General features: G+C 30.1%; 8 protein-coding genes, 2 long non-coding RNA genes and 1 pseudogene across 23 annotated transcripts; 4 read left to right on the plus strand and 7 right to left on the minus strand.

The window, feature by feature from the left end:
- The first annotated feature begins 15,758 nt into the window (after window positions 1-15,758).
- On the plus strand, window positions 15,759-47,609 carry LOC145185924 (dnaJ homolog subfamily C member 13-like). 4 transcript variants are annotated; one of them, XM_090099137.1, is made up of 63 exons: window positions 15,759-15,922; window positions 16,856-16,960; window positions 17,346-17,421; window positions 17,529-17,604; window positions 18,040-18,113; window positions 18,252-18,296; window positions 18,599-18,745; window positions 18,875-18,928; window positions 19,055-19,137; window positions 20,798-20,857; window positions 20,931-20,994; window positions 21,089-21,184; window positions 21,416-21,593; window positions 21,760-21,984; window positions 22,129-22,234; window positions 22,345-22,444; window positions 22,524-22,631; window positions 22,716-22,789; window positions 22,939-22,988; window positions 23,128-23,159; window positions 23,249-23,430; window positions 23,643-23,718; window positions 24,068-24,271; window positions 24,387-24,472; window positions 24,549-24,594; window positions 24,673-24,732; window positions 24,832-25,059; window positions 29,926-30,174; window positions 30,257-30,364; window positions 30,474-30,676; window positions 30,828-30,912; window positions 31,019-31,084; window positions 31,417-31,505; window positions 31,602-31,647; window positions 31,736-31,817; window positions 31,903-32,057; window positions 32,536-32,655; window positions 32,800-32,912; window positions 32,995-33,073; window positions 33,167-33,305; window positions 36,517-36,701; window positions 36,875-37,066; window positions 37,166-37,249; window positions 37,419-37,514; window positions 37,697-37,760; window positions 37,843-37,946; window positions 38,282-38,395; window positions 38,565-38,675; window positions 39,633-39,686; window positions 41,379-41,508; window positions 41,703-41,794; window positions 41,894-41,993; window positions 42,254-42,328; window positions 42,404-42,604; window positions 42,728-42,809; window positions 43,088-43,130; window positions 45,265-45,360; window positions 45,481-45,558; window positions 45,643-45,714; window positions 45,801-45,908; window positions 46,139-46,279; window positions 46,651-46,791; window positions 46,934-47,609. In XM_090099137.1, the coding sequence occupies exons 2-63, from the start codon at window positions 16,893-16,895 to the stop codon at window positions 47,135-47,137; spliced, it is 6,699 nt and encodes a 2,232-aa protein (XP_089955263.1). In that variant the 5' UTR covers window positions 15,759-15,922; window positions 16,856-16,892; the 3' UTR covers window positions 47,138-47,609. The 4 variants fall into 4 exon arrangements, with proteins under 4 accessions (XP_089955263.1, XP_089955262.1, XP_089955264.1 ...); XM_090099136.1 differs by having other exon boundaries at window positions 15,759-15,918; XM_090099138.1 differs by having other exon boundaries at window positions 15,759-15,918; window positions 17,369-17,421.
- Window positions 26,159-28,028, minus strand: LOC149883849 (uncharacterized; annotated as a pseudogene).
- Window positions 47,610-54,625: 7,016 nt separating the features above from the next.
- Window positions 54,626-60,234, minus strand: LOC149883850 (uncharacterized). The gene is made up of 4 exons (XM_090098583.1): window positions 59,914-60,234; window positions 57,407-57,441; window positions 56,198-57,197; window positions 54,626-56,036 (listed from the first exon to the last, which is right to left on the minus strand). Exons 3-4 carry the CDS (start codon window positions 57,195-57,197, stop codon window positions 54,820-54,822), a joined length of 2,217 nt encoding a protein of 738 aa, XP_089954709.1. The 5' UTR covers window positions 57,407-57,441; window positions 59,914-60,234; the 3' UTR covers window positions 54,626-54,819.
- LOC149883851 (uncharacterized) lies at window positions 58,459-59,399 on the plus strand. Its single transcript, XR_016455908.1, has 3 exons — window positions 58,459-58,749; window positions 59,137-59,182; window positions 59,265-59,399. It is a non-coding gene; the product is annotated as an uncharacterized LOC149883851 (long non-coding RNA).
- Window positions 60,235-60,387: 153 nt separating the features above from the next.
- LOC149883852 (zinc finger BED domain-containing protein 4-like) lies at window positions 60,388-62,437 on the minus strand. The gene is made up of 2 exons (XM_090098648.1): window positions 60,621-62,437; window positions 60,388-60,460 (listed from the first exon to the last, which is right to left on the minus strand). Exons 1-2 carry the CDS (start codon window positions 62,435-62,437, stop codon window positions 60,388-60,390), a joined length of 1,890 nt encoding a protein of 629 aa, XP_089954774.1.
- A 14,698-nt stretch (window positions 62,438-77,135) lies between these two features.
- Window positions 77,136-80,937, plus strand: LOC145185567 (uncharacterized). Of its 2 annotated transcripts, none has more exons than XM_090099128.1 (2): window positions 77,136-77,254; window positions 80,140-80,937. In XM_090099128.1, the coding sequence occupies exon 2, from the start codon at window positions 80,146-80,148 to the stop codon at window positions 80,779-80,781; it is 636 nt and encodes a 211-aa protein (XP_089955254.1). In that variant the 5' UTR covers window positions 77,136-77,254; window positions 80,140-80,145; the 3' UTR covers window positions 80,782-80,937. The 2 variants fall into 2 exon arrangements, with proteins under 2 accessions (XP_089955254.1, XP_079917637.2); XM_080061511.2 differs by lacking the exon at window positions 77,136-77,254 and adding an exon at window positions 78,492-78,924.
- Window positions 80,938-86,949: 6,012 nt separating this feature from the next.
- LOC149883853 (uncharacterized) lies at window positions 86,950-93,090 on the minus strand. 3 transcript variants are annotated; one of them, XM_090097420.1, is made up of 2 exons: window positions 92,882-93,090; window positions 86,950-87,676 (listed from the first exon to the last, which is right to left on the minus strand). In XM_090097420.1, exon 2 carries the CDS (start codon window positions 87,644-87,646, stop codon window positions 87,074-87,076), a length of 573 nt encoding a protein of 190 aa, XP_089953546.1. In that variant the 5' UTR covers window positions 87,647-87,676; window positions 92,882-93,090; the 3' UTR covers window positions 86,950-87,073. The 3 variants fall into 3 exon arrangements, with proteins under 3 accessions (XP_089953546.1, XP_089953544.1, XP_089953545.1); XM_090097418.1 differs by lacking the exon at window positions 92,882-93,090 and adding an exon at window positions 88,077-88,352; XM_090097419.1 differs by lacking the exon at window positions 92,882-93,090 and adding an exon at window positions 87,767-88,070.
- Window positions 93,091-95,561: 2,471 nt separating this feature from the next.
- LOC145185123 (death-associated protein kinase 2-like) lies at window positions 95,562-103,601 on the minus strand. 2 transcript variants are annotated; one of them, XM_090097417.1, is made up of 13 exons: window positions 103,429-103,601; window positions 99,802-100,083; window positions 98,369-98,434; window positions 98,016-98,151; window positions 97,706-97,912; window positions 97,389-97,527; window positions 97,182-97,305; window positions 96,985-97,060; window positions 96,738-96,890; window positions 96,550-96,595; window positions 96,389-96,472; window positions 96,011-96,113; window positions 95,562-95,875 (listed from the first exon to the last, which is right to left on the minus strand). In XM_090097417.1, the coding sequence occupies exons 1-12, from the start codon at window positions 103,442-103,444 to the stop codon at window positions 96,015-96,017; spliced, it is 1,428 nt and encodes a 475-aa protein (XP_089953543.1). In that variant the 5' UTR covers window positions 103,445-103,601; the 3' UTR covers window positions 95,562-95,875; window positions 96,011-96,014. The 2 variants fall into 2 exon arrangements, with proteins under 2 accessions (XP_089953543.1, XP_089953542.1); XM_090097416.1 differs by having other exon boundaries at window positions 95,562-95,878.
- Window positions 103,602-106,104: 2,503 nt separating this feature from the next.
- On the minus strand, window positions 106,105-114,955 carry LOC145185124 (SUMO-activating enzyme subunit 1-like). Of its 4 annotated transcripts, none has more exons than XM_090098197.1 (9): window positions 114,741-114,955; window positions 113,260-113,431; window positions 112,749-112,895; window positions 112,354-112,466; window positions 112,168-112,258; window positions 107,120-107,225; window positions 106,896-107,040; window positions 106,710-106,779; window positions 106,105-106,395 (listed from the first exon to the last, which is right to left on the minus strand). In XM_090098197.1, exons 1-9 carry the CDS (start codon window positions 114,920-114,922, stop codon window positions 106,255-106,257), a joined length of 1,167 nt encoding a protein of 388 aa, XP_089954323.1. In that variant the 5' UTR covers window positions 114,923-114,955; the 3' UTR covers window positions 106,105-106,254. The 4 variants fall into 4 exon arrangements, with proteins under 4 accessions (XP_089954323.1, XP_089954324.1, XP_089954326.1 ...); XM_090098198.1 differs by having other exon boundaries at window positions 114,074-114,948; XM_090098200.1 differs by having other exon boundaries at window positions 113,268-113,431; window positions 114,741-114,946.
- Window positions 114,956-116,543: 1,588 nt separating this feature from the next.
- Window positions 116,544-120,859, plus strand: LOC149883854 (zinc finger MYM-type protein 1-like). Its single transcript, XM_090098833.1, has 2 exons — window positions 116,544-116,829; window positions 117,106-120,859. Exon 2 carries the CDS (start codon window positions 118,457-118,459, stop codon window positions 120,440-120,442), a length of 1,986 nt encoding a protein of 661 aa, XP_089954959.1. The 5' UTR covers window positions 116,544-116,829; window positions 117,106-118,456; the 3' UTR covers window positions 120,443-120,859.
- On the minus strand, window positions 119,770-126,755 carry LOC149883855 (uncharacterized). 4 transcript variants are annotated; one of them, XR_016455960.1, is made up of 4 exons: window positions 126,598-126,755; window positions 125,101-125,154; window positions 123,315-123,592; window positions 121,295-122,758 (listed from the first exon to the last, which is right to left on the minus strand). It is a non-coding gene; the product is annotated as an uncharacterized LOC149883855 (long non-coding RNA). The 4 variants fall into 4 exon arrangements; XR_016455959.1 differs by lacking the exons at window positions 121,295-122,758; window positions 126,598-126,755 and adding an exon at window positions 119,770-119,855 and having other exon boundaries at window positions 125,101-125,418; XR_016455957.1 differs by lacking the exon at window positions 126,598-126,755 and having other exon boundaries at window positions 125,101-125,418.
- Window positions 126,756-135,908: the final 9,153 nt, after the last annotated feature.

Below are 135,908 nucleotides of genomic sequence, written 5' to 3' on the forward strand. Positions count from 1 at the left end.
TTCAAGTCCATTAAATAATTCAAGCCAAGTTTGATGGTTGATTTTAAAGTGTTTGAGTTGGATCCGATTTTAATGTTTTCCGGGGAGTAGCTGATTTTATTTGCGGCAACGTAGCTTGCGCTTTGTGACGCGTAATTTTTGATTGTGTTTGAGACGGACTTTTGCAAGAAATTGTTGATGTCGATGATGTCGTAGCTCCCGTCTGGAACGACAATGTTTTCCTAATTGCCTCCGTTGTTCATGCTGTAACGGAAAGAATTGTTTTTGCTGGTGATGTTTGGAAAGCTGTTGTACGTCTCCAGACCGAGAAAAGCCATCTCATAAGTTTTCCCTTTTTCAAAAACAATTTTGTCCAAAAATTCTGTTATGATTACGTTGGAGTTTCCATCCACGTCGATGATTATGCCTGACATTTTTTTAAATGGACGAAATTTTTTTTAAATGTCTTATTTTGGAAAATAAAAATTGCGAAGTCCGCTTCGATATTCTCCATTGTATTTTTCTGAAGACAAATCGATAACAGCAAATCCGTGAAATTCAGACCAGCAGTATTCGCAAAACTTTTTAAACTCTTCTTTTTTCATGTCGCTTGAAACATGGTCTCGATAAATGAGGTCCATACTTTTTGAATCTTGAGGAAACAGGCAAATAAAATTGGTGATTTCTCGGATTGTTTGTCTTGGGAGCATGAAATAATTTTGAGAGAGGTAAAAGCAGTCGACGTTGGAGTGTCTTCCTCGAATGTAATAATTTTCGCACTTGTTTTGTTTGGTTTTTAGCAAATCGTCAAAGATCATTAAATTGTTTTGGTTGAATCGAGATCTGCAGGGTCAGGCACATCGTCATCCGTTTCGAAAAAATGGCACTCTATGTCTTCGTTTTTGTTTTCGGAATAATTTTTTGAAAGTTCGTTGATAACGTATTCATGGTTTAAATTTAACTTTTCCATTTCTTTTTGTACCTTGACCACGAGCATATCGAGAATAATATTTTTTGGTAATTTTTTTTCGAACGAACTTTTAAGTATTTTGTACACGGGTTGGAAAAGAGATTTTCCAAAAACTTGCAAATGGTTGTAATCTAACAATCCAGGGTGAAGCAACAAATTGAGAATCACCGTTGTTTTTCCGCAACCGGATTTTCAAACGATGATTCCTCGAATGCTTCTCGGTAAAAGCTCGTTATTGTTTCTTTTGTTTTTTCCAATAATACATCTCAAATCGATCATTGCCATTTTTTTTAATTTAAAAATATTTTTTTAAAATAAAAAAAATGTACTGCGTTAAATGCAAAAGGAAAACCGAAACGATCCATTTGAGAAACGAAATCTCAAAAAACAACAGAAAAATGATAAAAGGGACTTAAGACTCTTACGGAACGACAAAATGCAAGTTTGTTTCTTCGACGGCAAAAGGGGGAGACTTGGTTGAATCGATCAACAATTTTTCAAAAAAAATAAAGCTTCCGTGGGCAAAATTTCCTGGAGAAATGCACATTCCAGGAATGAATTTTGCAGGGCCTGGCACAAACCTGGACAAAAGGCTCACATCCACCGACATGTACCAGGAGTGGAGCAAACCGGTAGATCGAGTGGACAATGCAGCGTACCACCACGATTTGGCTTATAAATATTTAAACGACGTTCAAAGCAGAAATTTGGCGGATCAAATGATGCTTGAAGAAATGAACTCCATTCCAAACCCAACTCAAAAAGAAATAAACGAAAGAAAACTTATCGCGCCAATCATCAAAGCCAAAGCCAAATTCAGACTGGGTGTCTCTGCAAAAAAAAAAAAAATTCAAGTTTAAAATGGACGGATCAGCTTGCAGAGGAGCTTCACAAACCGGTGATTCATCATTTCAAAAATATATTCCATGTCCTTTCTCGGTTTCAACGAAAAAAACGGAATGAGCGAAAAAGAAAAAAAGTTTATCGAGGCGACTGAAAAAATACCAAAATTTCTTCGCGAGAAAGTTAAAGAAATGATTCCTACTTTGAAAAAAGGAAGAAGAGCTAAAAAAATAACAACGGAGGATTTGTCCATTTTTAAAGACAAATCCGATAATCCAAACGCAGCGCCCATTTTTTTCGGAAAGTTGTTCACAAAGAAAAACGAAAAAAACATTGAAGTGCCTGCTTTGTTTTTCAAAAAGAAAACGAAAGAGTTTGTGAAAGTAAATCCTTTGGAATATGTTCGACAAAAGTGCTACGCCGTCGCCTCTTTGAAAATTGAAGGTGTTTTTGTCGGAGCGCAGATCGAGTCAATTCAGGTTAGAATTCCAGAAGTGGTCATTGCAAAAAATGCACCTTCAGTTCAAAGCATCATGGATGACGATTTGGATTTGGGAGAAATGGAATCTGACGAAGAAATGTGAAAACACGAAAAAAAAATTGAAAAAAATTGAAAATAAAATGATTTAAAACATTTTCTTTTCATATTAAAAATGCACGCCCCTCACAAGTTGTTTAAAAACAGCGCCTCAGCAGAGATTCACAGTTTTAATTTGAATTTGAAACATTTGAATTTGCATTTGGAACATTTGGAGGAGAGAATCAAAGAGTTGGAAAAAAAAAATCCGAAAAATATTATTGTGGTAAAAAAAAAGTTGGATCATCCCACCTATTTTAACGTAAACGGACAGCACGAGATTTTTGCTCAGAAAGACATTAAATTTGCTGCTCTTTCTCACACGACAATATCGTTATCCGTTGGATTGAATTTGGACAAAGGAATTGCTGTCGTCACTTTGATGAACAAAATCAGCGATCAATTGAACTTTTACAAAAACGATGCTATTTTTTCAGAATCTCTGGACGAAATCATTTTGGATGTGAACAACAACAGCATCCATGACGTCGTAGTCAAAAAAGGCGAAAAGCTTTGTAAAATAAATCACATCGATTCGAATTAAAAAAAATATCTGTCTTTGTTAAAAAGATGGAGATAATAAAAAATACTGAAAAAATTTACCCAGTTCTTCCTACGGCACCATCCGATGGAGGCCACATTTACCGGCTTCAAAAAATAAGCGTGATCCAAAAAGAAATGGAGGATGAAAAAGTGAAAAGAATGGCTTTGAGCAAAAAGTACCATCGAGCGACAAAAATTATTCGTTTCGCAGACGACGGGTTGCAAACGGTGTGCATTGGTTTGGGGATTACAGGGATTGCACTTTTGTCAACCGTCTTTGCCACTCCAGTTTCGATTGCGTGCGAGGGGGTTGCTGTTGGAATGGGGGCTTTGTCCATTTTCGGAAATCAACAAAACAAAAAATTGATGCTGAAGGCCGAAAAGCACGAAAAATTAAAAGTTCTTTCCGAGTCAAAATTGAACACGATTAGCGACCACATTTCAAAATCGCTCATGGACGGATTTGTGAGCGATTCCGAATACGAATTAATTCTCAGCGAGCTTCAAAAATTCAAAGACATGACAGAGGAAATCCGAACAAAGGCAAAAAAACAATGACGAATTGACAAAAGAGTCGTTGATCCAAAAAGGAAGAGAAGACGCGATAAAAGCATTTAACAATCTTTTTAAAAAAGGCGAATAAACGAAAACTCGTTTGTGTTTTTGTTTAAGTTTTTTTCTCAGTATTTTAAAAAATTGAATTTTTTAAAATACAAGAACCGAAAAAGAGAGATGAGATTATAAAAAATTATATGGCCAACAGGGAAAAGCTTTACAATGAGAGCCTAAACGCCAACATTTCAGATGCAAATTATCAGACTGATTTGTGCAAGTTTTTCAAGCCGCTGATCGAGAGCAACGAAAAAGTGAAAAACGAGCTAAAGAGCATTGCATACAAAGAGGTTAGAAACAGCCCACTGGCTTTGACTTATCCAGAAAGCGAGCCGCCTTTTGAAAGTTTAAAAAGTGTTGAAAAAACTTTTGGAAAAATGAATGTTAGAAATACTGCTTTGGAATATTTGTCAAAATACGCAGCCAAAAGATTTTCTGCAGACAGAGTTTTTGGAATTCACTCAAAAGAACGCGGAAAAATGTTTATTGGAGACAAAGAAATTTTTATCGACAATAACGACATCATTATTGATGGAGAAAAGCACGAGGGGACGGTAGGTTTTTGGGAGTTGATCACAAGATCCAAGCCTGATTAAACAAAGGTAACAGACGAGGACTTAAAAAATTATGAAAAAGTACTGGTCGAAACGCATGCAATGGAGAGAGAAGGGAAGCCAAACATACCAAAAGCTTTGAGAAGTGAAAAGTGGGAAACGATTGTTTCAAAGATTTGGGAAAGAAATTACTCAAAAACGAGGGAAATAAAAGGTCGTGGAGTGATCATTCTTCCAAGCGATCCGAATGCGCTTGCGCAAAGACTTAGCATGAGCATCGCTGCGGGTCATGCTGGAAATATCGCATCGAGAAACGAAGCTGTCGCCATTTGTGACGAGCGTTTGAGGCAGGGGGAAATCAACAAAGAGGAATACAGGTCGATTCAAAAATACTTCGAGTCGTGAAACACGACGGATTTAAAAAAATATTTTTCTTATTTTAAAAATGCTCATTGTGAACAACAGAAGATATTTAAAAAAGAACGTCGTCGGAGGCGGAGGAATCGTGGACACGATTAAAAATTTTTTGAGGAGAATGGCAGCTTCAAACGCATCGAGATCGTCTCTTCATTTATTGAGAAAGGCAGCAGCAAGCGAAATTGGAAGAGAAGCGATCACCACCGCCAAATCTGCCGGAAAAGAATTGGCCTCTTCGGCCATATTGACCGCCAAATACGTTGCCATCGACAAAGGAAAAAAAGCGATTGAAAAAGTTTACGCCAAGACAGGGACGGTGAATCCAAACCAATTGGTCAACACGATTGTGAACGAAGCGACAAAGGTGGATCAGTATGCGCATATTAATCCGATGGAAGAGCTGCATAAAAAAATGTTTGGTTCGTCCATTCAAGTAAAAAAGAAAATGACGAAAAAGAACGCGTCCAGAATTCAAGATCTCGTCAAAACGGGGAGCAGGCTTTTGATTGCGTGATTTTTTTGACGAATTAAAAATGATATAAAATTTTTTTTTCTCATTTTAAAAAAATGATAAACACCGACAGATTAAGAGTTGATGAAATGCCCGAGTACGACACCGGCATTGAAAAAGTTGATTTTTTCGAGTACCTTCCAACAAATCTCGATTTAAATTCTTTAGGATCGATCTTTTTTGAGATTGATTGCCAGTCTGTGCAGACACTTCCGTCTGAGGCTTACATCCTCGTCGAAGGGGTTCTGAAAAAAGCGGACGGAACCGCTTACGCAGCAGCAGACCAAATTGCTCTGGTAAACAACGCCATATTGTATTTGTTCAGCGACGTCACTTACGACTTATCGGGACAGCAAGTTGAAAGAGTCATGTACCCAGGCCAGGGAACAACCATGCTTGGATTGTTGAAATATCCTTTCGGTTTTCAGCTTGCCGATGGTTTGAAGCAAATGTGGTATAAAGACACCTCAAACGCCACTGGAAGCGTAGGGTTCATTGTCAGACGAGACCACTTGTTTGCAGACACCACATCCATTGGCTCATTTTCTTTCAGGATACCTTTAAAACACATTTTTGGTTTTTGCGAAACTTACGACAAAGTCGTTTACGGATTCAGACACACGATCACCTTTACAAAAAAAGAATACGATGACGCCATTTATAGAGCCGGAACTGTCGGTGCAGGAATGATCGACATAAAAAAATTCCGACTTTTCATGCCTAGAATTGAGCTGGATGTTTTGAAAAAATCCGAATTTTTGAATTTAATGACAAAGAAAATTTCCGTTCCAGTGGCTTACAAAGCAAAAAAGTTGAAAGGCAAGCCATTCCCTCAGGTCTTACAGAATTTACCTGGACCCTCGGAAGAATCATGGACAAAAGCGTTCCGAGATATATCGTGTTCGGCCTTCAGACAAACAGACCTTCCAGTCAAACCGCAAATCCATCCGTATTCGATCATTGCGATGTCAACAATTTTTTCGTGACCGTCAATGGGATAAAATATCCAAATTACAATTACGACTTGAATTTTGGAGAAAAGAAAATTGTCATGGCTCATTCCGACGCGTTCTTTTTTGACGAAAAATATTACGGCACAAACGAGCTTGTTTGCCAATCTGGATTATCTCTGCTTGAATATAAAAATTTGTTTCCGTTGTTTTTTGCCGACATAAGCAAGCAAAAGGAAAGAGTTGTTTCCGAAACAGCCGAATTGATTTAGAACCTTAAATTTCGAACGGCAGTGCCAGACGGAACCGTTATTTTCGCAGAGATCATTTCTGACAAATTAATCAAATTTGTTTCAGACGGAACCAACATGAACGCTGTTTATTAGGTTAAAAAGACCGTCATGAGATTCTTGACAAAAAAATGATTTAAAAAATTTTTTTCTTTTTAAAAGTAAAACATGAGATTAACAAAAAATTATCTAAAAAATTTGTTGAGAGAAAATAGAGTCTCAAAAACCTCAAACAATTTGTTGACTTTGATGCTGATTGCGGTTGAGAACAATCTTGTAAGCAAAGATTTGCTTTTGGAAGATGCAAAATAATACAGACCGGTGGGTCGACCAAAAAAAGAAATAAAAACGGAAAAGCCGAAAACGGAAAATGAGAAAACGGAAAATTCAAAAAAACCGATCGATCCAAAATACGAGAGACTTGGTTTAATTAAAAAAAAACCTGTGTCTGTGAAAACGACCAACATCGAAACCGGGGAAGTGGTTGAATACGGGTCCCTTTACAAAGCGATGAAAAAGACGGGGCATGGATAGAGATATTTGGAGCGTCGAGATGGAAAAGTGGAAAATGGAATAAAGATTGAAATTTTAAATTCTGAAAAACTCGAAAACAGAAAAAAATAAAAAAAATGCGAAAAATCGCCAAGTCCGAAAAAAAAATTTTCAATTCTCGGAAAAAAAAGAATTGAAAAAAATTTTCAAAAAAAAGAAAAAAAAATTGATTTTGAAAAAAAATTTTCTTGTCATAATAAAAATGGAAAACAAATAGTGAAAAAATGTAAAAACCCAAAAAATTGATTTTGGGTTAAATAATTTTCTTGGCAAAGAAAAAATGGAAAACAAAACTGTCAAAGAAAAAAAAGTCTCAATGGAAACATTGAAAAGTCAGGCTAGAGACAGGGCGATAAAAGGTTTTTCAAAAATGACCAGGGAACTGCTCGTTGAGGCTATAAAAACAACAAGGCTTGTCATTGGCCCTCATCCTGTAGCTCGTAGACGAACTACTGATGCAAGACCAATTGTTCCTGCTCAGCGTTCGATTACTCAAAGCCCAGTTTCGAGGCCAGTTACTGCACCACGCCCTGTCATCGTGCCGAGCCAAATTGTCCAAAAACCTGTCATCGCTCCGAAACCACCAACAATTCCACCAAGACCTCTCACGTGGAAACCAGCTCTTCCTCAAAAACCAGCCCATTTGCAAAATCCTGTCGTTACGACGACATCTGTTCAAGAACCTTCGCGTTATATCGTTGACGCTCCTGTTCCAGATTCGCCTCCTGCGATGACTCCTGGAATTTTTTCAAGGTTTACGACGGCTGTGAAAAATGCAGTCGTCAACAGTTTCAACAGCGTGCTTGAGTTCGTTGATCCGTACGTTCCAGAGGCGGTAAAAAAAAGATTGAAAAATAAAAAAAGAGAATTAAAAAAAAGAATATCGTCTCTCAAATCGCTCGTGTTCGGAAAACCTCAAATTGATTTTCAATTAACCGATTACGCGCTGAGACATGTTGCCAAACAATTTTCGCATCAAGTCGAAGGAAAACATAGTGACGCTTATTCCTTTTTAGATTTGGCAAAAGACGGAGCGATGAAAATTCTTCAAGAAAATAAAAATAAAAATGCGACCATTGTTTTGACTTGCGAAATGGTGAGCGTGAGCATTACTACGGGAGTGGAAGTGCATCGAATTGCTACTTTTACGTCAAAAGCTGGGAGAATTTTGGAGTCGACGGATTTGGAAGAATTTCACGAAAAAGCAAAAGAGGAAATCCTGGAAAACATGGTCGATTACAACAAAATGGGTTCGAATTGCACAGTGCCCGCCATCTTGAAAATGGACATAATTTAATTGATTACAGACCAATCGGAGGTCGGTCGTACATTCCTCTCGACGACTTTCTGGCAAGCAAAAAAGCAATAATTAACATGGAAAACGAAGACAACGAATGTTTCAAGTGGTGTGTCACCAGAGCGCTGAACATGAAAGAAAAACACAGCGAAAGAATTGACAAAGACTTGATTGAAAAATCTAAAAAGTTAAATTGGGAGGGGATTAAATTTCCAGTCAAATTCGATCAAATAAAAGAATTCGAAAAAAATAATTCAGTAATCAGCGTTAACGTTTTTGGGTACAAAAAAAATCCATTTACCCTTTACAAATATCTAAACGTTTGAATAGAAAAAATGAAATAGATTTGCTACTCATTTCAGACGAAAAAACAAATCATTATTGTCTGATAAAAAATCTAAGTCGATTGATCTCATCGCAGTCATCCACACATCACGGCAAAAAAAATTTTTGCAGAAATTGTTTGCAGGGGATGAAAAGCGAGGAGGATCTTTCAAAACATTCGTCTTATTGCAGAGAGCACAGCGCGGTTCGAATCGATCTTCCTCCAAAAAATTTGTTCATGAAATTTGAGCACATAGAAAGGTTGATGAGGGTCCCATTTATTATTTACGCGGATTTTGAAAGTTTTATCAAACCGATGGACTCGTGCGAACAAAATCCAGACCAGTCTCACACCAAAAAGTTTCAAAGGTACGTTCCAAGTTCCTTTTCCTATTACATCAAATGTTTTGATGAAACCGTTTATGACGGGCATCCGTTGATTTGCAAAACATTAGACGAAAATGTTGACGTTGCTAAATTTTTTGTTGAAAGTTTAGAAAAAGAAATAAAAGAAATTTTTGGAAAAACAGGGAAAAAATATATGGTCTTCACAAAGGCTGATGAAAATAATTTCAAATCCGCGACAGTTTGTCACATTTGCGAAGAAAAAATTCTCGATAAAGAAAAAGTGCGCGACCACTGCCATTTTACTGGAAAATATCGAGGAGCGGTCCACAACGATTGCAATTTAAAATACAAAATTTTCAAAATTCGTTCCTGTCGTTTTTCACAATTTGTCTGGTTACGACAGCCAGTTGTTTATCAAAAAATTGGGAGGAGAAATAACATGCATTCCATGCAACGAGGAAAAATACATCAGCTTCTCGAAAAAAATAAAAGTGGGAGAGTACATTGGGGAAGATGGAAAAACAAAAGAAAAAAAAATTGAATTAAGATTCATCGACAGTTTCAAGTTCATGGCCTACAGTTTGGATACTTTGTCTAAAAATTTAAAGCCGGAACAGTTCAAAAACCTCGCAAAATATTTTAAAGGAGAAAAATTTGATTTGCTTTGTAAAAAAGGCGAGTACCCTTACGATTGGGTGGACGCATTCGATAAATTTCAAGAAACGCAATTGCCGCCAAAAGAAGCTTTTTTCTCAAAACTCAGCCACGAGGGAATAAGCGACGAAAATTACGCGCATGCGCAAACGGTTTGGAACGCGTTTAAATGCAAAACGTTCAGAGATTATCACGATTTGTACAACGTCCCTGAAATTTTCAAATATCTTTGAAAATTTCAGGGACGTTTGCATGAAACATTACAAGCTCGACCCCGCCTGGTATTACACGTCTCCCGGGTTGGCTTGGGACGCTTGTTTGAAAATGACAAAAATAAAATTAGAATTGTTAAGCGATCCTGACATGCTTCGAATCGTCCAAAAAGGAACCCGTGGAAGAATCAGCATGATTTCAAACCGACATGGAAAATCAAACAACAAATACATAGGTGATTAGTACGATCCAAGCCAACCGTCTAAATTTATCCAATACTTGGACGCCAACAACTTGTACGGATGGGCTATGTGCAAACCTCTTCCCACTCACGATTTCGAATGGATGTCCGAAGACGAATTGTCCAATTGGAAATCGATTCCGTGCATTTTGGTGGTTGATTTGGTTTATCCGGAAAGCCTTCACGACGAACAAAACGATTACCCGTTAGCCCCCGAGAGAATGAAAATTGAAAAAGTGGAAAAACTTGTTCAAAATTTAAACGACAAAAAGAATTATGTCCTCCACTGCGAAAACCTAAAATTGTACGAACGATTGGGAATGAAAATTTCAAAGGTGCACAGAGGCATAAAATTTGAGCAACGGGATTGGATGAAACCGTACATTGACATCAACACCAAATTGAGAACAAAAGCCGAAAGCGAAGATGAGAAGGAATTTTTCAAAATGATGAACAATTCGGTGTTTGGAAAAACAATGGAAAACATTGAAAAGCGAGTGGACGTGAGACTGGTGACAAAAGAGGAAAAGGCAATAAAATTATCAGCAAAACCAAATTACACCAAACACACAATTTTCGACGAAAACTTGATCGCCGTTCACATTAAAAGAACAAATCTTTTTTACAACAAACCAATTTATTTGGGAATGTCCATTTTGGATTTGAGAAAAACTTTAATGTTTGAATTCCACTACGATTACATCAGAAAAAAATACCCCGGAAAAGCAAAATTATTGATGACGGACACGGACTCGCTGGTTTACGAAATAAAAACGGACGATTTTTACAAAGACATTTCCGAGGAAAGCAAATTCGACACGAGTGACTTTGACAAAAAACATCCAGCCATTCAAAGCGTTGAGTTCAAAGTTGGAATAAACAAAAAGGTCATTGGGATGTTCAAAGACGAAACCGGAGGAAAACAAATTGAAGAGTTTGTCGGCCTACGGTCAAAATTGTACTCTTACAAAATACATCAAGAAAAACAAGACAAAAAATGCAAAGGTGTTTAAAAAAATGTCGTCGATAAATACATCACCCACGACGATTACAAAAAATGTCTCGAAACCAAAAAAGAAAAAGTAAACAAAATGAACGTCATCCGATCCCATTTGCACGACATTTACACGGAAGAAATCAACAAAGTCTCTCTCAACTCGGCCGACGACAAAAGAATCATTTTGGAAGTTGGAATACACACGTTGGCTTATGGCCACTACAAATTAAAAGAAAAGGAACAAAAGGTAAGTTACAAAAAAAATGAGGAAACAAATTTAAAAAAATGAGGAAACAAAAGGTAAGTGACAAAAAAAATTAACAAATTAAAAAAAATGAACAAAAAAAATGAACAACAAAATGATCAATGTGGAAGGAGTTATTTTGCCGAACGAGGCTTTGACAAATTTTCAATTGATGGAAGCAGCAAAAAAACTGAAATTGAAAAGCTTTCGAGGAGTTTTAGTCAGAGAAAAAATGCCTAAAAAACCGAGAAAAAAAGAATGCGGGTTTACCAACACAGAGGATTCGAGCACGGGAGGATTTCATTGGGTGTGCTGGTACAAAGACGGAAACGAAAAATTCAGCTTTGACTCTTACGCTCAACCACCTCTCGTCGAGCTCGTCGACTATTTAAAAAGCCCTGTCTTTTGCAACAGCGAAAGGGTTCAATTTGGAAACACGTCTTATTGCGGACACTTGTGTCTTTACGTCTTGAAAAAATGTGAAGAGGGAAACAGCTTTCAAGACGTCGTCAACACCCTTTGATGATTGCAAATTGAATTTTAAAAAAATTTCGCCCGTTTAAAAAATGATTGACAAATTCAACAGATGCGAATTCAGCGTTTATTTTGACAATCATGCAGCAAACTCAACAAGCAACGTTTATATTAAAACGGACGGGTCCAGCACCATCACTGCAGACATTGATTTTAATTCACAAAAAATAATTAATTTGGCAGAACCAGCCAATTCACACGACGCCGCCACAAAAAATTATGTGGATACGCATGCGTCAGGAGGAGGAACTTCAGTGGGAACCGCAGACTTGGATTTGAATTTTCACAAAGCGATCAATTTGAACGAACCGACGCCGCCACAAAAAATTACGTCGACGTCAGCTCGAGCATGCGAATCAAAACTGACGGGTCGAGCACCATCACTGCGGACTTAGATTTAAATTCCCACAAGCTGATCAATGTTTTTTATCCTTCAAACGCGCAAGACGGGGCGACAAAAAGTTACGCAGACACTTTGTTACAAAGATCCAACTTTTAGGTTTTGTTCCAAATTCAAGCTTTTCGTCCTTAGGATTAAAGTCTCAAATTGTGGCAGGAGCCGCCACGACAACAGTTTTCACTTACTCGGACGGAACCGGAGCTCTGAGAAGGTTATGGTTGGCTCTCAATGGAAACTTTCCTGGAAATGTTTTCATTCGAATATTTACAGATGGTGAAATTAACGTTGGAAATTAATCAGAAACCAAGGAAGGAATAGGAGTGGACAACACTGGACTTGCTTGCGACTTGCTTTTTTCTCCTATCGGCGGCCCTTTTTACGCCAATTCTTTGCAAGGATGCAACGTTTTAAGCAACACTTCGTTGGGAGGATATTTTACTCTTGACATGCCGTTCAGGACAAACATCAGCATCCAATTGGTAAACAAAAATTCCTCTTCCATCACTTACTGGATTCAGCCTTTCATTTCCACTATTGCTTCCATTCCTGTCTCCATCCCTCTTTTCAAACTTTACTCAGGACGTTCAGATATTTAAGCACCACTTACGGAAACGAATATGTTTTCCTGGACACAAATGGAAAAGGAAATGGAGTTTTTCTAAAATACATCAGGATCCACGTCATTGGAGCTTCTGGAAGCTGGTGGGAATCGAGAGTCAGAATGTACGACGGCAATTTGCCTCCTGGAAACGGAACCGTTCTCAGTCCTTGGACACCTTATAATACAAACAATTACACTACTTTTTCTGGATATGACGGTGACAGCAAATGCATCTTTTCCTCGTCTGGATTGGAAGATTTTTATTTGTCTTCGTGGAACGGATCAAACATATCCTCGTTCGACAACACATCGACGGGACTGCTGTACCAATCCAACTCCACCATCGGATCCACTACAACCATTTCCTTTTACAGAAATTTTGCAAATGCTGATTCCATGCCCAGCGTTGCAGCCGGCAGAAGACTCGTCGTCACGCTCAACTCCGGACACGCGCAAGTCGGTCAATCAGGAAGCTTTTACCTTCTTCTCGGACAAGCGTATTATTACGCCTAATTCTCAAGATTTAAACACCTTTACAAAAATTAAAAAGTTTTTTTCATTACGCGTTATCACGTCATGAAAAAAAAAATGTTTTGTCACCGGAATTTTTTTTTGAAATTTTTTTTTTTGAATTTTTTTTGAAAATTTTTTTTTTTGAAAATTTTTTTTGTATTTTTTTTCGAAAATAATTTTTTGTCCCAGAAAATTTTCACCCCGCGATTATCAAAATTTTCACAACTAAGATGAAAAAATGATTTTGTCCCAGAAATCTCCTTTTCTAGTGACAAAATTTCACTTTTAGATTAAGTATTATGTTTACTTCCTGAAAGATCTTTAATGCTATTGGCGGCTTCAGTAAACAAGGTATTGGTCAATAAAGCATCTTCAAACTTTGATGGAAATAAAAAAAACTACTCTACTTTGAAAATTTAAATCGTATCTCTTCAGGCAAGCATAAATTAATTTACAATTTATAACTACATCGTCAACAATTTTCTTATGATCAAGATGATTTAATTTTATAGAGTTTTTTTCTTTGCTAATTGTGTTGATTTGTTCGTGTTTCGAAGTTTTATGTCTTTTCAGACTTTATTTCGTTTTGTAAATTTTAAACACAAGTCGCGCGAAAAATTTGATACTAAACAACCTTCAGATAATAATACATCTTGATCTTGTTCAATTTCCATGTTATTATCTAAAAATCAGTGATAGCCATATACAGATCATCAAGTTGTGTTTCTATATGAAGTTCACTGCTCATTTTAAAAATTTTTCAGGGTGAACGGACTGTACACCAAAATTCAAATTAAAACGACATTACAATAGAAATGGCCCTTGCTTCCATAAAATGTATTTATGACTATAGTTTAATCTAGACATAATTAGACCTAAAAAGCTTCATTTTTAAAAAACGATTATATATGAGACGAAACGAGAAATTACAATACTTTATTAATACTTTTCAACCTGTTTTAAAAACGATATTAGGCGATACTTTACAAAGAAATTTTCACGATACGATTAAATATCAGTAACTTAACAAAAATAATATTTTTCTAAAATTCAAAACAAAACCAAACAATATCTTTTTCTAGTTAAAATTAAACCAAATTATATTCATCAATATTTTTTTAATCCAAATGGTTTTTGATTAAACATTGACTTTGTCATAGTCTTGTTGTTCAACAGTTTATCAACAATTTGCTGGTTGAAGCTTCGTCCTCTTGAATGAAACAAAGTTTCCACCTGTTGAAAAAGTTTTTAGGACGAAATTTTATTTTTATTGATTAGACAAAACATGCATGGTTTTTTTTTATAATCGAATGAAGACTAATAATTGTAAAAAATCAAGTTTAATTTTTGTAATAACTGTTGATTCAGAGCAATTTGTAGAATAGACGTTTCAAGCGTTTTTTTTTTTTGTCCATAGCACAGCATTTCTTTAAAAACTGCACCACTAATAAATAGACTTTAAAATTTGTTTTTATCTTTCTTTACGGTTGGTCAAAAAGTAAAATCAGCTTCAACTATATACTATTCAGGCAAAATGAATTTGCTTGAGCAGTATTCGTTAGTAAACTTTCCTTAGTTTTGTTTGAAAGCATCAATTACAATTTTATTTCTAGAGTTTCAATAAAATATTTAAAAGCAAAATAGCGCAGCTTATGGCGTTAGTCAAAAAAGAAGCCTAACCTTATTAGCTATTGCTTACTTCTTAAGTTAAACAAGTAAAGGAACGCAAGTGAGGCAGCTTTTAAGGATATCGATCGCTTATGATTTTTTTTAAAAATTTGTCGGATGATCCTTTCTTCATTCGTATACTCACCTCAGATGAGAAGTGAATTCCTTGGGATACCCAACGCGTGAGTAGTCCTGGCTTAACTCTGACAAACCATCCCAGAAGTTACTCAAAATTGACTCTCATCCGTGCAAGCTACACTTGTGTATTTGGTTAGCCGGTTTCAAGTGGTTCATTATGAGATAATAAGAAGCTGACGAATAGTTTCCACTAAGGTTTACTGTGTTTAGCTCCAACGCATCCACAAATCTGTTAAAATCTCATCCAGCGTTGCCAAGTTGAAAGTATCTCCTTCTGCTCAACAACAGCACCAGACATCAAGCGGTAAAGAAGACGTAAGAATAGCTGATGGAGTTGAAATAGGAAATTCTTCCTAACTCTCAATATTCAACAGATATCTCTCCCACAGATTATCATTTTTTAGAGCGAGGACAATTTTATGAAGAATACAGAATTATATTATGAATATGAACTGAAGCAGGAGATTGAGGGAATTTTCACCTCTAGGAACAGACTGTTTTGAGAAATTGATGTATTGATTCTTTTTTACTTATAAAGCCTTTTTAAAAGATAAAGGAAATGTGGCGCTATTTTCTTCCGAATATTTTTTAACAGACCCAGATAAACCTTAATCTACATTGAGCATTATGTTTCTGAAATTTCACTCATGATAAATTATACCTTTTTATTTATACTCAGTTTCTCTATTACACCCCTCAAATACAACACTAAGGAGTTTTTATTTTATGGTTCTGCAAAATATTCTAAGGTATTTTTGATATTTTTACTTAATTCGCCAAAAATCCTCGCATTTCAAATAGGGCTCAATCACCGATGACCTAGAGCACTTGCGGATCCGCACTCTTAGAAAAATTGCACCTAAATTGAAAGACGGCAAAGTTTCCATAAGTACATTTGATACATAAAAAGGCATTTATCTTAAGTAAAAGATTAAAGGGTGGCTTGCTGTAGGTAGTTTTTCATATAGATTTTGTGTATGTTTGTATCTCTGTGTGTATATATTATATACTTCCTCTAATAGTTTCTTGTAAATTCTGTGATATAATCTTTTAACTTAAAATGCATAAGCAATATTCAATAAATATTATAAACGAAATCTTTTTTCTGTTTTTATTTTTCCTTTCTTTTAATTTAATGTTTTTTAAATTTGTTTATATAAAGTTGTACTGAAATTCTTTAAAACTGATTTTACCATTTCTGTAATTGTGAAACAATTTCTGTAATTGTGAAACAATTAAAAAAAAAAAGAAATAAAAAGAAAAAGAAAAAAAAAAAAAGGGATTTAAAGTCATAGCATTTTAGTTTAAAAAAATCTGAAGCCATTTTTTAGGAATTAGTATAAGCTATCTATTACTTATGAAACTATCATGGCAGCCAATGTTATGTTAATATGCATATAATATTTAGTATATTACTTTGAAAAAAATGTTAGTGGGATGATTTTAAATATATAGTTTATTACATAGTTTTTCACAGTGCTCCATCCAAAGCAGGAAATATATATATATATATATATATATATATATATATATATATATATATATATATATATATATATATATATATATATATATATATCCTTCCTGCTTTGCATGGAGAGGTGCAATATGGCACCCTACCATCTTGTCTCATTTCAAGCACTAAAGTAGGTAATGGAATGATTTTCAGTTTTTGAAGAGGTGCCAGGATTGGATCCTGCCCCATCCCGTCTCACATGGAGCACTGTGAAAAACTAGTAATTATATATATCTAATGTGTTATTATACTGTTTTGGTTTTGAAAAGCCAAATGTAAACATATTTTTTAGTTGACAATGATGATGATGATGATTGTGATCATAATTACTATGATCATAATAACTTAATAGTATGAAATTTTTCTCAGGTTGAAAAGAAATGAGCTTTAATAACTAAATTGTAAAATGGCTACTGCATGGGGAAATGATGATGTGGCATCATTTTACACCACAAAACATTCTTGGAGAGGAAAGTAAGCCTTCTTGTTTTAATTAAAAAGGTTTAGATGAAAATATTTTAGTTTTATTTATAATACTATAAATCCTTAAATCAAGATTGGTCTCAAAATTAATTTTGTTTTCATGCCGAAAACCTGGCTATAATCTTCTTGAAAATTTTTTGGACTTTCCCCCCCCCCCCCCCCCCCCCCCCTCTTAATGTGGTTCTTAATGGCCTCATTTTCAGTTTCAGGATTCTTTTGACATGAATTTTTATTTTTACTAATTTATAATTAATCTCAGATTTGAACTAAAATCACTTTCAGTATTTGAATTTCAGTCTCAAGTTTCCAGTCATACGCAGTAAAAGATCTTTTCTTTAGGTTTTGCAAATCTAATTTTACATTTTGTAATGTTTAGGTATAAGCGAGTATTTTCTATAGGAACTAAAGCTTTGACCACATATAATCCTGCAAACTTGGAAGTGACAAATCAAGTAAGAATTGCTATAATATTTTCAGAGAAAATGGTTTGCTTAACTTCAGGTTTTTTATTCATAAGTAATACTTATGCTAATTTTTTTATTTTACTAATTATTTTTAGTGGAATTATACAGACTTTTTTGGGATAAGTCCCAGTTTAAAAACTGCAAATGAGTTCTTGATCATAGTGAGAAAAGGTTGCTTTTTTAAAAGTGTTTTTTTTTTTAAAAAAAAAGCTACATTGATTGGTTGTTGTTGTTGTTGTTGTTGTTGTTGTTGTTGTTGTTGTTGTTATTATTGTTACTGTTATTATTATTATTATTATTATTTTTATTATTATAATTATTATTATTATTGTTATTATTATTATTATTATTATTATTGTTATTATTATTGTTATTATTATTGTTATTATTATTATTATTATTATTATTATTATTATTATTATTATTATTATTATTATTATTATTATTATTATTATTGTTATTATTATTATTATTATTATTATTATTATTATTATTATTATTATTATTATTATTATTGTTATTATTATTGTTATTATTATTATTATTATTATTATTATTATTATTATTATTATTATTATTATTATTATTATTATTATTGTTATTTAGCTAAAGAAGGTAAAAAGACTGTTTCAATGACCTTTTCTTCAGACCATCGAGCTGATATCTTAACATATACTCTAGTAAGTTTTTGGACATCTTTTTCTCTCTCTAGCAGTCTTTATATTAGATTAATTGTAAACATCCCTGTTGTGTGTATACTGTTTTTTTTTTCCTAATTTACATAACTGATTTTTTTTTTTTTCTTAAATAATTTTCAGGCAATGAGGTCCCAGTTTTGTGAATCTAAAATAAAAAGTGAACCAGTAAGTTTAATACACACTGTTTTTTAAATTGCTAATTACAACTTTGCTTTTTCAATCTTAAAATAAAGATTATGTAGTTTATTATGTTTTCTGTATTTTATTTTTGAGTTTTTAATTATTTTTTAGTTATGCACTTTTAGGGAATTTGCTGCTAGTTTGAATTTTGAATAGATTTCATTTTAATTTAAGTTCTCTACTATTACCTTGATAATAAAAATTCTAATAACATTTTAAAAGCTATCAATTTTTTTTTTTTAGTTTGTTTCTAGAAAAGAGTAAGATATTGTAAAACTTTCTTTCAGCGATATAATGCATATAAGCATCATTGGAGTGAAAATCGAATCCCAGTTGTTCTGCATGTTACACCATGCTCACTTGATCTTATTGATTATCAAACAAACAAAATTTTATGTTCATATGATTACAAAGACATGGAAGGTCTTGCAGAAGTAAGTTCTTTATCTGTGTTTGAAATTTTAAAGTTGTTAATGAAAGTGTTTCTTATTCTGGAGTTTATAATATTTGCTTTTCATTGAAGATTTTAATGTTAATTTCATGTTGTTGTTTTTTCTTTACAGGTTTCTGACTATCCAGGTGGTTTTGTAATTGTATATGGTGGATTTACTAGATTGGTAATCTACTTGTTTAATAATATTGATTTTTTATATGTAATAGTTAAAATCTTAAAAAACTTAAAATGGTGTTCTGGAAGTTCATTTTGAGTAAGTTTTTAATTTGTAAAGCTCTCTTGTTTTTAGCATTTATTTTCATGTGAGCAACGAGATGAATTGATAAAAAAGATAGTTGATTCAGCTTACAATTCTGTTGGTATCTCATTAAAGTAAGTTGTTTTTAAATAAAATTTGTATGATCTTATTTAAATTTACTTTTTTGTATTTTATAATAATATTTTTTGTGTTTTATAATAAATCTTTTTTTTTTGTTTTCAATTTTTCTTCTAAATATGAACACTTAGCTATCTATTTGTGGTATCTTACATCAGTCAGAGTTTTTACTTATGCTAAATATTGCCAAATTTTTTATAATTATGATTTCTTGTTTAGTCAGGCAATTATCTTAAAGAGATTATATAAAATGTTTTTTTTTTTTAAATCTGCATTATATTGTGATTTTTTCATTTATTTGTGTTTTCCTTTTATTTGGTCTTGGAATTAATTCGTGTGGTTTGACAAGGGATTACAAAACTAGCTTATTGTCTCAGTGTTTCGTTTAGCCATGCATGCATGCGAAGATCACTGTTATTGCGCATCATTTTCATTATAAATTATTTGATTTAAGCGTAAACAACACTATTTTTAATTTAACTGATAATGTCAATTTTTGTTCCTGATAAAGTGTTTTTGCGGGGGATTCTTCTTCATTACTTTAACATGAAGAAAAGTGCTACCGAAAGTCATCGTATTTTGGTTGAAGTTTATGGTGACCATGCTCTAGCTGAGCGAACGTGTCAGAAGTGGTTTGCACAGTTTAAAAGTGGTAATTTTTGTTTGGAAGGCCAAGGGCGACCAGGACAGCCGAAAAAATTTGAAGATGCAGAATTGGCAGCATTGCTCGATCAGGATTCTTGTCATTTGCAAGAGGACCTTGCAAAATCGTTAGGAGTTGAACAATCAACAGTTTCCAGACGCCTCAAAGCCATGGGTATGATTCAAAAAATGTCTCATTGGGTTCCACATGAATTGAAAGACAGAGACGTGGAAAGAAGAAAGACCATTTGTAAATTGCTGCTTGAAAGACAGAAAAGAAAGGGATTTTTGCATCGAATCGTTACTGGTGATGAGAAATGGATTTATTATGAGAATCCTAAACGAAAAAAGGCCTGGGTAAAGCCAGGTGAACCAGGTCCATCACAACCCAAACGGAATATTCACTGTGCAAAGATTATGCTGTGTATATGGTGGGATATGAAAGGTGTGGTGTACCATGAGCTTCTGACACCTGGTGAAACTATTAATGGAGAATGTTATTGACGACAATTAATGCATTTGAAGCAAGCTCTGGTCATAAAACGACCAGATTGGGGTAACAGACATGATAAACTCATTTTTCAGCATGATAACGCTCGACTACATGTCGCAAAACCTGTCAAAAACTATTTGGAAAATGTCGGATGGGAAGTGTTACCCCACCCGCCGTATTCTCTGGACATTGCTCCTTCTGACTACTACTTGTTCGATTGCATGAATAGCGATTTGATTGGACAGCGCTTCACTTCTTCAGAAAATATCAAAAAATGGGTCTCTGATTGGATCACTTCTAAGGATGAAGCATTTTTTCGACACGGAATTCGTAAATTGCTGGAAAGATGGGCAAAAGAAGTGACTAGCGATGGACACTATTTTCATTAATGTATTCATCCATTTATTTTTTGAAATAAACCTTCAATTTTTAATTAAAAACTGCACGAATTAATTCCTAGACCAAATATGTTTTAAATTTTATTTACCTTAGTTATTTTATTCTTTAAAAAAATCTTTTAGGACCAGGAAAGAATCAATTAGTTTTGAATATTTCCAAAGTAAAAGGCTAGGTAAATTCTGGTAAGTAGAATTTTACAAGTTTATATATAGATATATTATAATTGATTTATTACCTCTGTACTGATTTTTCTAGCGATGATGACTCCATAACATCTTTAACTGAATTCAAAGTACTCAAATCAAGTCCTCGAAATAATGTAAGTTAAATATTTAATTATAATGAAAGCTTTAATGGTCTTTAAGCAATAATAAGTTAAAAGTAGCAATTTTTTTATTTAAATTGTTTATCAGGAACCAGTCAGCAGAATATTCTCACTGTCTGAAAATTGTATAGTAGAACGAGATCCAGCAACCTATCATATTTGTTCTCTCCAACCTCTTAGTAATGTAAGTTCTTTTTTTTTTTAACAAGTGCAAAGTAATTACTTAGGTTTGCATTTAAATACTTACTAGCAAAAATATGAGCAAATACACTTACATTTCTTTTCCCTATATGCCAGGATCTACCTAAATATTGAGTATTAATTAGTCAACGACGCAACATTAAAATAGATCTTATAATACATTATTTTGATATTATCTTTTATTATCTTTAGTAGTCTTTTTGGAAATATTTAGATATTTGCACTTGTCCGGTACCCTGACAATCCACAGTTATTCAGTATAGAGTACATAAGTGGTTTTTCTCGAAAATATTTTTGTACAGAGCGTGATGCATTACTTGCTAGTTTAATGGATGGTGTTCGTGCCAGCGGTAATCAAGAGGTTCATGTGCAAATGACTCCAACAAAGAGAGGTGAATTAAGGAAGTTTAATAGTTGTTGTCTGTGACAAAAAGCTAAAATGAAAAAAGAAAAAAAAAATTTTGTTTGTTCTAAGATCACATGCTGAATTAGATAAATTAAAAGCATCAATCTTTTTTGCGGGTTGTTCATAAGTTTATTTTAATTACTCTTTTACAGGTTACCGTCAAAGTCCATATTATCAACCAGTTGATGAAGAAGTAGAGGCACATCATTTAAGGTTTTTGTCACAACCTCCTGCAAAGTTCTTTGAAGCTGTTGCTCGTTTTAATGCAAATATATCATACAGTGGTTTATTGCATGCTGTCACACAAGATACTTTGTTTGCTGAAAACAAAGAAAAATTAATTGTTCAAGGATTGTCTTCTTTACTTGCTAATGAATGTAAGTATTTTTATTTCCTCAGCTTCATTATTTCAAAAGTTCATTATCTTATGGTATCTGAAGTTATTTGATTATTCTTATCACTCTTTAAAAAAAAGTTTTAGAAAAAAAATATTATTACTAATGTTACATCATATTTATTAGATGATGTGAGTAGCATTCCTGCTGAAGAGTTAGAGTCTTTTTTTCATGCCTTAAGAAGATTAGTTGCTTCCAAAGCTGGTTTTGAAGCATTTACTACACTCCCAAAGTATTAGTTTATAGTTTAAGAGTTTTCATGTTTTAAATTTCATTTAACTATTTTTTCATTATGATTATAGTTCATATTATAATTATGAAAAGTGTTATGATTATGATTAGGTTTAGAGAGCGTGTTGGCGTAAAAGTAGTAAAAGCTTTAAAACGTAATGATGATGGTGTAACTCATGCAGCTATTGACATGCTCTCAGCTCTTATGCAGGTAGGTATCACCTGCTTAATGCTATGAAAAAATGCTCATAAAGTTGTAAACATGTTTAACGTAAGTTTTTATCTTTTAGCCTATGCATGAAAATTATAATTTGCGTCAAGAACAGCTGAATAAATCTTCTTTACTATATTCAAAAGCTTTTCTAGAAGATTTGCTTGATTTGTTCAACACACATGTAGTAAGTTTTCTTTCTATCCATCTAGAAATAAACAATATTAAAGTATTATCATTTTCCATTAAAAATTTTTTTTTCTTATTTTAGCTTCATGATTCTGGTGCTTTAGTTATCTCTGCTTTACTTGATTTCCTTACATTTGCCCTTTGTCCTCCTTATAGGTGACTTAAATGTTTTTTTAAGTTACTGTTGAATGGATTTATTAAAGTAGGGTTTCTGCAGTATGAAATTTTTATTATAACTTAAATTTGTTAAAGTAAACAGTGTAGAATCAGGTAGATCTCACCATTCTTTTTGTCTATATTTTTAGTGAAACTACTGATGGTCAACAGTTTGACATTCTTCTTGAAATGGTTGCAGGTTAAATTGCTTTTTTCTTTAAATTTTAGAGTGTTTTCATTATTGTTTAGTTTAAAAATTTTTTTTTTTTTCAAAGTAACTTTAAAATGCCTTAAAATCATATTTAAAATCATTTTTAGTCTGCAAAAAATCTTTTTAGGTTTGGGTAGATGTTTGTTCAGGTTGTTTCAGGTAATGAAGTTGTTGCAAAGACTTTTGTGGTGATATTAAGTTTTTAAAACAAAACATTTTTCAATAAAAAGTGTGCTATGTATTCTTAGCATCCATCCATTGCCATTGTCAAAGGTGCAGGAATGGTCATGAAAGCTGTTATTGAAGAAGGAACTGATGAGATAGCAACACGAATGCAAGATCTTGCACTTGCAGAGGGTGCGCTTCCTCGGCATTTACACACAGCTATGTTTACAATCAATACACTTGATAATAGACTTCTTACTAATAGGTAAATAGCAAAGAGGATAGTTTTTTGAAACCATATAGGTCCTCAGTACAATAACTAGCTCACTCAAATTGGTTTGCTGGTGACTGGCAGGTTTTTTTGCATAAATAAACTAAATTATAAGTTTATTTATGAAAGCAGTGCATTAAGTTTAAGAAACTGTTCTAAAAATCTAATATAAAACTTTTAAAGTTATTAATTATTCTTTACTGTAGACAGCTAAGTCGTCACTTGGTTGGTTTGTGGGTCACTGGACATCCAACAACAATGTCTCTACTTAAGAGATGCTTGGTAAATTAAAATTTTTTAAATTTATTTTTAATTATCAACTAATACAAGTTTGAATTATTATTACTTATTCCTAAATACTTTCTTTTTTTCTGATTCTTTTCAGTTTTTTTATTATAATTTTTTTGATTATTATGAATTTTATTATGATTTCCATTATTATGCTTCTTTTAGCTTTTTGGATTTAAGATTTTGTCAGATTTAACAACAATAAATTTCCTATAGATTTTCAAATCAAGCAATTTTAAAAAGAACCCTCCTTTATAGTAAACACTTTTAACTAAAAATCAAAAAATGTAAATCTTTTGTTCATATTATTAAACATGCTCTGTAGTTATCTTACTATTTTTAGCCAGTTGGGTTGCTCAACTTTCTTGAATCAAAAGAAGAGGTCCCTGAAGTTGATGTAGATAGGTTGCATGTTCGTGACAATCTTAAGCTAGCTGAAGAAGCTGGGGTTAATAAACTAAGGCGAAATCAGCAAATCAAACAACTTGAAAAATTCCTCACTCACTGGAAGTCAAAAGTAGAAGATAAAGTTGGAGTCAAAAAAGAGGTGTTTTTTTTATGGTTTTTATTAATTTTACTTATTTTACCTTTAAAGTTAAACACACTTGTCTTTAATGTTGTCTTTAAATAGTTGATCCTTAAGAATGCTTTCAAATTTTTAGCAAAAAATTGAAAACAAGCCTGTTGTTCTCCGAAAACGAAGGCAACGTGTGAGAAGTGAGGCAAACTGGGACCTCTTTTACTATAAGTAATTTCATTTTCTGTGTTCAACTTATTTTGTTTTGTTGTTCATTTTAATTGTTTATTAAGGTATTTCCTTTCAGATTTAATATTGATCATTCTACCCCCTTACTTATTTGGAACTCTAAGGTATGTAAATCTAAATCATTTGAAAAAGTTTCAGGTAAATTTTATTAAATTGTAATTTAATCATTCTGATTTTCCTAGACAAGAGATGAGCTCAGAGATACACTTGAAGCTGAGATGAGAGCTTTTTCAATGGATAAGGTTCATGTTTTTTATACAAAAAAGTTTTAAACTTTTCCTCATTATTTTGTTGCTGTACTTCAATTTTTGAGAAAGTTATTGTAAAATCTTTTGGTTTAGGATTTAATTAATCAACGTTTAATATCATGGAATCATTCAGAATTTGAAGTTCAATATGTTTGTTTGTCAGAAGAAATTAAGATTGGAGATTATTATTTACGAGTTTTACTTGAAGAAGACGAATCAAAGGAGTCTTCCCCAATCTTGGAACCCCTAGAGTTTTTTAATGATCTTTATCACCGTTTCCTAATTACTACAAAACCTGATATGAAAGCTATGTGTTTGCAGGTATTTTAATGTAGCTACATGTGTTTTCTATGTGTCCAAATTAAAAAAATGTTCACTTTTTTTATTTAAATACTTTCTATTTCAGTTTCTGTTTCTTAAATTTATTTTTATAAATTTCCATTTTTCAGAGTTTTGATTTTTTTTTTTAAGTGCTTGCAAAAAAATCTTTTTTTAAATGAAAGTTGCTATAAACCATTTTTATCTTTAAAAATTATTTAAAATATGAAACAAACTATCTTGAAAAAAATTTTTGTTTCTTAATTATATGATGCTGCTTTGTGTTAGAAATAAAAAAAAAAGCAATATCTTTTAACAATGATGAATAGATTTATGTTTAAACAAACTTATTTTTTGCAATAAAGGAATAACACTTATATACAGAAATAAAAGTATGGCGTAATTCCATGTCAATTGAGCCAGGCCATGTCACCATACATCTCAGATTTTGCTGATTTTTATACAGTTGAGAGTACTTAGTAAAACAAGAAGTTCTTGGAAATTTTAGCTTCTAGCTCCAAGAGGATCCTGAAATATGATCATTTTACTTTCAACTGATCTGGCCAGGCCCCTCTTGTCCTCTCAGAATTGAGACCTTTGTTTAAAGGTTCCAAGTCACATTGCTTTTAAAATATTTGATGTTTTGACTTAAAAATTTGTACCTGGCTATTTTCAGGGTTGAAGAATCCAATGAAATAATCAATATTATAAAAAAATATTTTTAAGCACCTGTAATTCTCAATTTAAATAAATTTAGACAACTTTTTATATACCTGATTTTGATGCTCAAGAAACCTGCGTGGCCTTGATGATATCAAAAAAAAATATTTTACACATTATTTTAAATTTTATGATCTTTCAGAAAACATAAGAATTTTGATCTGCAAGTATATGGATTTCCATATATGGATAACAGGGCACAGGCCCCACCTTTTTGTAGCGGAATCTTTTTTTTTGACAAAAAAATTTTTTTTTTTTTAAACATAAATGTGTCTTAAATTTAAGATTAACTTTGAAAATATTGTATTAAAAATTTTTTATTGCTTTATACTTGTTTCGTTTTACTTCATTATTTACAAAATAAAATACAAAAAAAAGAAAGTCAAGATAATGTTAAGATTAGCTTAGATGCATCGACGGTCAAAGTATAAAAATGTCCATTTGTTGTTACAGGTGCATCAATTATACAAGTTATGTTGGTAATTGGCATCCAACACTCATCTACTCTAGCTGGCCAGAAAAGTTTATTAAAAGGGCCATGCGAGTGCATAAATGTTACCATAACATCTTGCTCTATATTATCAATTTCGTTGATCATACCAATCCAATCAAACGCATCATATTTACACATAATGAATTCATCCAATTTCAAGGCATCAATGTTAATTTGCTCATCATTTTGAGAAATTTGAATACCAGAAAAAGAAAAAATGCCTGTTATATGAACATCTTCACTTGTTCGTTTAAAGCTAATAGTATCTACAGATTCTGGTTTAAATTGATGATAGCTCCTAGTTCCAGGAATTGTTCTACTTAGCTCAAAATGTGTTTTCAAAGTGGTGCGCAATTCTGTCAGTCTTTCTTTTTCAATCTTGAAAAAAATAATCCCTTTAATATTGTTAGTACAGTAGTCAAACATTTTGTTACAATTCAATATCTGGTCATTTATGGGCCTTTGTAGACTTGCATTTGTAGTTAATCATTTTACAGTGCCACCAATACCATCACATGGTGACTTACCATGACTTGTAGCAAAAAATGTCCACTCTGCATCAATGTCAAAATCATTTTTATGGAGACAGATATTGTAAAGGTTTTAGTGATTTTTATACTGTGCAGCACAACCATCAGAAAAATAAGGAATCTTTGAAATTTTAGGATGATATTCTTTTAAATAGTTAACTATTTGTGTTTGAACTTCATACACAAAACCAGTGTCATGCTCATTATCTTCTGACATGAAGCAAAACAATTTTCCTTCAAGTTGATCATTTTCGTTTAATAAATAGAGGGCAACGGGGTGCAATGTGCATTGACTTTTGCACCAATGGTAACTTTGGATTTCATCTTGAATCACAAAAGTGAAGTTTTCTGCAAAGTCACCTAAGACAATAGCAGCAGTCTTTTGCTAAATTTTCCTTTTGTTGCTTTAGGTATCTTGCTTGACATTTTGCAATGTAGGAAAGAGCTGTTAACTTGTTTATTGCCTCTGACAACATCAATTTGTATTCTTCCATTGTTGTTATCGGATAGATCAATGTTGTTCTGTCTTTTTCTGCCACTGATTGAATGACACCTCCTCGTCATTGTCAATTAGTTGTGGATCCAAAAACTTCTTTAAAGAAACTATACCTGGACAGTTTGGACATCGATGAACCATGCACTTGTTACTTGTCACATCACAAACAACTTTTGTCATCAGATCTTTGTAAGTACATTTTATTTGTATAGCATTGGTCAAGAGTATTGCATTTTGATGGAGGGTACATACACAAACAGAATGAGTGCCTGATGCTCCAACAGTTATACACCATTTTGGTCTTAAACTGCAAAACTTAGAAAATCCAATAACTTCTTGAGGATATTTAGTTTTAAAAGAAACATAAAGTTCTTTAAGATTACATAAAATAAGGCGCTTTTGCATGTGTTGTTTTCTACCAATACTTACGTAATCTTTTTTACCAGGCATTTGTCTAGTAAATTTGTCATCATGGTATATATTGTTGACTCTATTTAATGTTATTTCTGAAAATATTTTTCCTTTCTTAATGCCTGGAACTGAAAAAACCCCACTTATTTTCTTTAGTTTGCGCGCTTCTTTAATTTGGTATATAGTGACGTTGAAACATCTTGCAGCAAAATTTCTTGACCAAGATTCGGGTATAAATGTTAACAACTGAATTTTAGTTTTTTGGTCAGAAACAATTAACTTTTCTTTTATTTCTGCTGTTAGTTTGTCTAGATCATTACATTTACTTTTGTCAATAATTTTTGTATGAGGAATTTTATGTTTCAGTTCTTCTTCCCTAATCATATGAATCCATTCTTACTGTAACACTAAAAACAATCTGAGATTAATTTAAACTGAGAAACCAATAGTAATTAATTTAATGAAAGCAACTTAAGCAATCACCATGGTAATACAAAACTAAACAGTGATTGATTTCTTTTATCTTACTTTGACAAAAAGAAAGTTTCCTTTTCACAAAGTTTAATTATACTCACTTTGTTAATGTTAAAAATGTTAATGATGACTTTTATAGGTAACAAATTTCTTCTATACTAGTGTAATGACAGGATGTTTTTTGTTTCTGTTAACAACTTGCTGTTACCATTTTAGAATTAGCAAAATATATTCATCTTTTTTAATTCAAATTTTAATTTATACAAAATAAAATTCTGTTAAAATCATTACTTTAGACTGTTTTTAATCTTATACATGCAAATCAAAATTCTTATAAACATTAAGTTTATTAAAACATTTTAAGAAAGATTATTGAACATAGAATGATCAAAACCAAATGGAACAAATATAAATCACAAAAATTTGGGAAGCAATGTTATCAAAGAAATGTTTAAAAATGAAAATCTAAGAAAAAAAATTTTAAGGCTAGTTTTAAAGTTATCTTAAATAAGTCAAATAAAAAATAATAATTTTTTTTTGAGAAAAAAGTGGGGCATGGTCCCAGGTACCCCAGCCCCATGGACCATCTGGTTGTCTGACCTGAAACAATTTTAACTCATTTTCATCAGGACTACACAAATGCTGAAAGTTTCAGAGCTGCAGCTTGTCTGGAAGATAGTGAAAAATCCATCTCAAGATTCTGCTCAAAAAAGTGGGGCACATGCCCCCAGCTCCCTCCCCTAGTGTCTTGGGCTCTTTTTTAATTTTAAAATGCTAGTTTATTGACACTATATAAATACAGAAATTTTGATAGCTCTAGCTAGTCTGAAAGGTAGTGGAAAATGTATTGCAAGATTCCGCTACAAAAAGGTGGGGCCTGTGCCCTGTTATCCATATATGGAAATCCATATACTTGCAGATCAAAATTCTTATGTTTTCTGAAAGATCATAAAATTTAAAATAATGTGTAAAATATTTTTTTTTGATATCATCAAGGCCACGCAGGTTTCTTGAGCATCAAAATCAGGTATATAAAAAGTTGTCTAAATTTATTTAAATTGAGAATTACAGGTGCTTAAAAATATTTTTTTATAATATTGATTATTTTATTGGATTCTTCAACCCTGAAAATAGCCAGGTACAAATTTTTAAGTCAAAACATCAAATATTTTAAAAGCAATGTGACTTGGAACCTTTAAACAAAGGTCTCAATTCTGAGAGGACAAGAGGGGCCTGGCCAGATCAGTTGAAAGTAAAATGATCATATTTCAGGATCCTCTTGGAGCTAGAAGCTAAAATTTCCAAGAACTTCTTGTTTTACTAAGTACTCTCAACTGCATAAAAATCAGCAAAATCTGAGATGTATGGTGACATGGCCTGGCTCAATTGACATGGAATTACCCTATGTTTAGTTTTTTATATTTTTAGAAATTTTTAATTAGTAAATTTTATGAGAAGTTGTTAAGGAGAATTTAAACAAATTAAAAAAGTGAAAATAGTAAATTAGATTTTCTGTTCAGAACCTCTGTAAGCTCATCCTTGATTTGAGGTTTTTTATCTGTGTTAAGTTTTAATTTACTCTTAATACCACAAATAATAAACCACATTTGAGGATAAAAACCACAAATCAAGGACGAGCTCACAGACATTTAGTATAGAGAATGAAATCAATCATTTAAAACATAAACATTTAGCATAGAGAGTATCAGAATGAAAAAAATAAAAATTGTTTTGCTTTCTAATAGGCTATGGCTAAGGTTTATGGTAAATGCTTTGAAGAAATTGGATCTTTTCATGACACTGTTTACATTGTTGGAATGCTCGAACGATCAACTGACAAACTGGAGCGTGATCGTCTGTTACTCTTTATCAAAGAGCTTTTAAAGAATAAATCTAATGTAAAACAATTTTTGGATGCAGGAGGTATTCGTATTTTAGTGGAACTTGTTGTATTAGCTCATTTACATGTATCTCGAGCTACAGTTCCACTGCAGGTAAACTTTTTTTTAAAATAAGCTTTGCTATTTTTCTTGATATTTTGATTAAAATATCCTTATCAATCTGAAAAATTTTTAGACTACTATGATTGAAGCTTCTGTTGATATGTTAAAATCTCACGCTGAAAAAGAATGGTATTTTGGTAATTCAGAAAAGGAAAGGCGTGGTCCATTTAGTTTCCCTGAAGTAATAAGTTTAAAGAATAATTTGGATTTGTTTTTGTTGAAATGAAATTTTAGTTTATAAATTGACATCTAACAATGCAGCACCTAAGTTTTAATTTTTTTTTTTTAAGATGAAAGATCTTTGGATAGAAGGTACATTAAAATCAACAACAAGATGTTGGGCCCAAGGAATGGATGGTTGGCGCCCATTAAGTCTTATTCCACAACTAAAGTGGTGTCTCTCTGCTACTGGGATAGCTATTATGAATGAATCTGACCTTGCAATCAACTGTTTAAATATGCTTATTATGATATGCGAACTTTTCCCAAACAAGTGTGCCTCAATTTTATATTTAATCTTGTTTTATTTCTTTAAAAACAATATTGCTAATTTTATTTAGGTAAAAAGTTTTTTACTTTGTTATCTTGAAATTGTTCTTACTCTAAAGTAAAATTGTTTGCTATCATTGATTTAATTTTTCTAGAGATGTTGATGGTGCTATTGTTCGACCATTACCAAGAGCAAAGAGAATGTTATCAGAAGCTTCCTGTCTTCCACATATTGTGCAGGTCTTTGCTGTGTTTTATATTTTAATGATTTGTCTTAAAGTTTTTTGTTGTTTTTTTTTTGGTTCTAAAGTGTAAAATGAAAGTGAAAAAGTATAAATTTTTATAGCTTCTACTGACATTTGATCCTGTCATTGTTGAAAAAGTTGCAATACTAATAACTGACATTATGGTGGTAAGTACTTTTTAAATAATTATTTATCAATAATAAATACATAATTAATGTTTGTTTTTTAATACCCTATATAACAGTGTGTAAGTTGAGACATAACAATTAGAATGGCTCAAAAATATTCCTTAAAAAAGTAAGAAGATGAAAATGTGGAAAATATACCTCAACTTATTGGTTATAAAATATTAGACTACTCCTTTCAGTTAAAAATAGATGGCTGACTTATACACCATTATATATACAGTACATATGTTTTTTTTTATTTTGAGAAATATTTTTTAAACTTGAAAGGATGTTGCGTTGGTTTTTTTTTTAGTTTTTTAAATTTAATTTAGGATAATCCAGTGATGCCCCGCCTCTATATGACTGGAATTTTTTTTTTTATTATGATGTACACAGGTTCAAATGTTATACCAATTGGCAAGTATGTTGACTAACTAACTAGCTTATTTGGAAAAAATAAGGTTTAAATTGCACTCCTTATTAACATGGTTTTTTTATTTATCTTTTTTTTATATAGATTTTTAGTTGAAGCCCATTTGAAGCAAGCTTTTAAACCTGAGGAGGTCAGTTTTAGTTTGTCTATATTATTGTTTTTGTCATTCTTAACATCTTATTGCTATGAAAATTCTTGCATTTCTGCTTATAATTTAGAATCTACCAAAAGAGATGCTTCAACGTAGTATTCTTGGCCCTATTCTCCCAGAAGCTATGATCTGGTTCCTTGAAAATTATGGTATATACGTGATAATTGCAATGTTATTTGCAATTTTTTACATTCTATTAATCAATAATTTAATTAAAGCTTACTAAACTATTAGGAGCTGAAAAGTTTGCCCAGATTTTTTTGGGTGAGTTTGAAACGCCAGAAGCTATTTGGAACAGTGAAATGCGAAGAATGGCTATTGAAAAAATTGCATCTCACATTGCTGACTTTTCACCCAGGCTGCAGAGCAATGTTCGAGCATTATATCAGGTGAAATCAATAGGTTTTTTTAATGCAAATAACCATTGGTGCTAAAAGAGAATGCTTTTTAAATTATTTACTTGAATTGCTCATAGTTTTCAACTAGAAAAAAAACACTATTAAAAACAGTACTAGCTATTACCATTGAAAAACTTTGATGGTTAAATCATTAATTTAATTGCTTATAATTTAAAAAACATTACATATTGTTAAAAACCAATCAAAATGTGTTTTTTTTTAAAAATATATATGAAAGTTTTTGTTCTAGTTGTGTTGTTTCTAATAATTATAAATCAAATCAACTGTTTGTAACAAATTATGAGCTGCTACTCTATAATGATAGCTAAATTTTGTTTAATCATGTCTTAGAGCATATTTATCATGGATTATTTTTTGAATTAGGGCTTTTACTTCTAATGAACTTTTTTTTTTGAAATAATCATGCTTTATAAAACTTAGTTAACATTTTACTTAATCTTTTCTTTAGTATTGTCCAATCCCTACAATCCAATATCCACAATTGGAAAATGAATTATTTTGTAATATATATTATCTTCGCCATTTATGTGATACACTTAAGTATCCAGATTGGCCCATTCAGGAACCAGTATGATATTTTTTCCTCCTTAGTCAAGATTTTTATGTGACTTTTGAATAATATTTTTTATGTGGCTTTTGAATAGTAATTTGATCCTTTAAAGTTTGTATTTTTTATTTTTGTCTTTTGTTAATGTCTTGTTTAAATTTCTAGGTCAAGTTGCTGAAGGATATTTTAGATGCTTGGAAAAGTGAAGTGGAAAAGAAACCTTCAACCTTTTCATCAGACCAAGCTTATGAAATTCTTGGGCTACCTGCAGGCAATCAGTAATAAAATAAAAAATTTTTTTTTTCAAAAGAATATCCAGAGGAATTTAAGTGCTATGTATTTTTCACTTAATAATTTCAGACATAATGATGCTGCAATTCGAAAAGCATATTTCAAGATGGCACAAAAGTATCACCCTGACAAAAATCCTGAAGGAAGAGTAAATATATCTATATTTAGTTAGGTTTTATTTATTTATATTTGAATTTCTATAATTATTATTAACTGAGTATAAGTACTTATTCTTCTTTAGGAAATCTTTGAACAAGTGGCAAAAGCCTATGAGTATTTGTGTAGCAAAGCTGCTAAAAAAAATGTTAGTGGTCCTGATCCCTCAAATATTACTTTAATTCTTCAAGCGCAAAGTATATTGTTTAAAAGATATAAAGATGGTATGCTTTTACTTTAGCATTTTAAAAATAATGTAAACTATTGCTGCTCCCAATTTGCATCCAGATAGCATGGTTATTATTTTAAAAAATTTAGTTTGATATACTAACACTAAATGCACTTAACTGCAAAATTAACGCACCACTTTTACATTTTGATTTACTTTAATTGTAGTCAATATTAACACCTGATGACTAAAAAATGAGACAAAATTTAAATCAATATATGTATGCTATTCATAATCATGCAATTGAAATAAATTAGTATACTTATAGGGAATTTAATACTCTATTAAAATTATATTATAGTTTTAAAATGTTAAATAAAATGGCTCCGTATAAAACAAGTTTGCAAGAAGACCTAAGAAAACGCATTTGCCAATTTAGAAATTCGCATCTGGAAAAGCCGAAAATCTTTACAGTAAAACACTTTCTAGATGAAGGAGCATCAAAAGCAACCATGTATCGTGCTCTAGAATGTGTAGATAAAAATTTAGGCCATTAACGAAAAAAAGGAAGCGGTCCAAAGGTGAAAAAAAAGGACAAAAAGCACATAGACCAATTGAAAAAAGCATTTGATCATCATCACGGTGTTTCACAACGTCAAGTAGCTCGAAGATTCGATTGTGACCAATCGTATATATCTAAAATTCTTAAAAACAAGACAAATATTAGATATTAAAAGAAGAAAAAGATTCCACATCGAAGCGAAAGCCAACTAGCTCGAATCAAACCTTTGTGTCGGCATATATATCGCAATTTTAGGAATTTTGATTTTGTCTTGAATGATGAATCATATTTCACATATGCAAATACAACATTGGCTGGCAACGATGGCTTCTATTCTAGCAATGTGTCATCTACAACTAGCGACGTCAAATTCAAAAGAAAGAAAAAGTACGAGGAAAAGGTGCTAGTCTCTTTGATTATATTGCCCAAAGGGACTTCAAAACCAATGTTTTTTGAAAGTAGCCAGGCAATCAACAAACAAGCATACATCGGATGTCTCCGCAAGCGGTTAACACCCTTCATTGATGAATATTATAAAAATGAAGAATACTTGTTCTGGCCAGATTTAGCTAGCTCGCACTATGCAAATGAAGTGGTTTCTTTTCTCGATGCCAATAACATCAAATACCTGCCCAAGGTAAAAATTCCACCCAATGTACCAGAAGGTCGACCAATTGAGGACTTTTGGGGTCAGTTGAAACACTTAGTCTACGAGGCTAATTGGCAAGCAAGAACCATTCCTCAACTCAAACGGCGTATCGTGAATTGTCTTAACAAAATGGATCCGGAAGTGGCAAAACGTTATGCCTCAATGACTTCAGTTTGTCTAGGTCGAATTGCTTTTAATGATATTATTGAAAACCAATATATACATTTTTTTAAATATCATATAATTGTTTATAAATTTATTTTAAATTAAATTTGATAGCTATGTAACTATGGCTATAATAACAATTTTAAAGTTGTCTCATTTTTTAGTCATCAGGTGTTATCATATTTTTTTGACAAACATTAAGAATAGAACACATGAACACAATTATGTCGATGATAATAATAAAATTCACTTTGAGCATGGTGAAAAAAAAACTAAAACCAAAAATATGGTTCATTTAACAAGATAAGGGAAAATGATTATTATTGTTATGCACAGTAAGTTTAAATTGAAACATTAATTTGACATCAATAACTAGTGTTACCACATCTTGATGTTATTACAGCATAATTTCATTTAGAGATCTAAACATTTCTTGAGGGATACTTTCCCACACATGTATAAGACTTTTTCTCACCTTATCTAGGCTGTTAGGTGGTGGATGTTGGCTTTTAACACGGTGTCCCATTATGTCCCAAAGATGCTCTATTGGGTTCATATCTGGACTGCAAGCTGGCCACTCCAAAACTTGAATATTAGCATTATTTAAGTATTCAGCAACAATATGTGCTGTATGTAGTCTAGCATTATCCTGCATAAGAGTCCATCTCCAATGTACGATGCAAAAGGTACCACAAAAGGTTCTAAAATGTCTGCTATGTGTCATTGAGAAGTCAGATGTCCACCATCAACAATGAAAAGCTCTGTGCGAGCTGTTAAAAATATTCTGCCCCATACCAATGAGCCACCTCCATATAAAGTGGTTTCTCAAATGTTACAAGCGAATTGTCTTTCATTTGTTTTTTTTTTACACTTTTGGATGGTGATCAGAACTTACAAGGCAAAACCTTGACTCATCTGTAAATAAGACCTGTCCCCAATCATGTTTTTCCCAATTCATATGCCTCCTTGCAAAAGCCAATCTGTTTTTTCGGTGGTCTACAGACAATCTGAGACCAGTAGCTGCTGTCTGAGGTGTTAAATTTAAAGCACGAAGTCTTCTTATGGTATTTTGACTAACAGTTCCATGAACCTCAGCAAGTTGTATTTGGAGATTTTGTGCATTAGTGAACCATTCTCTCAGTGTTTGAAACATTAACCTTTGTAGGGTTCTACAAAGGTTTTTGTAGAAAGCAATGATCATGCTAGATGACCAAGTCATCTAGCATGATCATTGCTTTCTACAAAAACCTTTGTAGAACCCTACTGACTGTTGTATGAGAAATTCCAAATCTTCTACCAAGTTCGCAATTTGTTAATCCTTCATTGGACAAAGTAACAATTGAAACACATTTATCACGACTTAAATTTTGTCAAGAACGCCGCATTACGAACAGATGTGTTACTCAAATGATATTTATCTTTTCTACTGTTAAAACAATTTAAATCCAAAACATACTTTTCTTTTGGAAGTGAGGTTTAATTACAGCAAAGCATGCTATTTATGAAAAGCTGCTATAATTTTATAATATAATTTTATAATATAATTTTATAATATAATTTTATAATATAATTTTATAATGCTAAAATTAAACCTGGGAAACCAAATAAAACCTACAAATGATGTAACAAACATTTTTATCATCTTTGTAATTGATAAGTCCGGGAAATACATAATATTCTTCAAAATAAGTTGGAACTTACAAGTGGTGCGTTAATTTTGCGGTTAGGTGTATATACATTATTTCCTAAAAATTTCTGTAATTAGGGTTTTGAAAGAATCTTTTTTTTAATCATAATTATTAAAGTTCTTAGAACTTTTGTAGTTGATCATAAATTGGTTTTACTTTTGATTTTTAACTTTAATGTTTTTTTTAAAAACACTTTTTGCAGTTTTACAACCATACAAGTATGCTGGCTATCCAATGCTTATTAAAACAATTCAAATGGAGACAATTGATTCACAGTTGTTTGCTAAAGATACACCTGTGCTCCCTGCAGCTTGTGAGCTTGCTTATCACACAGTGAACTGTTCAGCACTAAATGCGGAAGAGCTGCGTAGAGAGGATGGAATTGAGGTCTAAATTATTTCTTTGTCTTTTGCTATTTTTTGTATAAGTAAAGTATTTTGTTGCTCTCATACAAAAAATACAAAAGTATTTTGTTCCTATCATAAGAAAATACAAGAATATAAGAATATATGAAGAGTGTAAGAATACAAGAATATATGTTTAAAGTTTTATGTTTAAAGGTACTTCAAGAAGCTTATTCTCGTTGTGTTGGTATTTTGAATCAGTCAACAACACCAAATGATCTTCCAGTGCAAATTTGCTCACATGTAACTCGCTGTTACGCTGTTGCTGCTCAGTTTGAAGGTTGTCAAGAAAAGATAACTGAGCTACCAAGTATTGTAAAAGACATGTGCAAGATTTTAAATTTTAAGGTTTTATTTATTTTAAATTTTAAGATAATTTTATTTGTTTTTGTAATGACAGCTCTGCTAATATCCTAACATAATAACATTTTGTCATTTTCTATTTAGAAATTGACAAGTCTTAGTTGTATTATTGCTGAATGCATCTCAAGTTTTTCTGTAGATTTCTGGCTGCAAACACATTTACTCCAAGTAACATTTTTTTTAAGCCTACATTTTTTGTTTTTTACAGTCTTTTCAAAATGTTGAATTAAAAAATGTTTTATATGTCTTTTGCTAAAGTATAAAAATGAATTCATACTTTTTATGTTATGTGTTATGGGTTTCTTAATTTATTAATAGTTTCACAAAACTATTTTAGTCAGGAGCATTATGGCATCTTCTTCAGTTCTTATTTAAATATGATTACACTCTTGCTGAGAGTGGAGTTGATGCATGTACTGACTCTAATCAACAAGTAAATATTTTCATTACTTTATTTTAAAAGGAACCTTTTTTTACAACTAAATATTCAATGATTTTACTTGTTTTACAGCTGATTAAAGAAAATTATTCAATTATAAGTTAAAGTCACAAAAGATTTATGTGAAAATTCTACTATTCAACTAATGATTGTTGAAAATTTTGTTTCTTATTTAGGAAGTGTCAAACAATCTTGCAAGGTTAAGCATTAAAGCATTAGCTAGAATGGCAGGTTATTTAGGTAATCTTTTTGTTCCTTCCATATTTAGATTTAAAAAATTGTTTTTCATGTAAATTTAAATGCAATTGCTTGGATTTTTTAGAGGGTGAGTTAGCAACTCCAGAAAATCCAGCTGTGCAAAAAGCACTTCGTGCAATGCTGACCCCATTTGTTGCACGAAAATTAGGCAAAGAAGAGCCACATGAGGTGATCATAATTAATTTGATTGAAGCTAAAAAGCAAAGGTTTCTTTAACATACAACTTCTACAACATAATCTAAATATAAAAATTTAAATCTTAGTTTTTTTTAAATCTTATTTAAGTCTTTGAACTTTAAGTTGTTTTTTTTACTTTAAGTTTTTATTAAAGCTGTAAGTCTTTTTTTAAAGCTTTCTTTTCTTTTTTTTTTTTTAATAGTTAAAGAAATGTTTCACATCAGCAAGAAATCCTTTTTTTTTTTTTTTTAAGCAAGCTCTTTATTATCTTTTTTAAGTTTCAATATTTTTTTATTTTTTATTTTTTACTGTTTATTTTATTTAAGATATTAAAGTTATTAAACTCAAACACTGAGAACCCATATTTGATATGGGACAATGGTACAAGAGCTGAACTTACTGATTATTTAGAAGCAAATCAAAAAGAAAAAATTGACTTGGTAAATAATTTCATTATTGTAAATTCTATTTGATTATATTAAGTTTCTCTAATCTTTAATCATGAGTTTATAAAATGAATGAGTTTTTGAATTCTCAACAAGGATTTTAATTTTTGAAACATCAGAAAGTATAAGTATTCTTTTTAGGTAACTTATTTAAATATTTTAGAAAGATCAAGGGTTTGGTGCAGAGTTTGTATTTACTATTCACAGTAAAGAGTTAGTTGTGGGTGAAATTTTTGTTCGAGTTTATAATGAGCAGCCGACATTCCCACTACAGGTTTGAGTTCTAAGCTTTTCTACTATTCTTTGCAAATCTAGTTATTTGAAAAATGTTGATTCTTTTCAGGTCTACTTGATTAAGGATAAACTATCCTGAGCCTAACAAAACATACATTTTGAAAATTGTCCCACCAATTGATATCATCTTCTGTTAGGAATTGTCAACAACCTGTTCATGAATCTTTTACTGAGCTGGCTTGGAGAAAAAGTGTGCATCATTGTACTTTCAAGCTTGAGGGTTTGTTGACACTTTGCAAATGTAAAGATGATGCCTCTGCATGTTTTGAGCAATCATTTGACTAAGAATATTTAAGAGTCCAAAGCCTCTCACCTCAAACTCTTAAAGCACATGTAGTGTTTTATCACATTGGAAAATTCATTGATGTTGATAGCTCTACACTGGAAATTTTCAATGAACAAGAAGTGATTCACTCAATTTTCAAGAGTCGTTCCAGACTATGGAATACTAATCTTACATTGGATTTTTTTATATCATTTTCTTGAAAATGCAGAGATCTTTTCAAATTCTTCTAAATATTAACTAAAATTTAAAACTCAAAGTGAAGTATATTATACACAAAACTCAAAGTAAAGTGTAAATATACAAAATGAAGTATATAAGTTAAGTTAACCATTATTTTTTATAGTTCTGAAAATAAAGAAAAATTTATCACAGATAAATTTTCTTATAGTCATCAGGAGTGTTATTTTTGGAATATTTACTGGAAAATAAACTTACAACTTGACTTCAAAATTCATAGGCATACCTTAGATTGTCAACAATAATTTAAATGGAGTCATGTTAACAATTATTTTTAATCGTGCACTTTGAGTTTTAATTTCATCATGCACTTGAAGTTTCACCTTTAAATGTTTGAATTAAGCTTAATAATTCTTCAAAAAAAAATTTGATGTTAAAACTCAAGATAAAGTGTTAACACTGTTTATTTTTTAGGATCCTCATAGTTTTGGTAGTGCGTTACTGGATTATTTGGGTTCACAAGCTCAGGTATTAATCATAAGTAATTTATTTTTGGCATATTTTTAGATTTTTGAAAGATTACCAATTTTTATAATCTAAATTTCTATAAATTGATATCTCGATTGTTTGACCAACATTAAATGGCTAAATGTAAAATAAAAATTGGAATTTTTATATCAGAACAGGAAAATTTTTAATTGCTTAGGCCTGTTTTTTTTTTTTTTTTTTATCAGAAAGTACTAATTTATAATCATTAAAATATTGTAATGAATTTAATAGGGTGTATTTCTTTATTTTTTTTCCAAAATTAGAAAAAAGAGTTCTTTTCTTTTTTATATTCAAATCTCAATCTTTTTAATAATATCATTTCTTTTGATATATCCAGCTTGAGTAAATACTGTCAGAAGCTTTTTTAGAATATGAAGATTTTGAGGTGTAGTTTTTTGATATTGTAAAGTTGATAAAGGTTTTTTTGCTCACCAGCCAGCTCTTCACATGGCCATTCTATTTATAAGAGAGCCCAAAACTCTTTCATTCCTTGGTAGATTGTTAGGGTTGCAACAAAATTATTGGGTCATCTATGAACAAACTCATGGTATTTGAGTAATATAAAATTGTTCAGAAGAAGGTCAGAAGAGATAGTAAGAGTGATAATCAGTTATTAAAGGAGTGAATTTTTGATATACTTTTTTAAATAAGTTTATTAGTTAAAGACCGTAAGGCAAAAAGTTACAACTTACATTGAGGGTATTCTGATATATTTGCATTTTACCTTATTACTTTTATTTGACTGTTATATACAATCTACTGATCCTTTGTGGCGTAGTAAACAAATCAAATTTATATTACATCTCGTAATAATGAATAATTTTGCAATCTAAAAGGAAAAAATAAACTAGTTTTCTATATATATAAAAAAAAAGTATTTAAGATTCTTATGGCATCTACAGAAATAGGTGAGGAAGGGACAATTGAAATGCAAGTTTTAAAAAAATGTTTAATTTGTTATTTAATCATACAAATTAAACATTTTTTATATGTTAACTAAATTATTATTGAAAGGAGGAAAAAAACAAGCAAAAACCGAAACATGTTTTTAAAGGAAATCAGTTTTTGTGTTTTTAGAAAAAATAACAAAAATCCTCAGCCAGTTACAATAACCTTTTTTTGAATAGCGTATTATAATAATTCTAATATTTTAAATATAATTATATTCAAATTAATGATATTCAAAAATGAACATAAATTAACAAATAAGTTAATCTACTAAATCTCTAATAAGCTAAAACTTATCAGTCATAATTGCCTTTTTTGGTTAATTTTTTGTTTAAGCTGATGACATTAAGTTTACATTATGATCCACTGAACATTAGGGATATGTTAACAACAATTTTTTAATAAACATTTAATGGCATGATCAAAATTTTACAGTTTATGTATTAACAGAAAATCATCTAGTGCAACTTCTTAAATTCATTATTGTTTTAAATTTTAACTATAAAAAAAGATTTACTTGCTTTTTATCTTGAAATTTAAAAAAATGATATGCTTTACCATGGTTATAAAAATGATATGCATTACCATGGTTATAAAAATGAAATTAACATGGCGATAAAAATGAAATTAACATGTTGATGAAGAAGATCTCAAACTTTGTTGCTTTAGTCTTTAGTCTGTAAATGATAGTCACCATGTAAGAACAAATTTTTTTAATTTTAGTATCTCCACTCTTTGATGGCTTTAACTGCTTCTGACATTGATACAAGTAAATCAAGTGCTCACATCTTACGTTTAGAAAAGATTGGTATGGCACTTGAAGCGCTGAGAAATGTTATCAAAGGAAATTCAGGTAGCCACAAGATTTCAGTAAAGTAGCAAGTTGCTTATTAATTTAGATATATTTCCTCTAATAGGTTCTATAACACTTAGTTTGAATTGTTACTAAATTTCTGCACACTATACAGGTCTACAAAGTTTACATTCATTATCTACTTTCATTTTTTTATAATAATTTAACACAAAGAAAGGTTTTTCAATTTACAGGTGTTGAAGTGAGGTGTGTTGGGCATTTTAAGCTGTTATTTTCACTACTTCGGTTGACAGGTGCTGAAAAACTACAAAAGCTTGCATTAGAGGTTTAACTTTTTTTTTTTTTTTTTGAATGTCCATTTATAAAACTATTTTGTGAATATTGTATTGATAGTAATTGTCATAATTGTTCAAGTTTTTTAAAGGTTATATCAAGTGTTACTGGTAATGGTAAATGTGTGGCTAACATTGCTGATGCTGATGTGCTTGCTTATCTTCTGTTGACTCTTCACACTCTACCCACTTGTAAGTAACTTAGCATAATTTTTACATTACATTTATAGTTTTAAGAAAATATATGTAAGACTTGACACCAACAGCACTTTTCAGGAGAATAGATTTTTAAAAAGATGTAAATAGTCAATATCAGTATTTACTTTTTGACAAGAATACTACAAAACATAGGCTTCTGCAAAGAGTGGTTAAATAGTAAAATATGATATACAAAAACAACATTAAAAAAATAAAAAATTTGCTTCATATAGTTATTCAATTGTTTTCTTCAGCTTGTCTATTAGTATTGGATACATTATATGCGCTTATGTCTAATACAAAAATTGTTAAAGAAGCAATGTCAAAAGGTAACACTTTTTTTGCTGGTTTTAATTTGAAATTTTATTTTATTCTATTCTTATAAAATTTTGATATAAATTTAGGAGCTTTGGTCTACTTACTTGATTTATTCTGTAACTCAACAAATGCTGCAGTAAGAACAAGGACATCAGAACTTTTTTCAAAAATGATGGCTGACAAGTTAATTGGGCCTCGTGTAAAAATTGTGTTGTCCAAGTTTCTACCTTCTATATTTATGGATGCAATGAGAGACAGTCCAGATGCATCTGTACACATGTTTGAAGGTACAATATGATTTTCACTCATAATTACATTTTCACAATGCAAAAACTGTGATGAAATGTTCTTGCCATTTTTGCTATCAGAAAAATATTTAAAAATTAAACTTTTAAGTTTATATATTTTAGCAAACCATGAAAACCCTGAACTTATATGGAATGATGATGCAAGAGACAAGGTATCATCCACTGCAAAAGATATGAAAGATAAGTAAGTTATTAAGCTTTTTTATGATCGGTTGTTTAAAATACAATAATCAAAATTGAAAGTTCAATGACCTCTGTCTATTATAATAATTTCTTAATGTTTATTGTAATAGTTTAGTATATTAGATTTTTTTAAATAATACTACTTTAAAAATCTTTAGCAATTTTTTAATGTTTTGGTTTTTAATGTTTTGGTTTTTAATAACTTTGTATCAAAGTATAAATACTTTGATGTTCAAGTATCAAAGTATTCATACTTTGTAAAACTCCAATTTGTTTTAGACACTTCTTTGTTCAAAAGGACGACCCATATGTAACATGGAAAGTAATAGACAATTTTTTTATTCTATATGTGTCATGCTTTTCATAAATACATACATATACAGTATTGGACAAAACATTTGCAACCAAATAATGCTAATTTAGTTTGTTTATATAAAAGTGCTGCATTTTTTCAATTTAGAGAAATACCTATGTAACTGTTTAGAGACAAAGTTCTTCAAGTTTTATTCATCACAAAGTTCATTATTTGTACACAAAAATTAACAAATTAATCAAAAGTATTAAAAAAGTGATTTCCTTCTGGACAAAGCAAGTGCAACTCGACAAAATGTTGACCAAGCTGTATTTCGCTATCAATATTTTGTGGCGAATCCTTTGTTGTTGATCACAGCCTTGCATCTTCAAGGCATAGATCAGGTGATCAATGAAACTTTGTGGAATCGCTGCCCAGGCCTTTTGGATTTGTTCAAACAGTTGATCCTTATTACGAACACCTTCACGATTAATTCTGCGGTTGACGATCTCCCACAGGTTCTCGATAGGGTTGAGATCCGGAGATTGAGGCGGCCTATCCATCACCGATAAGTGGTTGTCTTGAAACCACTGCTTGACTACTTTTGCAGTGTGTTTCGGATCGTTGTCTTGCTGAAAAACCCATTTTATTGGCATATTCCATTCACCATGAGGTAACATAACATCTTTCAGGATATTTTTATACATGAAACGGTCCATTGTTCCATTGTTTTGATGTATTGGACCGAGACTGTTAGCAGAAAAACACTCCCAGACCATTACATTGCCTCCACCATGCTTCACGGTCTTATGGCAGTAACGTAAATCAAGGCGTTTTCCGGCCGGTCGACGTACACGGCAAATGCCATCGCTCCTAATGATGTTGAACTTCGATTCATCACTGAACAGGACAGTTCGCCATTTCTGCACATTCCAGTCAATATGATATGTAGCAAACAGGAGTCTTTTCTTCTGGTTTTTTAGTGAAATCAGCGGTTTCTTTGCAGGGCGTCGAGAAAACAATCCGGCTTCAACAGCATGTCGTCTGATTGTTCGGTCCGATACAGGCAGCTCTAATTGCTTTTGTATCTCGACTGATGATATCCAGGGATCCCTTTTTAACGGATCTGACGATCATAGAATCCTCTCTAGAAGTGGTGGAACGCGGTCTTCCACCTTTGTTTTCTGCTGCCAACTTTCCCGTAGATCGATATTTGGAACATAGTCTTGATACGGTCCATTTTTTCATGCAATATTTATCACAAATACTTTTTTGTGACATTCCACTTACATAATCGCCAATAATTTTCTTTCTTAGTTCCAATCCAAGACTGTCGGGAGCCATTTTTGCACTTGAAGTCATAAAAATAGTAAAAATAAATAATCACGCTTCTCAAGGCTTACCGTGTTACATTTACCTTGTGATGATACAATAATGCTCTGTGGAACACAACGTCTTGGTTGGATGTGGACTATATTGATGTAATGAAACACTTGTTGTATTTCACTTCTTGTATTGATGTTCTTCGATAAAACACTTTGATAAAACTCACTTCGATAAACTGTCTTGATAATACTGACTGATTGACTTCCATATACTGACTGAATTACATGTCGATTTACATGTCTCATATAGTAAAATGAACCTGTGTGAACCTGTTCTGGAAGATTCTAGATGCTTCTTTTCGATGCTTCTGGAAGCTTCTGGATGCTTCTGAATGTTTCTGGATATTTCTGGATGCTACTGGATGCTTCCAGATGCTTCTTCTGGAAACTTCTGGAAGCTTCTGCATGCTTCTGGATACTTCATTTAATTATTGAAAAACTTCTGTGACGTTGACACAGACCAGACTTAAGAAAAAGTTGCACTTGTTTTGTCCGCTGCAAAATGGCACTTGTCAACGAAATTCTGCCTGTGTGCTGTCACCTGTCAGCTGATTGCTCATGTCATGGCATGCTATGACTCCAGACTCCTGAACTGTTTGCTGTGGTAGTATAGTTTGTTTCGTTTTTAAGACATGTAAAATTAGGAACACTTTTTAGCATTGTTCGATGTTGGTTGCAAATGTTTGGTCCAATACTGTATATGTCATGTTTTTCATAAATACACATGCACATATAGTAATATTTAAGTACTGTATTTTCTTTGTTTGGATCTTTTTTAGCTTCCTGATAATTTCTACATCACTTTGGATGATGTCTTAGAAGAATTTGTTGTTGGTGGTGTCTTCCTCAGACTCTTTGTTGCCCAACCTAATTGGGTAAACTTTCCTTTAGTCTTCAATATTTTGCAAGTTATAAAATTTTTTTACAGTTTTGTTGTTTTAAATATTTTATTTGATATTAATAAGGTGCTAAATATTTCATTTGATATTTACAAGGTGCTAAGGAAGCCAAAGGAGTTTATGGTTTCACTTATGGACAAGTTTGTAAGCTTATCAACAAAACCATTAAATACAGTAAGATACTTTCTACTTCTTTCAGCTTAAATACTTTGATTAAAAAATTTAATTTTTCTCATAAAATAAGTATTTTTCTCATAGAATGAGCATATTGAGATTGTTACTCAAGCGATTGTTTCCTTGTTTAGTGCCCAACCTCCACTAGCTGACCAGGTTAAAAATTTAAGGGTTGATGTTTGGTCTATTTTTTTTTAACTATTTGAATGTAAAGATCTTATTGTTTTTTTGGGTATTTTCAGGTACCAGCCCTTGGTCACCTACCTCAAATCTTTCAAGTAATGGGCTCTACCAATAATTCTATACCTAAATATGCACTGCAAGTTGTTCATGTCCTATCAAATAACGAGGTAGGTCTTTCTACATATACTCCTGTATAATGTCATAAATTGCAAGTTGAAAAATTTCTTTTCATTTTCCTCCACAGAGAGTTTGGTTTTTAATTTTTTTAGCAATCTTTCAAAAGAAGCTTCTGATAAATTCATGAACCCAACAACAATGTGTGATTTTTTTTGTTTTTTTATTTCTATTGTTTTTATTAATTTTTTCAAGTAGTAAAGATTTATAATTTACATCATAGTTATGTGTTCGGACAATGTCACAAACAGATAGCATTCGACTAATGATTGTGGCTATGCGATCGCGCCAGGACGTTATGAGTCTAGCTGCAGAAACATTGAGCAGGATGTTTGAAAGAAGTAACACCGAGCTTGTAGCGCAGGTGAGCTGTTTTTATTGTAATTTCGCAAAAAAAAAAAAAAAAAAAAAGCGATCGTCATTTTGAGATAAATTTGTAAACGGGTAGTCTGATGATATTAAAAAGATTTTTTTCACTGGCTGGTGAAAAAAGTAGTAATTATTGATTGATGCTGTGATAAGATATTTTTAACATTACTAATCAGCATTTTTGGTGTGCAAAAAAAAAAGTTGGGAATTTCTAGCTTTTTTACTGAAAGGTTTAAGAACACAAATTGTAATTGTTTGCAAATGAGGATTTTCAAACTTTTCTAACTGTATAATGAACCCCGTAATTGTCTTATCTTTGAATTATTTTCACAATCTTAGTTCATCGAAAGTTCTTTCGTTTTTCAGGCGATCCGAACAGACTTGGTAAAGTTTTTATTAAATATACTGGATAGTCAGTTAACTGGCATAAAAAATCCTTCTGGTACAAAAGCTCAAATTGTTAAAGCCCTAAAGGCTATGATCCGGGATACCAATTATGGGGAACAGGTATATTACTTTTAATCCGTATGTGTAGATTTTAATTATTTTAAGTATGAATTTGAAATGTTTACTATGAAAACAGGTCACCAACAATATTAATCACCATTAAAATCGATACGATTTATTTGAATGAAAATCTATTTTTCAGGTTAACCAAATCTTAGAGGCATCAACTATCTGGCCTTCTTTCAGAGATCAAATGCACGATCTTTTCTTAAATGACAAGCAACATGCTGGTTATTTAACAGGTCCAGTAGCCACCGCTGGTTATCTTACGCAAGGTCCGACTTCCTTGCCAGCATCGATGAATAAACCTCCCCCAATCGATAAAAGTGACGATTTTTTTAGTTAATTTTTTCAGATTTTTATTTCCACTTGAAGGTTTATAAGTTTTGTAAATTCAAAAGTAGGATTGCTATAAATAAATTATTTGATGTAGAAAATTTCAAGTGAAGCATTTGATGCAAAGGCGAAAGTTTTTTTTGTATTCTTTCAAAAGGCGATGGCGTATATTTCTGCTTTTTCTCAAAAAATATAACGTCAGTACTTGTATTTTGTAATAAAAACGATTTTTGTGCTTTCACACACGTCAGATATGGTGTTAATGGAGTGGATAAGCTTTCAAAATGGCGCTTTTCAATTACTGTTGTCTTTTTTTTATCTATCATATTTCTCTCAGAACAAATCAAATGTCTGTCGCTGTTGTTTTAGCTAAAAGTATTTTTGTGCGTGCATTTTTTTTTTTTAAATTGTAAAAAATTTTAATAACCTTAACTAAAATTTGTTATTTTTAATTGATTCAAATAAAATAGTTTTAAACTTTATGAAATTGAGTTGATTTTTGAAAATAAAGAAATTTTTTGCGTGACAAATGTTCCCGGAAATTTACAAAAATTCACGCTTTTTTATTTTTTGAATGCATCGCGTTTATGATCGACATAAAACGATTTTGAAAATCGTTAATCATTGAAACAAAACACGTTGGCTTACTACAAATGAAAGCAACAAATAAATTCCATTCACTAGTTTTGAAAGAAACAAAAAATTCATACTCATTTTACAGTTGATAGGGCAGCAAACTTTACAATATCAAAGTTCTGCGATTTAACTTCACAAATTAAGGAGAATTTTCATTAAAATAAAAGATTCATCTTGTTGCTTTTAATTCGTTAGAATTAAGGTTAAAACCTTTATAACAATTATTGTTAGCGTAGTAAATACATTTGAACACTCATCAAGAGAAATTCCCCACCGAATAAATTCAGTATTTTTTACAAAAAACTTAATTTCTGCTAAATAGCGCATCTATAAAAGAATTGGGGCTTAAACTTAGGACCCTTATTACATATTAAGTTTAAATGAACTAAAAGAGCAAAAGCCTTTTTCCTAAAAAAACTCTTTTGGTGTGCGCAGTAATTACCACTACCAATCACACATTAATTAAGAATAATTATAAAATTAAAAAAAAACAAAACAATAAAAACTTTTGAATTTATAATAGTTCTTAAATTTCACGTCATTGGTCGATTATATCATATAATCATAGTAATAAATTATTTTAGCACAAAACATTACAGAGACTGAGGCTTTTGTTAAATTTATGACACGTTTAGCATATTTACATCCATGGTTTTTAACAATTATTTTCTTGCCTGCATCATGATTACAATTGGTTTCGTCATAGTTCTACTTATTTTCAAGTGGTATACTGTTAAGCTTTCTTTAATAAAGCATTCCTCAATCACTGTTGTTCCTATTTCTGCTTCTTACTTAAGCATCCAAGGAAAGCCATATTCAGAAAATTTTATAGTGTATGGCTTAAATATATCTTCTGTGGCTGTAAATATTGGCTGACCACCATATTTACGAGAATGTTGGTTTATAATTTATTAGCATTTATTAATAAAATATTATTATTCCGGCCCTCCAGACTTCCTGAAGTACCTTTGAAAACTCTGTAGCTGTTATTTTTCTTGTGTACTTCTCAAGCTATTTAAGATCGATAGCATTTATGCATGAAAATACGCAAATAACTGTCTCCAAACTTTTGTGAAGAATTGGACCCAGATCTTGAAACTTTGATACATTTTCATGTTACAAAGTACTTTCCTGGCCGTGTTTTCTTCATTTTTTATTTACCATCTGTTTTTGGCACATCTGCAATGAGTTCTAACTCAGTCTTCATTTTTTGTACAAGATCGTTCTTTCTTTTTAAAACAGCTGCAATGCACTCTCCTTGCTCTCACCAGCAGTACACCTACCTCTTACCTGAAACATATGCACAAGCGGCATTTAAAGCATATACACAAGAGGCATCCATTCGTGGAGTGTACTTAATCCTAGTTCAATTACAACAGCATTATTCGATTTTTTAATTATCCAGATTTTTAATGAGCGGCAAAGTTAATCGACAATAAACTTGTAACGAGTTTAAAACAGGGGACATAAAATTTAAAATGTAGTCATAAACAATTTTGTACTCTTATCTATAATTTACCGTTATTTTGTTTATATTTAGTTAGCCTTTAATCAGTGTTCTTAAAGTAATTTTCTGTAGTAAGCTGTCCATATTAATTGGAGTACTTAATCCTAATAGACCATCAGTAAAAGGTTAATAAAGGTTTCTCTTTTAACCAAAGACTTTCACCACCCTTTCCACCCCAACACTCATTCTGCCTTTATCCATCAAATTTAGCGTTGGTTATGGGTTTAAGAGTTGAGTTCTCTGGATCTATTATTTCCTATTCTTTAACCAAACAAAAAATTGCAAAAGAGTACAATCTTTAGCATTAAAATAGGGTTATATAATAGTATTGTTAGTATACTTTGTTAAATAGAAAATAAAGTTCGAACATATATCATTTGTTTTTTTATAAAGTCTGCTAGTTAAAAGTTATATAGATATTGAAATTCAATTTCTTTTAAAAACTAGTACTAAAACTAAAAATAATCAGCTTGATAGACTACATGACGATGTTATTAGCTATCAATATTATCATAGTCATAAAATACAGTCTGGCCAGTTGAAGAGCGCTTTTGTTTATCTTACCGTTAGAATTTTTTTAGAACCCAGTCTACTAACTGGTGCACACTGTTTATAAACAAAGACGCGATATATGTGGAATACTGATTATCACATTTTGTGGAATCACATGGCCTTCAAACTATGCCCTTCACACTTGCCGAAATCACTCCTTAGAAAACATTAGGTGACCAATTATAGGAATTAATAGTCTTAATAATAATCCAGAACCAAAGACCTTTACCAAAGAGAAATTACCACGCCGAAATTGTAACAAAAAATGAACTAATAAAAAAAAAGGAAATCAAAAACGGCTATATTCATAGCCACAAACCTTATAAAGGCATTATTTGTATAAAATAATTGTGTGTGTGCGTGTGTTTGTATGTGTGTGTGTGTGTGTCTCTCTCTCTCTCTATATATATATATATACACACACACACACACACACACACACACACACACACACACATTTGTCCTTAGTATTTGCAAGAAGGGTTCCCAAGTCTTGATAACTATTTTTTATTAAGAAATATAATAGTGAGATGAAATAATTTTTTGACTTAATTTTTTGTTGCCACCATGTCTTACACTGTGCATAATGTGACGATTAGAGTAATTTGCTTGTGGAAACTAAAGGTAAGTGGTAATTGGGGCACCAAAAGGTACATTGTTAACCTTTAAAATTCTCTAGGAGACTGAAAAGTGATCTCTTAAGTTGAAGTTGTGTTACAAAGAAAGGAGAAGCTAAAATAAAATTCTTAACGTTATTTATTTCAAAATTATTTTAATAAAATAATAAAAATAAATAACTATTAAACTACTTTTAATTATTTAGCATTTGATACTTAAAATAAGAACTTACTTATCTTCATTTGGTTTTCATTTTATTAATCATTGCATCTCTTCATCATGCTGCAATATAGTTGCTATGCAATAATGTTTTTAATGACATTTGTGGCTATGAAAATAACCTTTTCTAATGTCTATTTTTTTTATTTAAACTATTCAGTGGAATTCAAAGTTCCTTTCTTGATTTCTTTTCTTAACGAATTTGTTCTTTTGTTCTTAGATTTGATTTTATGCAAATTTACAAGGTCCTTTGAATAGGAAAATGAACAAACACAAATATAAAGAGTTAAAAGATGGTCTAGAAGATTGAGAGACAATTCTTCAGATACTTTGGTAGAAGAAACATTGCAAATTTTTGAGAAGTGAGATAAAACTCCAACATCTTGAAGCAACTCTGCAGTCAACATTTTTACTTAAAATTTTTGTTGATTTTCTAAATGCTATTCCTGCTATTTTAAATAGTGACAAAGCATCAGATGATATAAACCAAAGACCACCTCGATTTTTTAAAATACTAAATTTTTTATTGGTATCATGATTATACTTGTCAAAATAATTAGAATCATTTTCTAAAATTTTTCCAGCCAACAAAATTGAGAGTGTTTCTTGTCAAATCTTGTTTGTCAACATTTTGAATAACATTTCCTTAAATAAAAAGTACTAAATACATACCCACCCAAATATTCAATTAAATTTTTTTCTTTATCTGTAAACTTAATTTCATCATCAATAACTAAAACTGAGGTGGTATTTTTAGACTTAGTCAAGTGAGCCAAAAGTGATTTGCAAGGTCATATCCTACAAGAGTTGAAGTTTTATCTGTGAGATTTTTCATAAAACCTTTCTGACCAGCAACTTTGTAAAATTGTGGATAAAAAACTTCGGCGCTACTCCACTTTCTCCCCCCCCCCCCCCCCTCCTAACTTTATGGTTGATTCTGATAGAGAATTTTATGCTGATTAAGAATCGTATAAAAACATGGGTCTCAAAATCCAATGATATATTATATATACTAGATGTCTAACTTCGATCCGAAAAGTGAAGCCGTGGAAGCCATTTCTAATTTGGGCAAAAACATGCATTTTTAACTTTTATTTCGCAAGTCGGATATAGCTTTTGCCCTTATTACAAATGGCGGATTCAATTTCTAAACAAAAAAGCGGCTTCACTTTTCGTCTAATAAAATCCCGCAAGTTAGACATCTATATATATAATTGTCAAAATCAATGGAAAGTGCTCTAATCTGAAGTTGAAAGTACAAAAATATACCATCTTGAATTCACTAACTTTACGGTTGATATTTTTTTAACCGCAAAACATTGCCAGCCTGGTTTTTACTATAAGGAATTGTTTCTGGTTTAATATAGACGCGTAAGTTCTTTCCAGAGCTATCAGGCAGACGATCAAGTTATAAAGTTATAAAACGTGTCGCTCTTGCGAAAATGCGATTCCTTCTTATGAATTTTAGTTTTATAACAGAATTTACGATTATTTTTTCGATTATTTTTTTTTTTGTTATTAAAGAAAAAAATTAATTGGACAAACTTTCATAGAGTAATGAAAAAGAGTTTTCTTAATGTTCTTTGCAAAAAATGTTCTTAATAATTTTGTGTGGTTATGAAAATAGCCGTTTTTTGATTTACACAACCTTAGGCATGAATTATAATGTATGTTACGTTTGATGCACACAGGATATCAAACAGGATATGCTGTTAAAACTTGATCCCAAAAGTGAAAAAACCGATGTTCGGAAAATCTCTGCATCCACATAAACTCGGATAAATAATCAGCTAACATTTCGTAATTAGTTGTTCAATTTAAAAGTTGAGAAGTTGCAATAAAAAAAATAAAAAAATTAGGTGCTCATTTATCATTTATAATAGAAAACTTTGTAAAGCTTAAAATAATGTCAAATATACAATTAACATACAAAACATATAAAACAGATCATGTAAGACACCCAAAGCATATTAATCTTTGTCAGATTCGTTAGAATTAGAGCGTTCAAATTGTGGAAATGATAATCGCGGTAAGGTTTCGATGTTAATGATTGGACGGTATGGTTCAAATTACCACAACTTTCTGTTGAACTGGCTTTCTAAATGGGCTAGATCTTTTGCTGTGATTGAAGTCATTGATTTGAATTTTGCTTTTGCTCGACACCACATAGCTTCCACGTGATTTGTTGTTACACCTGTCTGTGGATCTACAAAGTTGAGGGTGTGGTTAACGCTACCATGGAAATATGCAGGAGCTTGCAAATCATTATATGCTGCCCACATATCACTCCAGACAATAGAGCCAGGAAGTATCCATTGATGTATGATAGGAATTAATGTTGCAGCATCGCGATTTTGGACAGGAACCAAAAAGCCTTTCTTCGTTGCAGGTTCATACCCACCAAATATCCACTGCTGCGGGATTATTCTACCAACTTGATATTTTCTTCGACAAAAAACAGATTCATCTATTTCAACAATGCACCCTGGACCGCCTATTGGATCAGGGTTATTGTGGAAATATGAGATGCAAATGTCTCTGTAAAATTGATTCCAATCAACAATGGTGCTGTCGTTTTCGATATTTAACTCTTGCCTTAAATCACTTATTGATAATCCCCGGCTCTTACCTGCACTTCTACTCCAAGCGTAAGTTAAGCTTTTACAATATGGGACCATATATTCAATTTGATAATTCTTTTTTAGAGAGAGATAATAATTTTCATTATGAATCATTTCATTGTGTAGTACAATTAACTACACAATGAAATGATTTATAATGAAAATTATTATCTACTTTTAGAACAAATAATGACACTAATGTTATGAAAGAACTCTTATAATTGAATCAATACTTGATTCTCTGTTTTTGTATGAAATAGTATACCAACTCTATTAAAGTTTTAGTTTTCTACGTTTGTTTTCAGACCATTAAACGATTTTATAACATCTATAAAATTGAGACACTACCCGAGAAAAAAAACCCGGCTAATACTACTAGGAATCTGTTTAACTTCCTGCTAATACGGCTAATCCTAGTAAGTTTTCGCTTAATACGGCTAAACTTATTAAGTTTCCCATTAGTCATGACTAATGAAATTCATAAACGTCATCTGCAGATGACGTTTATGAATTTCCTGCTAATCCTAGTAAGTTCCTACTAAGTACCTACCAGGATTAAACGAAATACTTAGTAAGTTCCTAGTAAGTTTTCGAGAATAAAACAAGAATAAAATCGAGTTTTTAAATGTTCTACGCCATCTTTTATTTATTCAAGCGGAAGTCAAGTCAGCTCTGAAACAGCTTTTTCAGATTCAATAGTTTGACTAATTTTTGTAATTCTATAGTGGAAAAGCTCAAGAACATTTGGGGACGATTGCGTGGCTTGCTATTAAATTGATGATTTGTTTGTTAATGATTTATAATGTGGTTTTAAATGTTAATTTTAACTCGTTATAAATTCTAGCATTTTCTGTATCTTTCTAGAATCTTCTGTAAAACAAATTCTATCATTTTCTGATTTATAGTTATACGTAAGGTGATTTGTTTTTTTATTTCTGATTTTTTTCTTGTCTTTATTTATGATTTTATATTGTTTACAATCTAACTCTTTCTTTTTACTGAACAGTCTATATATATATATATATATATACATACATTAAAAATTGATCAATATTAGAATATATTTTACTGGTAAATATAGCATTATTTTTATTTTTTTCTCTTGTTAAAACAAACTATAAAACTATTGAATATTGTTATATTTTGTATAAAATTATACTTTAGTTTTACATTTACTTAACATTAGAATTTTTGTTGCAAATGTCGTAATATATATATATATATTAGGGTGGCCCTTATATGATGATAAAAAATTAAATAAGAGCAATGTTAAGTCTGACCATTTTAAATGGTTCCATTTCATACAAAAAAATTATGTGTAAAGTTTCATAAAAAAATATTAATATTTAGAGGTGGCTCAACGCCGTCAAAGTTTTCTCATATACGAATTTTTGATGTCTGTGACAGAATTCAGCACATTTTGCCATCAGTTTCATACAGAAAATTAATTCTAACTACTAAAAACAGTTCTTAATTACAGAGACAAACACAGAAACAATAGAATACACAAAGTTACACATCTTCACTTAGTTGAACTAGTTAATTGTGAAATAAGGTGGATTTTTTCACATTCGGAAAGTTTGCCCGGTTCTGTTCGATAACCTGCAGAGCATATTGCAGCTGTTCTTCGCTCTTAAATCGGCCAGACTTTGTTGCATCTTGGATCAAGGCAACTCCTCGTTCTGCATGGTCGTTTGTTACTGCCTGGGATTTCACGATTGCCTCTGCAACCTTGAAGTCATCTCTCCTGTTCCATGATTCAGGATCTTCGGCCAGGAATCCATCTGGCATGCCCAGAATAGAAAACAGGTTTCTGCTTCTTTTTGAGACAAAATCAGGAAGCGTCTTTTGTTGTACTGTCGCCAAGTCCACCATGACACGTTTCAAAGGTACTTCTTCTCCTTCCTGTTCTAATGATCTTTTAACAATTTCGCGTTTCGTAGTGAAATCCACTTCTGGATTGAAGAGGCTGAAAAGGATCAAATCTTCTGACAGGTACCAAAGATGGCCCGCAAGCTTGCGTGATGTTGCGGCACCAATATCTTGATCAGGGTAGGCCTGGAGTTGTTGAATAAGTTGTAGATCATTCCTAGCGGCTTTGTAAGCCAGAGGCGCCAAAAACCAGAACGTGATATAAACCTTTGCAAGAAATATGTTCACACGTAGGAGGCCACGAGACTCTCGCAAGGTCAGCTTAAATTGTGATCGAAACAGCCAAACCTTTATACTGTAAATGGCTTTCGCCATCCATCGAGCTTGATGCATTGACCCAGGCGCTCGAAAATTCTTCCAATCTGTAGGCTTTCTTCCTAAAAAGATGAGCATCAGTTTGAGCAGCTCGCGATAGTCATCTCGTGGCTGATGATCTTGCAGCTGCTGTTCACAGAAAACAATGATTACATGTTTGACTTCGGAGAGTTCAGCTGAGGCAACATCATCCGAAAAGGCATCTTCATAACTTTCCTGGTCAAAGGATGACCACTGTGCTTGAAATCGTTTGAAAACGAGTATTTCCGGAGCTTTACTGGGTCCCATACAGACACAAAAAGCAGCAGCCAATACCAGTTCCATGATGTGATGTCGACAACCAAAGTGCAGTAGAGGCCGCCCTAGTAGCTGTTCGAGAAGAACGCAAGCGCCAGACAGCCGACCGGTGTTGGAAGAGGTTGTATCGAAACACATACCATGGACAAAGTTTTCCAGCTCCCATTTTCGGATAGCATCATAGACTGCTTTGGCCTCGTCTTGTCCAGTGCCTAAAAAGTAATTTATAGTAGTCTTTATTAAAGTTTGTCTGACATGATTTCACATTCACATTTCATAATAATAAATGATTTCGAAATTTATAAAAACATTTAACTAAAATAAAAGTAGGCATATATATTATACCATTATATATTATACCATTATGTATTACCTGCAGGAATCTTTGGAATATCCAAAAGCTTTGTCTTCCCCATTGTTGTGACAAGAATGGGCAACCTATCCACCTTCTCTGTTCCAGTCAGATCTTGCATCAGCTTGCCATCCCAGTGTACTGTAAGAGCAGTATTTGGCTTGAAATGTTGAATGATTCCGGAGGCAATTTGCTGTCGGTGTTTCCGACGGAGTCGTTGGATGGTTGATCTATTCAAAGCGAGTGATTCAGCGTCTTGTCCAAGAGCCCTCGAAGCCTCAACGATGACCATCATAGCAGCCCTGTCGCTCATTTTATTTCTATCAAGCATAGATGCCAGCTGTGGTGAAACAACACTTTGGCGTCCTCGCTTTCGTGATGAAGAAGAAGGAGTAACAGTACTTGTGCTTAGAACTGGATCCTCATCTTCAGGTTCAGACTGACTTTCTTCTGAATCAGCGCTGCTGCTCTCCAACACAGCTTTATCTAGCAAGGTGTTTTTATCAAGTTGAGATCGATGTACTCTCTTTTGCAATATCTGCTTTCTCTCATTCTGCTTTTTTTGTTGTTGAAGCAGAACCTTATCGATTCCGCCCATGCAGCCAGGTCGTCCCTTTTTTCTTTGAGATTCCAGAAAGACCTTATCTTCTTGATTCTCAATTAGCTCCATGGCGTCAGCATGTGCAATGTCGAACAGTTCTTCTATTGCGGCTGAAAATGCGGTTTCATTTGTTTGTTGAGTCTCGGTCTTGCGGCTCTTGTTTTTCTTTAGACTTTTCCACTCGAAGAATAATTGCTCAAGCTTTTTGATGGAATCTTGATGATGCCTGGTTGGAATTTTAGCTCGAAACCAGAAATCTTCAACTTTCTCAATAGCGTGGGTTGCAGCCTTTCGAATATCCTCTTTCAAAACATTGTGGAGATGTAGAAAGTGACCAAGAACCTGCTTCCCTGATGGCAATTTACTACCTTCAATTCTTTCAGCAGGGCTAACAAGATAAATTTGTGAACGCAATGCCATCTGAAAATGCCAAACAGATTTATACTAATCATCATAATATTATAACATAATATTAAACTATGCAATTTTTGGCATAAACAAATTACAAAATTACACATGCCATTGACATGCCATGCAGTAATACAAAACGAAATCTACAGTCATACAGACTCCCTCATATAATTATATATATAACATAATATATTTTATAATTAAATTGACATACTAACCTTTGCTGATTGCTAATATCTGTGATTATTGATAACTATTAAATAGAAATTTTATTTTGATTAATTAACAAACAACAGTAGAAGAAGAAATTTATAATACAAGATGGCTACAAAGAACTAGCACAAGATTTATTTAAATATTATATAAGATGCCCAATAGGTGCTAATATTAAATTATATTACATGTTTAGTTTTGTTTACTGAAAAAAATGACTGAAGAAAATTATGAATTAATAAAATTACTGAGGAAAATTATAAATTACTTATTTAGATATATTGAAGAACATTTTTTTATGCGTTATTACCTTTATATTTATTATAATTTTATATTTAATTATTTTTTAGATTAGTACATTATTGAAACATGATATCTAGTTCAAATTATTGATTGAAATATATTTATTCATTTAATATTCAAAATCATTTATTGAAAAGAACCTGAAATTTTTTTTCGCCGATTTTGGTATTCTCACAAAACTAAAGCTTAGTTGAGCACCTCTAAATATTGTTCAATCCTGCTCATATTTGGCCTGAATTATTTTTTTATATATTGGAACTCATCTGAGGGGTCAGACAATGATATTTTAAAACTTCAAAAATAAGGGCCACCCTAATATATATATATATATATATATATATATATATATATATATATATATATATATATATATATATATATATATATATATATATATATATATATATATATATATATATACACACACATATTTACATTATGTTTAGTTCTCAAACCATGTACAATCAATCAATTTCAGGCAACTATTTTTTTTTTTCTGTTTCTTTATATGTAATGTACTTATGCATAATTATTCATTAATCATATTGAATTTAAATGAGGAACTAGTAATAATTTGAGTGTATGTATATACAAACACTCATATATATATGTAAATAATGTTTTGAGTGTATGTATATACATATACATAAATATTTTTATTTTTGATACAATTATTAAATGTTTTTGGATAACTGTAAATAAAATTTTCCTTTTTTTTAAATTAAATTGATTGAAAAAGTTCATAATTCAAACATGAAATTTTTATTTTAAACATTTTTGTTTTTAATAGCATTTACATTTTGTGATTTAAATAATATTAAATAAAGAAAAGATAATGAAAAGCTATTCAAAATTTCAAAATTAGGTTAAATAAGTTCTTTTATTATAAAATATATTTTATTACAATTATATCAAGTTACAATAATATTTTTAAATATTTCAATATAAATACAGGTATGGTCGAATAAAAGACGAAGACAGTTGAGATATTCTGAGTGGACTTTAATTGGCCCCTGTAAAAAATTGTCATACCTACAGTTATGTAGTAAGTTATTCGTTGGTCATGACCATTATTCATTTTACTTTTTTAAAAGATAGGTAAACAACCTAACAACTTTTTTTTTGTGATTGGTTAAAACTGATTTTCAAATAAGTGTCTACTGCAATTTTCACTAACATAAAATTTTTTAAAAAAGCAACCCTTACAATGTAATTATGTAATGTTTAAAACCCAAATATGTGTGTGTGTGTGTGTGTGTGTGTGTATATATACACATATATATATACATATATATATATACATACATACATACATACATACATACATACATACATACATACATACATACATACATACATACATACATACATACATACATACATACATATATGTATATATATATGTACACACTTATATTTTTAATTTTTATAGCTATGGAGAAATGATAATGAAACCTTTTCATCATTCTAAAATTATGGTGAGTTAAAAATGCTTTTTTATTGGAAAATATTTTATTAAATTGTTGAATTACGTTCATATTTTTTTAAATTTCGTTATAGATACAGTTATAAAAGATCAAGTCAAGTTTTATGGGTGCAATTATTCCACTGGCACCTGCGATATTACCAAAAGAACTGACCATTGCTATTTATTGTATTTTTCTAAATGTTTAAGTTAAACAACCTAACACTTTATTATTTGTTGTTTTTATTTTTGTTTTATAAATAAGCGTCCTCATTGCTAAGGCAACTAGTTAAATTAGATTTGTTGGGTTATTTTTTCAAGAATTATCTATGTTTAAGTAAAATCTGAAAAATAATTATATTTACATTTTTACTTAAACATACATATTTCTTGAGAAATAACCCTGCTAATATAAATATGAAATCTTTACTCAAATAATTCAATAAAACCTAAATAAAATATGAAATTAACTGAAAAAACTATTAACTAATCTATTAACTAAAAGTATAGTTTTACTTAATAGTTAAATTAATAGTTTTTTAGTTAATTTCATATTAGGATTAGCAAGTTTTAGTAGGAAACTTAGTAGGATTAGCAAGTTTTAGTATACTAAAACTTGCTAATCCTTTTAAGTTTCCTACTAAAACTTGCTAATCCTACTAAGTTTCCTACTAAAACTTGCTAATCCTACTAAGTTTCCTACTAAAACTTGCTAATCCTACTAAGTTCCTAGTAAGTACTCACCTTGCACACATTAGCATCTTACACTCTTTAACACCTTACACACATTTAAACGCCAGTAGCATCTTGAAGACGTTATTCATGAAAGTGGGTACTTACGAAGAAACGCGAGTTACTAATTCTTTTCCTTCTTTAGGACGAAGGTGTTGGTGGATAATGGACATTGAAGCGATAACTACGAAAGAAAATCACTCTTGCATTCGCGAAATGTCCATTACTCGACTGTTTGTTCCCTTCACTCCAGTCATCAACGTGCACGGCGTGCCTTGCGAGGATTATGAAGACTTGTCTGCTTCGCATCGAAAAGCGTTTCAATTAGTGATCGATCGAAACCGAAAGTTGAGCCGAAACCGAAAGTACCGAAATTTCGGTTCAGTAAAGCCGTAGCCGAAGCCGAAATTGAAATTTCGGCCGAAGCCGAAACCGAAACAGCCGAAATTTGAAAAAAAATGTTAAAAATCCCTGAACCTTTTATGATCACCGAGTTAAAGCAAAAAAAACTATTTTACGTATATCTAAGCAATCACCATGTAACATAATTTGATAAAAACTATAATATGTCAAAAAAAAAAGTAGAATATGTCAAGACATTTTAATAATTAAAGTTAACAATTGAAATATTTTCTCTACAGAATAAAATTTTTTCCATGTTTTCTGGCAAAAGTCTGTTTCTTTCATTTGAAAGAATGTCTCCAGCAGTTGAAAACAACCTTTCAACTTCGGTAGATGTTGGTGGAGGTGTAAGGAATCTCTTTGCCATTTTTGCAAAACCAAACTTTGCTTTTAATGTTGTTTTTTCTTCATACTCTTTCCAAAACTCTAAACAGTATGAAGATGTTGGGCTTTCTAAGTACTCGTTTAAAACTTCCTTTGCTAATTTGGAAGTTGGATTTTTGGACCTTGCATTTTGTGACTGTGCAATTATATTTTGCATCATTGAAGAAAACCCAGTGTTCTCAATAGACTTAGTTTTCATCACAGGAGTAGTTTCATTTTGGCTCAAAATGGAACTGTCTAATTCCAAAAGAACTTGTTTTTTTGCAGCTTGAAAGGCTTCTTGGGATCTAAAGAAGTGGTGCTTGTATCTGGGATCAAGAAGTGTTGCTATTGCAAAATGATCAATGGTCTCTAAATCAAAAAAACGTGCCTCCATTGCTTTCTTTAAAGCATTTTTCATGCCAATCACTTCTTTGTCATCAGAGGGAACTTCGAATGATTTCAGGATAGTTGTCACAATTGGAATACATGCACTGATGCAAGCATCCTTTCCAGAGAGCAATTTGGTGGCTTCTTCGAAAATCGCTAAGATGTGTACCAGCTTTTCACACAGGTTCCAATCCTGTACAGTGAACTCAATGCCGCTGTAAGGACGGATTAGCAGCGTGGTAGCAATTGCTGATTTCAAGTACAGAATTCTTTCAAGCATGTAATATGTTGAATTCCAGCGTGTTGGGACATCATTTTTGAGTCCGAGCCTGTCAAAATTAATCATTTGAACCTCTTGTTGTTTGTAAAGCTCAGCAAAGAAGGAATTTGAAAAAGAAGCATGAGTGCAAAGCTTTCGACATTTTTCTATCAAGTTTACAGCACTCTGAAGTGAAAAAAGTTCTTTTTTAATCACTAGTTGAAGTGAATGATTTAGACACCCAGCAGACTTGTAAACACACTGTGGTTCTTTGAAAGCTGCTTTTATATTTGCAGCATTGTCTCTTAAGCAGAATGTGATCATGTCCTTTAACTCCCACTCTTTCACAACATTCTCAAGTCTTTGAAAAATGTTTGAAGCAGTATGTTTTTCATCAAACTTGGAACATGACAGGCAGAACTTGATCCGCTCCCATTTGTCTGAAATGAAGTGTGCCATCATGCCCAAGTACTTATGATGAAAGGATGACCAAGCGTCCAGAGAGATGGAGATAGTTTCAGCATTTTTTTCGTTAAGGATAACTTTCGTTGCAAGCTTAATCTTTTCATAGGCTGGATTGAGCATGCTTCGGTAGTATTTCTCACTTCCAATGTCAAAGTGTGGTGTAAAAACTGCATGATGGCGTAAAAATCCCGGATTATTCACAATTGACCAAGGCTGTAAGTCGAGGATAATCATTTCAAATATAGATCTATGAAACTTAAGACCTTCTTCGGAATTTGAATCAATTTTTGAGATATTGTCAACCCAGCCAGGCATTGTAAATTGCAGCATCTCAGTCCTCTGGCGTTTTGATCTGATGTCAAATAAAGGTATTGTTCTTTTTTTAATTGTAAGAGGCTCAAGCTGATCTGAAGTTGGTATATTTTCAGGATTGTCGGTAGTTGTGAGTATTGCTTTTTCAGTTAGGAGATTTTTTAGAGTAAGCTGTGGATGCCGACTTCTTAAATGTGATGAAAGTCCGCTAAGTGATTGAAGTTTTGGATTGTGGGATCCACGAGATATTTTCAAATTGCAGATGTTGCAAGTTGCGTATTTGGAATCACTGGCTGTTACGGTAAAATGATTCCACAAATAGCTTTTCTTTCGATTATTTTCCATTGTAAAATTTAGCACTGAGAAACTTTGATTAAATTATTGATTTTGGTTACTTAACTTAAATGTTAACTTATTTAAAGAATGATTTGAGAATAGTAACTTGAATCAATTATGTAACGTGACTTCAATTAAAATTTCTACAATTGTTATAATTAAAAATTGATTTACTAACAAACGATTAAAATTAGGAAATCGTCATGATCCCACTCTAAATTAAAAAAAAGTTATCTAGACTTTTAAAAAAAATCTTATAAAAGTTTCGGTTCATTTCGGTTGTGGTTTGAACCGAAATTTCGGCCGAAACAGGAAAAGTAAAAAATTGCTGACGCAGAAATTTCGGCTTCGGCTTCGGCCGAAACTTCGGCCGAAATTTCGGCCGAAGCCGAAAGTTTCCGTTAACTAGTTTCAATATTGTTTCGATCGAGTGCATCGTTTGTCTTTTTATCCACTCAAAAATAAAATCTTGAAAATTGAAAAATGTAGAGAAATGGGAAAGTTTGTCCGAAATTACATTTCGAATGACGATATTGTTTTTTACAAAGGCGGAACGCACGAAAAACGCTTCTGCGATAAACTCCAAATCCTCTCTTTCAACACCGAAGCGTTTGGAGTTCCGAAAGTAGAAAACATTGATTCGCCTTTTAGGTTTGAACATTGTGGCGGACACGTCGGTGAAGGAGAGGTGACGCATTGTCCGTCTGTCGAAGTATTGTTGTTTAAATATTATTTGGGTAAATTTTGTAAAGAAGATATGATTAATTATATGGAAAATTTTTAGATTAAAAATATTTAAAAAAAATAACAAGCAAATTGACAAAGTAGCAATGAAAAATTAAGAAGCGATGAATTTTGAAGTGAAAAATTCGAAGCGAAATTGTTCTCAACTTTTTAAAATGATTTTTAATCGTAATCGTATCGACCTGTTAGATATATTTACATAAAATATATGTAGAAATATATATACATTACTGCATATATTTTATTTTACTGCATATTGTTGATAAAAAAAATTACTGTAAGTATTGTTGTTAAAAAAAAAAAAAAAAAAGAACAAGGTGTTTATTTTTTTCTGTTCAAAAAAACTCGCCTCCAGTTTAAGACGTCATCGGCACGGTGAATAGACCTGTTATGAAGTACGCCGTGGTCACTGTTCCGCAAACAAACATGACTCGTATATATATATATGTATATATATATATATTCAGACACCAGATAAAATTTTTTTTAATTTGTTGACCTGTGTTATTAAATATTGAGTTTCAAAAATTTTTTGTTTTGAAGAATAAAAATTACAATAGTTTTTAAAGAATATATTTGAAAGTATAACCCCATGGTTTCTGTTCATATTTAGTTGGTATGATTCAGAAAAAAGCATCATTAGATTGCACAAAGAAGAAATACATGTATTATCAGCTACTTCACGAAACATTATATAGCAATATATTACCCATTAACATACCAAAACCCCAGGCACTGTTAATCCCCCACAACTGATTTGCTCAGTAAAATCTCTGAATTTCTCATAATAAAAATACGAGTCATTTTGAATCTTTATCATTTCTGACAATATATCCGGCAATGTAAATCAGAATCATTTTGATATCTATAGATAATATTTTTTTCTAATTCTCGCAAGTTATCAAATATCAAACATTTTTGAATTTGAATTGACTTCACACACAGGAAGCATTTTACATAAAAATTTGGGTCCACCAAACAAAGTTACTACACAGGAAGCATTTTACATAAAAATTTGGGTCCACCAAACAAAGTTACTACCATAAAACAGTATTAGCAAGATCACTTGGATTTTTAACTGCTTTTCCAAAAACTGTTCTCCCATGGTACTGCAACATATTCATAACATAAACTTCATCTAATAAAAGAATTCAATTTTTATGTCTAATATCTGTTAAATTTGAAAAAACCTTTTGTAGATAAATATCCTCATGAATAGACTTCACTTTTGATATTAGTCTTGTTAATTTCGTAATGCTAGGAAGTTCAAGTCTTCTCTGAGATGATTATATGTAGCACGTGACATTGCAAAGCACTCAAATGCTCTAACCATTGTTTCAACAGAATACTTTTTATAGGTAACAAGTTTTGAAAAAAGTTGCTGCTGAATAATATTTTTTTGACTACTTATCTCATAAGTATTTAAAAATCGAACAGCTTCTACAATATGGGACCATATATTCAATTCTGTTTTTTGAGAGATTTTTATTATACAATTAACTCACCAGTGAAATGATTCATAATGAAAATTATTATCTACTTTTAGAACAAATAATGACACCAATGTTATGAAAGAACTATTTTAGTATGAAATAGTATATCAACTCCATTAAAGTTGTAGTTTTCTATATTTGTTTTCAGATCATTAAACAATTTTATAACATATTTAAAACTGAACTCAGACAACTCGTCAGGTTGAAAATTTCGAGTTTCTGAATGAGTTCTTGAAGTAGTTCTGGGACCAGCAGATGGCTTAGGAATTAAACTTGGTTTTACACACGTAAACACAGATGCGGATCACAAGGTCTTCCTTTGCCATAATCTTTTGTTGAAACGTATCCAACAGGCCAGTGCCTTTCACAATTGTATCCAACAGGCCAGTGCCTATCACAAACAATATTGTCACTTGGTATAACAGCCACTTTTATAACAACTACTTTTCTCTTTCTTCTGGTGTTCGAGGAAGGCCAAATGTTTCTTCTTTGGAGCTTTTATCATATTTTCCGTTGCAATACGTGACACAGCATTTACGACCCATATTTATTATAAATATTATTGAACACTTAAAAAATTTGACTAAATAATTTAGCAGGACCTTCAACGCTTCACAAGTATCAAAATTTGGAAATACAAATGTTCGCCTCCAGTTTTTGACGTCATCCGCACAGTAAATAGGCCTGTTATAAAGTACGCCATGCTATGATATTATTACTTTTAAAGATAGTTTTCTAGTTGATCTTAAATTCCAGTTTACAACTATATGTCTAATTTAGAGTTATATAGTAGTTTGAAGCAAAATAACCATCAAAATGTCTGTTTTTTTACAAAATACAAATTTATTTACGGCATCCTTTAAAAGAAGATATATGTTGTAAACTGGAATTGTAGATGTGCATATTAGGAATCTTTGCGGGAATTTTCAGATCATAAGATTAATCATGGATGAAGGCTATCTAAGAATATGTTAGTTGTTTTATCGATAACCTAGAAACCATTATGAATTTCAAAATATATTATTGTCGGTGTTATAATATGATTCGATGCGTAAAAATAAAAAAAGTAAGATTATGTTGTAGGGTCGGGAAAGTAATTTTGTTATTAGAAAAAATTATTATTTGTTTAAATAATAAATAAATAACTTTTGCACAATTCGATGATAATTGTTTTATAAAACTAAATTTTTTCAGACTTAGAAACAGTTAATCAAGAATCAAAACATTCCTCTTTAAAGCAACAACTGAAAAATAACAGTAATCGATCAGTTTCTTGTGACGAACAAGATAAATGGCATCAGCTGATGAGATCTAGTTTTGTGAGAAACTTTTATCTTCCTTATCATTTTCCTATGAACATATCTTATCACTCACACTACAAATCAAGAGTACCAGCTATCTGAGATAGTGAATCAATATGCCATTGTTCACGACAACTTGTAACAGAGCAACTTTGTGATTGTTGCATATTTGCAGTTCCATTGATCCAATGCGTCGAAAAAGGTGAATTAACTGAAGACATTTTGTCTATTTTAAAACCATACCAATGTCAAGTTTGCATTGAACGATTTGGTGACAATAACAAACTTTTACAACACTTACCATCACACGCACAAACTCAAATTATCGATATTATTCCTAGAGAACTTTCTTTAAAACAATTAAAGGATGAATTGAGACTACGCAGTAAAAGTACTAGTGGAAACAAGGCGGAGTTGATTAGGAGATTAAAAGGTTTTTTAACTAAATAGATAAACCTATATATACAAATAGGTATGCGATCATTATATGTATATTTTTATTCTGTTTTTACCTCTGACATGGTGTCGGTACACCCATAAGTTATTATATATCAATGTATATTAAATACAATTGTCCCTTGAGTTCTAATATTTAGGCCTTAGCTTATTTTTAAGTTACTGTTTTAGCTACCAGCAGTGGAAGAAGGGATTTTCTACAGTGCATATAGCACGTGATTTTACTGATTAGACCTACCAGACCTGTATTTTACGGGGCAACAACTAGTTATATGTATATTGGGGTTCTGTTTGTTATATGCAATATCAAATGCCCCTCCCAAGAGATCAGCATTCGATTTACTCGGATTGATTTGAAATAAAAGAGATGGTCATTTTTACTAACAATAATAAATAACAAACTTTTTTAGTTAAGTTATTTACATATTACAAATAAACTAGAGATGTAATAGTTTATTAAAAAAAATCTAGAGATGTTTCAATTTTAATGCTATAAGTTATTAAAGATAAATTAGAGATGTTAAAAGTTTGTTTTAATGAACTTGGAGCGTCTATGGATTTACAAATTAAAAACAAACTTGTTGCTAACCTTTTCTTGTCATTTAAAACATATTTCTTGTCATTTAAAACATTTATTTTACAACTTTTTGTAATACATGGCTGCTTTGTCTTATAAACATTTTAATTTAGAATCAACTTAATATTAACATATTAAGTTGATTTTAAAGTTTTAATATATATATATATATATATATATATATATATATATATATATATATATATATATATATATATATATATATATATATATATACATAGATATATATATATACAATATATATATACTTATATATATATACAATATATATATATATACATATATATATATACAATATATATATACATACATACATACATACATACATACATACATACATACATACATACATACATACATACATACATACATACATACATACATACATACATACATACATACATACATACATACATACATACATACATACATACATACATACATACATACATACATACATACATACATACATACATACATACATACATACATACATACATACATATATTATATATATAAATATATATATGTATATATATATATATATATATATATATTATATACTTAAAGTTCACAAATTATTGATTCATTAACGCTTGTAATGAAGTATCAACAACAAAATAATCTGCAGTGTATCTTTGAATGTAAAAGCTTAATCTTATATATTGTGTGATGTGTGAGTAATCAAATTGAATTTGAGTGTTTTCAGTTATTACAATCTCTGCGCACCATTAAATGCTAAGCGTTTATTTTGCTTTTCTTCCTGATTAACTTTGTGAAACACCCTTTTTGTCAAAAAATTTGTTCCATCAAATCAACAAGGATCAAAAACTTTTTTAGCTGCTTCTATGGTTGTTATTTTCATTAGGAGTTTTTTTTTTTTTTGTTATGGTGTGTCTGTAACATGCTACAAGCACAACCATACACTTTCATCAGAGTTACTATATTCTTCATAACTCCCCATGGAATAAACAAAGAAACTGAAGGAGCTAAACCAGTCGTCTTTCCTTTTGCTAGTTTATGAAGAAATGCTTTACCGATTTCTTTTAGGTAGCCATCTATCATTGGACCAGCCAATACCAGATGGCAACCTACATTTCTCTTAACAATATCATTCATTTCATTTTCACCAAAAGATTTTTCACTATGAATACCATTAATTATTTCTTTAGTCAATCTGGGTTGGCATGTTCCAACCCTCAGTTCTTCTTCAACCCAAAAATTATTACCTCGCTCTATGGACATATTTGAATGCTTAAGACTTTTAAAATCTCATAAATCTTAGCAAGTGGGAGAAAAACAATCAAAAATAACCGCCGTGATGACATCAATAGTTCACCTTCTAATAATGAATCCCTCGTATAAAGACTCTCATTGAAAACAATTATCGTATTTAATAAAATGTACACGGTTGTCAAAAATTGAATATGAGTTTGATGTTATGATTCAAGAAAATCCTTTTGGATGATGATAGATCATTATCCATATGACACTAGGGTTCAAGCCTCAAAATCTTGTTACAACGTCCGTGAAAGAAAATGCAATTTTGATTTTTCAATTTTTATATTACACATAAAAAAAGAGATTTTTATTGCTTGTCTTGTTTTTTCATTTGGTAAAAACTGAAATATGTAAGCTTTAGGTTAAGGAAAATATTTTACAATCAATTAGAAACTGGGGGTTGATGTGGAGGAGGATTTTTAAAATCTCAGTCTCAGTAATATTTCTAAAAAAAAGTACTTTTCATTCCCCTCGTTAAAAACGGTTTTTTACGGATATCGTTGCTAAAGATTCAGGTGTGAAACGGCAACTGCTACCTGCTATTTCAGCAATTTTGCAAAATTTCATCAAAGTATCAATCTCAATGCGGAAAGCCATTTTCAAGCTTTGTTCGCAACTGGAGCTGGCATCAAAAAAGCTAAATCACTTATGAACTGCGTTTATTTACCTATCATAATGAAACCTTGATTCTCAATGTTTTCCCACCAATGGAGCTTCATCTATTGCTTGGTGCTGTAAATCAATCGGATTCTTTAATTCAAATCTGGCCTAATTTTTCAGTGTAGCTCAACTTACTTCAAATTCAATTAGCGTTGAAAGCTATTGAAAAATGTGGATACCCTTGGTAGATTAGCTCAGAAGCACTCTTTCTTTCAGCTATTCCTTTCATTAAAACATTTAGAAAGATTAACAATGTTGTAAAAGCTTAATTTGGTAATGTTCTTGATATTTTCTATGTTGAGAAAGTTAATCGATTCAGGTTTACCTACCAATACTTTCAGAGTTCAAGCATTGCCTTTGTGCATGCAGTCTTTTATCATATTCAACATTTTCTTCAAAGCCACATTAACTTCCTTGGAGTTTATTCTGAGTAAGCTACCGATGCTTTGTATCATCTCTTTAGTGCTCAATGGTTAAAGATCAAAAATTAATGACCATCTTGAATATGGTGACAGTTTGAAAAAGTATGTTACAGAATTTAGCTAAAAAAAGACTTAAATAATATAAACATTTATCACTGCACACGTAAAGATAAGAATTTAACTTTTTGTTTAAAAATATTCTTACACTATTTGTTCTTATTTGTCTTTTATGTCATTGATGTTTTTATTCTATTTTTTAAAATTTAGAATTCGGATGAATTATTAAAATTTAGAATTCGGATGAATTATTGTAAATAAACTTGGACATCTATATGATGTCCAAGTTTATTTACAATACTTTCTATTTTGTTCAAATTTCAGAATCAGCTTACTTTTTTAAACTTGAAAATTAACAGTTGCTAAACTTTTCAATCTATTGATAAAATCGGTCGTCAAATGAAACATTTTTACTGTTACGTAAGACATTTCGGCTTTCGACACCATGAAAGCTTATAGATATTTTTCATAAACTGCCGGTGATTTCAATATTTTCTCTAGTTTAAAGTTATTTAAATGTTCCTTTAACTGATCTATTTTCATAATCTCATTTTTGAAAAGTTACACCAGACATGTATAGGAAGCAACTTTAAATGTTTTACCTACATATTGCGCACCTAAAAAGTTTTACCTACATATTGCGCACCTAAAAAGTTTTACCTACATATTGCGCACCTGAAAAGGCTTTGAGTGGTGTCATATTAGTTACTAGACTTTTTTTTGTCAAAAATTCTTGTCAAGAATTCAAAGTTGAAAGTGCGCAATTAAATAGTTCTGTGTCCACGTGTAGTATTTTTTCTAAAATGTAAAAAGCGATTGTTTTATTTAGTTTTAATAATCATTATTTTAAATAAACAGAGAAATCTAAAAGAAATATAAATAGATCAATCTAAGAAAGTATTAATAGAGCAATCTAAGAAAATATTAATAGAGCAAATCTACGAAGAACAGTTTCAAACAAACATTTGAAAAAATTAAGGAGCTTTTTTTTTTTTTTTCTCAATCAGTAAAATTTAGACCTTAAAATTTTTTGAAAGGTTTTTATGTTACATTAATTTTAATATTAGTATTTAATTCTAATAAAATTAAATTGTATTTTTCAACACATAAAAGTTAAATATAATTACGAGAAAATTTGTTTTTTCAAAGATTAATTACAAAAGTATTAAATTTAAACTAAAATTCTTATGTTTTACAAAAAAAAAACAACTTATCATTAGAAAATTATTGAAGTTTTATTTTATGCAGAAAACAAAGCAACTAGTGTTTAAGTCACTCCGTATGCTGTCTAGAAACTTGGTGCTCATCAGCTTCTGGACAGCCACTTTTATGGTAATAAGTTTCCATGTTCGACATATTATTGCAAAGTCTTCAGCATTTCCACCATTCCCGAGCAGGTTTCGTTTGCCCAAACTTTCTCAAAGGTACGAAAATTTAGGTATTTTGGCGGATTCAAGCTCTGCGTTATTTATTTTTTTCTTATGTTAATTGGGCATAATGGCAGCTTATTAAATCTGGTTTCGAATTATAGGAAGAAGTTGTTTTTGCACTCCTGACAAATCAGCGATTAAAATTGATGAAGTCACAAATAATCAACCCTTCATTACGCAAATGCAAATATCCTGCCAAATGAAAAGTCTTTTAGATTAGAAAAATTTGTTCAATTTTGATAAATTTAACAGAAAACGCAATGTCTGTATGATTAATGGGTTTCAAGTCATTCAGGGTTTAATACAACCCATTAAAGCTCAAGCTCTTTACATGGATAACTGATCATTACAGACACTTACATCATCAAATTTAAGCCTATTTGTTGATTCACTATCTACAAGATGATAGGATGCATTATTACTAAAAACCGAAAACATAAAAAGTGACTCAGCTTGTAACTGTTGCTTTGATTTTGTACTCTATTAACAACGATTGAAAAGGATGAAGATTTTTTTTAAGTAGATTATAACACCTTCGTTTACTGATAACCAAATATTCTACGCATTTTACTTCTTTTTCAATTGTAAACATGATTAAATATTATGATACCATGATTTAAGTATAATTTTAAATGTTTGCTGTTGATAAAAACTGACAACAAAACATGTGATTTGATTTTTCCAGTTTCTTAGCCAAAAGAGAACTGAATCATTTGTATGAAAAAACACGAAACTTTGAATGTTAATTTTTCGTATTTTTGTCTGACCCTGGCCGAATGAGAATTGATGTTAACTGTTGGAAAATAGTATCAACTTTTGCTTTTCCGAAACCAGAGGACAATTTTGGCGCTCTAAGAAGTGACTTTAATTTTCGAAGTTATGCAAAATCAACCTCAGTGCATTGTAGATTTTACATGACAATTGTCAGTTTTTCTCTTTTCGGTAGATTCTTTCCATAAACATCGGTTGAACTGAACGAGCTTGGCTCATTGTCAATAGAGATAACAAGTTTATTTTAACACTGAAAAAATCTTTTGAAGTCCTCTAAATATTTTTAGAGATCAAAAATGTTAAGTGAGTTCTTTACAAACCTATGGGATTTCTTCAGACTTTTGGAATTCTATAAGAGTCTTAACGAGCTATAATATTCATATGGAATTCGAATATACTTTTGAAACCTTATAGTACTTTTCGTCCGGGGTCGCTTCTAAAATGTTTTAAATGAAAAATGTGGTTTGAAATTCCATTAACCTTTATTAATTCTCACATAAAAATGTTTTATAATAATCATTCCTTTGGGGGTTCTCTTTGTAACAAATGCTACTGACGAAATAAGTAATTACGCAATCTATAATTTTGTGCAATCGAATCTTTTAAAAATTGATGTACGGTTGTTAGAAAATTTAAAGGTAAAGAACTTGATTATGAGTTTCTGAAAGTTATTAAATAAGTTACACGTTTAAAAAAACCTGGTAAAAAAATACGTACTTTTGCACGTTTTTCTTTTCAACTTGACTCAGAATTTTTCAGTTAATCAAGGTAAATTATTTTTTTGTCTATTGTGATAAAAACTAATGCTTTTATAAAATACTTTAATAAATACTTTAATAAATAGCTGTTTCCTTTTACGTTGAAACTGTTACTTTTTGTTGATTACTTTAAAGCAACGAATGAAAAGTAGCAATTTTAAAGTGAAAAATTTAATATAACCAATCTAAATTACAGTACACCTCTCCTGCTTTTTATTGACCACTTAACCTCTGACGGTAAATACTAAAATGGAAACCCTATAAAACAAAACTTCTTCGAATGAACATAAGCAACACGACAGGTTAAAAAATATTTGGAACAGGCCTGACGACAATTTTTAGTTAATTCTTAATATTCTAAATTCTCACGTTCGATTAAGTCTTAAAAATTCACTGTTACAAATTCATAACGAAAGGAATGTTTTAAACTTTTTTTGAATTTTTACTAATGGAGTTTTGATTTTAGCTTTTATAATCTCCAATTTTGTGTTAGTATTTCAAAATGTTTTTCTCAAAACTTTAACAAAGTACCTTTCTCAAAACCAAGGTTTTTTATCTGATAAAAAAAAGGTCGATTTTTTAAAAAGCGTAAAATGCAAATTATAAAAAAGTTACAAGTCACCAAAACCTATTCCTTACAAAATGTCATGTTTCAAGAAAAAACCTTACAAACCTTACAAAATGTCATGTTTCAAGAAAAAACCTTACAAACCTTACAAAATGTCATGTTTCAAGAAAAACTAAAAGAAAAGTAAAGAATTTTAACTTTCGCAAAAGAATTTAAAAGCTCAGTGTTGCAGAAGTTGATTTCTCAATGCTTTTTGGTTTGGGATATTTCTTCCACAAAAGTCCCTTTCTTCGCCAGTATGGACGTAGTAAGCTGCAGTAATGTGACCAAACTAATGTACTTTTTATGTTTGAAATATGTACATTTATTAAAATTATAGTTTAAATGTTTTAAATCTTACAATAATTTTAGAAAGTCTTTGACTTTCTGTTAAATTATGAAGAATTTTTAGATGGTATAATTTTTATTGCATAATGCTCTAGTTTAAATATACATTAAGTTTAATTAAATTTTTTATTAATATCCAGTCAATTAAATTAATAAATTTAGCAAGTCAAAATCGCAAATAATTCAATATTAACATTTGTCACCCGTGTGAATTTTAACGAAGCCATGTTATTTACGATATTTAAGACAGCACAAAGTAGCTTTTTGTATTTTGCTCTGCAAAATATTTGATCAATTAAAGTTCACCGTTTTTCTATCGTCGATAAAACTAAAGTTTGGATTCATAGCAAATTAACAGAAAATATTACATATTTATAAAAGAAATCGTATCACTTAAAACAAGGTAGCTTCGTTAATTGAAAATAAATGTAAATTTCTACTTTTACAGCAGGTAAAACGGGCTGGCTCTAACCAAGACCAAGAAGGTCGTGGGGAAGATTGAAACAATCATAACCACATTGTAATTTTGATGGCATTATAATGCGGCATCAAAAATCCACATTCTTATTGATAGAGTATTAACAAGAATGTGTTTTTTTTTTCATTCCGTGTTTTTTCGCATTCTATAAAAGTACTAGCGACTTTTGCATATTTTTATTATGATATTCGTCTGTCTCTAAACATAGAGGAAATATATAAAATGCTTGGTGACAAAATATGGTGACAAAAAGACAAACTGTAACAATGTTTTCTATGGAACCTATAGATTTGTATTTTTATTTACGGAGTAAATTTTTACGAAGCTATAAATATTAAATAAGCATAAAATAATGTGCATAAATTTGTTTGATACTTATATCTTAGAATTTTTTCTTAGAATTTTTTCTTAATGCATTAAATTAATGATGGCTTTTATGTATCAATGTGTTTAAACTAAAAATGATTATTATTTACAAATGTAAATATTTTTGAATATCTTAAACTATACACTCACGACAATTTTTAACGCGAGGTAACCTAAAATTTCTGTCTCCGTATTCGTCCGATTAACATGACACTGCTTTTTATATTTACTAAAGTTCTATAGTTATGCAAGAAATTAGCAATATCAAATATACTTGTTAACTTGATTAGTATATGTAATACATATGGTCAACCTTTATGTTATTTATTTGTTCGTAAATGGTTTTTAATAAAAATTCATTTGTCAGAGTAAACATAAAAAGGTAATTATGTTAATTTCCCGAAGAGTTTTTTTAGACTTTAATAGGGTAAATTTTATACACCTGCATTTTTAAATCTAAAGAAATAAATTCCTAAAGGTGTTGTGAAAAGGTCATTTCGATACAAGATTTTTTTTCAATTACATGATTCAAAAGTTTTTTGAATTCTTTTTAGTAAAATAAAGATGTGATCTACAAAAAGAAATTTGGAAGTTAATGATTTGGAATGGATGTGTAATTATAACATTATCCATATTCGCACAATCAGTGAATGCTTAAACAAGAATCCAAGTCATGTCATTTGCTACAGTGTGTAATTAAAAGTTACTGTATGTTCCTTCATGAAGGGTGATAAAACTTGTTAAGTGAATTGATTGTTATTAGAAGTGAAGTTTAAGCTCCACTTTTTGATAAATGTATTTGTAAACTTTTTAAAAAAATGAACTTTTATCAATGAATTTTTTTAAGTGGTTTTTACTAGAAACCATAGTTTCTTTTATTTGGTTATTGTATTATATATACATAATATTAAAGCCTAGGTTTTGTTAAGATTTATTGTCTCTGTTTTCCAAAGATATTTCATTTATCTGAAGCAAAATATTTTATGTATTTTAGAAATAAATTGTCTAAATGAATTTGGCTATTTTTTCTTTTTTTTAATTAAAATTTAAAGTTTAAGTTTTGCTTACCTTAAAGTAGTTAATGGAAAAAAATTTCTTTATTAAATTTGAATTATTGCAATAAGGTTTAAAATCTTTTTGAATGTGTATTATATTTTTCTATGGTTGCTTCGTAAAAGATTAAAGTAAAATATTATTTAGTTAGTTTTATTCTCAATTGATTTAGATTTGGTTGAAATATATTATATCTTATGATTTTAAAGTCATAACAAAAAGCAAAGAAAAGAAAAGTATTGGTCATTTTTCTTTAATTTTTACTATGTTTTAGTTATATGCTGTAGTTCTACTCTTTTTAACAGGTTCCTTAAAAAAATATATCAAATTATCATGATCTTTAATCAATATTTTCAATTTATTTTTGATTAATAAAAACTTTTCTGTTTTACAGTCATTTTACTTTTTTCTCACCAAATGAGACATTGTTACCCCTACCAAGATGAACTTAAGACCTGACCATTTCAGAGACTAAAGAGTTTAAGAAGCCATTACTAACATTTTAAAAACTCACATAAGTTTATTCAAGTCTTGGCTTTTCATAGTTTTAAACTGTTTGGTTTATCTTAAACATAAAAAAGCTTCCAGCAGATTCTAACTTTAATTGCTCTCTCATCTCCAAAATCTTCTATTATGAAATGAAATAAAAATCAATTTTTTTTTTCCTTACAAAAATCTAGGATTGCAGTGACACTTAATGTTTGATTGAAATATGTAATTTTGATATGGTTCTACAATATTTCATTTTTTAAACTATATTAAAAAAACAGTCCATAAAAGTCAAATCTTACAATCATTTAACGATTTTAATGTTTTTACTTGTTAAAACTGTACTGTCATAAGTAGCTTGTTTTTAATATATCTTAAAATGGTTTTTTAACTTTTAAAAAGATGGTTTTTTAATATTAGTTTGTCTATTTTAAGCTCTATGAATATGAACAACTTGTTAATTTCAAGAAACTCTAAGATGGCTAAAATCCAAATACTTTTTGGATGATATTAAGCATTCCTAGCTGCACTTTTGATTTTAAGTATTTTTCATTAAAAAAATTTTAGTTATAATTTATAACAAAGTTGTTTTTATTAAATTTCTGTACCCATTTTTCCTTGATAATCTAGGCTGATATATTGCAAAAGCATAAGCTTAATATTTTGTAATTGTTGATATTTTTTGAGTTTTTTTTTTTAAACTAATATTTGTAAATTACTTATCTTATACACTCATCTTAAAATGTAGAAAGTTTTTTATTACTTAAGAACTTTGTCATCTTGGTCAAATAGTTATTACTTATAATGCTTATGATGATTTATTACTGATTTATCCCTACATGTATGTATAAGAATCCTCTGGTAATGTTAGAGACAAATTGAATAGAAAGATTTTAAAAAGAAAACCTATTATATTCTAAATGTTACAAATTTATTTACATGTTCTATGTTTTGGAGAAAGTTCCTTTCCTGGTAGATTGTCTTCTTAATACAAATCTAGTTTTTCATGGCATTGTGATGTTTTAATTATATTTCAATATATGTAAATTACTTGTATATACAATTTAAATATACAAAAAAAAAAAAAAAAAATGAGTGTGTAGTTTTTATTCATTTAGGTTTTAAAAAAATTGTTATATGATTTTCGTGATTAGGAGTTATAGTGAACTTTTTTGCTATCAAATAAAAAAGTGAACTTTAATTTGTTAGACTTAATAAGCGTTTTGCAAGATTTTTTATTTTTTTTTTTAAATTGGAAACCTATTTTTATGGATTGTAGAGAAATTTTATTGTATTGAAAAGTATTATGTTGAATATATCAGTAAATTTGGTTCCATCAGACTTTAGTTGTAGCTGTAATCCATAATGTATATCTTCAATAAAAAAAATCTGCTTTGTATATTTAGGCTAAATGTAGTATAGCTAGTGGCACCAATTTATATTTATTTATGAGAAATGCCTCTGTACCATTCAGTGCTTAAGTACCAGAAGTTAGTGACACAAAAGATATAGAGGTATTGTTTTCTGAGAAAAATTGTTTATTATGCTGGCTGTTTGACTTTTTCTCTTTCGACAATAAATTATTGATAATTGTGCAAAGTTTTTATTGCTTTAAAACAATTAGTTTAGCAAATTTAGTTGCTTACTGCATATAGCTTTGTTCCAACATAGTCGTCAGTTCTTGAGAAGAAGAAATGTAGCTTTTAAGATATTTTTTTAGCCGAGGTGAAGTAGTATCTGACAGAGGTAATATTTGGAGATAGTATAGAGTATCTAATGGAGACAAATTAAAAAAAGAGGATAGGTTCACAAAATAAAACAGCAAAGTTTTTGGTCTGAAAAATTTATATTTATACATAAATTTGTTATTTAAAACTGGTTATAAAAATAGGTTTCGCGAATTTAATCGGATAACAATCCTGCGCTGTCTTTCAAACGTTGAAACAAAATAATATGAGCTACAAGAAACATCACAGTTTTTATTCTGGAACCTTATAGATTTGTATATCTAAATACAAATTATTGAGAATTCAATCTATTTAAAATGACTGACATAGAAGTATGTACTTTACTCGTTACTGTTCGTTAAAAATCAAACCCCAATACTTACTAAATACGCTTAGGTTTCGCGGTTAACCAATCAAATGCTTGCTAACTATCAGTCGCCCGTTCACTTATCATTTTAAAGGAGCCATTTAATATTTTTAATAGATGATATATAATATTTTTAAGACTGAGCTCGCAACTTAACTCGCGAATTGAAAATGTTACTTCCTGCGTTCTTTATAAAGTTAAAATAATTCTTCCAACGTGAATGAGTTTTTCTTATTAAGCTGCTTCGCTCTCTTTTTTCGTATTGATGACGACTTACAGTTGAAAGTTAGAAAAACGAAACTTATTGATATGCTTTATTTTCTTTACTTTCCTCCGTCATTTTCGTCTGGTCATAGCAAGAAGTTTACTAGGAGGAGCCATTACTTCGTTGCATGATCTTTTGAAATATTTAACGATCTAACAGGAAAGATTTGTTTCGGAAAAATACTGATATGAACTTAGTTGCGAGATTCCTCATTAAATCCTCTAAACGTATTATTTTCAAAATATCGAGTTTTAAAATTTAGAGTTTAAACAGTTTAACTCGTCTAAATTTTGTGTGAATAAATTGAAGATTTCAATTTACATTGTTTAAACTGGCCCTAAAGAAAGTTGTTGACGAAGATTGCGACATTTTTGTTTTGTATATTCCGAGTGCCACTTGTAGGACTTATCCTTTGCTATTACTAGAAAATTATTTCATTGTAAAACGCTGATAATCTCTATTTTTACTGTCTCTGTTTAGAAACTAATTAATTTGCGGTTTGGGGCCAACTGATAATTTTTTTTTTGAGACTTAAGTTACAAAATTTATCGTTTGCAATATAACACCCCATTAAATAGAGTCGTTGAAATATTTCGAAATTCAGTTTCTTGTTTTTAGCATTTGTTTGAGAATAAAAAATCTGTGAGGGAATATCAATTTTTTTAATGGTCTCACTGAAATTGCTCGGGATCCCACAATGGTTATTTATTTTTTTGTTGAATTAATAGAGATATTCCCACTTGATTTTTACGGTATATAAAAGCTCTTTTTGGATGGAATCTCAAAGACCATCCATCTTTAGACAGCACCACAAGAATGAGTTGGGTGAGTTTTTTTATTTCCATATCTTCCAATTCAAGTCAAACAATTTTTTTTTAATTCATAAATGATCATCCGTTACGATGTTGTATTTTTACTTTATTTGTCATTTTCATTTTATTTTCTGTCGGAAATAGAAAATTTGCATCAGATGGTTTTATATTGTTCATTTTACAGAAATTGATGATTCTTTGAGCTTTGAAGGTTTTTACAATTACTTTAAAGTTAAATTTCCTACTTTAATTTGCAATTTATTTTTTAAAATATGTTTAAAGAGATAATATAATGAAATTCCCTTAACTTTGGTCTTTTTTTTTTTTTTTTTTTTTTTTTTTTTTTTTTTTTTTTTGATTTAAGCATAAAACTTTAAATACAATTAAAAATTTCTACAGTACAGTTCTACGGTTCGATTTCAATTCCATTTATTCAAAACTTGATATTTTCTCCGTTTTCTTCGTTAATTTTTTTTATTATCATTTCACACATTTCAAACATCTTTTCGCTCCAAATAAACAACTTTTTAATTAAATTTTCATTTCATTCCTCTGCTGTACGATAATTTTTTTGTAAATATATACTATCCAGGAAGTAACATATTGATATAATACCCAAACAAGATCCCATGTTAATACAGACAACCGGTTGAAACTCCTATCTCTTTCTAGAATTGTAGGCGAGTATTTGCGGTTTTATCATTTCCCGTTTTTTATAATAAAGCATATAGTTTTCAAAGGAAATATTCTTTGAGATACTACATTTTATTACATAACGATCCGTATGTCAATAAAATGTAGTATCTCAAAGTATACGGAAGCTTGTTTTTAAGGTCTACTGCTTCTTAATAGTGAGTTCTAAGATGATTAAAAAAAAAAAAGATTAAAAGTAAATATTTGTACTATTTTCATTTTTATTCCCTTTTTTATTATTATTATGTTCCTACTTTTAAAGAATTTGTAGCTAAATAGAAAATAGTGATAAACATTAAGTGCAAATTTATAACCATTAAATTCTCATCTCATTTAAGTCTTAGGTGTTTCTCAAATGAAACTAGTTAAAGTATTTGCAAAAAACTGCTTCGCAAAGTTTTTGTGACTCTGAAAAGCTATCTTTATAGCAAAAGAAATTTAAAGATAAGTGTATTAATAATGTTTTTAAATACGATTTGACATAATTAATAATGAACTTTAAATGTCCAACTTTGAGATAATCTTTCTTTTTTAGATAAGGATGTCCTTGATATGTCTTGTACTCTTTGTCCTTACAAAATTTATTGCCATGATTTTAACTGATCAGCTTGTTGAAATTGCAAATTTGCCGAATAACGAAATATGCGATGCTGTTCAACACAATCAAGTCATTTCTGTTTCTGGATGCTTAAATAAAACTATTGTTAACTACTTCTGTAAAGGTCGCTGTATATCTGGGTTTGTGCCTGAAAGCAACGATTTCGGAAAAAGCGGTGATTTGGCTTGCAGATCCTGCAAAGAAACAGCGATTGAGAAACGCGCAGTAATTCTATCTTGTGAGAACGGTATACGGGTGATAGATGTGGAAGTCTTTAGAAGATGCAACTGTGTGAAGTCTATTTGTAAAGATATGAAAACTCCTATCGATTTAAACCCAGTAAAAAAACCTCCGTGTCAGCTCATTTGTCGCAAATGTAGAAAATCTACAAGAGAATATAAAAAACTTTTAGAGCTAAAAGATCACTCTAAGTTGCTTCAAAGGTCATGCATAACGAGTGAATGTTGGAAAAGAATTTCACCAACTATAAATGATAGGACTAAAAGAAAGAAAAAAAGTAATTCAATCCTGTGTAAAATGTGTTACTTATGCAAAGAAAATAAAACGAGCCTAGGTTGATAGCGTTGTAAATGGCGTTTTTATGCAGATTTATAAATATATAGATAGATATAGAGACGATAAATATATAGAAACATATTTTGAGATTTATTTCATTGATTAATATATAATATATATATATGGATATATTTATGTGTTCTCTTCAGGTTTCTCCTTTTAACCTTTAAAAAATAACTGCATTCTCAAAACTTTAAAATTTAATACAATTTCTAAAGTCATTATGGTTCGGAATTTTCGGATAATTTAAGGATAATTTTTTTGAATCGCTAATGTTATATTTGCGAAGAGCTCAAAATGAATATTCTATCGTCATAGCAGTCTGATGATGAAGTTCTTTTTAGTCGCCCAAATTGTAATTTCTAAGTGCTTTAGAATAAGGTTTTTTAAAATGTGTCCCAAGCCTTTATGGATGCGTAACTAAGATGATGATAACGAAATGTTTATTTTATAACCTATTAAATATTACGGTTAAACCAAAAATGATAATAAAATTTTGAATGGTACAAATTACTAAACGTGTCCCTATATCATGCCGCTCAAACCTACAAATGTTGGATGTCTGTTTTTTATCTAAAAGAATTATAGTTTCCAAATATTTTACAACTTATATAGAGGCTTTTTTTTTTACATTAAAGTTATCAGATTTTAGATTTCAATAAAATAACTGTTAAAAAATATATGTAACATTTGGAGAGCATCACTAAGACTATTTTTTTTTTTTTTTTTTGTGTCTAAGTAACATGATTCCAAACAATCTTTCATTCCAAACAATCTTTCATTTTACACAACTTCGGCTTCTTATATTTACAAAATAAAAAAAATCTATACTTCATAGGATAGAATGGATTCATTATAAGATTTTAAATCCTTATTGCCATTTTTTGATTTAACAAATTGTGGTAGGTTAATGTAACATGAGGTAACCGTCTTACCAGTATAAAAAGTTGTTAAATTTCTAAATCTGATTAAGACAAAAAGAAAGAGGAAAACAAAGTTTATTCAAGTTCTGATTTTACATTAAAACAATATTTTATTGATAGATTAATCATTCAGAAGAGATGTTTTTTGCTAGATTAATCACCTAGAAGAGAGATTTATTGGTAGATTGGTCACCCAGAAGAGATGTTTATTGAAAGTTCATCACCCGTTCTTTTCCTTTTTCCTTTTTGATTCTTTTCTTTTAAAGCATCCAATCCGAATTTTTTAAGGCAGTCTTCTTTTCGTGTATTTCAGTATGTCATAGGTATCTTCTCAAAGAATTCCAGAAATAATTATGTAACGTCATGATGCCACAAGAAATTAGGCCTCGGCATAAAGTTAAGGTATATTACTGGAAAACTTTTATTATCCTTATAGGTCTATCATTGATTTACATATATTAATTATAGGTCTATCATTGATTTACATATATTAATTATTAGTAATTTTTTTTTTTTTATCAAGTGAATAAAAGTGGCGTCATAATCCAAATATCCGTTTGTATATTAAATAACAAGAGCTCAATAAAAAATTAATTTTTTTTTTTTTTACTTTTGAATGCTGTTCTACTTTTCTACTTAGTTTAGAAACTATGCAGCGTATACTTAGAAAGTCCTAAAAAAGCTTACCTATATTTTGCAAGTCAGGTTTTGACTTAAAAACCGACTAACAAAAATTCATTTTTTCCGTAGCATAGCTCTATACACAATTGTACTGCGGAGATGTTCCAATTTTTCAAAATTAATTTTATGGCTTCGTTTTTGATTTAGCCTTTTTGTTTTTTTTTGTTTTTTTCTCTAAAGAATTTAAACTAAATTGAGGCTGAAAAATTTTATAGGGTTCAACAAGTTTTTGTGAAATAATTTTTTTCATCAAATATCAAACTTTTTCAAATGGTTTTAATTAAAAAAAAAGGTTTTAAAAAATTAAAAAAAAAACAAAGGTTTTAATTGGCAAAATTTACCTAAACAAATCATTGGTTAATATACGTTTTTTCTTATTTTGAATATAATTTGACTAAAGTTTTAAATGTTTAGTAATTTTGGTATAACCTGAATTATTAAATCATTAATTAACATAGTCAGTTATAAACAAGTCTTGCCGTGGTGTTTGTTCAGCAAGAGTATTAGATTGATCTACCACCTGGATTAGAAAAACAATGCTGTATTTTTAGGAGCTAATGAAAAAGACTTTTAAACAATGACAACTCTATAAACTTTAATCATTTCACTGGAGATTCAGCGATAAGTTTAGCAGAGTGCGTAGAAACTCATAAGAAATTTTATTTAAAATACTCTATCATGATGAATCTTAGAGCTAAGCTTACGATTATTGGAGAGCAATGGATTCAGTCACCACTTCTTTTTTTTTTTTTTTTAAAAATTTTTTTTCGGAAAACTTCTCTAAGTGTATCAAAAATGATCGATAAAAAAGGTATCAAAGAGTTGATTTCCACAGCCTGCAGATGTTGAAAATGTTTTAGGTCATAGTTTAGCATCTGTTTTTCGACTGTAAAATGAGTCAGTTGACAAATGTAGGCCTCAAACTCCTCCCTGGAGCTAGAACTCTTGCCTTTATTTAAATTGTCAACTCAAAAATAAAAAGTATCCCAAAAGATCTATAAGAAAAATGGCCAGAGAAGCTTAAATATATAAGGGTACCATAAGGAAAATCATTAAAAATCACCTTAAAACAAAGTCAAGGGCAAGAATATGACGTCACCTTATCACAAACCAATGAAAACTTCAAGTTTGCCGAGATAAAAAAGGTTGGTCAACATTCTTAAAAATAGAAAAAAAGACTAAAGATGCCCCAAAAACATCAGGCATAGTTTTCAAACGAAACACCCTGCAGCATGGTTTTGGGCTTTAATGCCTCTGATGGAAGAAAGATGCCTCCAGTGTTTTTCCTTTGTGACTTAAAACTTACAGCTGATGTCTACCTAGATGTATTTAAAAAGAAGGTTCTGCCCCTGGTGATGTTCAAGGAAAAGAAAATACTATATTGGACGAAATTGAGTCCAAGGTTTGTACCATCTCTCATTAAAGTTTGAAATCTCTGGAAATTGCTATAAAGAAGCAGTGGTCAAAAGTGAAAAAGCCCTACATAAAGAAATTTTGTTCAAGGTTCAAATTTTGCCTGGAGGCTATCATTGCTACCTAAGGAGGACATATCGAATGATTTTTCCTACTAAAGGATAAATAAAGATATTTTATTTATATAATCCATTTTTATCATGTTTTAGATCTCAGTGGGCTTAATTTTTTAAAAAATCCAACTTTTTTTTATGGTTTCTACGCACCTTGTAGTAGAAATCATACGCACCTTGTTGTAGAAACCATACGCACCTTGTAGTAGAAATCCAAACCACAAGGAGATGTAATTTTGTAATTAATTTTTGTTTTCATTAAATAATAATGTATCTAGGTATTTTGCAAAAGTTTACTAATATTTTCTTATCTGATTCTGATGAGAAAATATTTAAAATTTTGGATTAAGTTAATTTTAATAAAACAATGTTGACTTAAAAATCATAAAAATCATACCGGTTTGTCAATTCACAAGTTAATTAATGTTTATTAGTATTAACTAGTGTTATACAAATTTAAAATTTTAACTGTTACATTTACCGATATAAATTTAGATAAAATGTTATTGATGTAATACAAGATTTCCTTCAATGTTTTTTCCTATTCCTTCCACTGAATCATGCAGCCTATTTCAAATGAATGTTTATTTAAGCAAAAATGTTTCTTCGCTTAGCTTGCAGTTTGCAGCTGTAGAAAAACTCGACTATAACTTGACACAAATTTTTAGAATCTTAAAACAAACATAATTCGTTTAAATACACATCATAGTTTAAATACACATTGTTTGCGCGCTGCTATCTTTTTTTAGAAAAATTACCATTTTTTTGTGTGTGTAAACTGTTTCATTATTTTTTTTGGTCTTTCGAGTGCAAGCAGTTCGTTTACTATTAACAGTGATGTAGTGTAATTACATCAGTTACATCATTTAAATTATTCAAATGAATGATGATCAGGATCTAGTTTTTTACGTGCCTAAAAGCTACTTTGCAGAAAAAATGTTTGTAGATGGTTGCGTTAGTGGCGATAAAAACTCCGCTGTTCGACGCAAATCGTTCTGGTCAGCCACGCCTACTGGTCACAGTAGAACCTCAAGCGCAGGTTGTCTTAACAATTCTCCTAAACTACAAGAACATAAATCAAAAAGGTTCTCTCACTCGTTCCTCGATCATCTTAGTCAGCAGTTTAAAGATGTTTCTGTCGCGAGAACTTCCAGTTTAGACAGATTAGCTTCTAAAACAACAAATTCAAAGAGAACAAAGAGTACTTCCGCTGCTACAGAACTGCTCGGTTCCAGTTCTAATTTTGAGCGTTTAAAAGTTGAACTTAAAAGAAGTAAAAGCAACGACAACGTGTTAAAATATCCTCGCTTCCAAAATCAAAATTTGTTTCCAGGCAACTCTCCGTCTCTTTCTACAGCTGACGCTCTTCACGAAGCTTTTGAGAAAAGCAATAGGCCTGAGGTACTAGTAAAAAGCAACGAGGTTTTTGTTTGAGAACTTTGTTTAAAAAAGAAAAAGGATACCTCCTAATAAAGTTTGTAAGATGCCATACCTGCTTTAACTTAATTGTCCGTACAAATCTTTGCGTATGCGATTTGTAGACTAATCAAACTTGCCAATCTTATTTTATTGTAATGTTTGCTACATTTATCAAAAAGGAGTAAGCGAGCATTTTTTGGGATGGATTTTGTCAATTTTGTTACTTTAGGCGTATTGTAATTATTATATTTGCGTTTTGTTTTTATGTTTGTTAAGCGATAACATTTGATATACTCCCGCCAACGAAACCTTTTGATGACGTTTCAAATTTCCTTATGTTATCACCAGTCAACGGTTATTTGTTTACAAGAGATTAGTATAGATAATATTAAAACGAAAATGGCAAAGTAAAAATTATCAAAGTAATTTTATTAAAAAAACTGTTTTTTCCAAGATGTTTCATGAAGTTGACGACGTCATCATTTGTAAAAAAAAAAAAAAAAAAAAAGTGGTCAGTTTTAAGAACATCATTAATAATAGATTTAAGGCAGGTCTCATATATGACAGATCTCATATATGACAGATCTCGTTTACGACAGATGTCGTATATGAAAGATCTAGTTTGTGACACATCTCGTTTATGACAAATCTCGTTTTTGACAAATCTTATTTGCATAACGCAATGTTAAAAAAATATGCTAACAAAATTTGAAAGATAAACATGCAAATGGAATAAAAAATAAAAAAGAATAAATTAAAGACAAACATACTTTGCTTTATTGCAGTTTTCTTTGAAGTACAATGTGATTTTGTTAGCATTCTGGAGAAGAAAAGTTGCTTTTATGAAACTACCGCAATAGCAAAATTTATGAGCTTGAGTCAAACTTACACCAGACTTTTAACAAACTTACAATAGAAAAAAAAATTAATGCAAAATTTTTATTTACCAATTTTTATAAGTTTGCATTTAAGACAAAATTTTTTTCAACTTTGATGAAAAAGAACTCATTCTTTATTAGAAAAGTTGAACAACTTGAGAGGGTTTTGGTGATATTTATTAGAAAAGTTGAACAACTTGAGAGGGTTTTGGTGATATTTATTAGAAAAGTTGAACAACTTGAGAGGGTTTTGAGAGGATATTGATATTAATACTTTTGTTTTTGCTGATTTTCTTTGTTGTTTTGTTTGTTGATTCTTATTTAGTCATGGGGAATGAACCTCTTTTACTTTAAATATTCTTCATTTGTGATGTAATTTCAAACGTCCACGATTCAAAACAAGAAATTATATGAATACTCTTTAGCATCCATCATCGTGATAAAAACTATTTGGAATAATATTAACTTTTTTTGGTGTCTTGAGCCTTGAACTATGTTTCTTAAATTAATATTTGAAAGAGAGTGCTTAATCACATAACCAGAAATCTATGAAAAATATTCATTAAAATTAGTATGTTAAGTAAAATTAATATAAATTAAAATTAGTAATAAAAATCAATTATTAAAATTAGATAAACTTTTTGTTTATCTTCTTCAAAGTGGTGAATAGTTTTTAGTTAAAGATAGCTGAGCGGGTCATAAAAACAGCCGAGTAGGTCACAAAAATAATAGAAAACAACTAAATAGAGTGCTTGTTGTTGGGTATACTAAATTTAATTTATAAGTATTTTGATGTGCAAGTATTTATTGCACGCTTTTTTAAAAAGTATAAAAATGTAAGTTATCTATTGACCAAGGTTCAAATTTTTCAAGTGATCAGATTATTATGAAAGTAGGAAGGTTTCATATAAAAATTTTTTGAATCGCATAGCCCATCTGCTTCTAGCAAGCTTTGGTGTCTTAAACCAACGTCACTGAGCTGAGAATCTGTCTTACCGTCGTCGTCATACTGGAAAAATAAACTCGTTCTGAGTTTTATTTTATTCGATTCTTCTGAACTTTTTGTTCGCTTTAAATTTTTAGTTTGTTTCACAGGGGAATTAACAAACGAATTTCCAAGGTTGTCGGAAACACTTTTTGGTCTTGTCAGATCTTCCTTTAGATGAAGTAATCTATCTAAACTTGGTGCTCGAGATAACGAGATTTCTTTGAACGGTTTGCTGATATGTTCCAGAAATGAAAAAGAATGTCTCTTGTTTTGAACGCGTTCAGATTCTGAGTTTGATATAATGCTATCAAAACTTGAGGTCCTTTCGCGTTGGCATTGAGAAAGAGGTGAACGATGAGCCAAACCACTTTTTCTGTTCAGAACATACGCAATTATTTTCTCCTCAAAGTAGCTCTTTGGTTCATAGGGAAGTTCGGTTTCTTCATTTGCCATTTCCTTCTTCTTTCTTAGCAGTAATTTTTTCTAGGAGAAAAATTTCGGTTACTTCACTGAAGTTAAAATTTAATTATTAAACTTTAAAGCGATAATATTATGACATTTATTATTAATTACCCTTTCCTAAATTTCACCATTATAACGAAGGTTTCTATTTTTGTCTCTTGGATAAGACCGTCAAGGTGCCATTTTTAAGACCAAAATTCATTTGAATAAAGAAAAACAACGAAGAATGAAGAAAGAAAAAGTTCGCTATTTCAAATGTAAACACACTCAAAGGATCAAAACGAAAGTTGAATAGGCTAAATGCACTGTAAATGACTGTACATCGCTTAACAGCACACAACCTTCGAGCGAAAATATAAAACGTCTTCGATGACTATTTTCATGAAAATTAGTTTTTACATTTACGATTGTAGCTACTCACATCAGTTCACGCGTCGTATTTCGTAACGTCTACGAGGAGTAGAAACTTCTGTTGTTAAAAGAAAATTTTGAAACCAGAAACACTAATTGAAATAATTCCACTTCGCTCATCGTTCTTTATACAAAGGACTCCTTTAAAAGGATTCTTTAGTTAAAATGTCTTTCATCGAAGTTTGTACTACTTGTACTCGGTGATACGTTTATATTTTGTTGAAACTTATTGGGGAATCACGCGTGGTGCTTATGTCAAACCAAATGGTTTAATTCAAATTCCGTTTTTTTTCCTGAGCGGTGACATTTGATAATGTTTTTTTAACTAGTTAATAACAGTTATTTGACATCCTGCTTTAAACTCTCATATTGAAAACATTGATTCAATAAAAGTTCAAAGTCCTTTTAACGTTTACACTAAACGTTTAACGTTCATAATTGAAACTAACTGTTAACTTTTGTGAAGAAAGTTTGTTAATGGGGACCTAAGTAACTTAAATATTGTGGTGATGCGACAATTATATTAATAATGAGAATTATTAATTGAGTAATTGCAAGATTTGTAAACGCAGTTTTTTTTAAAAAAAGATTTTAGAGTATTGGTTGTTGTCGTGGCATTCTCAGACGATGTACACGGTAAAAAATCTGTACGATAAGTTCAAAATATTTGTATTTTGCCGCCATAGAGGAACAAATTTAATTATCACCAAACGATTGAGTGAAAATCTAAAAACAATTTTTTTTTCGTTCCACAACTTTTCTGTAAACTAATAAACTGCTAATATTTACTTAAAGAGTCTGCACCCCTCTCTTGCTTTGAAATCCTTTTCTGATTCTAAAGCCTTTTGACACCGCAGAAATAATCTAAAAAAAAAACTGGAATGGCTGTTGTTAGATAAAATCTTTCCCATTGTTGTATAAATTTTTTAAAAAAAAAAGATGATACAAGATGACACAAGATGACACAAGATGACACCAGGTTGGAGATTTTGTTTTTTGTTTTGCTAAAACAAATTTTGAGGAATTCAAAAATTTCATCCGCAGCACCGTTATTATCGGATTTAAAATCTGAATTCTTATAAAAGGATAAGATATCAGGTTTTGTCATTTGTTTGCTAAAAACTTTTTTATGCTTGAAGACATCAGGAAATTTTTCCCATGTGAAATGAATTTTTATTGAGATACTTCGTGGATTACATAGAGTTTTCATACATATACTTTCTTCTTGATTTATTTCTTCCTTCTGTAACTCACTTAAATTTTTTTACTTCTTCTTGGTTTTCTTCTTCTTTTTCTTCTTCTTCTTCTCCTTCTTCTTCTTCTTTTCTTAAAGTATTCTTAAGTTCTTTATCTCACTTGTAGAAAAGTCACTGAAATTCAACCTAGTAAAAAATCTATCTGATAATACAAATTTGAAAAACCTTTTTGGGGACCTCAATGACTTATCTTACACTTCAATCAACTGCAAATATGTAGATGTTCCAGGTACAATCACTTGTCCCGAAATTCTGAAAGTTATCTCCATGTAAACATATCTTCTCTACCATCTCATATTGAAAATTTTAAAATACTTTTAGCATCTTTTGATAACTTTGCATGATATCATTGGGATAACTGAATCTAACCTGCATGATAAAGAATTGTCTTTAAATATTGTTGATTTAAATAGACACGTATCTATTCACACGCCAACTAAAGCTAAAAGGAGTGTTGCTTTGATGTATATTGTATAGTCTAGCTTAAATTTTAATATATAAAATGACTCTATATTTTATTGAAGTAATAAATTCTAAAAAAGAGCAACTAAATAGTTGATTGTTTATATCATCATCCATCAATGTGTCCATCTGAATTTGTTGATCATTACCTAAATCTTCTTCTTGAGAAAATTGACTTAGACAAAAAAGTTTATGTTAATGATTTCAATTTTCTCTTGCTCAAATACATCTAACGTGGTTTCACACTTTTTTAAATTCTCTTTTTCTTTTTATAAACAGTCTTTAAGCCTAACCACTTATTCTTCTGAGTTTATAATTATGTCACATTCCAAAGAGCGAACTTTGCTTTAAAAACTTTAAAAAAGGTAAAAATTTATCCAAGATATTTCAAATGAAAAAGATGGATGCACCCCAAAAAACCACGGTACTCAAAAAACCACACGGTCAGAAAATCTAAAAACAAAAGAAGAGAATGTGTCAAAATGGGTGTAATTTGGTTTATTTGTAACCAAAAAGGATTTAAAAAAAGGAATTAAAAAAAGGATTTTGGCAAATAGGAAATGTCCAAAACCGAAACTTTGGTTGCTGTGTAAAAAAGTACAGCATCAGGAAGACAAAAACTGAGTCTTCCTAATTTTAGACTAAGTTTGTAAATAAAAATGATTTTAGTAGTTAAATACAAGTTATTAAAGAAGTACTTGTATTTAACAGCTATAATAATTTTTATTAACACTTCTTCATTTATCATCTCTTTCTTCTTTTTACCTGTAGCGTTTCCTTTTATGTCCTTAACAATGTTGTTGTTATTGTTGCTGTTATTGTCGTTGTTATTGTGGTTGTTGCTATTGTTGCTGTTGTTGTTGTTGTTGCTATTTTTAATGATATGTTTAAAAACATCTTTCAATTAGAGAACATTGAAAATGTTTCCCTTCAATGGAGCTTTTTTTCCCATCAAAATCAGTTTCTTCTACAGGAAACAGTCATCTTGGTTCCCTAGCGATCGCTTACTGCAGGTAAGTTCCCTAGCGGTCGCTTACTGCAGGTAATTTTACTATATACAAATTTTACACGTAGATTTACTACATACAAATTTTACATTGTAAATACAGACAAGACATAGCTTGTATCCAATTGCATCGCATTTCAGATTGTTTTTGCAAGTACACTTTAGTTTACATTGGGGAACTTTTGTCTGTTTTTTTTTCGGTTTTGCTTTTTTTCTCCTTTATTTCTTTTACATTCATCTCATTTTTAATTTTCATTGATCCATGTATTTAGGTGCTAGCCTTCATTTGATTTTTTTACGGTCAAAAAATTAGGTGTGATCAGGTCAAAAAATTTATTATGATGCTTTTTTTATGGAACTCATTTACAAATCCGCTTGTTAAAACTTTTCACGTCAATATGATGCAGACCCACGTTCTTTGTTGGGAGGTTTTATTAAAATAGGTCCCTAGTGCAAAACTTTAAAATTCTTTTATTGAGCGGGATCTAACAATTGGGTCATTTTTGGGGGTCTAGAGGAGAGATGGAGTTAAATATTTTGTGGTTAGGTCATTTTTATTGAGCGCTAGCCTACACTTGTTTTTATTCTCTAAGAAAGCAACTACAGACTCATTTTCATCATGTGCCAAGATTTTGCAGTAAGATAATTCTTGGTTACTTATTATTCTGCCATCACAAGGTCGGTTTATGGTTTCTCGGTCTTTTATTGATGAGAAATGGGCAGTTTTCAATGCTTTTTTTTCTTTTTCTTCCTTTTTTTGCAATCCATTTTCTAACTGTTGATTTTTTATCATTTACGGACTTTTTCACTATTACAAATTAAGCTTTTGTTGACGGATTACACCTTGGAGTACGTCAATTAACTCTCAATTAAATTTTGTTTTTAAATTAATTATACTAATCTACTTGTTAAAAAAAAAAAAAGCGTCAATTCTTTTAAACCTATTCGTCTATTGCCCAGACAGCCATGTTTTGTTTTTTAATGGACTACCAACAGAAACTTATCTTATTAAATTTTTATTTATGTTTTTAAAATATTTTCATTATCTTCAAAAAACTCACATGGTTATTTAGGTCCACATGACCACATGTTTTGGTAGTGCATGGTTCACATGTTTTGGTAATGCATTGAAGTATTCTAAATATAATTTACAATCATTCTAAGAGAAACATATTATAACCAATTTCTGCAAAGAATCACGTCTATATTCCCAGCCGTTTTGCAATTATAGCCAATTTAATCCACATGGCTTTTGGGGTGCATAACAAAAAAAGTGGTCAACATCAACATCCTAGTAAAAGAGCACATGCAAAAATTAAGAAACTATATCTACTACAACTACACCTACCATGTACATCTACCAGGTAGAACCCCGTTTCAGGCTGCTTTTCAAGACGAATTAAAAAAATATTATCTGCCCCTAGAGAAACATTCTAGGTCCTCCTGCTTTCGCGCGTTTTTTATTGTGTAATCATCTGTAATGTGCACCTTTTTATGGGAAAAATACTTGACTCACAAAAAGCGTAAAATCATTGAAACATTTACTAAAAATTGAATATTTATCACAAAACGATAATTATTTTAATGACTGAAATTTTCCTTCGATAAAGCAGAATATGAGATGATTAAATATTAAAATTTTTTGCGCTCTTCTTTTTAATGTTCCAGAAACATTAAAAGAAGAGTTGAATGTTGTAGTCAACACATATATCTGTAAAAGATACAGTTAACTCTAGAACTGATGTTAAATGACCATCAAACTGCCCCTGCTTTCTCCTGGAATATTTCCACGAACTCTACATAATGAAATTACAGAATTTGCTTCAAAAAAATTATTGTCCGAAGAAGCTCATTTTGAGATGAATGGAACAGTAAATAAACAAAACCTACTCCAGGTCTTTACATCCGCATAAGGTCAGCTCATGGTGCGGAGTAATGACCTAATTGATTGTTAGACCGTATTTTTTTGAACATGATAACGCAGGTAACGCATTTATAATTAACGGTGTACGCTACAAATGATTGAACAACAACAGGACAATGCTACGGGGCATACTGCTTAAGAAACAATTATGAAAAATATTTCCTTACCACATCATCTCCTAATACTGTGATTTTAATTAGCCTGCCCGGTCGGCGGATTTAACAGCTTCTAATCATGAAAAAACTAGCAACTTTAGATCAATGAAAACAAAGCATCAAAGTCGAATTTGCAAACATATCGTAAACGGTATTTGCTATTATTCTGTTACATTCTGTTATATTCTGTTACATTCTGTTATATTCTGCTATATTCCGCTATATTCTGCTATATTCTGTTATATTCTGTTATATTCTGTTATATTCTGTTATATTCTGTTATATTATGCTATATTCTGTTATATTCTGTTATATTATGCTATATTCTGTTATATTCTGTTACATTCTGTTATATTCCGCTATATTCTGCTATATTCTGTTATATTCTGTTGTATTCTGTTATATTCTGTTATATTCTGTTATATTCTGCTATATTCTGCTATATTCCGCTATATTCTGCTATATTCTGCTATATTCTGCTATATTCCGCTATATTCTGCTATATTCTGTTATATTCTGTTGTATTCTGTTGTATTCTGTTATATTCTGTTATATTCTGTTATATTCTGTTATGGAGAATGCAATAAAAAGAGCGTAAATTTTATATTAAATTTGAAATTTTCTGATAAATGGGGACCATTTATTAGACGTTTCAAATTCAATGTAAAAAAAAAAAACAATTTAGATTTTTGTTTATTCTTAACACTTTATGTCCTTGAACAGTTGCTTTATGTCCTTGAACATCAGGAAGTTTTTTTACAAAAAGTCGATGAGACAAATTTTGAATTGAATACGAACATGAAAAGAGTTCTTTAAAAGAAAAGTGCAAAAACAGTTTACAAAATTAATTCATCAAAACCTTAATCAAACCTTCCTTTCTGCTATTGTCTGCTTTTGATCAAATGGTTCTGTGTTTAAAACCAGGTTATCTAGAAAGGAAAATTTACTCGGATGGAAAATCTTGCATTTGTTTTTGGAACTGTCAAAAGTAATTTTTAGTTCACTCTTAATAAACTTAAATCTATAAACTTAATCGAGATTGAAAATCCAACGTTCTTTTAAAAAATTGTGTTCAAAGAATTGATTAGAAAGTGAAAAATATCTTGTTTCAGATTCTTAGACAATCATCCAAATCACACTAATGTTAATTTTCTTGAATGTTACATTGATCAAGGAGTTCACGTCATTTCTTTTCTTCCGAGTTACCAATTATACGACAACAGCAATTACTCATTACCTCTCTATAATACAGGAATATGTTGCTCAAAACAGGAATATGTCGCTCAAAACAGGAATATGTCGCTGTTATGCAATAACTCTATAATAGAGTCATTGCATAATCCTTTGAGCTACATTCCTGATGAATATTTTCTGAATTCTTTATCTATGAAGCAATAGTTCATTATACATTCATCAGTATTTTATTCTAAAACGAAAGTTCCAGTTTCTTCAACTTTTGTATCATCAATTTCAGTTCAGGATGTGCTCAAACTTCCAGAATCAATTCGAAAAACAAAAAAAAAAAAGCAAAACGAAAAGATATAAGAAAATGCGTTATTAAAAATCTTTAAAAAGTGACGAAGTTTTGGAAATGTATGAAAAAGAGGACGAAGAAAAGAAAAATGAGGGAAAGGAGAAAGAAGAAAAAAGGTTTACAAGGAACGAAAATTGATACAAGAGCAAATCAAAGAAAAAAAGAAAACAAAATCTGCCAGTCTAATACTGTTGCTAAAAAGAGACGTGGAAGAACAGCTAAAGAATATTCAATTATATGTATTTTATGTTTTTCGTGAAATTTTGAGAAATTAAATTTGCATTTCTTTAATTCTTACAAGATAAAACATAATAAAATACATTTAATTTTAATGTTTCTTCTTAAGTAAATCGTATTTCTTCTCATAAGAATTTTATATTTCATTCTTTCAAATTACAAACATTTTTACCACAAAAAACAGATTCATACCGCAAAAAATAGATTAGTTAACTTTATTTTTGCTAAGGCCGTTTCAGGTGCAATTAAAAGGGGATAGTAATGTGTATCATACTTTCCTTATCACGCAGTTTGGTGCATGTTTCATTTGAAAAGAGCATGTTTCAAAAGCTACTGGTGCTTAGTATTTCTAAGAAGCGAATAATGCAAAAAACAAATTTCTTACCCTAAATAATATTAGACCTGTAGAACATTCCGAAAGACCAAAAAAGTTTTAAATTACAGTTGTAATAAAAAGCTCGACTTTGGTTTCAACTTTTTATGTAAAAAACCTGCGGTATTAACCCAGGGAAAACCTTTTCAAAATAAACACTTTTCCGAAGATTTTTCTTGGAATCTATTCATTAATGCTCTAAAGTAGCAATCTTCACATAATAACGTAAAAAATAAAATAATGACACACAAAAATAGTCAAAGGATTGTACAAAGTCTTGTAACACAAAACTAGACCTCAGCGAATCAAAAAAGTCTGTATTGAATCGAATCTTAAATAACTATTTAACATTACAAAATAACAATAAAATTCTCCTCATCCTCCCTTCTAATAAGCTTTACAAAGGGTTTTACATTTAGAAAGGTTAAAAATTCAATTCTTCAGATTTGAGCATTCAGAATAAACTAGAATCAAATCTCAAAGAAAATTTCTGATTCGATTCAAAAATTCTGAGTTTCGAATGGGTCTAATTAAAATAGCAAACAATATTTTTAAAACAGTTCCAGATATCTGATTATGATCTAGATACCCCGACCATGATCCAGATATCCAATATAATTAGATGTCTGACATATATTTCCGGCCAAGATAATGCAATACAGATTTGTATAAAAAAAAACAACAGAAAAACATGACAAGCATTTTAGTGATATAAAAAAGTAAACAAAAAAATATTCTACATTTACAAAGCTCATATAAGTTTGTAAAAAATAATTTACAACGGCTACAAGAATATTTATGACGATTAAAACTTTTGCAACTTCATTTTCCGTGAATTGAAAACAGTGAACAAATACATTAACTTCTAAGAATAAATATAGTGAAAAAGATTATTTCAGAACAAATAATATGAAATAAAACAAGACTTAAAAAAACCTAGTTTTTTTCAGGTAATTTTATGAAAAAACTTTAGGGATGTTATAATTTAATAACTCACGCGATTATTCTTCATCAGATTCTTCAGACACTTCAGGAGATTCATATTCATCTTCTTCATACGTTTTGAACACTAAAGATGCTACTACATAATCTTCTTCTTCCTTAAAATTAAATTTCATAAATTCTTTTGGTATTTCAAAAACAGCAACTTTTTTGTTGTAGAAAATTTTAGACTTAAAATCAAATTTTATTAACAACTGTAAAATTTTAAAAACGACTAAAACAATTTTTTTTTATCTCAAAAACAAGACTATGAAAATGAAAGAAACATTTTTTTTTTCCAATCATTTAATAAGTCATTTTTTTAGAAACAAAAAACAGCTTTAAAGAAAAGAAAATCTTTGGTATTTCTAAGTTGATAAACTAATTTTCTCACCTCTGAAAATAAACGTTCATCAGTTTTTTGGAGAGTTTGTTGAATTTTCAGAGTAGAAGCTTTACGAGCTCTGGCATAATCACTCTAATAAAAAAGCACTCATAAATCTTACAACAAAAAACACTTCCACACTCTGACATTGATTTTTAAAATAAGCTTACTTTCAACCAGTTGTGTTTTAAGGCTTCTTCAGCTGATAATCTCATCCTAAAAGTTAAATACATACTTCATAAATACTTACTTCATAAATACATACTTAAAACTTCATTTGGAACATGCATAATCATCATGATCATAATCATTGTCATTATGATCATTTTATTTATGGTAGGAGCTTTTAAAACCTTACTCTGGAATTCGGACAAAACATTTGCTAATAAAATCTTTGGCTTCAGAAGTAATAGTTGCAAATGCATCTTTATCAAAGCTCCACTTCACTTTCTGCACACTAAGTAAAACTTGCTCTTCGTCTTCATAGTAAAATGGTGAAATTCCACTGAGTCTAGAAACAGATACAGCAGAGTGTTTATAAGCATATTAAATTTGTTTAAATCCCTCACTTGTAATAATTTGATTACTAAAAAATAACTTCTTACAGAGTATACATGATGACACCTATAGACCACATGTCTGAACCTGGTAACACTGGTTCAAAACGCAACATTTCTGGTGCTAAAAGCAAAAAGTGTACAAAGAAATTTTTAGTTAATTGTTTTAATGAAAAAAAAAGAGGAAAAAAAACATTTTGATTATAATAACTGTTAAATTTATTGTTTTATTATGGTAAACTGACCACAAAACTCAGTATCACCAATAACATCAACAACTTCACCAGCTTTTTTATTAGCTACCATTCTTGAACTGTTATAGTCAAGAAGTTTTAACTCACGTCCTGATGAAAAACGGATATTTGTGGGCTAAAATGTAAATTCCAAAAATTAATTTTGAAAAAATAAAAATAATTAATAAAAAAGTTTTTTTAAAAGAAACAAAAACATACCCTAAGATCCAAATGTACAACATTGTTTGAGTGCATAAATGCCAAAATTTCACAAAGTTGTCGAATATAATTAGCAACATCATCTTCTGTAAGGGCATGCTTATGAGATACAAAGTCTAATAATGTCTTACCATCACATCTGCATTAAAAAAAACAAAAACAAATTAAAACTTTACTTTTCTAAATTAAATTCATGAGTAAGTAATAGGTCATACACCTTTTAATTTACTATTTTTTTTATTTATTATTTTTTCAATGAGATCTGACCAAATACTACTAATGAATTTCTTATAAAACAGGAAGAAAAAAAATCTTACAAGTCCATGATAAGAATGAGATATTTTCTGACCAAATATGCTTCATGCAGTTGAACTAACTGACTGTGACCCATTTTGCCACTGGTCATGATATCATATTCACGGATTGCAAACTTTAGGGAGTCAGCATCAAACTTGATAATTTTTGCAGCATACTTTGCACCATTCTTTTTACTTATGGCTTCCTTTACTACAGAAAATTTTCCACTAAAAAGATAGTAAAATTTCAGCAAATGTATCTCTTTCACAATATGAAATACTGTGAGTGCTTTAATTAAAAATACTCTTTGCATAATTTATTTGAACATACCGTCCAATCTCTTCACCAAACTCATAATATTTTTCTGGATTTTCAGCTTTTATTCCAGCTCGTTCTATAGGTAACTTAACTTTTGACTTTTTGCCTACACGATTAGCAGGAGTAAACAACCTATTGTCCTTTGGAGCTATAAATAAAAACTTCCATCAAAACTTCCATCAAATTACTTTTGTACATTGAAAATGAAACATATTTATTCATATATTTAGCATTAAAATATTCAAATTGGGAGAAAATCTAGTTTCAATTAAAATCATGTTAATAAGCATAAAACATACAAGCATAAAGATTGCAATTACTTCCAAAGTGCAACTTAAAAAGAACTTTTTTAAATAAAAAGTTACCAGAGCTTTCAGCTACTTTTGGCTTTGCAACAGGTTCTTCGTTCCTTCCACTCTTTTTACTTGGATCTAAAAAGATAACCAGGCAATTAAACTAATTAAGATGTTCAACTTAGAACTTTTCCATATCTATTACAGATTTTAATATTACAAAACACCTATTATAGGAGTTTTAAGAAATATTATACAAATGAAATCTTATTTTTACAAAAAAAAAATTTAATATTTTCATTATTTATTATACATTTATTTCTTTTTACTATATCAGTGCTTCTTTTTTAATAATAAACCCAGTTGAAAATTAAGTCACAAGAGAGTAACGACATTTAGTCTGTGGTAAATTGGTACTAATGAAGAAATACTGTTACAATTTATAGTGGTTAACTGCTTTCAACAATTTCATACAGATAATCAATGTGCTTTATTTTGTTTTTAGTATGAAAACCTCAATTCGATTGCATATAAAATCAGAGGTTTAACATGAACAAAAAGTACAGCAAGAAACCTAAAGTTAAAAACTTTCCAACTTATGGGAAAATGAAAGATGATTTTTTATTGATGGCTAAAAAGGAAAAAGAAAAGGGAAAACTTACTAATTATTAATTCGAATGACACCTCATCTTCCCCTCCTTCATTACTTACAACAACACTATAGTAACCCCCATCTGAAACTGCCAAGTCAAATATTTCAAGAGTTGATACTTGATACTTATTAGTTATAAGGTACTTTCCTCCACTTTTTACTTGTTTTTTACCTTGGAACCATTTTACTTCAGGACGGGGGTTACCATCATACTTACAATCAAACTTCACTGTTTGATTCTCATTACAGCATGTGTTCTTAGGGGCATCAATGATTTTACCACAGGCTAAGAAAGATACAATGCTTTCTGTAAGTTATAAATTGATATATTTTTTCTGATTTATAACTTTTATAATTTTTTGAATCTGCTGTTAACTGCACATTATAAAATATGTTAAAGAGGGATTTCAAGAACTTAATTTGCTCAGACTTGAATATCTAAAAACTAGTAGGTTACAATTCTGGACCGATAATGAAAACACATATTTAATTGTCATTATTTGCGTTGTTTAGAGAAAGAGAAACAGAAAACAGCAACATCTTTAATCTAAATATTATCTTTTAAATAATTATCTAGATTAAAAAAAAAGTGTTACAAACTTTTTTATTCTGTTACAATAAAAAGCAATATTTACACTTTTTAATAACTGTTATTACTTTATTAATTTGATTGACAGAATAAAAATAAATTATACATTAAAGTATAGAAACAACTTAGTAAATAGATTATCACAAAATTAGTATTATATATATTAGTAAAAAAAAAAAGATTATATTTGTGGTGTGTTCATCTTTACTGAAAACATTCTTCTATTTATTATTAAATAACATAAGAATATTTAAAAATTTTTACCATTTACTAGAAGCTCACATTTGCAGCTTGCCTCACCACTTTTATTAAAAGCAACACATTTGTATTCTCCTTCATCCTCAACTGTCACTTTCTTAATTTCCAATCCAATAACATCATCTTTTTCAAACAAATATCTGAATCGACCTGCATCTTTGATAAGGTTACCTTCAAAAAACCAGTCTACATCTGGCTCTGGCTCCCCTTCACATACACAATCAATAATAGCTGTTTTACCAACAGTTACTTCCACATTCTGCAACTTCTCAATAAAGATTGGTGCTTCTGGAAAATAAAGAAAATATTATTATTTCATGTGCTACAACAAGGTAATTATGTTTTTTTTTTTCTTTCTTTTTTCTTACTGATCTAATTATAAATATTTTTATAGTTAATACTTAATTCCTCTCCTTATTAATTCAATAATTCATAAGTTTTTCATGTTTTTATTAGGACAGCATTAATTAGAAATAAACAAACTCATAATAAACATTCTGTTTTAATTAGCCAGGTTTAAGTGGAATAGCTCATTCTAAATTTAATGGAAACAATTACACTATATTGTTCCAAATATTTACTATTTGAAATTATTTTCAAAGGGAGAAAAAAATAGTCTTTTAGCCCTGGATCTTGTTGGATTATCAGCTAGTCAAACAAGTTTCAGGACAAAATATTTTTTGCTTTAAATATATGCTGTTAATTTTTAAATTCAAATTTAAAATTCCACTTGTTCTTTGTAAATTTGTTTGAATACTTCCAAATCATTGTTTCTGTATTATCAGATAAAATCTATTTGCTTCAGCAATCTGAAAAGTGGTCAAATGTTAATAGCTAACCCTTTAGTTTATAAACTTAATTTGATGATGTAATAGTTAAATTTTTTAGAGAAAGAGTCGTGTAATATGTAAACAATTTTAATGACATCTATATTAATGGATGTTTCTTGCAGTCTCTGAAATAATCGATATCCGTTTAAAAGGTATGTGAAATTTAATAAAACTTTTTTTTACGGGGTAAGTAATTTGTTCTATTATTTTAGCAAATATAAAGATCTTGACAATACAACCCTTTCCCTCATTTACTTATTAAGTAAACTCCTTCCACAAGTACTATTTACAGTAATTTTATCCCCACTCCTTTTACTAAGTAGTATTAAAATTTTGCATCTACTTTAAATTTGTTTTTTAAATTATCTTTTGAATATTTAAGAACGTTGTAAAAGAAGTTTAAAAAATGGTAGAGTAATATGCAGTTTCAAAGTCTTTTAGTTTCGTTCATTTTAAAATTAATTTTATGTAAAAGTAAAATTTAAAAAAATAAATAGTTTTTTAAAAGTCTTTTAAAATAATGTAAAGTTTTTAAAACGTAAAGAAACATGTGTTTTCATAATAATATGAGAGATTGATATCTGCTATAAGGTCATTTAAGAACTCTTGCCAAAATAATTTCAAGTTCGTACAGTTTGTTTTTATTGCCACGGTTACTTTCTAATAAGAACAATATCTTTGTTAAAATACGTTGGGAGAAAGAAATAAAATATTTCTTCAATAACTTTTTTTGAAGTCAAAAAACAAGTTTTCAGTTTAAAAATCTTGTATTGAGCTTAAAATGATACATCTATTTGGTGTTCAAATTTTTTAAGTTTTTCAAATAAAGCAAAAATTTATTGCCAATAATCCTTTAACCACACAAGAGGGATTTTTACACCTCCTAGCCATCCGTGGAAATACGGAGATATTCGAGTTTAATTGTTGGATTCATAAAACATATTTTGAATATTTTTTAGAATTCGGAATTCAAAAAACAATCTGCTCGAGGTGAAGATCATAACCGAAAGTGAAGAGGAAATCTAAAGCAAATTTAGAGATTAGACTTTGGGTTTATGATAGGCAAACAATGTCAAGGAAGTAATTCGAAAAAAATAATTATTGCATGAATGTTGTTTAGCAACTATACGGAGCGAAAATATAATTATTGTAAAAGAGAAACCTTATCGATGGGTTTTACACTTTATTACAGTCAATAGCTAATGGCATTGGGAGAGCGGCCGGGACAAACAGATTTGTAAAAAATCTAACTTTATTTTGATAAGTAAGGAACACTACCATACATGGTTGAAATACATTAACTGGATAAAAATAACAAAAATAGATAAGAAAGTTTATTAGGGAGCCCCTTCGTACACCACTAGTTAAATCCAAAAAAATTCGGAGTATATGTAAAAGCTAAATATTATGTTGAGGAGTATGACAGGAACAAAATATTCGTACTACACGAAGAAAATGTCGTGAAATATTATTCTTTGCTTTTGTCGGGATCATTTTCAGAAAATATCCAAAAAGCAAGAAAGAAGGATTATATATTTTTTCGCCTACATTATCCTAAAAATTGTTCCTTATCTTCAACTAATATTGTAATCCATATTCGTAAATCAGAATTGGAAAATTTTTTTCTCTCTTTAATAAATATATTAGAATGTTACAATTATATTGTGTGTATAAAACCTTATTATTATTTACTTTTTGTGATGTTTTATAACATAATTTAATTTAAAATCATAAAATTGTGTTTATAAAACATCACAAAAAATTTGTAAATAATAATGTTTTATACACACAACGCTTCAAAGTTTATGTAGCGAGAGTTATAGAGATCGTATACACACTAATTGCTGAATATATCGGGAAATATTCTTTGATAAATTATTTATATTACTAATGTAAAAAATAAAAAACAGTTAAACACTTATAGTAAGACTGGGTTAACTGGATGCTAAGAAGCTACCTTGGGTCTCCACATATAAAGAATATTGAAAAGAACATTTTACGAGTAATGGAATTTGATGACATTACGAAGGATACTGCATCTCATTTTTGTTGTTTACATAAACATAATTATACTTTTTAGAAGTGTACTGAACAACATTTAAAATGCAAAAATAATGTCGACAAATGAACGCTCCGAAGTTGAGTATTAAAGATGCTATTTGAATTCACATTTTTTTGAACGCCTAACGAACTCATTTAAATACTAATAACACAGCTTTTTTTTCATCATAACTGACATATTTCAGAATAAGTATTAAAAATATACAAACGTTTTGGAAAATAATGACAATTACTGAAGAATATATGCAAAAAACAACTGTGATATAACAATGCTAATGCCATCAGTAAGGGTATGAAAAGTTTTAAACATTTTGATTGGATCGTCTTAAACGAATACTTAGCTATCAAGCACAAAATGTAGTTTATTATATAACTGCTCCAGAATTAGATATATATATTTTTTGATATTTTTAATAAATTTCGTTTTAATTTCTTTTGAATTATAATTTCAATTACAATACCTGATAAATATACTTCTCAAATTAAAATCAAGAAAAATTTTTTTGACAAAACAAATGCACTTCAAAATCTTTAAAACAAATTTCTCTTTTTACAGAATATCGGAGTCGTTTTCAAAGTTAAAGATCTCTCTCTTTTTTTAATGAGGCATCGCTTTACCATTTAATTTGAAAATAATCATTTTAATAAGTTTATTAGTTGTTTATTTGTTGAATAGAAAATTAGTTAGAGTTTAAATCAAAGCTGCAAACAAAATCTTTGAAGGATGCACAAGTATACTTACTGGGTTTGTTTGGCATCTTTGTGGAGAATCTCAAACAAGTTGCGCTGCAGAAACAACAAGGGCGTTCGTTGTGTTGTTAAAGGCAAATTAAACTTCGAAAGAAATTGCTGAAAGATTAAGATAATCGTCTAAAATCATTGAGGCGCGTCTTATAAGCTTTTTTTTTTTTTTTTTATCTAAACAATAGTAATCGACTAATAACATTTTTAACGAAGCAAGGCTGCTTTAAAAAGTTTTTTAAAAGTTTTTTTTTTTAAAACGTTTCAAACAATCTTTTGGTATTGTAAATTTCAACCGTAGTTAGTAATTTTAAACATCAGTTCTTTTAAGTGTTACAAAAATTTAAAAGTTTTCATTCATGTGTCAACACCCATTTCTGCCGCTATCCTTCGCAGGGCTTAAGATTATAAGAATAATGATACGAATTGCTTTTATTGAAAACAAATGCATTAGATGATGCCTAATATGGTCAAACGTGCTAATACTTAATCTTTTTCCCTCAAAGAATGTAGAAAACTTATATGGGACGTAATTTGTACGTTTAGAGTTCTTACACTTTCAGCAATGCAAGACCGTTTCTTTTAGCAGCTCATAATACCATCCAATGAACTATTTAGTTTTGATACTGAATTTGGTATACTTTAATAAAGTATACCAAAGTATACATATAAAGTCTTTATATCACTTCGCACTTAAGCTATTCCAATAGATAATAAGGGAACAACAACAAGCTCTAAAAGTTTTATTTGTAAGGTTTATGTTGAAAATGCTTATGGAATTTAAGCTTTTTATATGAAATTCTTGTTCCTAAGACTTTTTAAAATTCACCAATAACATTTTCTGTTAAAAACAATTTGCAAATTTAATCACATGTTCTAACATTTAATCCCGTGTTTTATCATTTAATCCTGTGTTCTAATATTTAATCACATTTTTCTAACATTTAATCCTGTGTTCTAACATTTAATCACATGTTCTAACATCTAATAAAAGCTCGGTGTAAATGGGATCAACCGCTAAGAACAGAATTGCTGATAAAAATTCAAATAACTTTTGTTATAACTAAGCAACAGTGAGATCTTCTAATAAAAAAATGACCGTATGGGGAAATGGATACGAATTCGCTTAGTAGGATAGACCGGTGGTATTTCTGCTTTAATGTTAATTGTCAGACGTGACCAGTTTTTACCTCATACCAGTAACTGAATGATATAGAACTATTTATTATTAGCTCGATAATGTTTAAAAAATCAAGAACTTTTAATTTTTTTTATTCATAAATCAAAATTTGTTTTATACACTTATATGGGGCAATTTTGCCATTTATGGGACAATTTCGCCAGTGTAAAAAGAGTTAGATATATGTGTTACTTAACTAAATTAAGAAATTTTGCACACATGTTGATGTAAAAGCAGATTTTACAAGTCCATCCATACCAAGAAATGCATTAAAGCCAGTATTCTTATGAATTCAACCATGCCACACCACACGCAACAATGAGTTACTTTTTTGTTGCGGTTTTTAACATTCAATGAACTTAGTTCCAGCAAATTAATTAACAATTTTAAACTCAAGCTGGAGAATTTCTTCTTCTTCAAATCACTTGATGGTATTTAATCAGAAGAGAATTTACTCTTCTTTGAGTCACTAGCTGATATTGGACAAAAATTTCCTCCTCTTCGAGTCACTTGCTGGTATTGGATTGGAAAGCACATCCAGAGATTTCCTATTTTTTAGTTTTTTGTTTTTTCATTTTCCTTCAGCTATTTTGCGGAATAAGGTTTTGTGTGAGTTGGATTTTTTGGAGATGAAATGATTTTATAAGAACGGAAAATTTACATCTAATTACTGAAATTCATCATTATTTCGGAATGCTTCCCTTTTTTTATACTCGTGTTCTTTAACAGTGTTACAGAGAGGGTACAGCCCAGAATAAGCAGATGCAATAAATAAGTCCTCTTTTCATACATCTCTTCCCATTACTGTTAAAAACGAGATAGAATCGATCACGAGGTAACGTGACTTCATCAAAAATTGTTTGGACAAAGTCTCTGACCATTTTTTCAACTTTCGAGCTGTTTTGTCATTTGGTGGCGAATTCGCCCCGCAATATTGTACTTGGACAAAAACCTATTTAAAATTTTCACCACAAAATCTTCACCAAAAACGGCAGTGAGATGATAAAAGATGAAAACTAACCTTAACAGTTATCGTCAAACTTCATTTCAATCAAGTTCACAAAGAAAAATAAGAATGCCACAAGGAGAAAGAGTGAAACGATAATTTCAATTAATAGCATTAAACAGCAAATCATATTTATAAGTTACAACAATCAATAGAATTAAGCAGCAACTATGATCAATCAATACTTAGCAAATGTTAATATAAAAGTAATAAATATTACAGGTTGTATTTATTACAACAGTAATGGAAATTACCTCTTTTACTCGCAATATCAAGTGGCGAAATCGCCCCGGCCTACCCTATTCATCTAAGTTTTAATAAATATCCACTCTGAGTTTTATGTATACCATAAATTCATACAGCAGCACAAGATGAAGTCATACTTTCATGTTATTTATAATACTTTGTTTGATAAGAGATAAAATGTATTTGCAACCTTCTAACACGCAGCATGATAATTAAATTTAAGATTAAAAAAAAAAAACTAAAAATTTTCTCTTTTAAAATGTTTTATGAACAAGAGAAACAAGTTTGAACAAATCCTTATGTTAAGTAATGTCAACTTCTTTGATGAGTTCCTATTTATCACGAGGTTTACACTGACAAAAGTTTTTCCCGTATTTCCACAGCAACACAAAATTTTAAACAGCATCAACCGACGATTGTGATGGTTTCTGTTCAAGTACAGAAACTTTCGGTGAAATATATTCCACAATTCCACTTGTTGTTAGCGCATCGTAAAAGAAAAAATTATTGTGAGGGGCATCTCGACCAGAAACAGCCTAAAATTAAAATTTTAAATCTAAAAATTGAAAACCCTGCTTTACAGTTTAAACAATTGATTGTTGAGTTTTTAATTCATAATTAAAAAAAGGAAAAAAAAAAAAAAAAAAAATTCAATAACCAACCCAATAGATGACTATTTTAACTAAAAGTCATCTTTTGGGTTATTGATTTTTTTTTTGTTTGTTTACCTTGTGTACGTGTAGGTAACTCATATTCATAAATCACCTATTAAATGGTAACTTTGAAATTTTGAAAAATTATGAAAAGTTTTCTGCAAACGAAAATTAAAACAACAATTTTAGTTTCATACTTTTATGATTTCTTGAGAAAGTACACCACCAACTATTGCGTTCACGGGATATACTTTGCAGCTTACAAAACTATCACATGCAAATAGAATAAAAAATAAAACTATTTCAATTTTTTATCAAACAGCAACCTAGGTAATTTTATAACTTATTTTTATTGGTATAAAATTTTGAAAGATGAAAAATACCTTGGGAACTCATCAGATAGTAAATCATTATCAATATTCAGTTTCTCGAAAACATCGTTGCGGATTTCTAGCAGTTGTTCTACCTCACGTGAACTTTTTGCTTCAGTTGGGTATGCTTTGTAGCGAGCATGATATTCGAACATAACTAGAAATAAAATTAAAAAATTTCTATAAATGAAAAAGCATAAATGCTGTAATATATTCCAGCAACAACTATAACAAACCTTGCATAACAAGATAAGTTTTGCTAACTTGCTTGGCTTGTCGTAGACTCTTTCCTTCAAATAACCGAATGGAGAGCGCATCAGATAGGGAACAGAATGAAGTTTCCTACAACAATATTAACAGTAAATATAGTGGAAAGTTTATGTTTGACACTTTGGAAGGCTGTTTTTTTTGTTTTTAGCCATTTTATATTATATAGAATTGCAATAACATACCAAGAATATTAAAATTAACATATAAAATGATTATAAATGAATTAAGAATAAAAGGTTGTGATTTGCAGGTCCTCCCAAACAAAATCTCCTGATTATGTCAGGAATGACTCTTATCAATTGCAACTATTTTTTTAAGATGCAATCATATAAAGAAATATTGAAGTTTCAAGTTTCTTGCAGATCTATCAATGATATAAGGGAATATTGCAGTTTAAAGCTTCTAGTAGATATATCACTGATGTAAAGGAATACTCTAGCAGATGTATTACTGATGTAAAAGGATAATGAACTATGCTTTTGCTTTTCTGTATTCGTTTGCTCACAGAATAGGCCACAAAAAATATTTTGGGTGTAGTGAATATTTTAAAGACCATGAAGTTTCAAAATTTTAAATAGTTTTGATACAAAAATTTTAAAAAGTTTTGATATTACAGTATCCGACAAAAAAAAAGCTTAGATAGACATGCAAGAGAACTCAACTAAATTTCTACAACTGATATAGAAAAAAATAAACAAAAAACTTTTATTTGGTGCATTGATTCTTAGATAGAAAAAAAACAAGAAAAAAATGACGAAAATTTGAGAACTTTTATTGAAATAACGAAATAGACCAAACTAATACTTTGTGGTGAAGCCACGGCTTTTGATCACTGCCTTGCACTGACGAGGCATACTCTCAAAAAATGATTGTAAGAGTTCACCAGATATGTTCTTCCATGGATTTTGAAGAATTTTAAACAATTCTTCTTCATTTTTTGGAGCTCTTGTCTTAATTCCATGATCCAATATACTCCAGAGATTCTCGATAGGGTTCAGATCAGGACTTTGAGCTGGCCAAGAAAAAACCACAAATTTTTTGTTCTTCAAATAATTTTTCACATTGTTTGCTGTATGTTTTGGGTCATTATCTTGCTGAAAGACCCAACTTTTATCTTTAAAGAGCTCATTTGCACTAGGTATCAGTTGATGAATTAAGATTTGTTTGTACATTGTTCGATAGTCCAATTCTGATATTGCTTTGCCCATAGAAGTCTTTTTTTCCGGATACTTTCAGAAATAAATGGTTTTTTAATGCTCCAGTAAGATTTAAATTTCCCAATAGAATGGATCCTTTGAAGAACCGTCCATTCTTCAACATCTAGTTTAAAATTTCTCTTTATTTCAGCCGCTGTTATCTTTCTATTCTTTCGAACCTCTCTTATAATTAATCTGTCCTCTCTGGCAGTTGTTTTATGCCTTCTTCTGCTCCCTTCTTTGGGTTTAAAACTTTCCGTCAAATAATACTTGAACAAAAATCTTCGAATTGTAGTGCACCATCAATTCAATTTTTTTCAAATTTCATGGTCAGTGTATCCACTTTCATGCCATGCCACAATTTGGCCCTTTTCAAACTCAGTGAGTTGTTTATCTTTTTTTGAGTTGTCTGGCGCATTGTTCGACTTGGGTGCTTTGATAGAAAAAGCGACAATTGAAGCAAGACAAATAATTTAGGATTACGTTTTGCTCATAATAAATATTTTTTTTCATAACTCACCAAAAATTTGTCCGGAATTCGACATGTCAAGCTCTAATTGACAAATAATAAAATGACGTAAACATGTGGTTGTAGTTTGCCCAAAGATATTTCTAGAATATTAAAGATACACTATTGAAATGAATTATTTCTTCCTGAAATAGTATTAAAAAATATACATATTGTAAAGAATATTTGATTGTCATTCTTTTTGTTGTAATTTTTTGAGAGTTTACCTAAGCTTTTTTTTTGTTGGACACTGTAAGTAAACAACCACTAGACCAGACAGACTATATAGATCCACATTTACTGCAATATTTTTCAATTTACTTCTTTGCAACAATTCTGTGATTTTTGTATGTTTAAGTTCTATCTAGCCTTTTGTTCTAAGTTCCTAACTGCAGTAGGCCTAACAGACAACTAATTTCTATTTATATTTGTTAAGTAGTGTAGCTTTTTTTTAAGTTAGGAAAGTTTCCTAACTTAAAAATGTTTAACAACTTACAACAGATATTGTTTCTGGTTTTCCTGTTTAGTCAGTTAGGAATTGAACATAGTGGCTAAAGTGATGACCCTCTCAAGACTGTTATTAATTCCTTTTAAAATTTAGCAGTGTTATTTCCGACCTGAATGAAAAGAGTTCAGGCCACTTTTCTACATCTTCTGACAGAAAGGAAATGCCAATTTGAAAGAATACTACTTGTATATAGTGGCAGGTAACCACATCTTGGTTGTTGAAAGTTTCTGATACTACTGAGGATGAATGCAGCTTTTCTGTAGCTGATATTCATGATACAGCCTTGTGGCAACCTCAGGTGTTAAAACATGCTTAGCTGCTACTTTGGTACATTTTGGAGTCTTACTGGAGCTAGCGTGTTCTTCCCCAGATGTCTTATCTTAAGATGATTCAACTTCAGAACTACTGAACAGACCTGCTCCATTGTAGATTCAGGAGTACTATTCTTTATTTCTTCTTTGACTCATACCTCTTCCTCTTTGGACACTCTTTTTATCTTTCTTCTTTTCTAGACAAGTAGGTACTCATACCACCCATGGCATATTTCAGACTGCTAATCAACCACAAACAGTTTATCTTCCTCAATTGTAATCAAACTCAAAACAACATATAGACTTCTCAAATTTTGCTGCTCTGGTCATTTATACAACAAATCTATTTTTACAGCAGCAGTTGTTTGATCTAACAAATCCTTGAATTTATGATGATATTTCTTAGTTTAGTCATTGGAACCCTTAGTTCAGCAGCTTCTTTTTGTGACAGTTTTTCATTCTTATGGTGGTGAAAATAAATTCTCAAAACTTTACCAACTTATCTTTTGGCTCACCAATTAAGAAAACAGCACATTTGCCACATGTTACACCCATTGTTAACCTTTATAAAGTAAACAATACATGCAGCAATAATAACTATCAGGATTACCAATATACAATAGAAAATTATTAAATATATGAACATTTTGTCCAATTGCCTTGGCCCAAATCGTCCAATTCTTTAAAAACAACACAGATTAAATAATGAAATTTTACAAACTATAATACTAAAATGTAAAGTTGTAAACAGCTGCTTTATGTCAATGTAATGAGTTGTTAGCTAATTGGCCTGTTATATATTGTATGATTTACAATTGTACATACATGTTCAATATATTGAATAAATAATGGTACTTTTATTTTTTTATACCATGTATTGTATAATAATTTATTAAGTTTACTAGTTATAGTTACTCCTAAGAGTCATTTATAATTTGGATCTGTAATTTTAAAAACAAGGTCAAGTATCATATGCGTGTTGAAATTTGGCACTCAACTTTGATGAAATTTTGTGATCATACAAAGCAATTTTCAAAAAAAAATATTTTCCCAAAGAGTTTGCTTTCAAAGATATAAAAAATCAAAATAAACCCTTAAAATAATTTTGCTGAAAGAATGACAAATAAAAGAATTGTCAAGGTTGTCAAAGCTCTTCATGCAGGGATGTCAGTTTTTGAGATTATTCAAGATCTCAGGGTCCTCAGAAAGACTGTTTACAATATTAAGGTTTGTGGGACCTTAAAAAAGAAGCTTGGAAATGGCAGACCCATATTTTAGGATTTTGTCACAAGATCAAGATGAGGAATTGGACCAAACTAACTAAGACACTTAAAACCATGGGCTGAGATCTTGGGGTAAGTGATTTCTTTTTCAGAAGGCTATAAAATAGAATAGTCTTTAGCTAGGATAAAAAGATTTATGCTCACTGAAAAACTAAAGGCTTCAAGACTTAAAAAATGTACAAAGATCAAGATCAATTCTTAAGAAAAAGACACCGATTATCCTCTTCTCATATGATAAGTATTTCATAGTAAAACCGGTGTTAAATTCCCATCATAGTCAATTTATCAATTTACCTTTAAAGGGTTCAGATATCCCAGACAAGCTCAAGTTTACACCTCAGACAAAGCATCCCTCACAAATCATGATTTTTGGATTGGTCAGCTTAAATGGTAAGAAAACAGTATTTCTACCTTCTGGGGTGAAAATGAGTTCCCAAGTTTACTTGAAAGAGCTCTGAAGCATCACATCCTTTCTGGGGTTCCAGCAAAAGGTTTCTGATCACATGAATTTCCAGCCCAAAAATTAACTGACGACCTAGCTCTCCTGCCTTTAATTCTTGGGACTTAAGTATCTAGGCTAAAGTTCAAGCACAGGTTTGTAAGCAACAGAACCCTAACACTGACCAACTCATCAGTTCAGTATCTTAGGCCTGAACAGGGCTAACAGAGAAATACATCAAGAACACCTAATCAAAGTTACGATCTGATTGATCGAGTTAAATTAATGTAAACTAAACCTTATTGGTATGTTTATTTGATAAAATAAAGGCTTTTTCCTGAATTTTTTGTCAACTAAGCATCTTTAGACAAAGTACTTTATTTGTGAATTGAATGTTTGAGAAACTTGTAAAATTACAAATATCAAACTATTATGTACTTTACATAGAACATATTTCACTGTATAGGATCTTTATAAATGTATTGTGTTACTGTGTAAATATAAGTAAGTTAGTTTGAATATATTTGGAAATAATTGTAAATAATTAAATAACAGTTCAGCATTGCAGAGCAATGCATAAACCAATAAACCCATGTATTTCATACAAACTTTGGGTGCTTTTAGGCAGTACTAAATATAAACAAATATTTGACAGTTTTGCTACATTGATGAAAAAGAACATAAAAAGCAAAGATCACTTGAATAATTTTACACAAAAAGAAATTTCATATTGTTTTTTTCTTTTAATATAAAACTCTGATTATCCGACCTTTTCCTGATATTCAGGATCAGTGCATTTAGGGTATTCTTTTTTTAAACTTGATCCTCTAATTTCAGCTTCTACAATTTTTGGCATTTCTCTAAAATAAACATTTTCAAAAAAATATTGGGTATGATTATAGAAAAACAAGCTATAAAAGACAAAAACATTATCTATAAAGAAAATCTAACTGACTCCATATATACATGTGAAGATGTCAAGTCAGCAAACATATAACCATAAAATCCAAAAACACCACCGCATAAGAACTTTATTCCTAACTGATGACATATTTCATTTATTTTGACCTAAAGAATAAAAATAATAAAACAGAATTTAAAATTGAACTTTAGATAGAAAATTCTGATTAACTCTATATAATGATATATATTTTTTTAATTTAGAGAGATGTTGATTTAACTTCATCAATTAAAAATTCACAAAAATAGTTGCTGCAGATTTACTTCTACTTTTACTCTTAAAAAAAAACAGGAGCAAAAGTTTAATTTTTAAATTAAAGGTTGCTATGAGATATTCTAGCAAAAAAACTATTTCTAATCTTAAACAATAGTGCATATTTCAAAACTTACCTGGTCTTGACCTGACCCAGAAGTCATACAAACAATATCAAACTTAGCAAAAAATGAGTCAGACTTGTGCATGACTGGCTCTTTGTCTACTGCAATATCAACTAATGGATTCAATTCTTTACACCGAGCTAAATAAGCATCTGCTTTCTAAAAGGAAATGTGGAGGGTATAAGTAAATTTCTACATAAATTAAATTCGTATACGGTTTTAATAAACACACACTTTAGCCAAAATATTAAAAATACAATTAAAATTGGGCTTGAAAAAAAAAATCTATGCAATAAGATTTTATATATTTCCTAATATTTCATTTATAAGCTTATGCTTTAAATAAACCTACTTTCATTACCATTTTGAATTAGAAGAAATAAACTTGCACCAGGTAATTTTATGGGTGACCCTGTATTTAACATTTCTCTTTTAATTTTAGAAAAAAAAATCCATTCCAATAGAAGGCTTCAACATGATTAATAAACAAATAAGATACCAAAAATTTCAAACATTATCATACATTAATACCAATTTTATCTTCAGTTGCCATAAACTGGTAGTTCCAGTCTTCTTTTGATAATATGCTTTCATCTAACAATGTCATGTGATGAATCCCAGCGAGCAATATGTTTTTGCAAACTTCAATACCCAAACTGGACAGTCCAATTATCAAAACCTTTGCATTTCGCAACCTAAATGAAAGTTATTAACAACGTTTAAAAAAATAATAAAACTTACAATGTAAATGTTTTATAACAAGTGTAAAAGTAAAAAAAAAACAACCTATTTTAAGTATATTTAATGATTAATTTTTTGAAAACTTGCAACTGTTAAAAATTCAAAATAATATATCATAAAAAAATGCAAAGGTTACTGGTAGTTAAATAACTTTGTTTAAAATATAAAATACAACATGATTGTAAAATATTATTGAAATGATTTGAAACTACTGCATACACTGTCTGAAAAAAAGTCCAGGTTTTAATTACTAAAATAAACACTTTCTGGGTACAAAGTTGGTTTTTAAATCTGTACATTTACAGTATAAAGTGTTAAATTATGTCACATCTGATAAAAATTAAATGCAGCCTTACAGAAACTAGCACACTTTAATCATACCAGTAGTGTCAACTTTACTTCTGAAACTAAAAATTCACTCTTGTAACACTAAGCTTTTTGAAAACTACTCTATAGTGACTAAATACAGAATACTTTTTTATTTTAAATACATACTGAATATAAGCTATAACCTATAACTAAAAACTACTCTATAGTGACTAAATACAGCATATTTTTTTCTTTTAAATACATACTGAATATAAACTATAACCTACTTCTGTTGGGCTTCAACTCCCCACAATCGTATTTGACGATCATAAACTGCAGCTTCCTCTTCAGTTAATATTTGCATTTTATTATGACCAGCTTTTTTCAAACAAAACTTTATTTTTGCAGTAAACAGAAAATTTTTTTCAGCAGTTTAATAATAGTTGAAAGTTATAATGTAAGCATAGAAAACACAATAGTGTGCATATTTATATTGCCAGTTAATAGTGGAACGTCTAGTCAAAGCTTTTATTATTCTCAGAAACACTGTAAAAGCTGAATATTGAATTTATCAATTTAACAGTTTTATCTTTTTCTTTTAAATACTTGAGTTTTTTTAAAATACTTCCATTTTTTCATTAAGTAATGATATTAGGCTTTTTTAAGCTACCAGAAGCTGAAGGTATTCATTTTTAAATAAGAAAGCACAAAATAAAACTTTAATTAAATCTTGAATATAAAATGTCAACCCTTGCGTTTTGCAAAGTTAACCATGTACAAGAGTTATGTAGGTGAGCACTCTCTATTAGTACAGGGTGGGCCGAAGAAGACCTACTAATGTCAAACATGGATAACTTTTGCAATAATTATTTATTTTGGTTAATTTTATTTGTATTTTATTAAATATATTTTATAGAAATTACGTGTGAAATATGTAACCAGACTAATGTTCACCATTTTTCTCGATAGAGAGTGGCTCTTTTTAACGCGTTTTCCATTACACCACATGTTTCTGGTTGAAAGCTCAGTATTTCGTCTCTAATATTTTGCTTCAGCTGTCTAATAGTCTTTGGTTTATTAACATACACTTTGATTTTTAAATATCCCCATAAAAAATAGTCGGAATTCACGACCATTTCATCTGAAACCCGCTGAAATGAGCGGATTGCTACTATGAACATATTTTTTCGTAATTTCCGCTAATTTCAGCGTAAAAACCCAATTAAAGTTTACGCGATCTTTGTGTAGCGGAAATCGTAAATCCGATAATTTGAGCTAGCTTTTTTTTTTAACAGTTTTTTGTTTTGAAAACAAAAACAGAAATTAAACTCAATCTCTAACATTTCTCATTGACAAAATTAGAATAATAAGTTCCGCATTTCATTTTTCACTGTCCACCTCGACAACAGATAATCAACAGTGGGTAAGAAATTTAAAATATGAATTTGGGCATGAATAAATTTCTTACTTTTTTCAGACCAAACTCTATTTTCATATAAAATTCTCCACAAATATCAAACACCAAGGTTATCATTAAATATTATTTGCAAAAAAAGAAACTATTAAGGTTAGTGTCACTAATAATGAAAGAAACTGCTTTGCCAATTACAAATACTTTTATCTAGATTTCTTTATATTGCAGTAGAACACACTGAATTTGAATATAAAAACTCAGAATTTAATTCTAGAATAGTTGTACTATATTCTATAGAACTATTTGAGTCTAATGTCGAAAACAATCTCATCTAGTGGTATTAGCTTTTGACTCCCCATACTACTTTTGTTAGAATCTGTCACCTTCTTTGTAGTCACTTGTTTGATGATGTCCCAGAAGGCTTGGTGTTAGGTACAGTGAATTTTCACTGTACCTAAGAAAGCGTTTTTTGCTAAATACAGTGAAAATTCACTGTACCTAAAGGGGCGTTTTTCGCTAAATACAGTGAAAGTTCACTGTGCCTAACGAAGCGTTTTTGATAGATACAGTGAAAATTCACTGTGCAGTGAAAGCTCACGGTATTTATCAAAAAAGTTTGGTGTTACGTACAGTGAAAATTAACATGAAGATTTATTAAAATAATATCAAAAGTGTTGCTATTTTGAAAGTTAAGGGCGTAATGCTCATCGAAGCCAAGTAACATAAAAATTCACTACACTCCCGTGAAAAACCAAAAAACAGAAACCCAAGAAATAATTTATTAATAAAACTTTATAACAAAGGTACATATTAATGAAGCCGGAGAGGGAGTTGTTAATAGAATGGAACTAATTAAGGAATTTATTTTTGTAAATGAATTGTTTGGGATATTTTTTTACCGTATATATATATATATATATATATATATATATATATATATATATATATATATATATATATATATATATATATACAGTGGCGGCTCGTCAATAGGGGCCATAGGGGCCCGGCCCCACTTATATTTATTTAAGATAAAATATAAAATATTTGGTAATGTAATTATGTGTATATATATATATATATATATATATATATATATATATATATATATATATATAAATATGCAACTATTAGCCTAAACTATTTGCAGACAGGTTTTATAAAAATAAATAGTTCTAAGTTAGTTCTAATTTTAAACTATATTAATTTATAAGTAATATGTTTATTTGCAATTTCAAAGTATTGTAGCGTTGTTTTAATTCATTGCCAATAGCGGCTGGGCCGATTTTTACTGGCCCTATTTATTATGTTTATATTAATATTATTTTTGATGCGCGCGCAGAATTTGTTGTGCTTTCAGATGGGACGAAAAAACGCACCGCAGGGCCTCATTGAACTGGCCCTTGAAGAAAAGAACCTTAAAAACATCGCTAAGTTCAAAAATTTCATCCACCATTTTTAATTCTCGATTTAAAGAGGGAAGAATTTACTGCTGCAAAAAGTCATTAGGAGTATAAATTAATAGGAATAAAAACATGGCAAACATGATATTTAAAATAATGTAACAGAAATTACTGGTATAAATGTTGGTCTGACATAAACATTTAAAGAGATTTAGGAGACAGTTAGGTGAAAGAAATTAATTTTTAATAATTTTCTGAAACTAGATCTTCTAGGACAAGTCATTTTATTCTATAATTATAAACAGGAATAATAAAAATTATAAGTTCATTGATTAGTTTGGAAAATTGATTTTAAAATATCATGGAAAAGTTTTGCATTTCTTTTATAATCAACTATCTTGTACATTTTATAATTTTGTTTAGTGAACTAGAATTTTCAGGCATATATTGTTTTATTTATTTTTAAAAATTTTAAAGCTTGTTTTCTTTTTTTTTTTTACAGGGAAAAAAATTGTGACTCAACCATATTAATAATGATCTTGGTTTGTGTATTGTTTAGCAAGTTTATATATTGTGACTTGAGAAAGCTTAGCCATTTCTACGAATATAATAAGAGCTACAAACTGTTTGCACTTTTGAAATTCTTGTTCTTTTCTCAATGAGGGATTGCTAAAGTTTATTTTTTTCAAATAGCTTATGTATTATATTTTGTTGCATAATGAATCAGTCATTGAAAATTATTTACATTTTTTGGTGGCAGTTTAGTCATTCTACCTTTTAAGTTGCCAATTACGTTGACACTGAACCAGAGCCAATATCAACCATGATGATAAGCATTAAACACAAGTTTTAAAGACTAGATTTTCAAGTAAAGATTAAAATTAGTCAATATTATTATTAGTTTGATACAACAAACTTACAAACAGCTAAACAACAGAAGATATAAATAACTTTTTTTTTTCAATTACAAAAACTCTACCACTGGTGGTACTGTTACATTTCATAATACAACTTCAACAATTGCTGCTTCCAAAAAGGCACTAATTGAAAATATATTCAAAGTTTAGATTATTTAAAAATGTTGGACATTGACTGTTACCATCGAAATAAAATAATCAGAATATTTTATTGAAATTTTTTTTTTTTTTTTGGGGGGGGGGGGGGTTAAAGCTAAAGCCAAAGAACTTAAACTGTAAAAATATTCATGTATTGTTGTGTATGCTTACAAACAGATATGAAGTTTTTATTTTTATTACATAAAATCGTTAAAGCATCTTTGACAATGTAAATAATCTTGAGAAGTTTACTATTATTTATGACTGACATTGTAAATGTTGTATTTAAGAATTATGGATTTAATTAAGTATGAAAAATATGTATTTAATTAAAAAAAATATGTGTTGCATTATGAAAAAATCCTTTAAAAAACATGTTTAAAAATTTTTTAATGTATCTTTTCTGTTTTTCTTGACCTTTTCGTCATTCTCAGAAAACGTTATGTGAATTACATGTTAATTTCTGATTAACATGTAATATTAATCAGAGATAGTTAAATGTATATGTAATGTTACATTCTTTATTATGTTATCGAGTGTTAATTAAGATTAAGTGCCCTTCTTGACTGAACTACTGTTGATAAAAATTTTTAAACCATGTCAAAGTCATATTCTAGTTACAATATAGTTTAAAGTTATCTTATTACAATAACTTAGGTTCATCAATAAGATAATTTAACATGAACAAAATTGATAGTTTGTTAGCTAAACGTTTCTCGTCATTGGGCCTTCAAGAAAAACTAGAAATCAAAAATCTTGGGGCATACCAACCAAAAGGTGTTCGTATAACTCAAGTTGATGGTAAAAAAAACACGAACATTTTGTGTAGCATGGTTTGAAAAAAAATCATGGTTAAGTGTGAGTGATGAAAAAAATTCGTTGTTTTGTTTTTATTGTGTTTTGTTTGGTGACGAGAGCTTGTGGACAGAAAATGGCTGTAAAGATATGAAACATCTCTCTGAGCGAATACAAAAACACGAATCCAGTAAAACACATATAAATAATTCGTTGCAGTTTCAAATTCTCGGAAAGACAAATATTTTATCGACAATTGATGCTGGATACAGTCTTAGCATAAAAAAACATAATGAATTAGTTGACAAAAACAGACAAACATTATCGAGGATTATAGATTGTATAAAATTTTGTGGTGTACACGAATTGCCCTTAAGAGGACATGACGAAACTATTGACTCAAATAATCGAGGGGTATTTTTAGATATGGTTTCATACACAGCTACATTAGATAGTGTGTTTAGCGATAATCTTAAAAATTCAAAAATAACAAAAAATACTTCGAAAACAAACCAAAATGACATTTTAGAATGTATGTATAAAGTATACATAGAAGAAATTAAACGTGAGATTGATAAAGCAAGATTTGTTTCCTTGCAAGCAGATGAAACAACTGATGTATCTTGTCGTTCTCAGTTCGTCATTATTTTGCGTTATTTAAAAGGTTATCAACCAGTTGAAAGATTTATAGCATTTATTGATGTTAATGATAGAACTGCTATGGGTCTTACAAATGTATTAAAAGAAGAATTGAATTGTTTTGGTCTGAAAGAAAAATTAATTGCACAGGCTTATGATGGTGCAGCAGTTATGAGCGGATCAAGGAATGGAGTCCAAAGTCTCATGAAAGAAGTTTACCCAAATGCCCATTATGTTCACTGCTATGCACACCAATTAAATTTAGTTTTGAAAAAAGTTTGTTCGTCGAATAAGCGAGTAAGAACATTTTTTTCTACTTTAAGTGGATTTGGCGTGTTCTTTACGTCCTCGCCAAAACGAAATGATTTACTTCGCGAAATTTCTTTTAAGCAGATACCAAGAGTTTGCGAAACACGATGGAATTTTCGTTCAAAAATAGTTACTTGCATAAAAGAAAACAAAACAAAGATTGTGGATTGTTTTGATAAAATCATAAACGATGAAGGATGGGATGATACAAGCGTGTGGCAATCTGTTGGGTTCAAAAAATGTTTGGAAGATTTAGAGTTCAACTTTTTTTTATCTTTCTTTTATTCAATTTTAAAACATGTTGATGTACTTTACAATATATTGCAATCAAGTAACAGCAACACTATTACAATCAAGGAAGCTTTTGAAAAATTTGAGTTATCCATAAATTTTGTGCGAAATAGCATCACTGATGAAGTTCCTGGATCGATTCTTAACGATTGCAAAGAAATACCTGAAAACCAAATGAAACGAAACACATCAATTGAACTACTAATAGAAGATGCTAAAGATGCTTGTGATAAAGTTATTTTCGAAATTAGCAACAGGTTTAGAAGCATTGAAATATTTAAATCATTTTCAATTTTGGATCCGAAAAATTTCAATTTTAACAGACAACATTTTCCTCGGAATCTTATAAAAAATATTCTAACAAACTATCCAATGCTGAGTGAAGTTAAGTTGATGTCCGAATTAACCGTTTTGTATGAAAATGCTTTTTTTAGTGATGTTGGCAATATTAATGCCCTATCCCAATTTATGCATAAAAATAACCTGATTGAAACATTTTCTGAAGTATCAAAGTTGATAGAGATTGTTTTGGTCACACCTGTGTCTACAGCTGATGCTGAACGGTGTTTTAGTACTTTAAAAAGAGTTAAGACACTTTTAAGAAATTCCACAGGTCAAGATCGGTTGAATGCATTAGCTGTACTATCAATACATAAAGATTATTTACAGGATATTGATCAGTTTAATCAAAAAGTAATCGAAATGTTTTCTCTTATGAAACAGAGAAGAGCAGAATATTTCTATAAATAATATGCTTAAATCTTTGTTTTTAACATCATTCTTTATTTCAAGAGATATTATACCTTTATAAAAATTATAGTGTTAATCGTAACTTTTTATATTTGTGACTTACTTCTAACTAACTAAAAGTTTTTACCATAAAATTAAAATAAAAAAAAAATCTAAAGAAGTAATATTAAAATCTGTTCAAATTATAATGCAGCACTTTCAGGGCAGCTTTTACTGCTTTTTACGAAGGTTCAATTCAATGCCATTAAATACTTATGCTTTATTTTGGGAGTATGCTAGCGCTTAACTCTGTCAACCAATCGAAAAACGCTAGCGACCAAAGACTTTCTAACAAACACCGAAGTATCAATTACGCTGACAGCAAATCGTTGCGATATTTTTCGGTTAATATTTGCTGGCCCCACCAAAGTTTAATGTCACCGGCCGCCACTGTATATATATATATATATATATATATATATATATATATATATATATATATATATATATATATATATATATATATATATATATATATATATATTTTAAATGACGACATCTTGTATGAGAGTTGAATAAATTTAATATATGAACTTCAATAAATACGAATTCTCTCAATACTAATTTTTTATTTTATCTAAGAAATTTTCGCTAGATTATTGATACTAGCATCTTCAGCTTTCACTTATTAAGCTGAAGATGCTAGTATCAATAATCTAGCAAAAATTTCTTAGATAAAATAAAAAATTAGTATTGAGAGAATTCGTATTTATTGAAGTTCATATATTAATATATATATATATATATATATATATATATATATATATATATATATATATATATATATATATATATATTAGTTTTGTTGCAGGAGTCCATTAAATACTTTTTAATAAAATTTTGATGTTCACAATTATGATGATGCACACTTGTGGTAATGTTTGTAATTATTTTTGGCGCACTTAAGCTATTTGCACTTATGTCAGACAGCGCAACTGCATTGCACTTATACCAGTTCGGACTTGTGCCGATTTCTGCAAATTCTTATGGCGCACTTATGCTAGTTTGCAGTAATGATAGGTTTTGCAACTGCTTCAGACTTAGACCAGTTCGCACTTATTAAGCGTACCCATAAACAAATAACAGACATAATGTCTGAGACATTGTTAAATAAATTTTGCAATGGTTTCAAAGTATTTGTTGAAAAGTAAACTTAAAATCTGATTGAAAGAGCAAACCTATTGGCAACACTTAAAAATAAAAATAAAATTCAACTTTAAACCAAATACTATAGCAAAATCTTTTATCTTGACTTTTAGTGATTAATTAGAGGCTGTGAGTTGCAGTAATGAAACTAAATAATAGTCGTTTTTAACAATAGACACCAGCGGGAAGGTAAGTCAAGCTGTCTATCAACTCAAAAACATCACAACAATAACAACACAATGATTACTTCCAATAATACCACATAGCACCAGATATATGACTTCCTCGTATAAATCTTGGATAAGCATCATAAAGATTTTGGATAAGTAAAAGTACAAAGAATTCGAGTGGATAGTTTCTGGGGATCTTAAATCATTTTCTATGATACTTGGACAGCAAGGTGGTTACACAAAATTTCTTTATTTTTTGTGTGAATATGATAGTCGTGATAAAGCTAAACATTTGAACCAGAAAGTGTGGCCAAAAAGAACATTGAATGTTGGAGAGAAAAACGTGCACTTTGAATTTTAGGTTGCTCCTAAAAAGGTTCTTCTACCACCGCTCCATATCAAACTTGGCATGATGAAGCAGTTTGTGAAGGCTTTGCTAAAAGATGGTAAGACATTAAAACACCTTTCAAGCAAATTTCCTGGTATGTCTGAAGCAAAGCTGAAGGAGAGAGTTTTTGTTGGTTCATTTGTAAGTTATTCGAGAGTTATTGTTGGTCAGTACATTCGTAGGCTAATGGAAGATAACAAGTTCAAAAACATCACGAACTATGTTGAGAGGTCAGCATGGGATTCTTTTAAAGATGTAGTTACAAAGTTTACAGGAAATCAGAAGGGCTCGGATTTAAAAAATATCGTAGAAAATATGTTGTGCAATTTAAAAAAATTTGGGATGCTCAATGAGTATAAAACTCCATTTTTTGAACTCCTATTTGGATTATATCCCGAAAATCTTGGTGCAGTAAGTGAAGAGCAAGCTGGAAGGTTTCACCATGATATCAAAGAAATGGAGAGAAGGTATCAAGGTCTATTGATACAAATATGATGGGCGACTACTAATGGATGCTGCATAAGGAAAATGTAACGTCCAACAAGAGAAAAAGCACTTAACAAAGCTTCGAAACTAAAAAAAAAACAGATTTTATAAAAATTTATAGTTGTATATAATGTAAATAAAATATTTTATGACTTAAAATTAATTATATAAATTTGTATAATTTTATGATTTTTGCAGACCTGTGTAATCAAGAGTTCACTCATTCAAAAGTTAGATTTGCACAATTACTATATTATTTCATTATATTACCTAATTTTTACTTTTGTTATTAATATTACTCAAAACAGTTAATTCCTAATTGTTATAAAAGTATGTACACAGGTGGGATTAATGATTATCTAAAATATTACATATCCGGCTATATCTAGATATACGATGGCTATATATGTTGCATATCCGGTTATACTATGATCCTGGATACCGGATTATCCGGATATCATATCTGGTAAACCCCTAATAAATAGCTACCACAAAAACAGCTATAGTTCTATTAACGCTTTCTAAAATGATAAATCCTCATTACAGAGGGCATAAAGTGTTGCAAAATAAGGTTTTAAAAAGAGTTAAAAATGTATACAAAAAAGGAGAAGTCACCACTTATAAAAACTACAAATCAATTTACCTGCTTTGTTTGATACTGCAGTTGCTGATGTAGCAGTCGTTGTTGGGGTTGTTGAATAACATTGTGTAGTTTTAAGTAAACAATATACATTGAAGATATTATAACTTCCGTTTTAGAAATCAGTTTGTAGTTTTCAATTCATAGATCTTTATGGTTTCCAATATTTTCAACATAATGCAATGTTGAATATTGGGAATAATAAAGATATAACAAACTTTAATTCTTGTACTTTGTAATGATAAAAATGCAACTTTTATCTATGCCAGGCTAATTCGTAACTAAATTCAAGAAAATAGTTGATTTTACAAATCTTTACAACATTGATAAAACTAATAGTTACACATTACTTATTTCCATGAGGTATATTATCATGAGTCATCCAATAAATAAAAATTAACAAGAAATCTCCAACATAAACTTCACGTTGATTGACTTTATGAAAAGGTATAAAATCAAAGACAACTAAATTAACAAACTGCAAATTTTCTAGAAGAATAATAAAGAAAACAAACACATTGCAAATAAGTCAACTTTGTCTGCTATCGCGTTTTCTTTTCCGGATAATTGTTGGTAAGAAAGAATTTGGAATTAACTTTTAGTTTTGTATGATATGTTTATTTTTTAAAATAATTTCTAAATTTAATGGATATTTTATTTACGACTGTTTTATTTATTTTCAATTTTAGAACTTAACATAATTAATTATGAAGAATCAACTTTGAATCAACAAGGTGGTTGTAATTCTTATAAGCGATACCATAATGTAATTGGATAGAGTGTGTCAAAGCACCTTACAAATTTAAAACTGAATGCAACAAACCATGAATGGAATGAGCTAAATCTTATCGAAAATAGGCTTATGAGAAGTTTAAATAAAGGTGAAAAATTATGTGCATATCACAAGTTCATCAATGGTATCGGGTGGAAACTGTCTAAAAAGTGTGAGCATCCTAATCATAATAAATCAAAACAAACAAAAGCACCAACTACACGCTCAGTTCCCATAACCTTGTTAACAACAGTATTTAAAATGTATAAATAAAATCTTCCCATTGACAGTTACGTGTCATTCTCATTTAAACGAAGTGCGAAATTACAACAAAGGCACTCCTAATCTACCAGAACATAACCAAGATTTTGATGATTTCGATCAGGACTATATCCCAGAAGAGATTGTTATTCATGAGAATGTTTTAAACCCAAGTAGTGAATCTAATGTGAAATTATCTAAATATTTGGATGTAAGCCCAGTACAATTTCAAATAAATAAAACATCAGTAGGTTTGCTTAGCGAAGATACTAAGAAATACCTAAAGCGAAAACATCAACATATATACACTATTGTATATGTGTATACTATACATAGTCTATGTACATAGACTATGTATAGTATACACATATACAATAGTGTATACTGTCATAGTATATACAGTAAACACTATTTTATATACAGTACTGTACTGCAGTATATATATATATATATATATATATATATATATATATATATATATATATATATATATATATATATACACTCATATATATACACTCATATATATAAATACAATAGTATTGATAACACCAGTAATAATAAGGTAATCTGTGACGATTACTGTGACAGTACTGATTGCAGTACACTTGAGTGTAGCTGGCCTTGTAAATTGATAAAGAACGTCTTAAAACTCCTAAAACATGTGAACGTAGGATTGTGGTAGTTACACAGAAAGATTCATAATTGGAAATAAGTATGATGTATATTTAAGATAAGGATATTGGGTTTACTTACATTTCTTTTTTGAAACTTGTTTTTCTTGTGGCATTTAGTTGAAAGTTTGCACAACTGTCCATAATATAAACAAAACAAAATGTAAAAAAACAATGGATTAATTAGATAATATCTTTTTGTTTTTCATGAATCCGCTAATATTTTCGTCGGAAAGTTTTTACGATACGAAAAAAAATGTTTATACACGGTCGTTTGTAAGAGGAAAGTTATTATACGCATGCGCAGTAGAGTTAAAAATAATTTAAAATTTTAAAAATGGCTACGGATGCAAAACTTATCACTGACAACGAGTAACTTGTTTAATTTTAGATAATTAAATAGGCTTTTAACTATTTTTTAAATGAAATTATTGTGAAAATAACTTTCACCTGTACTAAGAAATGTTTTAAATAAAATACAAAACCTCTGAGTGTGAATAAAATCTACTTTCAGCTAAAGCTACTTTTACTGTTTTTGTTTATAATCTTTAAACCTTTTTTTAAAAAATTTTGAGCGTAGAAATTTTAAATTTTTTATTTATTCATCAAGATGAACCTTTTATTTTTTTTGCATTTTTTGCTTATATGAGGATTCAATTTTTTTTGCAGGGTTAAAATAAAATCTTAATCGTTAACTTTTTGTAACCTGTTGCTATGGTACTCTTTTCCGATGTGACTCTATATATATATATATATATATATATATATATATATATATATATATATATATATATATATATATATATATATATATATATTTATAAAGAGAAATAGAGAAAGAGATTTCGAAAAGAGTATAAATATATAGGAATTGGTTGATAAATATGAATGAATTACTAGGATTTGTAAAAAAAAAAAATTATATAGTTGTATATATATACCATTTTTTAAATAGTCTAATATTAGATAAAATGGAACTTCACAACAAAAATATTAAACTCCTTTGCAAAGTTTGTGGACAGTTACTTGGTAAAAAGCATTATTTTATAGGAGAAATTCTTAAAGTAAAATTAGAGAAGCTGTTTCATGTTAAAATGACAGATTTGGAATTTGTCTGTCCTCCAAAAATGTGTAAAAAATGTTATTGTACAATAAACAATGTGCTTTCAAGAAAAACATCAACTGCCCTTTGTCTCTGTACTAAATGGAAACCTATTCTAACACGCTTTCTTCTTCCATCATTTAGTTTCTAGGCATAAATAAATAAAAATTCAATTTTATGCGGATATTGCAAAATCTTATTTCTATCATTAGAACAATCAAACTACCCTATAACTTTCAGATATTTACAGTTGTCATTTGCACTACACTGGGTGACATTAACCAGGGTCAAGTCGTCATGTAGTGGGCCAAAGACATTTTTTGAGCGCCACTCAAAAAAGGTTTGAAGGTTTAAGGTTCCGAAACAAGAAAGAATCCAAAAATGATAATTTAAAATCAGTGCATGTTTAGGTAAAATACCTTAACCAATATACTGCTATGCAAACGGTTACAGAATTTAAAAAAATAAGGATTTTACCTGCTCCTACCGGAGCGCTCTTTCTATATGTTATAAATGTTACAAAGATACAAATAAAGCTAGACCTCAGTTTACATTATTATAATCTGAATATAATTTGTTAATTAATATTTTTGTGAAGAATAAGGCCACTGCCTCAAATATATATATATTTTATGTATATAAATTATGTATATATACATAACATATTATGTATATATACATAAATTATGTATATATACATAATATATATATATTTTTTATGCATATAAATTATGAATATATATATATATATATATATATATATATATATTATGTTATTAACATATAACTATATTATGTTATAAAATATTATACAATATTATGTTACTAACATATAACAATATTATGCTCTCTTCTTTAAGAATATTGAGCACTCTATTTGTCGAATACACTAACAATGTTAGTGTATTTTACAAATAGAGTGCTCAATATTCTTAAAGAAGAGAGCAGTAATAAAAGAGTCAAACATTTATCTAGTTTTTTGTTCTTTGACAGTCTGTTTAACTCCTTCAGAAGGTTTAAAAAAAAATAGATAAGTGTTTATACTATATATATATATATATATATATATATATATATATATATATATATATATATATATATATATATATATATATATAGTAATATCGGAAAAGAGTACCATAGCAACAGGTTACAAAAGTTTAATGATTAAGATTTTCTTTTAACCCTGCAAAAAAAATTGAATCCTCATATAAGCAAAAAATACAAAAAAGATAAAAGGTTCATCTTGCTGAATAAATTTAAATTAAAAAATTTCTACGCTCAAAAATATTTTAAAAAAGGTTTAAAAATTGTAAACAAAAACAGTAAAGTTGCTTTAGCTGAAAGTAGATATTATTCACATTCAGAGGTCTTGTATTTTATTTGAAAAATTTTTTCGTACAGCTGCAAGTTATTTTCAAAATAATTTCATGAAAAAACTAGTTAAAAACCTATTTAATTATCTAAAATTAAACAAGTTACTCGTTGTCAATGATAAGTTTTGCATCCGTAGCCATTTTTAAAATTTTAAATTATTTTTAACTCTACTGCGCTTGCGTATAATAACTTTCCATTTATTTCTAAAGTCTAAACGACCGTGTATAGTAGAGGAAATTACGGATTATCGGGTTTACGCCAATTTTGTCGAATCCGAAGAAATTCATCGGGTTTACGATTTTTTCAGTTCCGATCGGAATGACTTTTATAGTAGTGACCCCAGGACGGTTGGCCACTGAACCCAGTTCCTCAAAACGACCAACCAAACTTCTAATCATGAAGGCTGTGGGAGATGTTTTGGAATTAAAATGTTGCTGATATTTACGCTGCGTCAAAACAATCGTTGACAAGAATAGAAAAACTCGATAATTTTAACGCGCTGTTTTGTATAGTTCCATAATAAATCTCCAAGAATTCAATTATAATCTAAAAAAAAAGAAAAATAAATATGCCAAAAAAAAAGAAAGTTGTTTCGGTTTTAAATTAGTAGGTCTTCATTGGCCCACCCTGTATTACCCTAGTCTGCTTTTTTTACCATCTAGTCTTTTTTTACCATCAAGTCTTGACCATCTAATTACCATTACCATCTAGTCTGCTTTTTCTTAGAAACAAAATGTATGTATCCGGCTATAAAAAGGGAAGCCCTTCGCACTTACCGGATTACTTTTTGCTACTGCTGGCTCTTTACAAAAAGAAGAATAGTTGGCCACTGAACCCAGTTCCTCAAAACGACCAAACCTGGTTCAGAAAAAATCAGAAAACTAAATTATATAATCTCAAAGTAATTAAGCGATTAACTACATTCAACAAAAATTATTTTGAGTCTAACAAACTATTTAAGTTCACGGTGCATTGGAAAATCCTCTAAGACCCATACAACACATTCCCAAAAATTTTTTTTTTGATTATCATCAGAAAGCATTTCCTCATTCAAAAAATGTAAAAGATTACTTTTGTAGTGGGGAGAAATCACATTTTTAGGGGAGTGCCCAGCAATTTTGCTGTTCAAGATAGGTAAGTAAGAGGCATCGGGCATACTCAAACTTCTAGTATGTTAATACTGGTGTCGAATGAGGATGACTTGCAAAAAATTAGGGTAATTGGAGCTAAACCAACTCCACCCCGACCCCTAACTCTCGCCTTCCTAGAACTACGTCTCCTTTAATCATAAAATTTTTCTTTTTTTTCTATTACAAACTAGATGAAAATTCGTCAACAGATTTCAAATTTCATCAAAAAATCTTTTTTCGTTTAAGATTTATAACCATGCAAAGCTTAAAATTATCTCCACGTACCCCCTGAAATAACTTTAAATGGTCTTAATTTTTAAACAAAAAACTTTTTTCGTTAGAATTTGAAATCTGTCGATGAATTTTGATCTAGTTTAATGTAAAACAAATAAAACTGAAAAAGGTTTAAGGAATTATATCTTTGGGGAGGACTATTAGGGGTCGAATAGGGTTTGCTACAATCACTTATTACCGTAAAAAAAAAAAAACTTCTGGTCTTTATGGTTAGATCATGACTGATATTTTACATTTCAAAATCATACTAAACGTTTGTTTATAGGAGGTCTAATATTTCACTTTTTACAAACTAAATTTTGCAAATAGAAAGCTACTTTAAAAGTGGTTGTAGTTGTAAGCAATAACAGTGCTTTTTAGCGTATATAATTTGGGCTGTGCTCTGTAACTTTTCTCATTCGCCAAAACTGATTGAAATCCAAATTAATGGATTCGAGAGCTTATTCGGTTCAGTAATCTAAGCCTATAGAATATAAGAAGTACAAAAGAAATGCAAGTTTATTTAACAAATGTTCGTCGTAATTTATGCAAGTTTTACGATTCAGCTGTTGAAATAGAGTATTTACTAATATTATAAATTATTTTTTATCAATTTTAAAGTTAGTTATTATACCAAAGACTCCACCTTTCATCTCGATGAATTCGATAATATGTTGCTCAATAATATGTACCTTCAAAGAAATTGTACCCCTTTGATTTCTATAGATCGCAGTGAACTCCTCTAAATTTTTGACAGTTGTGGAGTTTAATGATTTTCCAAAACAACCATGGACTTTTTTTTCAAAATCTCTAAGTACCTTAATGTGTTTGGCAATGAAAACTCCAAGACTAGACTCCTGAAAAAACAGTTCAAAGCTATCTATATTTTTAAGCAACTTGTTGCAAGTATTGCCTTCCAAACGTTGCTGCCCTTGGTAGAACACTCTGTAAATGTTTATCTTAGATATCGGTTAAACTAACACTCCTTGTTTTCAAATAATTTTTTTTAAATCTCTTTTAAAATTTTGTCTACAACACCTAGCAGTATATGTAGACCAGGAATATTTACAATTTTAGGTATTTTTTTGTTTTTGTTGCCTGCTAATAAAGGGGGATGAACAACTTTTGTGTACTTATTTGCTTTTTTTTGCACCATCAGCCGTCTATTGGTCGTACAACCTACACAAACATTCTAAAGTATAATGATCAGATTTTTGAAAGTCAGGACATGACGTCATGCAATACGGGCATGGGTGCTTTGATGTTGCAGTTTTTTTCCCGACCATTTGAAGCAAAACCTTTAGATCTTCAGATACTGTGTGATCTAAGGAAGAAAAGCTCAATTTATCCAAAATTAACCACAAATTATCGTATTTTTTGTTGAATGAAGGCAAAATGGCCAATGTAATAGTTTTGTGGATACTTGAATCTTTAAAATCTTTACACGCATACCCGTCGCACGCATACCCGTCAATTTCTCTGAAACTTTATTATTTTCTAATTCTGGTTTTAGGTTGATTAACAGAGTAACTTTAAGGAATCCCTGCCCTCCATCTACACTTAATTTGATATCAACATTATTTGTTTCTTTACTTCTGTGATGAAAAACCATTTCTACAAGCTCTTCAATGTCATTGCAATTCACAATAGGAGTACTTTTTTCTGACAACTATACATCTATTAAAAATCAAAATGAATGATGTAAATTGCAATCTAGTTATTAAAAATTTTTTTTTGGTAATAGTTTACTTACCTTTTTGCTTTCATTTAATTCTAATAGTAATGGGAATTTATCACCATTGAATAATTTTCCAATCCTCTCGTTGTTCTCAATCAGTTTAATATTGAAACCAGATTCCACACATCTCCGTCCTGCCTCACTTCTCAGAAATTGTGCAACAATTTCTAAATAATCATTGCATGTTGCGATTACTAAGAAATCACAATGAAATTATTACAAAAATTGGTTTTAAACTCATAACGAAATTATTTATAAAAGTATTTTTAAGCAACAAAATCTTACCTGGCATGTAGTTTTAATTAAAGTTTGTTCAATTTATCTAAAGAAAAGAAAGGTTTCTTAACCTCGATCTTTCCGGCAAGCTAAGATGTTCCTGGAGTCATTTGTGCTTAAATCTTTAAATCAGAACTGGACAGAACCTATCCTTGCGTTGTTGGAGAAGTTGATTTTTCAATGACAGTCAAATTCTTTTGTATTTCAAACTTCCTACAGGAATGTGGAATTCTTTGTCCCACTTGGGCATATCAATCTTGACAAATATGCCTTTCTGCAGGTTTATTTGAAACATGTACAGCGTCTTGATAAACAAGTTTTCCCGACTTACATTCAACCAAAGGGGCCAATATTTTGCCTATTTTTGATTTGCACCCATTTTCACAAATAAAACATTAATATTTTCTCCCTGTAATAACTCTGGAATTCAGTTCTAAATTTTATAGCGTATGTTTGGCAACTATATTAACCAAAGTAACGTAACTAAATTTTAACTAAAGTAAATTAAACATCGCGATAATTATAAATACTTTCATAATACGGCCGCATAGTGAAATAAAGATCAGTCCCTGCAAGCTTTTTTCTGCATTTTGAGTAAAGCTTCAAGGGAAGGTCAGGGTTATCCGTTGAATAATCCTTCCAGAATATAATGTTGATAAGGTTTGAGTTGTCTTCTTTCTTTTTATTTACATTTAAATAAGTTGTTTGAGCATTGTTTATTGGTCTTAAAATCTTTATCTTTTCCTGAAGCAGCAAATCTTTGTCTTTCCTGAAGCAGCAAATCTTTGCCTTTCCTCAAGCAGCAAATACAAAACTTTTTAACAAAATCAACATGTTCTTTTGCATGTTTAGGCAAATTAACAATTAACAGCTGCTAGCTTTTAATAATTGTTAATAATTAAAGGCTTTGTTTTATTTCAACAAAAAAGTAAAGAGAAAGTAATGAAAATTACAGTGGCGAGCAAAATAATTGGTGTGAATAATAAATTTCACTTAAATTGACATTTTACAGTATATTTTGTAAAGTGTTATCTAGGAACTGATTGCTACACAAACTATGCTTATTTTATTATAACAGAGAGCAGTATATTTCCAACTTTTTACAAATTTATGAGGGGAAGACCCTATTTATATATTTAACCTACAAATTTGGTGGAGCAAAATAATAGGTGTGTGTTTATTTTAACCTGTTTGCTGTAGGATTAAAAACATTTTATTATTTTTATTTGTTGTTGGTATAAAGGTAAAGTCAATATTTATGCAACTTATATAAAATAATAACATATCATATTTGTATTGAATTAGAATTAGATATAAAATGGGACGAGGAAAACATGGCACAGCGATAGAAAGAAAACTTATTAGAAATTTAAGAAAACAAGGAAAAACTTACAAGGAAATTTCAGTTACGATGGGATGTTCTCAAAATAAAGTTACAAATGCCTTAAAACCAGAAAAATCACGTGAGAATAGAGGAAGACCACGCAAAACGTGTCAGCGTACGGATGATCACATTACAATTATTTCAAAAAAAGACCCATTCTAGCCAGCAACAAAAATTTTAAATGAAATTAATGAAAATATTAGTGTTTGGACAGTTAGAAGAAGGCTTTTAGAAAGTAAGTTGCCAGCTCGAACTCCGAGGAAAGTACCATTACTTGGTAGAAAGAACATTATGAAAAGAAAAATTTTTTGAAAAAAATCATATTGCTTGGCGGGGACCAGATATGACCAAAAAATGGCGTAATATTTTGTGGAGTGATGAAACTAAGATTAATTTATTTAATTCTGATGGAAAACAGTATGTAAGAAGACCATCAAAGCAAGAACTTTCACCTCGCTTCACTGCGAAAACAGTGAAACACGGCGGAGGAAATTTAATGGTGAGGGGTTGCTTTTCCTGAGACGGTGTAGGGCCACTTTTTTGGATCAAAGATATTATGACCCAATATACATACGTAGACATACTAAATAATGTCATGTTGCCATTTGCCGAAGAAAATATGCCGAAAATTTGGCATTTCCAACAGGACTGCGACCCAAAACATACATCCAAAGCTGCGAAAGAGTGGTTTACGACCAATAATGTAAAAGTTTTAGAATGGCCACCTCAGTCACCGGATCTAAATCCTATTGAAAATTTATGGAGGCAGTTAAAACTTAAAATTTCTGGGCAAAATCCAAAAAATAGAAATGAACTGTGGATGATGCTCCAGGAGGCTTGGTACAGCATTCCTCTAGAAGTTTGCAGAGAACTAGTGGATTCAATGCCGTCAAGATACACGGAAATTTTAAAAAATAAAGGGTATGCAACAAAATATTAATAATTTGCAACCCTATTGACTTCCATCTTCATTTTTTATTTTACACCTATTATTTTGCTCGGTGTGAAATTTATTTTTTTTTAAATTAAAATATATTATATATATTTAATAACTTAATTTTTATTAATTTCTGTTTATTTATGTAATAAAATAAAAGTTCTAATAAAAATTCAAATTTTTATTTTATTTGTTTCAAAGATATTCTCGTATTTGTTAATTTTTTGGTTCGCACCTATTATTTTGCTCGCCACTGTATATATCCGCCTGTTAATTTAAATATTTAACAAACTCTTTTAAATACTTTAAAAGAAAAATTGACAAATCTATCACCAAACATGATTTTGTGGTGTTCAAAACGATCTCCCGAATCCCCCCTGGGATATGGTTCCTAAAAACCCTTTTCAAGTTTTTTTATTTTATATTAAACTAAATAAAATTCACCGACAGATTTTAAATTACATCAAAAAAAAATTTTTTGTTTGAAAACTAAGATTAAAAAGTATTTTTAAAAAATATCAGTCATGATCTAACCATAAAGACCAGAATTTTTTTTTTTTTTACGGTAATAAGTGATTGTAGCAAACCCTATTCGACCCCTAATAGTCCTCCCCAAAGCTATAATTCCTAAAACCTTTTTCAGCTTTATTTGTTTTACATTAAACTAGATCAAAATTCATCGACAGATTTCAAATTCTAACGAAAAAAGTTTTTTGTTTAAAAATTAAGACCATTTAAAGTTATTTCAGAGGGTACGTGGAGATAATTTTAAGCTTTGCATGGTTATAAATCTTAAACGAAAAAAGATTTTTTGATGAAATTTGAAATCTGTTGACGAATTTTCATCTAGTTTGTAATAGAAAAAAAAGAAAAATTTTATGATTAAAGGAGACGTAGTTCTAGGAAGGCGAGAGTTAGGGGTCGGGGTGGAGTTGGTTTAGCTCCAATTACCCTAATTTTTTGCAAGTCATCCTCATTCGACACCAGTATTAACATACTAGAAGTTTGAGTATGCCCGATGCCTCTTACTTACCTATCTTGAACAACAAAATTGCTGGGCACTCCCCTAAAAATGTGATTTCTCCCCACTACAAAAGTAATCTTTTACATTTTTTGAATGAGGAAATGCTTTCTGATGATAATCAAAAAAAAAAAATTTTTGGGAATGTGTTGCAAGGTCTTAGAGAATTTTCCAATGTAATACAGGTAATAGTCTCTCTTTACCATGGCTGTTGGTGTTTATAGAGTTGTCATTTTTTCAAAAATATCTTTTTCAGTTCAGACATTTTTTATATTTATGTTATCTATCCTTTTATTGTATATTAATATCAACATGATATAGTCGTGTTTAACTTTTTAAAATTATTTGGAGTTTTTTCCAGCTTTGTAACAACCAAAATACACGTCGCTGGCCGCTAGAAAAAATTTTTGTGTTCTAAAAAAAAAAGAGATCATTTAAAGTAAATTCAGCTGCACCTTGTTTTAAACTTGTTTTATTCTTGCTTTAAAACTGATTTTAACTTTTCAATAAAAAGCAAAGTGCAATCTGGTGTGTCATTTCCTTGAACCGAGATTTGCAAAAAAATCATGACTTTTTCGTCAATTTCCTCTTATTCGTTAAAGGTTGCCTCTTTAATATTTTCAAGAGTGATTTCACTCTCACTTGCTGTATCTGAATCGTCGAAGATTAAAGTCTTTTAAAACACGAAGAAGTTCAATGGCAGTCTTAAGTTTTTGTTTAAATCGAGTTTATAAATTGATGGAACTAATGAAAGCCAGATGAGACTATAGTCCGTACAAAAATGTCTCTAAATTCGCTTCCCGACATATTTTACAAGTGTAGAGTTCCTGTATAACTTATTTGTTGACTCAGCAGCTTCTTCACCCATTGCTTCTTCACCCATTACTTTTTGTGGAACAGGTGAATGCAATAGATTTCAGAAGAATGTGCTAATACTTCATGCACTTAAGATGGAATCTTAAACCTAGAACCATAAATGTTAAGAAACAATTTTTAAGTCTCTATATAATATGAATCTATGCAACTTCTCTGAATTGATTTCTTGCTGACAGTTAATCGCGATCAACATACTTTTGAATGGAAATTAGGTCTTCTGGTATATCTAAAACTTCATTTCATGTCTTTGGATTGGAGAAAGCTCGTCGATAAATATTTTTGTACCTGATAAACAATTTAAAAAAAGAAAAGCTTTTCTCCCTGCGGCTTGAGATTTATACATTAAATAGCATGTTTGTACCTGGTACTAAAAAAACCCGAATTTAGACCATTAGGTTTATTCAATTTATCGATGAAAATATTGCTGTGCAACATTTCATTTTTGTCCCGTTTTTTTAATAAATATCTCGAAAAAAGTGGAAAAATCTGAAATTTTAACAGGAAAGATGTCATAGATTCATTTATGCCACATATCTCAATTAAACTATTTTAAACAAACTTTTAAGTGTCCAATAAAAGAAGAAATTTACGACACTTTTTCTTAAATTTCGATTTAACGAGGGAATTTGAAAGATAAGCCGAAGAGAGTATTTTTGAAAGTGATTGTTTAAAAACTACATTTAACTTTGGTTCTAACAATGTTTGGAGAAAAGTTTTATTCTTTGCCGTATAAATGCTTTTCGAAAAGAATTCTTTAAGAGTATGATTTATGACAT

Source organism: Hydra viridissima, unplaced genomic scaffold (assembly GCF_058129835.1).
Source record: "Hydra viridissima isolate aposymbiotic clone 2 unplaced genomic scaffold, HvirCarnegie_v1 scaffold_9, whole genome shotgun sequence".
Taxonomy (NCBI): Eukaryota; Metazoa; Cnidaria; class Hydrozoa; order Anthoathecata; family Hydridae; genus Hydra; species Hydra viridissima.

What these genes read in the sequence shown, in the direction of transcription:
- LOC145185123 (XM_090097417.1), bottom strand. An exon ending in ATGTGAGCTTCTAGTAAATG is followed by an intron (nt 98,435 to 99,801) that starts GTAAAAATTTTT and finishes TTATCTTTTTAG; the next exon opens with ATCCAAGTAAAAAGAGTGGA. An exon ending in TAAAACACAACTGGTTGAAA is followed by an intron (nt 96,473 to 96,549) that starts GTAAGCTTATTT and finishes CTTTTTTATTAG; the next exon opens with AGTGATTATGCCAGAGCTCG.
- LOC149883850 (XM_090098583.1), bottom strand. Translation starts at nt 57,197, where the DNA reads ATGGCATTGCGTTCACAAATTTATCTTGTTAGCCCTGCTGAAAGAATT. An exon ending in TATTCCAAAGATTCCTGCAG is followed by an intron (nt 56,037 to 56,197) that starts GTAATACATAAT and finishes ATTACTTTTTAG; the next exon opens with GCACTGGACAAGACGAGGCC.
- LOC149883852 (XM_090098648.1), bottom strand. Translation starts at nt 62,437, where the DNA reads ATGGAAAATAATCGAAAGAAAAGCTATTTGTGGAATCATTTTACCGTA. An exon ending in ACATCTACCGAAGTTGAAAG is followed by an intron (nt 60,461 to 60,620) that starts GTTGTTTTCAAC and finishes GACATATTATAG; the next exon opens with TTTTTATCAAATTATGTTAC.
- LOC149883853 (XM_090097420.1), bottom strand. Translation starts at nt 87,646, where the DNA reads ATGGCAAATGAAGAAACCGAACTTCCCTATGAACCAAAGAGCTACTTT.
- LOC145185124 (XM_090098197.1), bottom strand. Translation starts at nt 114,922, where the DNA reads ATGGTCGTGAATTCCGACTATTTTTTATGGGGATATTTAAAAATCAAA. An exon ending in ATCCTGAATATCAGGAAAAG is followed by an intron (nt 107,226 to 112,167) that starts GTCGGATAATCA and finishes ATATTGTTGTAG; the next exon opens with GAAACTTCATTCTGTTCCCT. An exon ending in TTTCTCAAGAAATCATAAAA is followed by an intron (nt 106,396 to 106,709) that starts GTATGAAACTAA and finishes TTTTAATTTTAG; the next exon opens with GCTGTTTCTGGTCGAGATGC.
- LOC145185924 (XM_090099137.1), top strand. Translation starts at nt 16,893, where the DNA reads ATGGCTACTGCATGGGGAAATGATGATGTGGCATCATTTTACACCACA. An exon ending in GTTTGTTCAGGTTGTTTCAG is followed by an intron (nt 23,160 to 23,248) that starts GTAATGAAGTTG and finishes ATGTATTCTTAG; the next exon opens with CATCCATCCATTGCCATTGT. An exon ending in TCTTCACACTCTACCCACTT is followed by an intron (nt 41,994 to 42,253) that starts GTAAGTAACTTA and finishes TGTTTTCTTCAG; the next exon opens with CTTGTCTATTAGTATTGGAT.
- LOC149883854 (XM_090098833.1), top strand. Translation starts at nt 118,457, where the DNA reads ATGGTAAAAAAAACACGAACATTTTGTGTAGCATGGTTTGAAAAAAAA.